Source organism: Xiphias gladius, chromosome 24, assembly GCF_016859285.1.
Source record: "Xiphias gladius isolate SHS-SW01 ecotype Sanya breed wild chromosome 24, ASM1685928v1, whole genome shotgun sequence".
NCBI lineage: Eukaryota > Metazoa > Chordata > Actinopteri > Istiophoriformes > Xiphiidae > Xiphias > Xiphias gladius.
Genome location: NC_053423.1, coordinates 16,539,220 through 16,640,412, shown reverse-complemented (window position 1 = coordinate 16,640,412; position 101,193 = coordinate 16,539,220). Strand labels below are relative to the sequence as shown.

General features: G+C 40.0%; 9 protein-coding genes and 1 non-coding gene across 21 annotated transcripts; 4 read left to right on the top strand and 6 right to left on the bottom strand.

Moving 5' to 3' along the window:
• Window positions 1-2,478: 2,478 nt before the first annotated feature.
• On the top strand, window positions 2,479-21,168 carry tuft1b (tuftelin 1b). 2 transcript variants are annotated; one of them, XM_040122466.1, is made up of 13 exons: window positions 2,479-2,604; window positions 3,553-3,609; window positions 13,936-14,013; window positions 14,108-14,206; window positions 14,330-14,404; window positions 14,609-14,674; window positions 15,449-15,538; window positions 16,384-16,494; window positions 18,127-18,338; window positions 18,766-18,871; window positions 19,184-19,267; window positions 19,995-20,089; window positions 20,238-21,168. In XM_040122466.1, the coding sequence occupies exons 1-13, from the start codon at window positions 2,494-2,496 to the stop codon at window positions 20,308-20,310; spliced, it is 1,257 nt and encodes a 418-aa protein (XP_039978400.1). In that variant the 5' UTR covers window positions 2,479-2,493; the 3' UTR covers window positions 20,311-21,168. The 2 variants fall into 2 exon arrangements, with proteins under 2 accessions (XP_039978400.1, XP_039978401.1); XM_040122467.1 differs by lacking the exons at window positions 2,479-2,604; window positions 3,553-3,609 and adding an exon at window positions 7,343-7,381.
• A 389-nt stretch (window positions 21,169-21,557) lies between these two features.
• On the bottom strand, window positions 21,558-25,078 carry LOC120785939 (protein C1orf43 homolog). The gene is made up of 7 exons (XM_040120952.1): window positions 24,699-25,078; window positions 24,497-24,598; window positions 24,258-24,366; window positions 24,101-24,154; window positions 23,622-23,788; window positions 23,125-23,183; window positions 21,558-22,368 (listed from the first exon to the last, which is right to left on the bottom strand). Exons 1-7 carry the CDS (start codon window positions 24,759-24,761, stop codon window positions 22,161-22,163), a joined length of 762 nt encoding a protein of 253 aa, XP_039976886.1. The 5' UTR covers window positions 24,762-25,078; the 3' UTR covers window positions 21,558-22,160.
• Window positions 25,079-25,858: 780 nt separating this feature from the next.
• Window positions 25,859-52,019, top strand: ubap2l (ubiquitin associated protein 2-like). Of its 7 annotated transcripts, none has more exons than XM_040121469.1 (30): window positions 25,859-25,951; window positions 27,318-27,455; window positions 28,321-28,398; window positions 29,625-29,735; window positions 30,824-30,998; window positions 32,057-32,158; window positions 32,315-32,360; window positions 35,383-35,427; window positions 36,250-36,356; window positions 36,724-36,783; window positions 36,887-36,939; window positions 37,140-37,225; window positions 37,874-38,054; window positions 38,245-38,443; window positions 38,663-39,003; window positions 39,387-39,559; window positions 40,032-40,152; window positions 40,936-40,975; window positions 41,072-41,270; window positions 41,421-41,487; window positions 41,781-42,111; window positions 43,350-43,438; window positions 43,575-43,628; window positions 43,735-43,816; window positions 44,416-44,633; window positions 45,033-45,138; window positions 46,526-46,651; window positions 49,729-49,796; window positions 49,962-50,156; window positions 51,497-52,019. In XM_040121469.1, the coding sequence occupies exons 2-30, from the start codon at window positions 27,360-27,362 to the stop codon at window positions 51,590-51,592; spliced, it is 3,645 nt and encodes a 1,214-aa protein (XP_039977403.1). In that variant the 5' UTR covers window positions 25,859-25,951; window positions 27,318-27,359; the 3' UTR covers window positions 51,593-52,019. The 7 variants fall into 7 exon arrangements, with proteins under 7 accessions (XP_039977403.1, XP_039977405.1, XP_039977402.1 ...); XM_040121471.1 differs by lacking the exon at window positions 25,859-25,951 and adding an exon at window positions 25,983-26,129 and having other exon boundaries at window positions 40,062-40,152; XM_040121468.1 differs by lacking the exon at window positions 25,859-25,951 and adding an exon at window positions 25,983-26,129.
• A 2,593-nt stretch (window positions 52,020-54,612) lies between these two features.
• On the top strand, window positions 54,613-57,570 carry hax1 (HCLS1 associated protein X-1). Its single transcript, XM_040122659.1, has 7 exons — window positions 54,613-54,858; window positions 55,198-55,457; window positions 56,013-56,185; window positions 56,298-56,361; window positions 56,462-56,595; window positions 56,910-57,030; window positions 57,134-57,570. The coding sequence occupies exons 1-7, from the start codon at window positions 54,794-54,796 to the stop codon at window positions 57,205-57,207; spliced, it is 891 nt and encodes a 296-aa protein (XP_039978593.1). The 5' UTR covers window positions 54,613-54,793; the 3' UTR covers window positions 57,208-57,570.
• Window positions 57,571-60,294: 2,724 nt separating this feature from the next.
• Window positions 60,295-64,811, top strand: aqp10b (aquaporin 10b). Its single transcript, XM_040122658.1, has 6 exons — window positions 60,295-60,734; window positions 61,601-61,727; window positions 62,755-62,892; window positions 63,459-63,577; window positions 64,100-64,317; window positions 64,414-64,811. Exons 1-6 carry the CDS (start codon window positions 60,426-60,428, stop codon window positions 64,613-64,615), a joined length of 1,113 nt encoding a protein of 370 aa, XP_039978592.1. The 5' UTR covers window positions 60,295-60,425; the 3' UTR covers window positions 64,616-64,811.
• A 329-nt stretch (window positions 64,812-65,140) lies between these two features.
• Window positions 65,141-74,981, bottom strand: znf687b (zinc finger protein 687b). Of its 3 annotated transcripts, none has more exons than XM_040122654.1 (10): window positions 74,843-74,981; window positions 71,793-74,144; window positions 70,661-70,956; window positions 70,378-70,562; window positions 69,576-69,752; window positions 69,284-69,446; window positions 68,567-68,920; window positions 68,151-68,251; window positions 67,616-67,703; window positions 65,141-67,121 (listed from the first exon to the last, which is right to left on the bottom strand). In XM_040122654.1, the coding sequence occupies exons 2-10, from the start codon at window positions 74,128-74,130 to the stop codon at window positions 66,513-66,515; spliced, it is 4,311 nt and encodes a 1,436-aa protein (XP_039978588.1). In that variant the 5' UTR covers window positions 74,131-74,144; window positions 74,843-74,981; the 3' UTR covers window positions 65,141-66,512. The 3 variants fall into 3 exon arrangements, with proteins under 3 accessions (XP_039978588.1, XP_039978589.1, XP_039978590.1); XM_040122655.1 differs by lacking the exon at window positions 74,843-74,981 and adding an exon at window positions 74,252-74,808; XM_040122656.1 differs by lacking the exon at window positions 74,843-74,981 and adding an exon at window positions 74,327-74,808.
• On the bottom strand, window positions 69,054-69,188 carry LOC120786972. Its single transcript, XR_005706806.1, has one exon. It is a non-coding gene; the product is annotated as a small nucleolar RNA SNORA13 (small nucleolar RNA).
• A 228-nt stretch (window positions 74,982-75,209) lies between the features above and the next one.
• LOC120785929 (26S proteasome non-ATPase regulatory subunit 4) lies at window positions 75,210-80,057 on the bottom strand. Its single transcript, XM_040120922.1, has 10 exons — window positions 79,961-80,057; window positions 79,227-79,367; window positions 78,564-78,678; window positions 78,333-78,419; window positions 78,100-78,168; window positions 77,678-77,893; window positions 77,185-77,293; window positions 76,934-77,065; window positions 76,758-76,810; window positions 75,210-75,801 (listed from the first exon to the last, which is right to left on the bottom strand). The coding sequence occupies exons 1-10, from the start codon at window positions 79,984-79,986 to the stop codon at window positions 75,631-75,633; spliced, it is 1,119 nt and encodes a 372-aa protein (XP_039976856.1). The 5' UTR covers window positions 79,987-80,057; the 3' UTR covers window positions 75,210-75,630.
• Window positions 80,058-80,673: 616 nt separating this feature from the next.
• Window positions 80,674-95,576, bottom strand: LOC120785928 (phosphatidylinositol 4-phosphate 5-kinase type-1 alpha-like). 2 transcript variants are annotated; one of them, XM_040120920.1, is made up of 16 exons: window positions 95,444-95,576; window positions 94,934-95,074; window positions 92,509-92,543; window positions 92,203-92,289; window positions 91,327-91,457; window positions 91,046-91,163; window positions 90,617-90,769; window positions 89,623-89,922; window positions 89,290-89,498; window positions 89,062-89,145; window positions 88,101-88,149; window positions 87,932-88,016; window positions 87,670-87,837; window positions 87,352-87,505; window positions 86,262-86,349; window positions 80,674-86,165 (listed from the first exon to the last, which is right to left on the bottom strand). In XM_040120920.1, the coding sequence occupies exons 2-16, from the start codon at window positions 94,974-94,976 to the stop codon at window positions 86,160-86,162; spliced, it is 1,710 nt and encodes a 569-aa protein (XP_039976854.1). In that variant the 5' UTR covers window positions 94,977-95,074; window positions 95,444-95,576; the 3' UTR covers window positions 80,674-86,159. The 2 variants fall into 2 exon arrangements, with proteins under 2 accessions (XP_039976854.1, XP_039976855.1); XM_040120921.1 differs by lacking the exon at window positions 95,444-95,576 and adding an exon at window positions 95,188-95,428.
• Window positions 95,577-96,709: 1,133 nt separating this feature from the next.
• On the bottom strand, window positions 96,710-99,955 carry ecm1a (extracellular matrix protein 1a). Of its 2 annotated transcripts, none has more exons than XM_040120924.1 (4): window positions 99,808-99,955; window positions 99,454-99,710; window positions 97,472-97,695; window positions 96,710-97,269 (listed from the first exon to the last, which is right to left on the bottom strand). In XM_040120924.1, the coding sequence occupies exons 1-3, from the start codon at window positions 99,878-99,880 to the stop codon at window positions 97,492-97,494; spliced, it is 534 nt and encodes a 177-aa protein (XP_039976858.1). In that variant the 5' UTR covers window positions 99,881-99,955; the 3' UTR covers window positions 96,710-97,269; window positions 97,472-97,491. The 2 variants fall into 2 exon arrangements, with proteins under 2 accessions (XP_039976858.1, XP_039976857.1); XM_040120923.1 differs by having other exon boundaries at window positions 97,490-97,695.
• Window positions 99,956-101,193: the final 1,238 nt, after the last annotated feature.

The following is a 101,193-nucleotide window of genomic DNA, read 5'->3' as shown; positions in this document are numbered from 1 at the left end:
GGTAACATGACTGCCAATGTTGCATCTGGATGTTGGATTTCAAAGACCCAAAGAATGAAAGCAGACCTAACATATGCAGGGGCTTTGCTTTGCATCAGAACCCCTGTTTAAAATATCAGTAAACCTGAGGCAACTTCACACCTCTACAGGGATGCAGGGAATACAAGATCAAGGCCTGCCGCTGTCCGGCTGTTCCGTCTGTGCAGCAGATTTCACAGCTCACGGCTTCACGGCTTATCATTGCTAACCAGTTCAGCAGGCCTGATGGCTTACTGTCAAAGGGAATTTCATACATTGTCAGGCAGCATGGGGTCATGAGGTGACAAATAGTAGATGTTCCGCATAGTCCAAAAATATATTTTAAGACCAAATCCCTTGGGCTGGCTACTATAGACTTAAGAACTTTTTGGCACTCATCCAACAGGCTTCCTACCTCGTCAGAACCCAGTGAAGTTAATGATTACTGGATGAACATTGTTCAAATGTGTAAAACTGAAAATCATCTTTTGTAAGCGAAGCGCAGACAGTGAATATTTATAGCTTTACTTTTCACATTATTCTATCATAAGCGTCTTGGTTTTACACTTAAATGAAAATAAGAATGAGTGTTGTGAATATTTGGCATTGATATTCAGATAAAATGTCCCACCCTCATAGCATTATTTAAAATGTACGTCCTCTTTCCGAGCTTTCTGTCTGTAGCAAGTCGGCAGCGTGGCCTTTTTCAACTCTGGCTGAGTTTTCCCCCTTAGAGACAGAGAGTCTGTAATCCTTAGTTGGTTTACAGTAATTACTGAAGACATCAAGCTGTAATCATGACTCCACCTCATCTAACCTCTGTGTCTTTCTCCTTAGCTCACGTTCCCTTCTTTCTTCCCAGGGTTAGGAAAATTTGTTTTCTTTCATTTTCCTAAATAGTAAAGTATTCAATCACACAACCACGCATATGAATTTTAGTGTGATGCCCATTCATTTCAATCGGTCAAATGTGTCTATTTATATCTGGATTTCAGTCCACGTAATGTAAAATGGAGCGTTACTTTACTGTACTGTAGCTCATCATATAATTTGCAGCGTTCAAAGTATTATTGGTATGAGTGTAGCTTCATGATGTGTGAGAACATGTATTATTGGTATGAGTGTAGCGTCATGATGTGTGAGAAAGTGAGCAGCAGCTTTACAGCTTGTGAGAGCAGCATTCATGTGGCTGGTTGTGAATTGCGGTGACAATACAGAAATCTTATTCTGCACCAGCACTGATTTATGCTGTTGTCCTCATTTAAAACTTTCAAGGGAGGAAGGAGGAAGGAGAATGACAGTAATAACTTGTACACAAATAACTTTAGATTTGCATGTTAGCTCAGTACAGAAAATATTAGCCATGCCAATTTCATCACCGCTGTCTAAAATTTAAACAGCAGCATTTTGCATGATTTACCAAATCTTCGTGAAATTCAGCCCTTTCAATGGAAAAAAAAAAATGGTTTAAAATAACATGCAAACTTTACATTGTACAGAATACAAAGGTGGCAACTGATCTAAGAATGCCCAAGCCGTTAATCTATCAAACGAGTGCATGTTGACTTTGGGCTGGGCTTTTCAAAATGAGCTTCCTTTTGAATTTGTGTCATTCTTTCCAGTAATCTATTTACTCCAATAGCTGCCTCACACGAAGCAGATGTGCCATATTTACAGTATCTTACTGTATTTCAGTAAAGTGTACAAAGTTACTACTTTTATTTGGGTGTCACAGAACAAATAGCCCTTAAAATAATGTCGGATTATGTCTTAAACCAAGATGTAAAACATAATTACATGATATCAGCCAGAGAGGAAGAACACTTTAGTAAGATAATAAAGTAGGCTTATATTGTCTAACTTGACTTGGGGATTAGACATGGTCTTTCTGTGGTACTGGCCTTTCATTTCATTTTATGCCACACCTCTCTGAAAGCAAGTAACAACAGGAAAATACAGTATGTCATCACTTAAGCTAAACCTTCGAATGAGTTTTAACTGATTTTCTTTAATGATTTATGATCATTTATGCTCAGGTATTATAAAAGTGTTCCATTTTTCCTCTACCAAAACTCACAATTACACTACTTGTTTCTCACTGGTTTCGGCCAATATTCAACACATCTCACGTGATCAAAGCTACATTTTCAAATGCTCTAAGTAGGACACTTTTTTCTGGGCTGATGTGCCACACATGTCACAAAAAAGTTCAAGCCATAGGCCTAACAGGAAAATAAGTAAGAGTCTAAGTGGCACCGGAGTCACCTGGCATGTGACTGACTGTTCAGACTATCAAACAGGACTATATCCTATTTACAGGTCTGACCCAGAATTAGCTGCAGTTGAGAGGAAGCAGATCGCAGAGACTGTGAGGTTCCTGGTGCTGTGGAGTTTTACTAACGGAGAAGTTACTGGAAAATGGGGAAAAGGTTGAACGAAATTTGTTGAACCAAGACAGATGAAGAGAGAAAGCATATGGGATCAATCTGGAAGAAGATCAGGCAGCTGACCGAGGGCAAAATGCTGTGGTTCAGCAGCACTCACACCAAGTGTCTGCCGGATGCAGGGGGCATCAACTTCTCTGAGGTCAGACACCGCTTTAAAACAGCCATATGTGTTCTGGAGTGAATCAGCCATTATCAACCCTATAGATCCAAGGATAAATAAGATGTTTTGATAGAATTAATTCTACTGTATATCTTGAATTTACAGTATGTACTATGACTGCCAATTGTGACGTATTCTGAAGCATTTTTATTACCACTCTTAACACTAGGAAGCTGTAAATAACCTGGTCCAAATACACAGTATAAACCTAAGCTAAGCTAGACCTAGCTAAGCTGAACCAAGGTAAAATAAAATAAAATAAGCTAAGATAAACTAAACTAAAATAAGGTAAGCTTAGCTAAGATAAGATAAGATAAGATAAGATAAGATAAAATTGAGCATTACAGCAATAAAAGAAAAAGGCCAGGGATGTAGTCAGAAAGATGATACAGATAAAGTAAATGGATAAAAACATATATTACGAGTAGGCTAAATTATATATTAAATATATACACGGTACTTTATCACCACTCATCACTACAACTGTATGTATGTATACGCACACCAGAACTGATAAAAGATGCGAAAACAATAAAAGCAAACTACGGATAAATGTTAAAGTAAAGGGACCGAGTTTGAAATGGCACAAAATGTCAACCATGACCTCTGCCTCCTCCATCCTGATTTATGATTCAGTGCATTCCATTTAAATTAGGGGCAGGTTTACTACCTGGGGAGGGTGGGGTTGGGTTTGGGCAGGTTTACTACCTGGGGAGGGGGGGGTGGGGTTTGACCAGGTGTTACTTCTCTTCTCGTTTCCGTTGAAGTGTCCTCATAAGCATATTTTTAGCGAGGAGGAGGCGGAGGAGATGATGATGTAAAGGGCAGATAGGACAAACAAACAAAACCGCTTCGACAATTGTAGTTTTTTTTTTTAAATTCCTTTTTTTTTCTTTTATGTCTTGACGTCATTTTCCCGCTGAGAAGATGAGCGGCGGCGTGACGCGGACGGCGGAAAGCGGAGGCGAGAGCAACGGAACTAACGTGAGTAACGATTAAGACTAGGCAAACGGTTTTTCGTCCAGAGAGACGGGGAGGGGGGGGCAAATCACTGTCAGCTGCAACGTAGCCTAACTAAAATGTATCTGCGGTGCTCAGTAGCGCGTGGAGCTACTCAGTCAAAATGAGTGTTTCACAGCTGCGGTCGCTAACGTTAATTATCTAGCCTATGTGGACCCCCCCCCCCCTCGTTTTCTACGTCCTGACTTCAAAGTACATGTTTGGGGTTTTAAAATACGTTTTATTTCCCATATGAACATATGAAAGCGAAAATTTGTCCGGACAGCCTGTGCCTTTAATTCACATATAGCCTTTTCACATGCCCCCCCCCCCCCCCCCCCATTAGTGTTGTCCCAAAGCAAATGAGACGATCAGAGCAAATAGTCAATATTATTTTTTATTTTTTTTTACAGTATGCACCTCATACAGTATGAGCTTTCGGCTGCGGTATTTCAGTCTGGGTCTTGAAATATCTTGAAGACATGGCTAAATTTAAATCAAATGACTGATTTAAAAGGGAAGTGAATTCAGTTGAGCCTCTCAAAGAGCTAATATCAAGTAATACCAGATGGTCCTCAGTCTCTTATTAAGTATTATAAAATACTCACACAGGTCAAATAGCAGGTGTGACTGCTGGATTACACCGATACTTAAGTTGAACAGCACTTAGTGTACGTTTATCATTAATTTTCCCCACAAAGTGACTACAGTATACAGTGAGTGTTTCCCTGTAGCCCATACACAACTTTAACCCGCAGAATAGAAAAGACGGTCTACCACAGGGGGTTAAGCTCTTTCACACGCTTTTAAAGAACGAGTTGATATGTCGAGCGAAGTCAAGTCTGAACACCCTGCTTAGTAAATGGAACAATTGTACCCTCAGGCCATGTTTTAAGTGCTTAAAACCAATTGCAACATTTAAAGCCATTCTAGGACTTTTAACAAGTCAATCTGTTGTTGAGGCTCAGTTGAGAAAAGGATTGATGTGACATCCTGGAATGTAGAATTCCATGCCAGGAGTTCCAGAGGACTCGCGAAGGTGGTGCCAAGACCTGTTGAGTGGGTGTTTAAATAGATATTTCATTTTTTTTTTTTTTCATTGGAAGTCATGTAATGGTTTGTTTTTCTGCTTCTATCTTATTTCAGTACCGCGTATACGACACGGTAACATTCGGTGCCTAACCTGCTCTGTCACATTTTGCTTGTTGCACATTGTTATCACTACGCGCTTCCTTGCAGCTATCAAAGTATGACGACTACTAGCCAAAGTGAAGCGAACCAGAATTTGTTACATGAAAGATTAAGCAGAACACAACTTGCGATCATTAAAATGATCCATTGGCTGAAACCGTTGCGTAAATAAGTGTTATTGTCAGCTCAAATAGGCATCATGTGTGACAGGATGGTGGCATGACTGAACACATCACTTTTTTTTTTTTTTTTTATACAGATATCTGGCAGGAAGAGGAAAAATTAGATGGTCATGTCCAGACAAATACACACATGGTACAAAAGCTCTGCTGACAGATTTGATTGGCTCCAACAAATGATTAGACGAGAACCCTGTTGGATTTTTTTTTTTTTTTTTAGAGCTTTTACTTGATTGTGGTTTGGAGGGGATCAGTTTTTATCTATTGATGTACTGATGTGGATTGTTGTGAGACTGTAACACAGAATAAGGGCAGTATACAAAGGAAACTGGATTGTTCAGGTTGTTACGATGAATTCACCAGTTCAGTGTCTCTTCAAGATGCGACAGGGCTTTTTTTTTTTTTTGTCAGTGGGTGTTGTTTTTCAGTCAGTCCTGTGATTGCAGTGTAAACAGGAGCTTCGACCTCTCTCGCACCCTGTTCTCCAAACCCCACGGCTTACTGATTTCATAAGGAAAATCTATTTTGTTCCACTTAAACACATTTAGGAGTTTCACGTTTTCTTCCCGATCTTTACAAATTACATTTTAGTTAATGTGTGTTCTGTCACTGAGAACATGAGAACATGCTGGGAAGAGCAACAATGGTTCAGGGAAGGATATTATTAAAACAGCTTAGCTGGATTGTCATGGGTTTTTTATAGGCTTCCTAAAAGGCTGCATAAGAGAGATCCACTCTTAAGTCTTTTGTGTGTGACACAAAACACTGTTAAATGGCATGTTTGCACTACTCACAAAAAGTATAAGCAACTGTAGATATACTGTATACAAGTAACTGGAGAAATAAAAGGGTGTTAAGTACACACCTGCACACACGCAAATCACAAAAATTGTGGGAAAAAAAATTTGTATTTAAGACAAAATGTCACACATTTAGAATATAACATACAACTGATTAAACTGTTAGTCAACTGACACAAACTTTATCAATTGAGACAATTGTTGACTTTTATTGGTTTTATGTAATTTTAAATTAAATATCTTTGGTTTTGAGTTTTAAGGCATCACCTTGCACTCTGAGAAAAAATGATGGGCATTTTCACTTGTTCTGGACTTTTTATAGACAGAGCTAAGACTGCAACTAATAATTATTTTTATTATCGATTAATCTGTTGATTATTTTCTCTATTAATCAATTACTTGTTTGGTCTATTAAAGAAATTGGTGAAAAATGCCCATCACAATTTCCCAAATGTTTTGTTTTGTCTGACCTCGTCCAAAACCCAAAGATATTCAGTTTACTATTGTAATAGACCATAAAATATGCACATTTGAAAAGCAGGGATCACAGAATTTTGGCTGTTTTTTTTCTTTAAAAAATTACTTTAATTTGATTGAATAGTTTTTTTTCCTGTTGACTGTTGATTGACTAATCAATTAATCAACTAAAACAATGGATGATTAATCCAAATCCATTAATATGCTTAAAATGGTAATGAAAAATATAATGAGTTGTCGGTTTCAGTAATCAAGTAACTCCATTGATGGAAGTTTAACCTATAAAGTTTCAAATAGTTAGAGACGCAGACACACACAAACATGAACATATTTGGACTTAGGCATTTGACTTTTGTTTGCAGAGTTTTGTTTATACTGCACACACTCACCGTGCCAGTGACTGTTATATAAAGATGCTTCATTAATCTCTCTTACATAACTGGCACCACACATTCCTCAGAGTCCTGCTACCTACCGCTGTCACCATGTGCCGGATAAATGACGCCTTCTTCATTCCACAGTCGTATCTGTTGGTCACATATTGTCCTAAGTAAGTTATATATTAGTGAATATTTGCATACATTTAGAGGCTAAGTATTAATCTTAACCTAGCCAGTCATTTACTTTGAATGACTGAGACTGTTTGATGAAGATAATAGCCTGGTTCCAGGCCTCTGAATCGCTGGCCACATCCCCAATATTTTCATCGATCCAAATAAAATGTGAAAAAATGGAAATTCAGTCTAATTAACAGGCTGTGACGTTAATATGTGACTGTAAAACATGACTGTGTAGTTCAGATTCACCATCCTCAAACTCGTGTGCCCAGGACTGTGTGTAATATATTCAGTGGAAATGTTCCTTCCAGTTCTTTTCATTGTGTGGAACGGGGAAACTAACAATTGTGTGCCTCCTTGGACTAGCACTGTAGCTCTGTGACTGGGCAACATTTGGAGGAAAAAGGGTTGGGCAGCTGGTGGAGCCTCACCCAGCCATGTAAGGCAAGACAGCCGTGGCTTCCCATGCACTTAGTCACAAAGGCACAGACAGTCTGGATCGCAGCTGCCTGAACATCATTGGGAAGATTCCCGGACAGCCTCGTCTGCCCAGGTAGATATCAGGGTGATCTTACTGAGATAGAGTAAACGGTTTACGTTTGGGTTTGTAGAGCGTGAAGAGCATGATGGCACCTGAGGTTGTAGTTTTGTCTGCTTTAAGAATTAAGGTGAAGTGTTTGGTTACACAATTATTTTGGGAGTGTCTTCATAGTGAACTTGTAATACTTAAAACAAAGGGTTAGTTTCCAATACAACCATTTAAGCCAGTCCAAAAAGAGATACTGAATAAACATTGTGCTTGCTTAGGTGAGCATGATTTTTATACAGCAGGAACACTCCTGACGTAGTTTTGTTCAATCTGAATTTGTGTGAATCTGAATTCTTCCTCATTATATTTTACTTGACACAGAGCACCTGAATCCAAACATTACCGCTGAGTTTATCAGGCAAAAAACAAGATTAAAACATCTTAGAGCTAACTCCCGTTTGTCAGTTATGCCATGGGAAAGTGATTGTTTTTGTTGTAATGATTACACATACCGTAAGAATTAGAAGAGTTTATAATTAACGCGTGACGTGTGAAAGTGTGGAGCAGTAGGTGACCATGTTGTTTTAAATGTTTCATGACTTTTCTGATCATTCATAGCTTGGTAATAAAACTACTTTGTTTTTGACTGCATCCAGAGATGGATGGATTTCACACGTGGCTGTGAACTCTGTTGGTACGGGGGACAGGACTTCAGATACTACTTTATTGTGATCTGCTATCTCTGAACCTTCACAAATTATTCTATTCGTCCTTTCAATTTTCCCCTTTCAGCTTGTTAAAATAATTTAGTACTTAGATTTATAGCTATGTCTGGTTGAGCCTTTATTCATTTTTGTTCTTTAGTATCATTCAGCCTGTACATCAAAATCATTTGTACTTGGCTACTCTCCTCTCTCCTACTGTTAATGTTATTCCTATTCTGAACAGTACAGAAACCAGACTCTCCCTCAGGGCTCGCTACTGTTGCTCAGATAAAAAGCAGACCTGTGAAAAGACAAACAAAATAGTTGCCTCTAGTGGAAGGTTATTTACCAGCATGTTTATTTTAACACTTCATTTTCACCTCTGCCTTTTGCCTCTGGTTAATAGCAGTTTTGCCCCGGTAGATGTCAAATCAGTTTGAGATCATTGTATTGCAGCGCACTAATTTGGAGACATTTCTCCAATCGGTACATGTGAGCACCTCGTGAAAGTATGTACGCTTGCAGTGATCTGTGAAAGCTGCTTCAACCATCATATTTTTTGTTTAATGAAAAACATGGATCACAGTTGCACATAAAATGAATTTTAAGACTGACTCATCAGACTTGGTGAATAGTTTTGATCAAATGCAGTTTTTTCATAAATCATTGATTACCTACGTTAAACATGGAATGGTAAAGATTATTTGCAGTGTCTGCATGTAAACAATTAGCATGCAGCTGACTAAATCTTCAGTTTTACTTTGAAAATTCCTGTTAAAAAATAGCAGTGCAAGTGTTTTTTTTGTACTCTATTCAGTTGATGTTGATGTCCCAGTAGAAGGCTTTGTGCAGTGTCATACAAACAACATGTGCAGTATTTAACTGCCAGTTTGTCTTTTGATCTTGTCAAACTCGTGAGGATCTAATTTAACATAGATTGATACACCCAAACACCTTAAGGATATTATTTCAAAAGCTATCTTAATTAGATTCATTTAACCTGCAGGTTGATTGTATTATGAAATGATTTTATATATAAACACTATACTCATGTTATATAGGAGATATGGAAAACCCAGGGATACCACTTAACCTTGCAGCCTTTGTTTTCTCTGTGTTTTAACGTGGATGTGAGGTTAGTCGTCCTAGATTGTAAGTGCAGTAGAAATGGAAATTAGACATTCCCTGAGCTACACATCCTCATTTTCCTCACTGTACACATTTTGTGTCTGTTGTATTTTTCTGGACGATACATGAATGTAAGAGTTGTTACGTTACAGGTCAGAACCTCAAAAATATCCAGTGATTCAATGTTTAATTTCACCTTGAAACATGATCACAGGTAGAGGCCATTTGGCCTGTAATGGCACCGAATACGCACCTGTCATAGGAGTGGTTGTTAATTCATTCATAGTCTTTCATTCATAATCATCTGTTGGGGACTGTTTTCATGATGGTGTGATATTGACCTCTTCAACACCTAACTGCTGTATGCAGTCATGGATTTTGAATTAAGGCATCAAACTTGTGGTTTTCTGAAATTTGGTGACACATTTGATGATAAGCAGTGATTTATTTATTTTTTTGTGTTAAGCACCAGCTAAACTCATTATAATTTAATGGGAATATTGTAGTCTGCAGTTTACCACATTTCCATTTATCAATTGCTGTGGAAAATATGAATTTCAGAGGGATAGAGAGATCACCTTAAAAGCATTCAGAACAGCACCTGAAAAAGCTTTAACAGACTTAGCATAGATTGAGTCAGGGATCATAGTATGGATTCATTTGACAACCAAATATTAATAAACATACCTATAATTTTATTTCAGACTTGTAACTTATTACCAATGTATTTATTTTGAAGCATTGTGGAAAAGTGTCAGCCACATGACTGAAAATGTAAAGATGTCTAGAAAGATGTCAAAGACTGAAAAATAGCATGTGGTGAGGTGCAGAACATTGTGTTTTTGTGTATAGTCTTCACCTCCCAGGGTGTGTCTGTACTGGGATCCTCTCTGTGCCTTTAGAGAGAAGCCCTAGAGCTGCCGCTCCCTCAGATCACAGAGTGAAATACTGGTCTTCCTGTCAGTGCCCCAGCTCTGATGGTTTTCAAAACATTGCAGTCACACACAAAGAACTGCCATTCAAGCTTAACCATTTATCCTGTGTTTGCCTTGCAAAGCAGAGAACTGGTTGCTTACGTAAGTAACCAAATGTGTTACCCAAATGTGACCTGCTGGATTCTTATTTTAAGTCATACATTACTTTGGGCATAGGCGTGTTCACACACACACACACACACACACTCTGAAACCGTTTCAACACCATTCACATGCCGTTTTTTTTTCTTTTACTTGTCACAGTGGTGCACACCAACAACACACACAGAGAACAAAACAATTAAAAGCAAGCAAAGCACACCACACACCAACATATATAATGTATTAATTCGAGTTTTTTCGAGAGAGATCTTTGTGTTGGTCACAGTGCAAATTGTAAAGCTGTAACATTCAGCTACACTGCTTTCAGAGTTTCTTTTCACTATTTGACTTATGATGAGATGTGAAATGAAAATAGCTGTTAGGCGTCCCACACGTTGTTACTTACTGTTGTTTATAAGAGCTTTTTATATCAAAGGCTTTTTTTAGGTGTGGTTGAATTAAGTTTGATTTCCAGCATTGTAGCGCACAAGTGTGAAACAAAATCTCTAAGGAATAATTGCAAAATGTATATTTCTTGTTGGAATACTTTCTACACTCTAATAGCCTTTGTTATTTCTCCTGTATATGACTGTGTTTTATTGATAATTGTCTAGATTCAAAGTACTTCTGAGGTAAAAACTCTGAGGTACAAATTCACAGGGGGTGTCACATAATGTCGTCATCGTGTGTGTACTGTCGAGGTTATTATTGCGACTTTGTATTCACAGTTAAAGCTGACAACAGACTGTGGTATGTAGAGAACTTGCCTGTGCCTCTTTATCATTCTTGCACCATAACCACGGGTGTCATTCTCACAGGGAGCAATTAAAGGTGTGCAAAGTGGTTTTATTAAGTGTCGAGTTGGAACAATGTGTGAGCACCATCACTGTGCTGTTAATGTTTCTGCAGTTTAGAGGGTGACATTGACCAAACGAGGGTAATATTAAAATGTGTTGTTATAGAGCAAGTAGTCAGCGTGCATGAACGTAAAATATCTCATGACGTCCTTCAGGGTGGTTTAGGACAGGGGAACAACATCTGTTTCTCTTACATTTTATGTACCATGCAAAAGTCACACCTGCCTGTGAGACTTGTAAAAATACCTCTCTGACAGAAAATAAAAAGCTAGTGCTGGAAAACACATTTTTGTGAGTGAAGTTTCAGTTACCACCGATGTGACACCATTGAGCAGTAGCAACTGTAAACACCGGGTGTTTTCCTGCACCACAGTTATATTCTATAGAAGACAAACAAACCAACACTATAGTCACTTATGAGCATCTTTTTTTAGCCTATCGTCTGCCTAATTGAGTATTTATTGGTATATTATTACTATATTTGGCTCAGCCTTTTTTATTATTGTTATCATAGTAATACTTTGGGTGTTTCACTGGGGTTTCCCACCTATTCCCACTTAACTCTATAGACTAAAAACTAAATCAGAAAAGAAGTTAAGATAAATGCATTCCAAACATCTACAGGATATTTCGTTTGTCTCTTTTTGCTATCAAAATATTTGCCGTTTGTGGAGCTTGGCCTTTTGTCTGATTGCTGTCTGATTTTTTTTTTTTCTCTGTGGGTAACGCCCCAAAAAAAGTTTTATTAAGGCCACTTATGATAGCACCCACAGCAGCAAAACAAAGTAAAAAAGCATAAGAGTTTTTATTGGCATCCGCCCGAAATAATCAGTGATAATAGCAATTCAGTCTTTATCTCGTGTACTGTAGGGTGGAGGCACGCTGCAAGCATGCAAACATACAAAACACATAACACCACCATGCAGGAAGGGATTAAGAATAATTTAGGTCTGTGATGAGAAAAAAATCAGTCGTGTTACAAAGCTCACCTACACCTGGACTTTTGTCCTCCACCTTAAGTGGTTTTGTCGAAGAGCCAAATGATTTGTTTTCTTTGCACATCAGCGAAAAAGCAACACAGTTAGTGTGGAGGATTATCGAAAAAGAATATATATTCCGAGAGAATATTTGTTTGCTTTGGGGAGAATACTTTGTACTTTTGTACTTCGTTATGTAAAAAAACATCTAGTAAAAAAGGGTCAGGTGAGTTCAGGGAATTTATATTGAGGTTTTCAACTGCCATATGATGTGTATTAAACTATACATTTCTCAGCATTGTTGCGATTTTCTCTATTAAATGATTTGTTTGTCTGTGAAACGTAGACAAGTCTGAATAACTACAGGTCAAGAAAGTTTTTTTTTGTCTGAAAATTATATATATAATTTGTTCTACAATTTGAAAAGTTATGTACTTTGTTTATGGTAACATTAGCCATTTTCATTCGATGATCTTACAAGTTCTAGATAGACAGAGTTCTACAACATTAAACAAATCAATAGCACTGGATTAGGATGTGGACTTTGATTAAATAGCTATGATTATAACATTATGGACTTACAGGGAAAGCCTAGTTTCAATAATGAGGGTGTCTCCATGTTATCAGAAAAATATGATATGTCCTTAACTGAGCAATAAGACAGCTAACAATCAACAAAATAAAGGAGCTATAAAGAAGTTAGGATCCAAATAAAGGGCACAGTTAAAGGCAGACTTAACAAAATGACGAGCCAAGAATGAGTGGCCATTTTGGATGTGGAAGAAATTATCTGCAATATTAAGGCTAAGGCTTGTGACAGAGCAGCAAGTCGTCTACAAAAGAAAGCTGAAGTTGTGATAGAATAGAAGAGAATGCAGACACATACAGAATATATAGAATAGAACAGAATTACCCAGAGAATATAATATAATTAATTAAATATATATATGTATAATGATCTTGGTGTTGCTTTATTTCTCCCTTTTTTTTTCTGTTACTGTCTACTTCACTAAATTTGTATTTTGATGCACTGCCGTTTTTGCTACGTTCATGCCAATAAAGCACCTTTGAATTTGAAATTAGATAGAATAGATACCTAGATACCACATACCTAGAGAATAGAGATAGAATAGAGTACAATACACATAAGTACAGAATAGAATAGAATGGACATAACTACAGAATTGAGTACACTTACTGTACCTATAGTAGAGATAGATAACACATACATAATAGAATACAATACATAAAGTATAATATTTAAAGAATAGAATAGAACACATACACCTAAAGAATAGAATAAAATAGAATTCACATACACACAGAATATAGTACCAGTAGAATACACATAGAATAGAATTACCAGTCTGTATGTCCATTTGTTAACCAAAATATTTTCTATACTATACTTTTTTTTTTTTTTTAAACAGTAAAGCTGACAAAGCTGGACAGATAATTCTCACATGATCTGTTTTTGTTGCCAAGTTGACAAAGCTGCGTGGAAGGTGACTCATTGGTCTCGGATGTTTTGAGTGTTGGTATTTTTGGCAGCTACTGGACTGGACTGGTTTCATTTTCTCCAGTGAGTGTAGTGCCATAACGCCCCGACTTGGCCCTGAGGATTCAATGGAAACGTCTCCTCGGTGTCGGTTGCTAGGTTTTACAGTCGCAACCGTGTGGGGAAGTTTTATGGGAAAAAGTACCCCTCTCTCTTTCCCTGCTCCACCCTCCTTCTCACTGGTGACTTTCATTTTGAGCACCTCTTCTTTCTCTTCATATCCTCTCCCATTGCATCTACTCATCTAGGTCCCCTTATCCTCTCATCTTTCATTTCAGGACCGATACGGGCAGCTTAGACTCAATCTGCAAGATCAGGGTGAGTCAGGCTACACCCCTGAGCGGCACAGCAACAAGGTACAAAATGAAAATAATTTTTATCATCCAATTGAAGGAAGAATAGTATAGGGTGGGACATTTGCTAAACTTTTTACTTTTTTACTCACTGAAGGAGAGCAGCATAGCAGTAGTGCTGCCACAAAAACCAGAAGAGGAGGAAGAAACACTTGAACTCATCGCTCCCACAGAAGAAAAAGTTGAAGTCATCAAGGTATTTGAGCTTGTTTTTCTGTAGTTGTTTGTTTAGTTGTATGCAGCCAGCTGACCCCTCATGCCTAGCCTGAACTGTGTTCACCTGCATTATCTAACAAACTCCCACCGCTGTGCTACCTAGGTTTACCTTGAAACCCGCAGAGAGACAGCTGAGAGTGTCAGGATGCTAACGGATGAAGTGTCGCAGATTCAAGAGGTCAGAGCAACAAATCCTGCAACTGCATTTAGATAATGAGTCAGCATTGAGCCCTTAGTGTGGAACACTAGAGTTGTTGTGTTTGTCTTAGAATAATGTTGATGCATGCGACTGGGTTGAATAAGGTGAATGGCATAGTGGTGTTTCTGCACAACACACATTTTGTTGTAATGTGTCATGTGTTTTTTTTTTTTTTACACCTAGGTGAGGTACTGTCTGAAGAGTCTGAGAGAGCAGATGGCCGCCAGGCAGAATAGTAAACACAACAAGGTGAACAACATCTGCATGTTTTTCTGAGCGTAGTGCTGAAACAGACAAGACAATAGTTTGGTCAATAAACAGAACATAAATTGAGAGTAATTATGCTATTAATCTTTTAAGTAAACATTTGCTGGTTCTAGCTTCTCTAATGTGAGGATTTTCTGCCTTTCTTTTGTATATATCACTGTAAATTGAATATATGTTGGACTGTTGGTCGGACAAAATAAGCAATATGAAGAAGTCACCATGGGCTTTGAGGAGTTGTGAACAGTTTTTTTAATTTTCTTGAATTTTATGGACCAAACAATTATTTAATGAATGGGAAAAAATACTTGAAATATTCATCAACGATTAAAATAAACTTTAGTTGCTGGCCTAATTGAATGCACTTTACGATGGCCAAGATTGGTGAATGTGTTTTCATTTATTTGCTTCTGTTTTATTTACTTACATTTGATTTTCTGTTTGAGGTGTGCAGATAATATTCATACTCCTTCACTTTTAACACACTTTATTGTGTTGTAGATTCAATTAAATTAATTTAATTTTAAAGGGACACAATTCACAACACAATAAAGTGTGAAAAAGGTGAAGTGGTCTGAATACTTCCTGAAGCCACTGAATGTCTTGACAAAGTGCTGAAGATCCTTCACTCATCGGCTTGTGTTTTTTTCAAACTCAGTGCTTTTAGCTGTCTTAGACACAGTAGCATTTGTACATGTTATGAGTAAAAGAAGAAATGCATCGCTAACACCACTAACCAGCCCCTGCTCTCTTCTTCAGTATCCAGCCAATGGCTTCAGAGTCAACATGCCCAGCGGCCAACCAGCTGTCTCCAATGGCAACACTGTTCTCATTGAGTCAGATGCTCATGTAAGCTAATCACAGTTCAGCCTTCTCTAACATCTTCCGAGGAGTGGTTTTTATGATCTGTTTATTCATCAGTTTCATATGATTGAACCATGGAAAGTGGCGGAAAACAAATTCCAGCTAAAAGTACCCTGAATACATTCAAATTTGTATTCAAATGACATGCTTAACATTTACAATGGGAAAAAAAAATGTCTGGCCCTCCGGACAGTCTGTTTCCCACACACACCAGCCAACTGCCTGCTGCCCCACAGAAAGTGGTGCCAGACTCTCTGAAGATGATAACAAAGTTTGTCTCACACACAGCGCAAGGGCTCAAACACACTGCCCACACACACACACACACACACACACACACACACACACACAATATTGTATTTCCCATGCATTATTTTAGTCTCAGTATATAGTAACATCTCCTGTAACACAACACCATTATCTACCAAGGAAGCAGTGTTAGAGAAGGGAGCAAAGTGTGTTCATTGTGGCTATCCATACCCAGTGACCTGTATGTGTTGTATGTAGGTAAACTAGGGTCAATTTACGCTGCCCTCCTTTACAAGTAGTGTCAGATTATAGAGCAATGCAGAGTGCACTTCTTCTCTGTGAGGGAGAAGTATTTTCCCCACCTAAAGGAAAGCCCCGAGATAAAAGATTATCTCTGCACGATTTTAAGAGACGTCCAGCTGCTTGTCTAAGTGCTTTTTTGTTACCTGAGGCAGGCAGCAAATGGCCCATCAGCAGCCTCTCTTATCTGTTTGTTAGCTCCTGCCTTGCCCTCAGGTTCAAGTAGTTTGCCAGATTAAACCTAACTGAGCATGTGACTTTCTGTCTGCCCGCGCTCTCAGGACGCAGATAATCAGGAGGACGGTGTAAAGCTCAGGGAGGCGACCAAGCATCTTTATGCGCAGCTGAAGGAGATGGAGAGGAGGCATCAGGAGGAGAGAGAGAGACTGCAGGTCTGTCTCTCAAGATGAGTGAAGTGACACAATTTCCTGTTTGCGGCTGTGACTCACCCCTCTGTTGCTTTCTCGTTCCTTTAATCATCCTCATCATCTGTCATCATCTGTTATCTTTGGATTTCCTTCTACATCCTGTGATCCTCCACTGTTTGGGTCTTTGCTCTACAATGCATTCATCTGTCGGGTCATGTAGGGCCACTGCCCACAGACTTACATTTTACCATAGTCTGATCTGTCATGTGCTGTCTCTATGGTTAGTAGACATGTTGAAACCTTTTAGTTTGAACCCTTACTCATATTAAGTTATTTTGATAATCTTAATTTCTAGTCATCACCATGTCACGATTTAGACAATTCAGACAGCCAAAAAAAGAAACTGAGCAAATGTTACAACACAAACATTGCAGTGTCTGACAAATGCTGTATGCTGATTAGTTAACACTGACAGGATTAATTAATACATCTCTTAAATGTATGTAAACCCTGCAGGCTGATTAGACTACTAGTCAGGTGGAAGCTGGGAGGAGCTAAACCAGAAATGATTCAACTCTATAACTATATTTCCATAGGTAATGATCATTGTACATACTATATTCTACGCTTTAGAGTATACTGTTTTTGTAGTTAGTATACATAAACATCTTTATGCTTTTCTGTTTTACACTGGAAGTGGCAGGCGAAAGCAACCTGCATCTTTAAAATGACATTTTTTTCCTTGCTGTTTGTTGAGGTCTTCCTGGAGCTCTGTCGCCACCATCCACGATTAGTTCAGGTTTTTTCCAGCTGTGAGCAGCATTGTGAGAGAACAGTGTACATCAACAGCACACTAAAAAATCAGGGGTTTTTAGTACGCATACTGACTGTTTTAATTATACTTTTGCCTTTTTTCCAACATGCTCTATGCTGAAGAACTGCTTAAAATTAGTAGGATTTGGAACACGGCTCAGGTACTAATAAGGAATATTAAGCTGTAAGTTGTCCTGCCATAATACATGCAAAAAACTAACTGGAGAGAGAGGGACATCTTAGTCGAGCTCAGTTTTTTGTAGTTTTGTCCATTATTCCTAATTGTTTCAGTAATATCGTTCTAACTAAGTTAATCACTGAAATCTGGGAATGGCACAAAGCTGCCATAAATGGGGCCAAAAAACACAAGCAGTCAGACAATCAGACAAGTTTTAAACCTCCAGGTTAGATAAATTTATTCTGAAGAGAAAACAAAGATGAACGGAAAAATTATTAGCCAAACTATTCGTTGTACATCCATCACAGTTTACAGATTCGCCTGGTTTAACTTTTACTACTATGAGGGATCATTACAGTATTTCAGGTGCCGTCCCTTTATGTTTTAGGTCCAAATAAAGAGGTTTAGATAATCTGGCTAAACTGTCATCTTGTTTTAAAACAAGTCAAATCATCGGACCACTCATGTCTCCTGCTCCACTGGATTTTGTTGTAGCGATAAAACTGCGTTCTCAAATCTTAGCAATTAGTTAAGTGTGTAACAGGTTGCCATAACCAACAAAAAAAATAGCCAAAACTATTACAGCCAGGTTGTAATAAACCTGAACCATCCGTTAATAGTGTATCTATCATCGAGCAGTTCTCACCCTGTGGCTTCTCTCACAGGCGGAGTCCAATGAATACTGCACTCGTCTGATTGAGCAGTCGGAGAGGCTGCAGAGGGCAGAGGAGCAGTCGGAGGAGAGAGGTCAGCAGGTGGAGGAGCTGCAGAGGCTGCTGGCAAGCATGGAGCTCGAGAGCGGCATCCTCAAAGACAAGATGGCGGCAGGGGAGGCAGAGCTGCTGCAGCTTAAAGCAGGCAGCGAGAAAGAGCAGAGGTGGGATGGAATACACTGTGATGAGCCAAAGTACAGTCATTGGTTTGAATAGTAGTTGTTTTTTTTTTTTTTTTTAACAACCCAAAAAATGAGGAAAAACTCAGTATACTGTATCTTATAATGTTATTTGTTTCACTGTTAGCTTTATTAGATGCCAATGAAAATATAGGTTAAATCTCCAATTTCATATTAGAGAGAAATATACGGTATATATTACTAAATGTGAGTTTGTTAGGTGGCTAATGTATTAACAACTTGCTTCCCAGGGTGTAAAATACAAATCATACCAATAACATGACCCCCTCTTGTCAGAATTACAAAATCGTTTTTTCAGTAGTTTTCTTATTGTGTGGCTTTATACTTTATATGTATCAATTTGGTGGTATTTTGACAGAGTTTTCTCATATATCTGTGTGTGTGTGTGCAGGTGTGTAGAGCTGGAGAAGGAGGTGGCAATTCTGAAGGAAAAGATTCATCACCTTGACGACATGTTAAAGAGTCAACAGAGGAAGGTCCGCCACATGATCGAACAGGTATTTTTGCACGCAAACAGGTTGCCTAGTTGTGCATGGTGCACACACAGACGCGCAAACACAATGCAAATGATGTCTCTAGGGCCCACAAACACACAGGAAGCCATTAATGAGGAAATTAGATTTTGAGGAGGCACATAAAGCATTATTGATTTTGAGGGAGTGGCGCCGAGTGGAAACGTGTGGTGCAACAAAACTCACTTGTCATGAATAAGTGATGCTGCATCTGCTCCTGTGGGAAAAACGAGTTGTGTTTCTCCTGAGCATCTCACATTATTTGTTTGTGTTTGTTTGTTTTTGTCTGTGATACAGCTGCAGAACTCCCGGACTATCATCCAAGAGAGAGATCGAGTCATCGGGGATCTGGAGGAGAAGGTCGCTTTCCTGGAAGCTGAGGTCAGGAGCCACATATCCCTGCATTCATTCAAACAAATATAAATGAATCCACTAAAGGCTTTTTCCTAGTTAAACAAGTTACTGTTATTACTCTCACATTTTTCATATGATAATCTATTTGTATTTTAACCTGTTTTGTAAATTCTAATGCTTAAAGCTGATGATATTTTTTATTTATCATTAACAAATCCTTATAGACTAAAACCAACAATTGACTGGCCCTAAGTATCAACTGTGTAGTTAAAGCCTGATAGAGCTTATTCCTCTGTGGTATAGACTTCCATTGTTGTCCAAAAGCTATTACAAATGCATCAGTGAACCACAAGGTGCGCCTGGTGACCTTCATCATGATGAACATGAGCACACTTCCCATGTGTGTTAATCTCTGGCTCAAAATTGTCCTCAAAAAATGCACAATTTACTCCTCTTTGATTAACCTCTGTTTAGAGCTACGGTGCCCAGTTGTGTGAGTAAACTAGAGAGCCACACACAGGGTAGGAATGTTAGAGGCGGATTAAAGCTTTGTTTGTTTTGGTCTTCTCATGAGATTTGTTGACAATAAGAAAAATAGAGAATAAAATAAGCCTTATCCTTTTAAAATAAAAGCACCACACTTTTCCAAGTAAATTAAAAGCTAAAATGCCCTAAAATTGCCCTGGATGTAAATCCTTCATAGTGTAAACCCCTTTAGTCTGTTTTAAATTTTATTACACCTTTGTCTTTGCAGAACAGGGAGATGCATGACCACATGGAGTACTTCCTGACAGGCCAGAATCCTCCACCCCCGACGTCCACTGAGAATAAGCCAGAGGTTGTTTACAGGTGACCAGTCACTTCCTTTTCTGCTCTTTTTTTTTTTTTTTTAGCTTAATTTCATCCTATTGAGAGAGTATTTGTCTACTACTCATGCTACCGTTAAATGTCCACGTAAAACTCGTAACTTTCATTTTTTTTATCCCCCTCTGTACAGTAAACCACTCACACCAGCAGCACAGACCAACAAGGTTCTCCCGTTCATCAAAGTCATTGAGATCAAGTCCTGAATGGAGAGTCAACCAAACAAATGATGAGAAGTAAAAAAAAAAAAAAAAACTGTAAATATATATTTAACCACCTGCCTGTATACAAAACACAGGTCTGCAGTGATTTATAGTTACTTTTGAGAATATGCTCTGCAACCCTTTACAGGCTTTCTCAGTTTCAAACAGAATCTAAACAGGTAAAGTAGGAGGGAATTGAAACTGGGATCCAAACATAGAAGAAATCCTAAAAAGGAAACAAGGAATGAGCTGTGCAGTGCAAAGAAATTTACCGGACTTTTATGATGATATACATAGACACAAATCTGAGCAGTATGTACTGTGTCAGCAAGTCTTCAAGATACAGTGGCAGTAGCAAGAGTTGAATAAAGTTCCCTGTGTTAAGTTTTTCACTTCCACCTCTCTCCAGGTCAATGTAAAAGGTGGGTCAAGATTATAAAAACATATTTTTGTTAATGTCTCTGTTACAAATACACGTGGACAAATGTACAAATAATCCCATTTTGCTGACCGTTGTCAGCACGTCTTCCTCCTACAGCCTACCCTTCCACAGTCCCAAGCATCAGGGTTCAGGGTCAAATTCCTCAGTGCTTTGCACCACATTGCCAATGGCAGGAATGTAGTTGGCTGTGTCAGCAAATATGATTTATGTTTAACTTAAATATATTTCTCTAACATAACACAGGGTAGAATGAATAAAAGTGATAGTGCTATTTTACATACTAGAATTTTGACCTCCTTTGTTTTACTTTTGCTGAAAAATACTTTATTAGAGGCTACATGTAGACATTTTAGTAGTTTGTTTCAATTTTAATTATCTATGCTGCCAAGTGCTGCCTCAACACTTATGAATCCTGTTTTGTGCTAAAAGGTTGAATATTTAACAATAACTCTGAATTAACTGAAACTCACTTATTGACACAATTATGCAGTTTTTAATGGCCCTTGCTGTTTCTTTCTGTAAAATACTTTTTGCTGCAAACCACAATGAACATTTCTATGAACTGAATAAGCTTTTACTGTGAACCTTGTAGATAGATACACTGAAGTTCAGTCTTTGTACTTTTATTTTAGACTTTGCCAAACTTTATTTAAATGTAATAAAAGGCCTGATTTATCCGACTCATGTATTGTACTTGTGGAGGTTTCCGAACCTTACCTTGTATGAGCTCTGTTGTTGCATCTTCACTCCACAACCTTGTACTACCACCTAGTGGAGATATTAAGGACACTGACTATTAAGAGGTTTTTGTAAGGTTTTATTCTCAAACACCAACAGTATACAACCTCACATAAATACAAAAATCACACAGTATCAATTAAATAAGTTATAATTATCCGTATAAATATCCTGCATCTCTACAAACACAATGACTCAAAAGGTACATTCATATTTACGTTTGGACTTTTAAGAAAAAATAAAAATGAATCCAGGTGATTTGTCCTTAACTTGACAATGAAAACCTTGCCAGGTTGGCTACGATCATATTTGTCCTCTGAACACACTCAATAGGTCCAAAATAAAATCAAAGGCTTTGGTGTAACATGCACACAAAGGCTTTGTCATGAGAGGAAAAAAAATCCTGTGACTGCAAGATTTTAATAACTCTTATAAATTGCAGCTTTTTCTACGTAATTCTTTTAAATTACTTGATAGACAAGAGACATTGCCCTATCTGACCTTACGGTAAGGAGAAGTTTTCCCAAACTTAATTTTTGGGTCACGATTTTATAGCTTAATTGGAAAACGAAGTTACCGTCTGTCACAACCCAGTAGGCTGTGTAACCATTGTGCGCACACGCTCCCACACCATAACAGCATTTTCTGACAGTCAGTCCATAACAGCAGTGTTTCACAGCGTGCTCTCCAGCGTGTTGTAGTTGTCTTTGAAACTTTTGAGCTCCAGGAAGTGTTTGGGCCTCTTGCTGCGCTGGCCAGTAGAGGGCAGGTAGGTGACCTGGATGGTGGAAGGAGTGCTGCGGACAGGAGACCCCGTCAGGTCCTTGGCTGCGGACTGGTGATGCTGGTCCAGACTGGTGGTGCTAGAATAGGCCTTCACCCTGTGGGTGAGAAGAGAAAACCGGTGGAAAGGTTTACTATGTGAAATGTATGATAGAGGACAATTACAATGGATTATTAACGCTAACACAAGTTATTGTAATCATGGATATACAGTAATGACAGTGACGTAGCAACAGTAACAGTGGTGTGAACGGCAGTATGGATAAACTTGTTTAGAAATAGATTGTCATGAGCTGAAAAAGAGTGCACATAACTGATTCTGCAGGAATACAATTGAAGCTCCTCTTTATTATGTATGATTGTGCTTTTAACAAATTAAAGTGTATTGAGGCACACTACAGTATGAAGCTCACTTTTTAAATTATATAAATCCCATTGGCCAATGGATTAAAAATTCTGCCAGCCAGTTTGATTTTTTTTTTAAACTAAGAAGCTAGATTTTTACAGTACAGAATGTTACAATCACATGTGATATATTCCCCAGATCCACACATTTTACATATACACATTTAAAATGAGTACAATATGACTGTCAATCTTCCATTTTGTTTGATTTTGTTGGAAAATCAGCAATGGAAAGGAAACTGGCCATGTCAAATCATTCGATTTGCTCTATATTTGAATGTTTTTCCCCCCATCACTTTATTTTTTGTACTTCAAACTGGGGACACGATTACATGCTAAAGCATGCACCACGCCTTGCCCTGACGCTGTGAGCAAAGCAGGCTGGCGCTTGTACCGACAATTTTACATGACTAAAAATGTCAAGTCTGGACCAGTATAAAAGCGCTTACACATCAGCTAGTTCGTTGAGAGCTTGTTGGTACTCAAGAAACTCTGCTTCCCCAAACACCTGAAACAAAGAGTTAAAGTCAAATCAGTAACATGATACAACAGCTAATGACATAAATCTTAAACTCATTATATTCTATTTCCCTTTCATCCCCTATCATTGTCACACACAGGTACGAGTCCAAATCACTGGCCATTTACTATATAGTGCGTGAGTGTGTACAGTGTATTCACTGTATAGTGCCCTCAAAAGTTCCACAATGAAACAAAAAAAGTAGTTACTATGGCATGTATGCTACTTGCTAACAATCCCACAACGCAAAACTCACTGCATTTTATAGATGCAAGATTTACCACTGATTAACTCAACACCTGCCAGTGATGACGCAAAATGATGATAATGATGATAACTAGTTGGTGTCTCTTATCTAGGGATTACTGTATGAGTGAATAGGGGATTGACACAGCCAAAAAAAACAAAAAAAACACTTGTACACACCCCAGTCCCATGGCGAGCAATGTCGTAGCCCTCAAGCAAGCGGTCAATGAGGGCGCTATGGCTGCTCTTTATCAGAGAGTGGGAATTGCGCAACTCCAGTAGCCAGTTCCTAAAGTTGCGTCCTGTAAATGCACTGGGACTGCGGCTTATCTCCTGCAGAGGAATTCCTGAGAACCAAACAGGAAGGAACAAGAAGTTAAGGTTAGAAAAGATGAAACTTCACTACCCCCAATGGGGAAATAGGGTCACTGCAAAAAACATAACTTGGTAAACTCAGAGCATTATATATAATTTCAAAAACAAGAGTAAAGGACGACAGACTTAGGATCATTTTTGATGAAAAGGCATTTGAACTGCTGTTTTTCCACAAAAGGATTTGATGGACGACAGTAATGAATGTGAGAATGTAATCAGTTGTATGTCGTGATGATGCATGCACCTGCAGAATCAACAAGTTTCTGCATCAAATTTTGTTTCACCTGAGTCACGGATGGCATCCAGAGCTTTCATTCTGTACAGGTAATTGTAGCAACCTTTAAAATACAAAAAGGTTTTTTGTTACATTACGCAAAAAAGGACAGTATGCAGTTCAAAGAGATCCAGGCTGCAACAAGCTGAGCTGACAAAGTGACTGACTAATGTGTAATCCCTGCTTCAGCCTGTCGTCTTCTTCTGATAGGAGACGTGGTTCAAAACAGATCTCCTGGACTTTGGACAGCCTGGAGTCAATCTGCTCCCTCAAACCCTGTAAATTAATTCATGTAGAAAATACACAGACTCGTGAGCTCTTGCAGCAACAGCAGCTGCTTCATATTCAGCTATTGTCTGACAACACAAGAGGCAACCAAGCTTATAAAAGAGGAGATCCGCTTTACCTTCGGTGCATTGTGGCCAATGGGTACATGGGGTCCTCGACGGGATCTCATTGCAAAACGCATGATTTGCCTTTTGACAAAGATAAACAACAGCACAAACACCTGCACATAAAAACAAACACAAAAGGACAGGATATTAAATTCAGCATCATTAAATGAGCGTTTAACAGCTGGCAACCAAAACTGTGACTTAACTGCTTACCAAACTTCCATAGGCCATGACCAAAACAACATTAACACCTGATAGTGGCGATGACTCTGCCATGTTATCTGTCAGTGTTTACAGTTTATTCACAGGTCGATTAGCTCCCTAGCAATCAATATAAACGATATATATTGCTATATTAGCTTGGTAGCTAACAGTCGCTTGCTCATTTTGAAGAGTGGCTACTGCGGCATAGACGAGAAATTGTACATCACGCTGCAGCTTTGAAAGGATGTTTCTAGAAAGAAAAAATTATGCAGACTCCGTATCGATACTCCTCTTCGCGTTCAGCTACATCACGCATGAAATTACGCAGTTTAGCTTGTGCTAGCTTTGCGTCGAGAGGACGACAGTGACTGCTGATTTTCGACACTCCAAATTACCGTAATAACTGTGTCACGTCAAACAATTTACCTGTAGTTTAATTTATATATTGTACATGTAAAAATTGTTTAGCTCCAAGATTTCTACTGCTGTCTGCTTTTAATTTTACCATGCATGTTTTCTATAATATGTTGTTTCTTTTTGTACAAAACTGGATACACACATATTGGGTAAATTTGGGTAATGCTTTTTCATATTTAATTGACCTAGCTGTTGTGCATTGAAAGTACTTTACAACAATATACTTGCACCTTGTACTGGATTATATATATATATATATATTACAATATTATATTAACATTAGTGGTAGTAGTAGTAGTAGTAACATTTCATACTATATTATATTTAATTAGATTATTTTTATTTATTATATTACATATTCTAATGCATTTTACATTATATACTACATCATGATATTCCTATTAAATATCTTGGGATAAGATATTTCTGTATCACTACAATATAGTGAGTGTATATACATAAATATACATACATATACACTACACATACAAAACACCGCTACACACTTTTACATTTTTTTTTATGTATTTCTATTCATCATTCATACTTGTACATACATACTTATATTTATATCATGTAAAGTTTTGTAACGTGAAACCTGAGTCTCTTGTTCATCGTAATATTAAACAAATATATATATATATTTTTTTACTATGTTTCTCTGTTTGCGTGAGTGTATAATCTGTGCTGTTTATCCCCCCGCCGCTAACATATCATGACTCCCTTGATGATATACAGTGAATCGGTATTAGCGAGTGATCACATGTTGTGGGTCCGGTTTCCTCGAAGCGCTGTGTAAACCACGTGACGCAGCTCTCCCTGGTGTCAGAGTGGAAAAGAAACAGGTAAATTCAGTCTCTCGCTTATTGTGTGAGCGAGTCGGTTCGTTATATTTTCTCAACTTAGTTGTAGCAACTCGGGGTTCAGGAATTATATCCTGTCCTAAATCCGACTAGAAGGTCGACAACGAGACCACTTGTCGGTCGGTTGTGTAGCAGTGTCTAATATTGAGCCGGGTTTCTGGTCAGTATTGCCTGTTATTTATTTTCATTTTAGGGGCCTGCAGGCCTGCCATTAGCCTCGGTGTTTTTTTATGTCGACAGCCCGGCCATCAGATTACATCTGGGCCAGACAGACTGAGATTGTTGCAAAGTGGTGGTGCAGTTGATGAAGCTGCTTTGCTAACACAGCTAACTAGCTAACGTTTCCTCGCTATGTGTAACGACGTTAGTTCGTTGAGTTGGCTAACCGACGTTAGCAGTAAACTAGTGGCATGGGCGTTTTTGGTTTGTCGGGTCGAACACGAAAGCTTCAGTGCTCGCTAGTTACTGATTAGCTAGTTGACTTGTTGGCTATCAAGCTTAGTCAGCTAGCGCTAACAACTCAACGTTGTACAGCCAGTTATCGACACTTAGTTAGCTGGTTAGCTAGCAGCTGTTAAAGTTAGCCTCGTAGTCGCCATGAGGTGAAGCCGTGAGAAGCGGAAGCCCACCAAGACTTGAAAGCTTGGTTGCTTTCCACTCGAGTATTAGCCAGTTGGCTAGCGTTTTGGCCATGTGGCTGGCTAGTGGAATTGGATATCTTCGACGGGGCCTGGCTTTAGGCTTGTTTGTGGGCTAGTCCAAACGGGGTTTTACGTAACGTGTGCAAGATTAAGGAGTAGCTGACGATAGCAAGGTTAACAGTTTGCAGTTGAACAGAGATGTAGTTGGCATACTTAACTGTGTTGGGCATCTTCTCTCTCTCATTTGATGTTCAATTCAGTGTAGATCTACCTATCATTGGCTGTGTGATTAAATGATCTCGCTTCACAATTTAGGTTAACTAAACACCACCAAGGCTATTAGGATATAGAAAGCGTTGGATCATGTTCTGAGGTGGGTAAATAAGTTAACCAACGTTATGCACTTGTCAGCCTGGTATGCAACAACACACAGTGCACCGTGGCACTCTAGCTTCCCGGGTCAAGCCCGCGGCTAGCCTTGGTTTTAGACATTGTCCTAGAAAGAGGCTGAAAAACATCCTTTGTCAACGTTTCCAGACGTCTCGGAAACAAAGCTGGTGGTGTCCTCTTGATACCGCTAAGCTTACCTCCACTAGGCAATAAGCTACCAGGCAGTATGAGGAAGTAGTATTCATGTGTACCAGACATGTACATAAGTAGGTCATAGTCACAGGTCTGTAATTCTTCTCCCATCTTTCTCTCCTTAGGTGTTATTCCTTTGTAAATACTGTTATTTGTATATACTGTAAATGATGACGTCCATGGGCGGGAACCGAGCCCGGGGCAACTGGGAGCAGACACAGGGCCAGACACAGAGCCAGACACAGCACAAGCAAAGGCCTCAGGTACCCTCACTTTCACCACCTGTCACACTAACCAGATGCAAAATGATTTGCACCAGGGTTGAATGTAGTCAAATCAAGTATTACCAAATGTCACTCATTTTTGTTAGATGCAAAGTTTCTGGCTATAAAGCTAAATGATGCACACAACAACAATTGGGACAGTATTAGTCGTTATTACTTCAAATATGATATTCATAGCTCAACATGATATGCTCTGTAAGGGACTGTGAGAAAAGATGCCAGTCACAGCCCTATTACATAGCCTTTTGAGAAGTTTAAAGTAGACTGAAGATAGGAATATGCTACAGGATAATCAGGACTGTTGACACCATATTTTTAACGGTCAGGAGGGGAATCCCTGATTTTAGGCTTTGGGATTAAAGCTACAGTCTGAACTACGCTGATCAACTCAGTCACTGATCTAAGTTGACCAACTAACATCACAAGTGTGTGTGATGATTGTAGAGTCCAAAAAGATCTTTAATAGCCCATGATTATTGATAAAAGTGCTGTGACATTATTAGAAGTACCTCTGTCCTGCTGTAAATGAAAAGCTTAACTTCTGTTTGCTTTTTTCTGAAGAAGCCTACTTCTCCAGTTCCCTGACAAAAGTATATCAAAGTGAATTGTCTCAAGCAAATAGTCCATATCTTGCAGGCCATCTTGATGTTTTCCTGATTTTTATTTATTTATTTATAAATCAAAAATTCATTTAGACAGTCAACGGGCATATATTACTTTAGAGGTAGAACTGGAGATTTTGTAAATGGCTAAGTACGTGTTTGTCCTTTCTGTCTCTACAAAAAGCAAAGCTTGTGCTTCTGTTTGTTGACACATGTTGGATGCCTCACTCTTGTTGGCACAGGCTACCGCAGAGCAGATCAGACTCGCGCAGATGATTTCAGACCACAATGATGCAGACTTTGAAGAGAAGGTCAAACAGGTGAGCAGATGCAGAGCATCCTGTTGTCCCAATTCATCCAAACCTAGCTTCCCTCTGTAGTTGTTCTTGCTTGTTTAAAAATAGTAAAGCAGGACTACTTTGTTTTAGCACTAATACATAAAGTATCACATCTATTGTGGTTTGGATTGGGTGGGGTGCATATGTGTGTTTCTTATATTATGCTTTGCATATTTTGTCTGTCAGATGTCATCAAGCAGAGAAAGTCAGTGACACAGCATTCAGTGCATTATATTAAGGTTGCGATGTTGGTGGATTGTTAATCACATCAGTCTCAAGAAAGGGCTATATTTAAAATGATTATAATAAAACGCTTTACTGTGAATAGCTTTAAAATATGTTAATTAGCTATCGTAATAATTGGGAAGAATACTTGAACTGTGTAATTTTTGGTACAATCCTCAATCTCTCCCTCAGTTATGAGGAAGTAGAAAAGCAAAGGGGCTTTTGGGTCCATTTATTCCTTCGTGCTTGTGGTAAGCAGTCAAAAATCTGAGGTGCCACCCTGCTGTTATTAAATGAATCTCAGCAGTTTCATACTGTTGACAAACTAGTGAACTGCTCTAGTTCAGCTCTATCATACACTTGATTACTTATCTGCACTCAAGCCAGATAACCTCTTTATCCTACCCATGTGGCTTTCTATTTATTTTCAGTGCCATTATACAGAATCTGACAATAAATAATGTGTAGTCTGTCCACATTAATGATTAAGTCAAAGTTAAAAAAAAAAAAACAAGAATCTGAAATTTCTTCTGAAGTTAGAAAGCTCTGTAAAGAGGCCATCAGGACCTTTTTTATAAGGTCTTCTGGATAGTTGATTAAAGTGTGTAATAATTTCAGAGAAAGTGAAAGAAGTCATGGTGTCGCAGTCTTTATGGAAAATGAACCTTGTGCTCAAGCCACTGAAGTGTCCTTAACAAGATGCCAAATCCCTGCTGGTAGCAGATGTGTTGTTCTCCAGCTAACCCTGTGTTCTGACTTGCTATTGAAATGAGAATTGTTACAGAATTAAATTTTATTTTACGTATTTCCTACAGTGGTAGAAATTATATTTATTGTTGCATATCGCTATGTCCTTCAATGTAAGTCATTTAAAAAAAAACAACATTCTATATAAGTCTGCAAAAGAGCCTTTTCATAAATAAGATGCCAGGGTCAGGCGGGGGTCCTGTCTGTGTCTCATCATGCCACTCCTTCTTTTCCAGCTGATCGATATCACAGGCAAGGACCAGGATGAGTCTATGATCGCACTGCACGATTGCAACGGGGATGTCAACAGAGCCATTAACGTGTTGCTGGAGGGTAGCCCAGACACTGTGAGTATTGGCTTTGTGTGAGGGCTTAGTACTGTGAGGGCCAAGTTCTGGAGAAATCAGGGCTACACTGGGTTAGATAACTATGGTAATGAACTAACAGTTTACGTTGTACAACTACTGTTACTGTGAAGGTATAGCATGGGATGAATGTGGACAGAGAAGGTGTTTTCCTAGTTTAAACAAAGCTGCATATAAAAGATAAAAAGGTGCATAAATAAGTTCAGTGTAAACAGATTTTCTGTACTTCTTTTGTTCAGTATGTCACTTCTGCATGCCCCTAGTATATTTTTTCTGACCCGTTAAGAAAAACAAATTTTTCTCAAATTTATTAGTCACACCTTATCAATTAAATTATTTAAAAAGAGGTGAATACAATAATCAAATGGTTAATTTAATGTAAGATCATTTCTTAAACATCGCAATCTACGAATTGGCATTGCAAGTGCAGAACCAAGGACCAACTAAATGAGCCTTCATAGTTATAAACAAGTTTTTATATAAATGTAACTAGTAGAACTGGGGGGGGGGATTTAATCCAGAAAAGAGTGGAAATGCAGAGCACATTAAACAGACCTGATAAGGGGCTGTCAACTACTTGGATTGTCAAGATCCAGGATCAATGGATTAAGACTTGGAGAACGAAATTGGCTTGTTCAATATGGCTTCCTGGGAAATTACCGATAAGGAGAACAGAGATTGTTTTCGCTTTGTAATTTAAAGAAGCGGCTGCCACGTCTAGGCCACACAACTCTTAAGTAGTCAGGACGTAGAATTATCACCTGGTGAAAAACTTTGAGATCACCAGAAACTATGTTTTTATACTCAGTTGGGTCACCAGTTGACCAGTAAGTTTTCCCGAATCAGTGCTGTATTGACTCCAGACCATCAGACAACTCTTAACATCCAATTTGTTTTATTTATATATGCATTTCTTTTAGTTCTGATTGTGTTTTAGCTTGGGTCATTGTCCTGTTGTAATGGCAGTGATCCTCAGATCCACTTGAATTGACCCTCACTTTTTTCAGTGAGTGAGTCCAGCAGTACACTGACTTAACAACACCATTGTGCTGTCTTTACTTCTTCCTAAGGACTCATGGGAAATGGTGGGGAAGAAGAAAGGAGTGTCAGGCCAGAAGGAGACTAGCCAAGCAGAGACTGGAGAGGAAGGAAAAGAGAACAGGGAGAAGGGAGGAGAGAAAGATGTAGCACGTCGCCGGGGTGGAGCTCCACGCAAGGGTCGTGGAGCCAGCAGGGGACGAGAGTGTAAGTGTTTACCACGCATGTTAATGTAGGTTTTTCTCGTTTATTTTTTAGTTATGCTTCTAAATCTAAACAGTTGAGTCCCGAAACAAATTACTCTGTATACTATTTTAGAGTTATGTATTTTAATTCTGCTGTGCTTCTATTTTTGCTTTGATTGCTTTTTGGCTTTGTGCTATTACCAAATTTATCTGTGGGAGAGACCCATGTACTTGACATTTAAGAATACAAATGCCAGATTTGTGGGTGGGATACCTGCATAATGAGTAAATTTGACCAGAGATTTGGATTCAGACAGAGTGTGATTTTTCTATACAGCAGGAATGACACATAATCTTATGTTATTCTAATGAAAAGTTTGAGGTTTACCAGACTGCCCTAATATGGCACTCTACATCGAACCAGCACACTATGGCTGCACCATCTTATATCATTCCTCCCATGCAATATTTAAAACTTATTTATTGACAAGGTATGAAAAAAAGTTATTTTTTGAAGAACAGATAGTTAGTTGTCAATCACTAACCAGGGGTCCATTTCATCAAATTTGCAACACAACATGGCTACAATTTTAAAAAATATAATTTCCCATCCTGTGAACTTTGGCACATTTCATTGATTTCATCTAAGTTTCATGACTTCACCTGCATGAAAGCAAGTTTAACCACTAGTTAAACTACAGAGTGGCATCACAAAACATCTTGGTTTGAAGGTGTTGTTTCAGCCTCTACCAACACACCAGTAGTCACCCATTTGATAGCTTTTTATGTTAAAGCTGATAAGCTTTACATGTGTCTTTTCTTACCATCTAGTCATTTAAAGCACACCAGTAGACCTTTATAAACCCCAACTATGGTCATGACTGGGGAACGATGTGTGCCACAGGAAATCATAGCCAGCAGGAAATTCGTCATTTATCTTCATATTTAATACTGGGCTATTCGGGCTCTCATACAGAAGTTTCTCTAAACTATAAAATGTTTCACTGGAAATGATTATTTTGACATCTGCGTGATGTGTAGTGTCTAAATTTGATGCTTTGTCTCTCTTCTTAACTCAAGTTCGAGGACAGGAGAATGGCTTGGATGGCAGCAAGGCTGGAGTAGCTGGAAGAGGTGCAGAGCGAGGCCGAAGGGGAAGAGGCAGAGGAAGAGGGACTGTCGGTAAGTGGTTGTAATTGTCTTTAGTCAAACTCTTTTTGGTGAAGGAGATGTATCCAATCAAAACGAGGTGGGATCTCTGGTTTAATTTTTACATTCTTTCTTGTGGCAATAGTTGTCAAAATAAGAAATTGAAATAAGCTCTCGTTATCTCCCCAGGAGTATCTGGACGGCGAGGAGGCAGATTTTCAGCGCAGGGCATGGGGTAAGGGAACACCTGCGTTGCCTAAAACCAGAGGGCCTTTTGTTCTACTTTTACCTGTTGCCATGGTCACCAGAGAGCAGGACCCCAGCCTATTGTTTAGCCTTAATCCAAAGGAGGGAGGAGATACGTCAGCCAATGGGATGAAACACTGTGGGCCAAATAGCTCTCCTCAGAGAGTTTATGGTGTCTAAACATTTTATTTAGAATGAAATTTGGATAGACCCACTAAGAGGGGTGTCGGGGACCCAACTGACTAACTTTACAGTCTATGCTCTCTGGCCCTGTGCTTTAGGATTATTCAGTTTGTGTTTTGCCCGTTTTGTGTATCAATTTCTGTGTGTGTTCAGTTAATAACATGTCAGTTGACGAGCTGGCATCTTATACTGGCAGCTTGTCAGCGCAGGGCTAGTAGTTGTCATTACAGAGGAAGTACTTCTTAAATGTGGTGGCATTCTTGATTAATTTAATTGCGATTTATTGAGCAGCAATGCAGTAGGACTTCAGCTGTCATAACAGATTTCCTGCCTTTGATGATTAGCAGTCAGGTGTAGAGTCTGCTGAAGTAGCGCATGTGACATAATGTGGCTTTACTCGTGAGGTCAAGGGCTGAGTGGCTGCCTCCCAAGAGCGGAAGGCTGAATGTTATTTTCTCTCTCACTAAAACAAGTATTGAATGTGTACTTCAAAGCTACTGTAATATATATATTTGTACATAGAGGCTCAGGAGGCAGAGGTGCTTTGCTTTCAAAACATATTTGTTTAGGTGGTGGTGCACACAACTATAAGGTTACAAAACTTCATAAGTCTTTAAGGGGAACATGATGGTCGGGGTGTCTGTGAAATATTGTCGGGTTTGTTTTTGGTTTCATGCTGGTTCTCGGTAAGCTTGTATTTTTGTGTGTCGAGAGCTCGGGGGGGTGGATTGCTATCTGAGATGTTTTCATGTTACCTAACCCAACACCCCACACCACACAACAGTTCTGTGATCACTTTTACTTCTTGTTACTAACAGACAAGGTCTACCAGCTTGGCTTCAGTGTAATTTAAACATCACTTTGAGAAGTACAAGTGGCTTTAGAGAAAGCGGCCTTAAACAGATAAGGTGTTTGATCAGGTTTTTACTGTGTGATAAGATGAGAGTGGAGCGCCGTGTGTGTTGTCATTGGTACCTTGTGCAAGTGCTTTCAAGATGATGCCACTGCAGCATGTGGCATTCACCTCACATACACACATTCTGCTTCAAAATGTTAGCATGCGCTGAATCCAACTAAATGAGTACTGTGAGCTCAAGATTATCACACACTGCTGAATAAGCTGATCAAAGAGATTTGTTCCAAAATCGGTGTAAACCTTAAAAGACCAGAATGATAGCAGGAATATTGATAATGAATTCAATATTACCCACAAGTGTTGGTTTTTAGCCAAATATAGCATTTTATATTGTTTTTATTTCCAGAGAGAGGATTTTAGTAGTAGCTTGCAGATGAGGAAAACATCATGTTTCCAAGAATCTGACACAAATTCACTTACATTTTCAGTCAGTGCCCTATAGGAGGAAGAAGCAAGTATTCCGTAATTAAACTGATGGGTAACATTAACTGTACATCTCAGCCAGATAGGCACACTAACTAGAACAGTAACAGTAATCTGTGTCATCAAGCCTACCCCCTTGTGGCTAAGTTATTATTACCTCACTAATACTACATTGACACTTACAGCCGAAATCTGATTTTTGGTACAATCAAAATAAAGTTAAATGTTTTTAGATGTGGAAACCATCCTGGTTCCAAGAATCTCTCTCACATTAATTCAATTCATTATTCAATGCAATATAGTAGAGTCAATATTTTGATGTTTAAAAGGTGTTCCCCGTTTGACAACACTGTTGAAGGAAGTCTTTAGTGTTTAGTATTGTACCATAATAATTATTGACATAATAGAAACATTGCTTTCTTTCTCCTATTTTAGAAAGGTACTTAAAATGTAATTCTGCTGTCTATATTTCACCTTTTATTATCATGAATCAGATCATGGTTTTAAAAATTGTATTAAACTGATCCTGTTTCGCTGTCCTTCAGATTGCGACACACACAGTAATGTGGATGTCTCATCCGGATTGGTGTTGGCCATAACTGCAGCATGTAATTTGGCTGCATATATCCAACCATTCCTGATGTTGGCTGGTGTAAAAGGAGATGCTCAGCGCTGTGACTAGATATTGCTAAGAACGAGAGAACACAGTTCCATTCATTATCTAGCCAGTTGTTTTCAGTTGTACCACAGCATTTGTTGGCTCATTTACAGTGCTGTTTCTTTGGGGTAACTGTTAGCAGCCTTTGTATTTGAATTCTCTGGTTGAAATTGCAGAGGGGAAACCTAGGGAAGAGATGGGAGCCGCAGTTTGTTGTATCCTTATAGGCCTCTCCAAGTTAGCGTATATATAAGCCTTTTGACATTTTTTAATATTTTGTGCGACAGCTACAAAAACTGTAGAAAGCCTAGTTGTACTCTCCTGGAAAAAGATTTTATTTTTGAGACTGTTTAATATTAAGCCGGTCAAGATTTATCGAAAAGTATATGCATCGTTATGTAAAGGTAAAGCAAGTATTAAAAACCTGTAACAAGTATAGTTGCGTAGTAGACTTTTTTTAAAACAATAAGAGTGATACCAAATAAAAGATTGCGGACACAAGGTGTCAATGAAAAGGATTACTACATTTACTCAGGCATACCAGCTATCATTTAGGAACAGTTTTTATTTGTGGTTGCATTGTGTATACTTTTGGTGAGTTGTGTTTCTTAAGTTGTGTATTTTCCCACCATGACTAAAAGCACTCTGGCTTGCCTTGCATAGTAGAGTGACTGAGAGGTGTAGACTGCTTGTTACAGTACTGGCACAGGTAGCTCAAGGGCATTTTGCTTACGCTGCTGCTCTGGATTGTGGTCTGAAAACAAAAGCTATATCTTCTACTTTTACTTTGTTGTGCTTCTTGTAATTGTTGCCATTATTTTTCCTCTGAAGCCAGATTGATAAGGGGCCCAGATATGATATTGCAGGAGGTGAGAGGTGAGTGCATCGCCTCTGGTGTGTCTGTTATTCTTGCTTTCTTTAGGGAGATTTTTGAGTGCCATAAAATTAGATGATGTAATACAAGACATTATTAAATCAGAAAGTATTACTTCTCATTCAATGAATACGATATGAAATAGATATGACCAGCTTGAAATTTGATAAATCGATTTTATGCAAGCCATAAATGTCCTCAGATTTGAAAAGGAAGGATCCTAGACAAATAAAAGAAGCTGCTTGGCTTGGCTTGACTCAGAAGAAAAGTGTTGTACTTCATCATGTTGCTAAGCTGCACCAGCTGTAATTTTTTTCAGTTTACACAGATGTGTCAAATTAAAGAGACATGCAGTATAAGGAAAGAGTTTTTAAGCAACAAAAATGTTATTTAGATGCTTACTCCTCCTCATTTGCATGTCTTCACCGTACAAACACTCAAAGACAGTACTGGTTTCACTTCAGTCTCGTTGTTTCTTCCTGCCTTCCTACTACAAACTCTTTATTAAGTAAAAAGCCTAAAGCCTAATGATGTTAACTGCAATGCTGGGGACTGACTAATAGTACTGATGCACTGAAAACCAACTAAATACGTAATGGTTTAAAAAACTATGCAGATTTGTTTCTGCTTAGCCTTTTCAAAACTTTGACCTGTTGTAGGTTTTAAAAAAAAAAAAAAAAAAAAAAAAAGAATCCAGATTTTTATGTGTGAGCTCCCAGCTGTGGCTAATGTTTTTTGGAAATGGTCAATACATATGCTCAATTCTCAGCTCAACGTTTTTTTTTTTTTTTTTTTTTTTTTTTTTAAATTACTGTCTTTCCCAGAACATTCAACCCTGCTGACTATGCGGAGCCAGCCCAGACAGAAGAAAACTATGGAGGGGGCAGCACCTGGAACAACACGGGAAGCATGGAGCTAGAGGAGGGAGCTAGTAAGTTAATTTAGAAAGGCCCTCCAATTAGAGAAGTTAATCTTATCTTTTAGAGAAGTTAATTTTATCAATGAAGCATCTGTTTAACATCCAAACAATTTTAAAAATCGTGTTTGACATGCCAAAGAAGCTTCGGTAAAGATGAAAGGAGGGTTCAGTGGCATTCAGAGGACACTTGCTTTTTGATGCTGGACTTAGAAGCCTTCTTCACTAACCATGCAAACTGTTTACAAAAACCTAAATCCCAGACGTGCTATATTCCTCCCAGATCTTTACATCCAGATGTCTGTGTGCCCAGCTGAATAAAGGATAATCATCTCTTTCCATGACATTCAGCTTTGTTCTCCTCACCTCTCTTTGTCTCCAGGGTTGGAATACTCTGCAGGAGAGGGAACAAATTACCCACCCAAGTTTGACTCTGCTCCTGGTAAACCTGTCTTCAATTCTGTTGTTTTTATGCATTCCTTATTCTGTATGAGGCTCTCTTTGCCCATCATGATAGTATTGAACGGTTTCTCTTTCACTCATAGGTGCCTGGAGGACTGCCACAGAGGAGTGGGGCACTGAGGACTGGAATGAGGATGTGAGTGTTTCTGGGCTTAACCTCATGCAGGTGCTCTAAATATAAGATAATGTGAGCACTTCTTAAAAAGAAAATCTGGTGTTATCATAGATATTAGCACAGTTTCACTGATGGAGGACTGGCTCTCTCTTTAATTCTGGGTGTTTACTTTTGCCTTTCCAACTTTGACTTCTTCCAACTTCTTCCATCTTCCGCTGCAGCTTTCAGAGACCAAGATATTCACAGCTTCCAGTGTGGCGTCCATGCCTTTGCCTCAAGAGAATGTTACCATCACCAAGGGACAGAGGTGGGTCATTTATGCACTTTATTAGCCTGACTCACGCTTTCCAGCAAATTGCTTTTCCAGGAACTGGTTGAGAGAAAAATTACTGTTTTTAAGTAAACATTTCAAGTAAACATTTTGCTGTTTACTTGTTTTTCAAATGGAGCTGTGACTTTGTCAATCCATTCACTTTTAATGGACATATCAATGTCAACGTGGCATTTAACTTGATAAATTTGGATTTAAATGATTGGTGATTAAGTGATTTTTGTTTTTTGTTTTTTTTGTTTTTTTTAAATTTATTTATTTTTTCCTAATCTAATTGGTGGTCCGTCTAAACAATACGCATGGTTTCCTTGTCTTGCACTATAGTAAACCTGGATATTGTTGTGTTTTGGACTGTTGGTTGGGGGGAAGGAGTATTATGAAGATGTTACCTGAGCTTGAATACATCACCTTGGAAAATTATGATTGTCCTTTTTCAAATCTACTGTTTTCTGGGGTTTTATAGACCAAAAGATTGAGAAAATAATCTGCAGATTAATTAATAGTGAAAATATTTGCAGCCCTAAAATAAATAAATTATAGTGATTTTTAGTGAAAGTAAAAGGTTGTCAGTTTACGTTTTTTAAATGTCCACTTGCCATAATTAATTTTTCTTCATTGCTATAGGATTGACCTTGCGGTGCTCCTGGGGAAGACTCCCCCATCCTCCTCCTCAGAGACAGAAAACCCCCCCATGGAGGCCACCCAGCCTCCCTCCTTGTCCCAGTCACTGGTTTTCAGCAATTCCAAGCAAGGGGTTCCGCTCTCCCAAACATCCTCCAGCACCCCTTATACCCAGCACAGCATGGTGAGACTCAACAATAAAAATAAATAAATAATACTGACGTATTTTTTTTATGTTTTATATACACCCTATACACACTTCCTAACTACACAGGAAATGGATAGGGCCACTGACACCATGTTGTAATTATGGTAGTGTAGTACCAATATTTGTATTATTGTGATAAGTGTCTCATAATCTGCCAACATCGCAGGTCAGCATGCTGAGCAAGGGTTTCGGGGATGTGGGGGACCCTAAAGGAGGTAGCACAGGGACCACTGGCTCTCAGTTCCTGGAGCAGTATAAAACAGCCCAGGCACTGGCCCAGCTGGCAGTCCAGCAATCCCAGACAGGACCTCCCAACACAACACCTTCATCCTGGGATACCAGTGCCACCTCACTTGGACAATATGGTGAGATGCCACCTGTCAATCAAACTAAATACTCCTGTTGAAACCGTTGTTCAATCCCCTTGAGCATGTTAAGGATAATGTGTACTTTATATATTATATTTAACACTACATTTAGAAATGTAAATCTTGATTTTTTTTTTTTTTTTTTAAATGTAGGACAATCTGAACTGCTCTCAGCGTTTTTTCTGTCCTAATTATCCGCCCTCATTCATTGTCCAGATATGAAGACTCAGCCGGAGCCTGCGGTCCATACACCCTTTACGAAGCGGCAACCCTATCAGGCCGCCACCTCAACCTCGTCCATGTTGGATGTTTTCCTGCAGGACAAAGGCCTGCCTCCTTCCTCCTCTGTATCCTCGTCTTCTTCCCTACCCCAACAAACAACATCCTCACCCCATGTGGCGCCTCCCCCTGCTTCCTCCCTTCCCAAAATGGCAGTGGTCCCCTCTCTAGGTCAGCAAGCTTCTCCAAGTTCTTCAGATGCCCAGGGTTCAAGTCCACTCCCTTTGCAGCAACACAAACTCAAACAACAGAAGAAGAGGACCTCCATTACAACAAAGGTAACATTCAAATTACGTTTTTTATTGTTTGTTTGTTTTGTTTGTTTGTTGTTTTTTTGTAATGTTTGGGATGTACAGGCTTTTTGAACATCTTTAAATGCTGCTGAAAAATGCATAGACAGACCCACATTATGCAAGTCTGGTGAAAGTAAGTTTTGAACCTCCTCTAAAGGAAAAAATACACCTTGTTGGAACTTGTTGTTATTTAATGATATGCCATTCATCCTGCCATGAGTGGTTTTGCTTTTTGTGTTGTGGTGGGATCTGATGTCTTGTGTGTGTAAGCAAACATTTGGTCCTTGGACCCAAGTTTGAAGATAGAATACTGGGAACAGACTCAGAGTATTTGGGCCAAATCAAAAAATGCCCCTGATCTTCCTCAGATTCCAGCAATGGCAGTGGAGATGCCTGGCTCAACAGACATCTCAGGCCTCAATCTTCAGTTTGGAGCGCTGCAGTTTGGGTCAGAACCAGTTCTACCAGAGTATGAGTCCACCCCTACCACCACGACACCAGCCAACCAGGTTCAGAACAGTCTGTACACAAGCCCCAATAGGTTGGTACAACAGAGATACACCTTTTAATGTCCTGTCTCATGGTGTCAACTTGTTAACAACTTAATAACAATGCACAATATAAATTTTAGAGTTAAGAAATTTAGACCTCAGGGAACACCTGAAGAGTGACCACTGTAGTTAATTTATATAAGAGAACCTTGCTGGATAAATATTACTGAAATAAAATATTACTTTTGACATGGTGGTTTGCACATACCAAACTCAGATCATTAATACTCAAAGTTCATGTTTGCACCCTTTTTTGGGGTCTGTATTTTTATAATGACTGGGCATTAAGCAGTTAAAGTTCCTCTATTTTCCTATTTAGCATTTATTAGAAGTATTAATGTGTCATAATCTTTAAAAGTGCTTTTAAAATGTTAGTTATCACCAATTTTCAAGTCAAAACCACTGATTGTTCTCAGAGAACACAGTCAAACGTGGTCTTGTCAATACCATTACAATCTGCAGTGAGTCGACTCCAGCTCTCTCAAACTCCAGCCAGATGGACCTGTACGATCAGAGAGCGTCTCAGACACGGCGCTACCCTCCCTCAGTCTCCTCCTCCCCCCAGAAGGATATGCAGCCCAAGGTGAGGCCAAAGCTTCCCTCTTTTTCACTTAAACTGCGCAATCATTTAATACAGTATTGTTAGTAAGGTTCAGTGTGGGGCCAGTGTGGACAACATGTTTAACCCGCACTCAGTCCTCTAGAGCTCAGTACTAGTAAAGGGCTTAAGGTTTAATACAGAAGTCATCTGGTGTAAATGTCTGATCTGGTGTAAATGTTTGTCTGATTTAAAAAGTAAATATACAGGCCTCCACTAATCACATCAATCAGAGTCACAGGTCTTTATACAATCATGGAATTGCAAATTAAAACACCCAGTAAAAATGACAGTACCTTAGTTGTATGCATGTTGTAGTATTATGTGCCCTGAATGTAAAAGTATCGGCACCCCCTCAAGTATTGAATTCAACACCCTTTTTGTAGAATGCATGTTTTAGGGCTCTCACAGTTCCTTTTTTTTAGTTTGGGTCAACAACTTAATTCCCTCTTTATCGCTAAACTCGTATAGAGATCATTACTTCAACTCAAGTGTTAAAATGGTTAAGAGAGCAGGTGTTCTTAATAAACTGCACACTCATTGCAGATGGTGTTACAGTATCCCCTCCTGGCTCCAGCTCTTTTGTGTTATTACATTGTGCTCATTGTAATGCACTGCTGGTTTCAAACCTGACCTGTAATTAAAATGCTCTGCATATCAAACAAGCTTCTTAGTGACTGTTTCCAAGAGCCTAACACCCTTCAAGTTCTTATCAATGGCCTGTTTCCATAGAAACCTGTTAGCTCACCTTCATTGTTGGTTTTACAGAATGGATTCAGTTCAATACAAGCAACGCAATCTGTGGAAGGTAAGCGTCTATTTACAAAGCTCATTTTTTCTTATCAGTATTGTTGAAAATGTCTGAGACATTTGCGACACACACCCACATTCACTCTCTCCCCAGCTGCAGCAGGCTCTGCAGTATCAGTCAAGCCAACCTCTGATTCAGTCACACCGGCATCTGTCTCCAGCATGGGCACTTTGCCGGACAATGGCTCAGGCCCTGCCTCCTTGTTAACTACATCCAATCAGACGTCCCTTAGTGCTCTGGGGCACAGTGAAGACCTTCCTCCAAGCACCATTCCCCCTCCTCAGCACAACAAGTGAGATGCAGCTAAATTAACACACATAATATAGTAGGCAATTAACTAATATCTTAAGTTATGACCTCTTGGCAAACACAAGTATCAGAAAATGTGATGTACATTGGTGATGGGGGAAACGTGCTCTGAACCTTCCTGTCATTTTTACAGCTCTCACCCATCACAACAGAACAGCCTTGCTCCATCTTCAGTCCGGACATCCAACTCAAGCTTACTGGTTAGTACTTTATATGTATATGACCGCATTAATACCAGAACCTATCATGTGGATCTTGTATATTTTGTTTTGCTTTTTTGTTTTTTTTAACAAGACAGAGAAAGCACAGCTTAACATAAGCTTACATGCTTATGCAGGAGAGTGTATCTCCCTCCCCATCTCTTTGAGCCTTTTTAAAAGCTGCATTTCCTGTGGTGGCAGATGGACAAATTAGATGTCCATTCACTTTATTGGACATGTAATTCCATCAATCCTGACTGCATCTATCTCTCTTTATTCTGTCCATCTCACAGCATCCCAGCGTAGACGGTGACTCAAGCCTGCACTCCTCCTCCTTCCCTTCATCCGTCTCAGCCGTGCCGTCTTCATCAGTCCCCTCCTCCTCTTCCTCTGTGGCTTCTGCTGCGCAAGTGTCCCTAGGGGCCCCTCAAGCCTCCTCGGTGGGCTCTGCCACAGTTTCAGCCCCATCCGGCCTTGGCCCCGTCAACAGTCTGGCCATGGGCCTCAACACTGCCTCCATGGGTGCCCCAGCTGCAGCCACCACAGTTTCAGTCTCCACAACGGCTTCAACCATTCCCTCTTCAGCTACTTCCTCATCCACACGCAGTTCTGCAGCATCCTCAGGTTAGATCAAGACACAAGCACGTCATGGGGAAATATCCCCTCCATCCTCCAGACTGTTTTGCATCCAAATCACGCAGTACGAAATTGCTGAACAAAAATCCTAATGTTCTATTTTTTCCCCCCTTCACAATGTTTGCCTCGCAAACTTTTATTTTTGTCCTGTCAATTTACAGGTAGCATTAGTAGTGAGTTAATTGTAGCTTGGTTTACTTGTGTTCGGACCACACAATTCTGTATAACTTGCCGATAAGATGGACTGCCGGGCTCATATGATACTATTGTCAGCTTCACTATAAATTGCTGCTCAAAAGTTGCTCAATCTGCTCTACATACTGAAATGATTGTAGCAGGGCATAAAGTAGAGCCTCTATGTGGTGTTTATAGTTTCTCAAATTCCTTATTTTGCTTTGTGTTTTGTGTTGCTATACATTTATCACTTGGCGCTCCAATTTCCTCTTGCTTATAAGAGTTACAGTGATGCATAATTGTAACTGTTATCATTGATTGTGCGGTCAGGTGGCATGATTTTCTCGTAAAGTTGCTGTGATCTTGATGGCTTCATCTTGTGTTTTGTGGGGTAGCTTTAAGTGATTGTATTATTGTGGTGTTACCCCACAGTGCTGCAGCTATACCAAAACATTGATTAAATAAGTGTGTGCTTTTGACCATGATCATTGTCTCTGAGTCGAAAAAGAGAAAAAACACGGTGACCCTTCATTTGATAAGAGCACATTGTATTTGTCTGGGGTTGGATGAACTGGTTTTCATTTCCTCAGCATCACTGGCGGAGTTCCCGTGATTCTGACTCATGTTGCTCTCAGTTTGCTTGTTTTCTGAAGCTTATTCTTTTCTCTCTCTTTTTGACACGTTAGTTGTTTTCCCTCTCTGCTCCCTCTGCCGGTGCACAGTCACGTGGTGTAATGCAGTCTCGTCATTTATTGAAGTAGCCTGGAAAGATTTGTTAGCAGTTGGTTTGGTGCAAAAGAAATTGAAACGTGGCAGAATCGTCATGTACACCTGAGACTGTGATAGGCATCGACTGAAACTTGGATTTTAATGAATGATTGCACAGCCCTACTCTGTGTTCCTGAGTTTACACTGGCAAATAAATGGGTGTACTGTATTTTCACAGAGCACAAAGTTTTGCAAATGGCCATTGGTTTTTATAGCATTTGGCTTGTTGAGAAAATCAATACATAAATGTATATTTAATATACTACATTGTCTTGTGCATACAGGGAAAGCACCTCCAAACCTGCCACCCGGAGTGCCCCCTCTTCTGCCCAACCCATACATCATGGCCCCAGGACTACTGCACGCCTACCCTGTAAGTTCATGACAAATTCAAGACAATCTTAATGCAGTCTCTTAAGTGTCACCTGTGCTTTTCAGATTTAGATTATGTTGCATTATTGATATCGTTAGTAACACCATTTTCTGGTACACTTCTTGTTTTGTTTCAGCCTCAGGTGTACGGCTATGATGACCTACAGATGCTGCAGACAAGAATACCGCTGGTGAGTGTTCAACTACTGCAATAAAAATATTATGCTCAAGTCATACTTCATTCACTCATGGCCTGGGTTTTTATTTTATAAAAATTATTTTTTTTAATCTCTTCAGGATTATTATAGCATCCCCTTTGCAACTCCCACAACAGCACTGACTGGCAGAGAAGGCAGCCTGACGAGCAACCCTTATTCTGGTGAGCCATCCGCTAATAATTGCCTCAGTGAAAAGTTGACCTTAGTGTGTCTATTCAGCTGTTAGCTGCGGATTGAAGATGATTTATGTGGTTACTTGAAGAAGCAGCAGCGGTTGATGAAGACCAAATTTTATATGATAATCCTGACAAAAAATTTAGTGGGGTATTCATGTTACTGAGAGTTTTTTTTTTTGTGGTTATTGATAGAAACCAGAGCCTGGTAGGATGACAGTGAATCTCCCTGTGGTCACACATTGGCTTTATCAGGATAATGTTGGTCATATGGCTTTATAACCATGATTCCAGTGTCAAGCGTTTGTTGCTGAATACATGCTGTATTGCTATCAAAATCAAGGGAAGTGGGATAGAGATACAGTAAATAATTTTTGGTGCCGATTTATCTAATACTGTTCGATCACACTCATAAATGGATCAACATCCTATCAACTAAGGCACCTCACAACAAGCCAAAACACCAATCTTCTTCATTCTTAGTGTCCTTTGTTAACCTGAGATGTAATGATTTTCTTGCTCTCACCTGCAGTCTTTACACTGTCATACCTTTTTAGTAATTTTCCAATCTGTCCTTTCCCGTGCAGGCGACTTATCAAAGTTTGGTCGAGGTGATGCATCATCCCCGGCTCCAGCCACCACGTTAGCTCAGACACAACAGAACCAGACCCAGACACATCACACCACACAGCAGACCTTCCTCAACCCGGCGCTGCCACCTGGCTACAGCTACACAAGCCTCCCATACTACACTGGCATGCCAGGCCTGCCCAATACCTTCCAGTATGGACCTGCTGTGTTTCCGGTAAGAAAACTTTAGACTTTTCCAGAGTTTGCCAACTTGTTTGATCCATTACTGTCCCTGCTCCCACACTGAGTTGGCTCCTGTGTTTTTAATATTTTCTCTTTAGGAATAGATATATTATGAAATCACAAGGAAAAAAGGAGTCAGGATTTTTAGTGGTCTTATTAATGTTCCACAGAAGGATGATTTTTGATGTCCATGGGACCTTTGCTCTATCAGCAAAGGTCACATTTGAGTATTTCCTGACTCTTCAGCTATAAAAACAGCCAAATTGATGGGAAAAATAACAACAATTTGATGACCTCCATGGCCTTTCTCATTATGCTGCTTCAGTCAAATCTGTTCAGTTCCTGTTTATTTCGTCCTCGGTGACATGATACCATGTTTTTTTTTTACCAGGTGGCTCCTACCTCGTCAAAGCAGCACGGTGTGAATGTCGGCGTCAATGCATCAGCCACACCTTTCCAGCAGGCTAGTGGCTATGGTTCTCATGGATACAGCACTGGTGAGACACTAAACCTTATTGAAAGGGCATGTTTAGAGGGATCGTGCAGGTCCCGCTCTATATACTTGCATACCAATAACTCTGTGCTGATTCTCACATTGAGCCCATTGATTTCTCATTGGTGTGGAGTGCATATTTCATTTGAGCTCTGCAGCATATGCAAGCATAAACATGATGCTTGAGTAAAGTCACTTGTTATGCTTGTGTCAGGACGGTTGTTAATGGATCATAAAAGATTCTTGTCTGTTGATTCTCACTTGAACTGTCGACCTCAAAGGTAAACAAAATGTTTTCAAATTGACCAAGAGCATGACTAGTGTTCAGGTTTAGGTGTGTCTATTGGAAATGCATCTGCATCTTGTACACAATTTTCATTGCCTGTATACACAAGGAACATGCCTCAATAATTCAGCTGTTTTATAATAACGTCTGTCACTTTTATTACATGGCTTCTCATAATAAAATATATGGGACTGCCATTTAAACCAAATGGAAAAGAGAAGAGGGGTTTCATAAGTGGTACCTGGCTATACCAGTTTAAATAACAGGGGTTAGATTATTGGTCTCCTGCTGTCTTCCATTGCTTGCTTGGCTCATTTCAGAAAGTGTAGTTTGCCCAAGGGCTTCACCATTCACCCCATCTCCTACACACAGATTGATCATGAACACATCAACAAATGGAGCACCCATCATCTTCCCACATTTCGTAGTGACTCCTCTCTGAGCCCATATTCTTTCAGTAGTTTCATATTTTCCCAGTGGCCTTCTGGTATCTACTCCATCACCTTTATAGTCTTTATTTTTTTGTGTGTGTGTGGTTTTTTTTTTTTTTTTTTTGTTTTTTTTTCTCAGTGATGCTGTATTTTATTTTCATGCTTTTAATTTATCACTCAGTATCCACCTTTGGTCACACGTGCAACACCTATTTGTTCTAAGCTGCACCATCTGCTGCTTTCTGCCATCACCCAACTCAAGCTCACTCTCCACCGCCCCTACCCCACCTTCCCCTCCGACACACACCCCGCCTGCCCCCGCACTTCCCCCACCTCCTCCCTTCAGACTTGGGTCAAATAGTACTTGCAAATGATAGTTAGCGTTGAATCTGACCTGTTTGTCGTACTGGATGGGTAGGGTTTGCCACACAGGACAATGCAGTTGGTGTCAAAGTTCAGATCATTACAGCAAAGTATTGAGATATTAATATAGTGTGTTTCCTACAGGACTTGACACTATCTGTATTGTCACAATTTGGTAAAACCTGACCATGTGGTACACAGTTTCAAACAAACGCTATGAATTATTTGCAATGCTACTTGAGGCAGGTCTGCCTCCCCCTGCCTGGTGTGTCTAACGCTGTGGGCTGCGGCTGTGTGTCTGACTGTTGCAGGCTATGAGGATGTGGGCCAGGCTTCAGGGAGTGGGGATTTCTGTAAGGGCGGATACGGCACTGCCGTGGCCGCTGCCGCTTCTGCACAAAACAAGCCAGCCAGCTCTGTCACCGGGCCTGGAGTCGGTGAGTGCCGCAACATGCCAAATTAAAACGAAAAGAAAAAAAAAAAAAACCCTGTCCCTCCCGTCTTCCTCCTTGTGTCACCAGCCATCCTTCTCCCCCTCTTTGCTCTTTTTCCTTTGCCTCATCACTGATGAGCTGCGGCTGTGGGAAGACCCGTCACTACATACGCTTTTAGACAGTCCAATGCAGCCTGCAAGCATTGTCTGCCATTCTGTCTGTTAACTGTTGTCTTCCAGGGTAATTCATCATCAGTCCTATCCGGTTTTTATGTTGTAGACAGTTGCTTATCAGTTTTATGGAAAAAAATGTGGCAGCTCACAAGGGCTGTGGCTGCCATAAACTGATGATGAGTTACTCTGGGTGGTGCTGTCCCATTTTCCCTGTGTGTTGCTTGCTCTTCACTCATGTTGTCATTGCTTATATGTCCGTCTCCAGAGTAACGAGCTTGCAGTCCTGTGGGTGAAATAGGTTAGAACCCAGGAGAGGGCAATGAAATGTCTACAATTCTCGATGAAAATAAAGCTGTGATTTACAGTGTAAGGACAGTGTGTGAATATTCAGTTTGAAGAGCTTCATCAAAGGGGGCTATGCCAAACCACTCTCACATTGTACCAGAATGAAAGCAGATTTGCCTTGTAATGATGTACTTGAGGGTTTGATCATCAGTATTTCTGCTCTGATATTTGGAGTGTTATATTGTGGCATTTCCATGACAAATTTCATGAGAATTACAGATTGTGTACCCAAGCAAGGCGGCAGAAGGAAATGGCACCAACCTTGAGTATTCCCACTAATGCAGTTGCAGCTCTTGCACAAAAACAAGCCAGCCAGCTCTGTCACCGGCCTGAGTCGGTGAGTGCCGCAACATGCCAAATTAAAACGAAAAAGAAAAAAAAAAACCCTGTCCCTCCGTCTTCCTCCTTGTGTCACCAGCCATCCTTCTCCCCTCTTTGCTCTTTTTCCTTTGCCTCATCACTGATGAGCTGCGGCTGTGGGAAGACCCGTCACTACATACGCTTTTAGACAGTCCAATGCAGCCTGCAAGCATTGTCTGCCATTCTGTCTGTTAACTGTTGTCTTCCAGGGTAATTCATCATCAGTCCTATCCGGTTTTTATGTTGTAGACAGTTGCTTATCAGTTTTATGGACAAAAATGTGGCAGCTCACAAGGGCTGTGGCTGCCATAAACTGATGATGAGTTACTCTGGGTGGTGCTGTCCCATTTTCCCTGTGTGTTGCTTGCTCTTCACTCATGTTGTCATTGCTTATATGTCCGTCTCCAGAGTAACGAGCTTGCAGTCCTGTGGGTGAAATAGGTTAGAACCCAGGAGAGGGCAATGAAATGTCTACAATTCTCGATGAAAATAAAGCTGTGATTTACAGTGTAAGGACAGTGTGTGAATATTCAGTTTGAAGAGCTTCATCAAAGGGGGCTATGCCAAACCACTCTCACATTGTACCAGAATGAAAGCAGATTTGCCTTGTAATGATGTACTTGAGGGTTTGATCATCAGTATTTCTGCTCTGATATTTGGAGTGTTATATTGTGGCATTTCCATGACAAATTTCATGAGAATTACAGATTGTGTACCCAAGCAAGACGGCAGAAGGAAATGGCACCAACCTTGAGTATTCCCACTAATGCAGTTGCAGCTCTTGCACAAAAGCAAATTATTTAATTGACCTTAAGGACAGAGTCGCCGTGACTATGTTCTGTTATAGTGTCCTTTTTTTTTTTTTTTTCCCCCTTCCTAAATTCAATTGGTGACTTTGAAACCCTGAAAGTGTTGCTGATGGATTACCTTGTGATTGTATGCAGCAGAAAACATGGCAGACCTACCGGGCTGCTCTTCATCAACTGGTTCTTCATTTGCGCTGATCTCGCCGATCACAAGAGTTTTAGATAAAAGCTGTCAAAACCAATTTTACGCAAGTGCCAAAAGATGGCTATGGAAAGCACAGAGAAATGTATGTAGACATAAGTTAGTTATTTAGTTGAATGACAGAAAATCAGTAAAAATTTTTGATAATTTACTGGTTCCAATATTTCAGACATGAATATTCACTGTTTCTCTTTCTGAATACATATGGGTTTTTGGACTATTGGTTAGTCAAAACAAGCAATTTAGATATGCCAGCTTTGGTTCGGGGAAATTGCAATGGGCATTTTTTACTATTTCTTGAGATTTTATAGACCAATGATTATATTAGGAAAAGAATCTTCATATTAATCAATAACTGAATCGATGAAAGTAATTGCAGTCCTAATTGAATGTGGAGAATAAATAAACTATGCTCATTCCTTCAGGCGTTGTACACATTCAAATATGGATTTCTGTGTAAAAGCTGTAATAGTGCACTCACTAGAAGTAGAGGAGTTTTTAGGACTGAACACATGGAGAAATCATAACACTTCCAAAATTAGACACATTTTTAAACAGGTCTTTTAGGTATTTTTAAGGCGCTAACATTTTGTCGTGAAAATACCACTGGACTGAAGACTTGAAAGTATGAGTCTTTCCTGTCCAGAGTCCGTCTTGTTTTGCACACCAGTTGACCCTGTTCTGCATCTCCATGGTGATACAGGGGGTCAATGTGTGCCAGAACAAACTGAGCAGTAACCACCAGATACAGTCAGACTTAAAACCACTGTGGCTGACTGGAACTGATACGCTACTACACCACCTTTCTCATCTTTCTTCTGGTTCACCTCATCCCTCTTCATCCACTCACCCTGTCTCTCTTTACTGTCCCAATTAGAGGGAAATTATGCTGGAATCATCTATGAACTTATGCTGACATAGATATTCATACCTGAAATTTCCTAGGATTCTTTTTTTTTCTCTCTCTCTCTCTGATACTTGAATCAGAGAAAGTGTGCATACAAATATAAAAAGTTTCTATTCTGTCATAGATATTAGATTCCCTGTTGTTAATACACCATATAATATTTATGGTAATTAGAATCTCATTATAACCATGTGGCTGGTCATGGTTTAAGTCACTAAGTCCCTTTTACATGTTCAGTTTACCAGTTTTTGGACTGAGTTTTTCTCCTGTTTCCCCTGTCTCTGCAGGAGTCTCTGTGACATCAAGCAACACGGGGGTACCGGATATTTCAGGGTCTGTTTACACAAAGACGCAGGTAATTGCAGAACATGAATGTTTAGATAAGTATTTCGACCCCGTCTTCACTGGAAAAGGACTTTTTCCGTCCATATGGTATAATTGCATTGAAATTATTTTTTTATATTTGTCCGTCACTGAGACTGACCACTTAAACTTAAACTCTTTTTTTTTTTTTTGGCAGTCATTTGAGAAGCAGGGTTTCCACGCGGGCACGCCGGCAGCTTCGTTCAGCCTGCCCTCGGCTTTAGGGAGCGGGGGACCCATCAACCCCCCGGCTGCTGCTGGCTACGCCCCAGCCCCATTCATGCACATCCTGGCACCGCACCAACAACCGCATTCTCAAATTCTGCACCACCACCTGCAGCAGGACGGACAGGTAGTGTACATGCTGTTGTTGTTGTGTTTGTCTGTCTAAGGGTGTTTTCACACCTAACCCGGTTGGTTCAGTTGCAACAAACTCTGGTGTGTTTGCCCAGTTAGTACGGTTTGTCTGGGCTGGTGAGAAAGCTGTCCAAATATCTCTGGTGCAGACCGAACAACTGGACCGAGACTGCTTGAAAAGCGGGTCCAGGTCCACTTCCAAGCTGATTCTGGTGCGGTTCTTTTGTTGTCAAAAGGCAAACAGACTAGTCACAGTGATAGTAGATATGTGGTTTTAGCATGAATTCAGAAGCAAAACTACTCATAAATCCAAATGCTGTTCGCAAGCTTTTCAGGAGTAACTCATTCATTGAGCAGTTTTAATTAGCTTCACCAGCTCTACATGAACCTGCATGGGGAAATCCAATTCCAGTGATTTGACAGCAGATAGTGCAGCGCTTCACTGCACCTTATGTGTTTATCTTCCTTTAGAAAAAGGACATAAGAGGTGTCATGTACCCTAATATTACGAGGGGACAAAGTTGCTATGTGGGCACTCTTCCGCTTTTTCTTCCTTTTTTTTCTTTTTCTTTTGGACATTAAAGTCAGCAGATGGATTTAAAATTAGTGTAGCTTTTGAATTCATGAGAAACGCATCGTAGTTTGCTTGGAACCGGACCAAAGTCCTCCTTTCAGGTTGTCTCAGTTGTGTTGTTTAGTCCACACCAGAGTTTGATTGACAGCTTTTACACCAGCCCAAATGAATTGCACTAACCAGGCAAACACACCAGGTTTTTTGTTTGATCCAAACCAAACAGGGTAGGTGTGAAAGCCTTATGATACTCATGAAGGGTCCAAATGTAACACCCAGCATCACGTCATTATTGATTTTATTTTAAAGATAAACATTCAGTAATCACTGAATAAAGATGAACATAAAATACAGATAAACATTGTTACACAAGACGAACTAATGCAACAGATGTAATGTGCACAGGTTATCTAGCTGGTCATGCTTTTTAATTCAGGTTAAAACACCTAAACAAACAATGGATAAGGCGGATAATGACGACAGGACAGAACTTAACAGACTATGTGCATGAGTATATGTATTCGTCTTGTACATGACTGCGTATGTACTGACATACAGGTGTGAGCGTAAGCATATGTTGGTGTACATTTATGTGACTGACAGATCCATTTAAAAACTTGTGCAGTTCCATTTAAAACTTTCCGTGGCAGATGGATGAATCATGAAGTGTATATGTAGGTTAATCATGTCATTACGCTGCCCAATATTTGAGAGAACACTTGGCGTGACGTGACAGCTCAGTGAACGCTCTCCTCTCTCCACAGAGCGGCACTGGACAGCGCAGCCAGAACGCCTCCATTCAGCAGAAGTCTCAGATCAACAAGTCAGCATACAACAGCTACAACTGGGGGGCAAACTAACATACACTGTCAGCCCCCCCCCCCTCCACCCAACCCACCCACCCACTTGTTGACAGAAGCTAGGAGGGGGCTCATCACTCCTTCCGCAAACAGTCTCCACATATAAACTCCCTCTTCCCCCTGCAGAGATTTCCCTCCCCAGTCTCTTGGCCCAGCAATCCCGCAGCTCTGACCGCGGTCAGAGGAGGTGCTGTGCCGAGAGAACAAGCACTGTAACGATGCATGGATGGGTGGGAGGGACAGGAGGGGCATAGAAGAGAGGGGAGATTGGAGCTAAATGGTTATAGAAATACACCGTCGAGAGGTGAAATATTGAGTGTTGGGAATTTGTATCAAGTTAACCCCCGCCCCACCCCCTTTTCTTTCACTTGTATGTAACATAGAACTGTTTTCTAAAAGAATGAACATTTCCTGTGCTTTTTTTTTTTTTTTTTTTTTTTTGTTGAGATTTGTCTTTTCCCCCTTTTTTTTCTTGCTGATGGGGAGGAATGAAGTAATATCTGAAGGTGGGGGGACAGGCTGGTTTTGTATTTCTCACCGTCAACTCTCCCCAGTCCTTAATTTTGGTGGAAACTCTTCCCTCCCACATAAAATATCCAAACACAGTAGTTTGATTAATTGCTGTTAAATGTTTTTTTTTTTTTCTAATTTTTATGTCATTTTAAGTTTGAAGAAACAATTCTCTAAATTGGTAGAGTTGTGAAGTTTATTTTTTACCAAATATAGATATATTATATATAAAGACATATAAGCAAGCTCACTGGCTTGGACTGTGAGGAAAGTGTGTTTGTCATGTGACTGCGTGCATGTTTGTACACACAGGGGCCGTGGTTGTGTACTGTGCTTTGTTTTTTGCCTAGCACAGGATTTTTCATTATCCAACACTTGTACAGTAACTGTTCCCATAAATTAAAAATTTGTTGCATAAAGGTCGCACCCATTCTGCAAGAGATGTTGAGAAAGATTTCCAAGGCCAATACACACCCAGTCTGCCTTCCAGTGTGTGTTTTGTTTATTTCTGAGGCCCCCCCACCTCCTCCCTGCTCCACCACCTGTCCCCTGACATTGTAAGGAAACCTGCAGCATTGAATACTGATGGACAGAATTGTACTATGGGTTTTTTGTCAGTGATTTATTTTTTTTCTTTTTGTACTGTGCGTTTTAAAAAAAAAATTTAAATGGATAAACTTGTCTTGTACATATATAAAAAAAAACACAAGTACTGTAGTCCCTGTTTGTTCGATGGCTTTCTCCTTTTCCTTCTCAAATCCTTGCAGACTTGTTAGCTTTTTGTTTCATATATTTTTTTTTATTTTGTAAAAATATATAAATATTAAGTAAATAAACAAGAAAAAGACATTTTCATCATTTTGGATGTGAATGTCTTTTAAGAAACTATATTTGTTTCTCATGTGGCTTGTACAGCAGCAGCATCTTGCAGTGGTTTGACAGTGAAGCTCAGTGTTTGTGTGTGTTGCTGAAGGCTGGTCAAGGCTGGTGAACTGACAAACACTGTAAAAAGAACCTTGTGTCATCAAGTGTTAAACACAATTGAAACCATCTGGCTTTAGGGTTGGTTCCTGTTATAGTCCTGAGTTATCTAACAGACTCCAGGGGATCAGCGGTACCAAATTAAACTCCAAACACAGCACTCCTCCAGACATTTGTTTGTTCTTTGTTGTTTACGAGACCTGGATGCACTTTTTACATCTAAATAACATGTTCTGCGTTGTTTTGAGAGCCTGACCAAGTCAGACCTGCTAAATATGTAGCATGTCACCTAAATACATGGCAGTCTTGTTGTTTCTATTCCTTAAGAATTTACTTTCTCTGCTGAATGTGTACTTTTACACTCTGATAGGTCTCCTCAATGTACAGCCATGCTGCTGGTCCTGACAAGAGAATAACGTGTCCTGTTTTCCTCATGGGGTGTTGTAGCTACGCATTAAACTATCAGACATGTGAAGTGGAAAGTAGTGGTGGAAAGTAAAGTACATTTACTCAAGTAGGTATAGTGCTCCTATGTACAGCTCTGAGTTACACGCGTTTGAGTGTTTGATTTTATGCTACTATATACTTGTACGCCACCATATTTCAGAGGGAAAATTTTACTTTTTAAACCCAGTACATTTAATTAACCATTACTAGTTTACAGATTAAGTATCGTTTTGAATGAAGGACTCTTACTTGTTGGTATTTCTTAAATAAAAACCCTTCATTCAGATTTTTACTTGAGTAAAAGTTAAGTATTAGCTACAAAATACTTGTATTTAAAGTAATAGTGCTCATTACGCAGCAGAAGAGCCACTGTCAGATTCTTATAATCATATGCAGTATTAAATCACATGCATTAGTATGTAAGCAGCGTTTTAATATTGTAGTTGGTCAAGGTGGAGCCAATTTCAACCATTTTATATAATATTGGGTAGTTTAATCAATAACATATCATACTTTACAGTGGTGGAAAAAGTATTGATCTTTTACTTAGGTAAAAATAGCAATACCAGCATATAGACATAAAAGTAGTTATTTTTCAAAATGGCCCACTCTGTGTTGCATGAATATTGTTGGGACGTTACTGTTGACACAGATTTTAATGTTTTCAAGTTAGAGGCTTGTAACCATTTTTTTTTTTTTTTTTTTTTTTTTAACCAAATGTAGTGTAGAATATCAGGTAGCAGCAACTGGAAATACTCAAGTACAAGTACCTCCAAACTGTACTTAAGTGCAGTACTTGAGTAAATATACTTAGTTACACTCCACCACTGGTATTTTATGGGCTGGCCGGTCTTTTACATAAGTAACGCTGGAAGTACAACATTGTACTTCTAAGTACAGCACTTGAGTAAGTGTACTTTTAAATGTACCACTGACAACAGGTAATAAACTGCGACCATTTTGAATTGTCAAGACCTCTCAGCCTCTCAGTTTTTCAAACGCTGGCGTCTGCAAGCGTTCACAGGCTGAGTGTCGTCAAATTTCCCGAGATCGCGCTGTTATTCCGGCTGCGCACCCATTCCGTTATTTACGGTAACGTAGCTTCACGACTGGCTACGTCATTCTGAAGTATCCAGAACACTTTACGACACTGTTGACAACTGCGGCTGGCTGCCGTTGGCGTATGTTCTCAGTTATGGTTTAGTTTTGTATAAAGAAAAAAAAAAAGCTACAGAATTATTAGCATAAAAAAGCCAGCAATAAATGAGTGTTCTTGATTTATTTCGCGGGTTTTTCGGAGTACCTGGAGGCCATCATCGTGGCCGAAGGTAAGTTTGTGGAGCCGAGCAAACAGCTGTCGCCCAGCTAAGCTAACAGAAGTTCGCCAACGTTGACTCGGTCCGTGCTGTGCATGCCGCGGGGTTAGTTAGGTAATGAAGCGGCTTTAGACACCCCCCAGCTCCGTCAGGGAGGTCACAGCTAGTGTTTCTCTGCCAGGATAACCCCGGTGGTTCCTCAGGGAGCCTGGGAGCTGTTTTACTTAGTCTAAGAGTGAGCCGGGGATTAAAAAGATTGAGTGCTTTGGGATCTGTCAATCAGTCACTACACATTAATCAATGAACACTGATAATGAACACTCATCTGTTTTGCTCACTGTAATGTGTCAGGGACCCCTTCTTCGATGCCATGACTCATGATGACGACGAGGACGAGGATGAGGATGAGGATGAGGATGGATTCTACTATGATGGGTACCAGGGGGACCAGCAGGACCCCTTTGACAGTGCCTGGAGGTTTGGCTTCAGCTTTGGCCCAGACGGGATGAGGATCCGGGAGCCTCCCGTGTTCGGCCACGTCCTCAGGGAGATCGAGGAGATATTTTCCCAGATGGGCCGCTGGGACGGACAGCCAGAGTCTGGACACTTTGGTACGAACACTGAGCCATGATCCTCCTACCCAACATCATTACCAAGTACTTACGAATGACCTCGCTTGTCATTACGAGAGCGGGGCCTGAGGCTGAAGTGTCTCCCGCTCTATGTGCATTGTGTATCATGTTCTCAGCTTTGCCGTGAGGCTGTTTGATTAAACACATTAATCCAGGAATGAGCAACATATAAGCACCAAAATAGTGAAGGTCTTAAAGGCCCTGTAAACCCGTTCTCTCAATCAGCCCCTCACTGTGAGGGATGGGGTCCTACATGAACACAGCATTCTCTGCCAAAGTTAGGAGTTAGCGTTTGTTATTTGGCGTGAGAAATTTCTGTGTTTGTGTTTTTGCCTGTGCTCTTCTCTCTGGTTCGAAGTGTGCAGGGCTGAGTTGGAGAAAGGCGACGTCACATACTTACAGTATGTGCACTAATCAGGTTTTGGGGGGCAGACGCCCTGTTGATAATCCAGTTTTAAAGTGAAGATCTGTTTCATCTCTTTCTGTTGCATTTCTCAGCTGTAGATTCAGTCTTTTGTTTCCTTTATGTTCTAGGTGTTCCCAGTATCATGCCGCCACCATCTCAGGACAGAGCGGAGAGGGGAGGAGGGGGATCCAGTGGGAACCCCCTGAGAGACTTTATGTTGAAAACCCCTGACAGCACTGCACGAGGGCCTCAGGCAGGGCCGTCTAGAGAGCCCAGATACGATGGCCACCCTTTTTCCAAGGTAAATGAGACATTAGCCCCTACTTTAACTTCTTCATCTTGATTTTTGCTTAAGGGACAACTTTAACTTTGCTAACTATTATGTATAAACCACTCTTGGATTTTCTTTTAAGTTCAGTGATATTTGGAGACAGGGGCCACAGAAAGTTCCAGAGGAGGAGCACAAAGAAGACAGAGGTAGGTGATATTTTTAATCCTTTAGTAAAAGAGTCGCAGTAAATGTAGGGTGTGATTTTTTTTTTTGCCTTGTATCCAACTCATTTTCCATTCTCTCCAGATCTGGACTCTGCAGTTTCCGCTGGGGGCCTGGAGCAGATTTTGACGCCACCTGCTGGTCAGGCACCGGGTCAGCCAAGGGTCCGGTCATTCTTCCAGTCAGTCACTGTCACCAAGGTGGTGAAACCCGATGGGGTGAGAGAAACAGTTTATCTTCATTTTATTATTAATCATATATTAATATTCTTTCACAGCAGATTTTCAAGTGTTTCATGGACAGTTTTAGTTGCCCATTCTATTCCAGTGGGAAAACGATGATAGTATCACTGGCCGGGATTGTGAAATGGTTCCCGCCGGGGCCGCGCACCATAAAAACACTAGCGCTTTTAGTACTGTAAGGCCATTTATAATATTTTGACACAGCAGCAGTACACAAAATGTTTTATTATTTATAGTATCACTTGTTGTAAGTTAGGGTCTGTTTTTCTGTGTTGGTGCCTTTGTGTCAGACTGTAGAGGAGAGGCGAACAGTTAGAGACGGCCAAGGCAATGAGGAAACCACAGTGACCCGCTCCGGAGGTCCCGGGAGCCCGGAAGGACCAGACCATCGAACTGGACCTGCTCTACCACGTGAGTTTATCCCCGCTGGGTGTTTTTAGACTCTCATCTGATTCACTGTAACTTTTTTTTGAGAGCATTTTTTTACTTATCCTTGTCCCTGTTTTTATTCTAGGTGTTCAACGCCCCTTTTCAGACATGCGGGATGATGACTCATTATTCTCCAAGTTCTTTGGAGGGTTTAAATAACATGTAAAATGAACTACACTCTCTGGACTGAGTGACCGTAGCTTTTGTTCCCTGAAAACATTTAAGTGTATCCGTGTTTCTGTAGAGCTGTGAGTTGGCATATTTATAGGACATATCTACATATGGACAGAAAACTTGCATGACCTTCAGCTGCCAAAATGAATGTTTTGGATTTGGGTCACTGGCCTGTTTGTTGCACTGGGTTGCCACCTGACCTCGTAGACTAGAAGCTGCCAGTACCAAAGACACACATCAGGCTCTGAACAATTCAAATTTACATATTTTATTTTTGTAATGTCCCGTAGACAGGCCTGTATGGATGTGAGTGTGTGATGAATCAAATAAAGAGTCTTAATATAATTACATAGTTTTCTTCCCAGTTTTTTTTTTTTTTTTGCTTAAGTGAAACAGATAAAACAAACTATATATCACTATATTTATGTTTTTTTTGGTGCTACAGCCTTAATAGGTTCGGTACGACCATTCGCTTATTGTGGCTCCTGTTAAAAAACTTTAGCAAACTTTAGATCCAGCAAGTGGGTTCGCAGCTTTACGGCCGTTCAGTGCCTGCTCGTAAGCAAAAGTTACATAGTCACATTTTGACACAATTTCTACAGTTAATAAAAAACTGGTGCATTGGATGCTTATTTTAACCAACATTAATCCTCTGGTTTCAGACACTGGAAAACATTGCTGTCCTTGTATTGCAGATGCTGATTGTGTATTACAGTTTTACAATTTTGACTATTGCAACAACTCAGAGCCGCAAAAGAGCATCCTCCCCCAGCTTGCTTTATATTCATGGTATTTTTGTACACTTGGTATTTCTAGCCAAAGTTACCTTGATAAAAAATTCTTACACAGTAAATTTGGCTGTTTTAACGGCATTACCTGGTTGTGATGTCAGTGTCTTTCTTCCCACTGGGGTTTTGATCTGTCACAGTAACATCAGTCTGTTATTCTTTAATATCCTCTTATAATATAGGCCACTTGCATGTGAGTAAATTCAAATACGGGGAAATACAGAATGTGTACCCAGAAACAGATGCCTTTGCTGTGAATGATTTGTGGACAATTCTCCCTGGTTGGTTTGTGCTGAAAGCCAGCAGCAAACACACTGGTCTGTGACGGCTTGAGGCTTAGAAAACTGCAACAAAGTGGTTTGGACAGAGCGGCTGCAAAGTGGGTACAGAATAAACAGGAATGGAACTATTTGGTTTAGGAGCGCAGGAGTTTTAAATGCAACCGTATTTTTCGCTGTGTACTACTTTGATGTTGTACTGGGGGGTATTTCCAACAGGAGATGCCAGTGACACACAACAGCACCTTCTGTAACAGAAATGCAGCTTGTTGTGTTCCTGTCATGTCTTCGTGTGCCGCCCTGTTTCTGCAAAGCTGTTACTAATGATGATCTCTCTAATCTTGAATCAAGCTTCATCATGTCTTTAACAGCTTAGCTCATTTATCAAGTATGCAAGACTGCAATCCATCTACTCTCATCTCTCTATCTTATTTAGCTTATTCCACATCCCCTTTCTTCTTCTCCACTGTCCTAACTCCTTTCTCAGTTCTTCTCAAAAATGTCCAGTAAATAAAAGGCTCCTATGTGATGAATGCTTCACTGTGACCTCAATCGGGGTTGTGGTTTCCATGTGTTTAAGCATGGTAATTCAATTTAAATAAATTAAAAGAAAAAATCAAGGCGCTCTTTCCTGTTTGAAATATCAAAGAGTCTTGTTGCCGGTTCATGAGGGGAGTGAAGATAACACTGCCCTGGATTTTTCCTCTGAAAACAGGCTTTATCCTTGATTTTAGAGAGAGCACCATCATTGCAAACCATTTTAATAAAAGTACAAAAACTGAATGGCGTTTTGCTAACTCTGGTAGCCTTCCTCAGCTTGTGTGCCTTTTTGGGACATAAAGCTCTGATAATCATGAATTCCCTTCAATGCGAGGATTCATTTTTAAAAGGTTTAAATTGATATTCTGTTCCGCCGTTTAAACTCACCTTCTTTCTGGTACTTAAGGGGTTGGGGGGGGGGTTATTTCCATGTCAAAAGCGGTGAGAAACATTGCTTCCAAAAGGCTCAATGATAAATAACATAAAGAGCATTTGAGCACCTTGCTCTTCCAATATTGTCATTTTTCTCTGTACCTTTTGAAAGCCCTTTTAGCACCATATTTAACCCAGATACCCGGATTCAGGTCCAGGGGTCAGCTGATGTTTGACAACCCCTGAATAGCACAAAACTCTCTGCTATTTACCCATCTGCACGTCACATTACAGCCACTAATATTTGAGTGTTTCTCTGCGTCCACCTCTGTTGATTCCTCTGCATCGGGAACTTAAAAAAGTGCCTGCACCTGTCCGGGTAAAAATGATGTGAACGATGAGCGAATAAATGCCATACAAGAGAGATGCACATTTAGAATATATTTACCCCCTTTGAGGTCATTTTTAAAGAAGGCAGGGAGGTTTTGTAACATTTTGTAAACTTATTCTACACAAGAAATGTTCAAGACCATACCTACTGTAAATCTACTACACTTATTAAACTACACTTTGCTTCTCAATTATTACACAATTCAGTGGATTCATTTTAAAAGAAATCACATTATGATCATCTCTTTCCATGCATCCTATCTCTTACAATGATTTTTAATGTGGTAACCGTTTATCGGATTTGCACAATATGAGTTTAAGTGGCAGTGAAATGCACCACTGCTGTCAAATAGTATGCACCAGACCAGGCCAGCAAATTAATATGCATCCTGTAAAAAACCAACCCTGAAATCTACGGTATAAACTCTGTCTTATCTGCTCATTTCTATTCCTTATCTTTGTTGTATTGTGGTAAATTATACAGACACAATGAGGCACAAAGGACAAGTTGTTATAAATATACTGAAATCATTTACAGTTCGGTGAAACCAGAAATGCGCACATTATGCTTAATATTTTGGGATAGACTTCTATAGATTAAGAGGAAAAATTCCCCCTGGAGTGTTGTGCCAGATCCTGTTTGCATTCAGAGAAGAAGAAATGTAGTGACCAATCAAACGAGAGGAACAATCAGTGCCAATTCCAACCAGGTGAGATGACAGCAAACCAACCATGTCAGCCATTATCAAGCTTCTTTGCAGGACTCCAGCTCTGTGTGGTGCATTACTTTTTAATGATGTGATCATCAAAGATTTAAAAAAAAAAAAAAAAAAAGATGTCCTACACAGTGAATTACTCTCCTCTCCTACGTGCACACACACCATCACCTCAGTCCTGCCATAAAGTGCGTGACGTAGCCTACAGTTCCAGTATGAAAGGGCAAACTCTGCTCAGCGGGGCGGACGATGCGGTGCAGTGCGGGTCAGATTCACCCGATGACAGCATCCCAGCTCTGAAAGCCCACCTGTGGCCCGACGGTCCAGGGGAATCGCCCGGGATGGAGAGGCTGCTGAGGAAGTGTCAGATCAGAAACCAGCTGGTCAGGGAGTGCATGGCCGAATGCCTCGGAGTCTATGTCCTCATTGTGAGTATTTTTTTTAAGGATCCAAACTTAAGTCAGTTGCATCAGGCCCTTTGGTAAAGGTTTGAGAGGTTAACCACATGTATGTCTTTCTCTAATGTATACATTTGTCAAAGTGCAGCAAAGGAGTCACCCTCTAAAGTCAATTTCAATATTTAGTGACCTTTAATCTTTAAAATATTTGAGGCAAAGACTGCTCCTTTTTGTCTTTGTCTTTTCCATTATATTATGAGCTGTAAAAGTTAGAAAGCTGTGGATCCCTTTTCCAGCTCATCCAAATTTCCCATTTATCAGTAAACTTATCAAGTATTTAACATAGTTTCCTAAAACTATTACAGGCTCACTGTTGTTTTGAAGCAGCTGGTGAATCTTCACAATAGATAACCAAGGACTTTGGCCTGAAAGAGAGCCAGAATATGAGAGAGTGAGTGAGGGGGCGGACGGTTGAAGTGAAAAGGGGAGGATAAAGCGCGAGGGCTGCGCACGAGTCTCTCGTTGGTGATTTTCCGGTAGGCAGTGGTGTTTGTTCGCCTCCGCTGGTGGGGTTTGCGTGGTTTTCTTGTATCTTAAGAGTTTATATCTAATGACCATCCCACCTGTCAGGGCAATGAACATTTACAACAGAAATCATAAAAAAGGGTGACTAAGCAATAAAGTTCATAAAAATGGAAATTACACCAACACTGTGTAGTTGTTTACCCGTGTCAGAACATTCTGTACAGTGTATAAGTGTTTAGTGACAATATAAGGACTGGCTAAATCAGTAAATCTCATGGAGAAGATCAGTTTTTAAATGCACGGTAGAGTCTTGCGGACTCAGCTATACAGCGTATTGTGTTAATACAGCTCTTCGTCTCCTGCAATTGCAGCTGTTTGGATGTGGCTCCGTTGCCCAGGTGACGACAACTGAAGATAAGAAGGGGCAGTACCTGTCAATCAATCTGGGTTTTGCTCTGGGAGTAACATTTGGGGTCTTTGTGTCTCGCGGCGTCTCAGGTAAGGGACTGTAGAAAAGTTTCGTTATGATTCACTTTGTAAAAAAAAACAAGTCCCTCCCCAGGGTTATTAATCTTCTTTGAACCCCGATGTAAACCGTAATACCTTTTTAAAAAGGGGAACTGCATCAATTTCACTCATCAGAGTCTTTTGACAGGTGCTGTTGAGTCCTACTGCAAATGTCAAATGTTGTGTCAAAGCCTTTCATGGCTCTAGAGGGAGCTGTGTGAAATCTGTTATATGTCATTTATGGGTCTGAAGGCTGCGAGTTTGAAAATGAAAATAAATCTGGGGGTGTAGCGTTAGAAGGAAGTGAGTTTGCGAGACTTCTTGAGGCTAGCAGCTCGAGGCTGCGTTAGCCTCTACTAGCATCACTCACCTGAATCTCGGATTGAAGAGTCAGCTGCCGAGTCGCATTCTGGGTAATGTAGGTACCAGGTTCTGACAGGGAAGAAGAAGAAGAACCCTTGGAATAAAAATCATGATATATCTGGTTCTGCGGCATCGATTTTTTTTTTTGGTCTTTTCTTGTAGCTGTTAAGGAGGGCAGTGTTAAATCAGTGGAGTAGTGTTTTCAGGGCAAAAGTGAAAGTTATCTTTTTGATGTAACTATAAACTATGCTGCAAAGAGAAACTGAAATAAAATATAAATTTAGGACATGGAAAAAAAAAAAGACCCTCTCCCGCCCTCACAAAAAAGTCAGACTACCTTACCTTTAGCCAAAAGAAACGCAACTAAACCTGCCCCCTTTTCTGAATCCTTCTCTAATTATTAGCCCTAATTATTTTTCTACATCCCTAAGTTGTGCACAACAGCAGAAATGTCTATCATAATATTACCAATATCATGTTTATTAATTGTGCAATCAAAAAAATCAAAACTCCTTGATGGTAGATTATATGTGCATGCAAAGGGTCATTCTCTTTATAGGTTTATTTCAGGAGACATATGAAAAATAGAAAAATATGTATATAATTTTTATAGTAATGTGTCAGACCTCAACTCTTGATTATTTCCTTTCACAAGGTGCCCATCTGAACCCTGCTGTTTCTCTGAGCTTGTGTGTTTTGGGCAGACATCCATGGCTGAAGTTGCCTTTTTATGTCTTATTCCAAGTGCTTGGAGCCTTTTTGGCTGCAGCCACTGTCGGTCTGCAGTACTACGGTGAGTTTTACACAATGTCCAGAATCACACTATACTATACTATAGGACACTAGAAGCACAAAAAATGTTCTACAGTTACAAGGAGACAGTTTATATTAAAGGATAAGGCTGGCGATATTTTTCTTACTGTCAACAAATCACATTAAAAGACCAAAACCAACTGCATTAGTCCATCTCTTAATAATTTGGAACTTCCCAACCCTGTGAGAGGCATTTAGCCCAAGCCCATTCATTGCTACTTAAGAAAAACATGTCATAAATATAGTTTTTAATTTTTCTAATAAGGCTAAATAATCTCCAGAAATAGCTGGGCACTGTAGTTTTTAGCAAATGTTATTTAAATTGGATTAAATGATGCACTTATTGGGGACTATTTCCAGCTGTGGATTAATACACACTTGGTGCTCCGGTTGGTATTTCTGGCGGGAGGACTGTGTCTGTGGAATCGACTGGGAACAAACTACGGTGCCCATCTTCGCCATGATGAAGGAACGAGTCAGCCAGTGTGACGGTGTGGCTCACATGTATTTTTGTGTGTTTTTGCGTGTGTGATGAGATGTTTGCAGATGCCATCCAGACGTACAGCGGAGGCGAGCTGATGGTGTCGGGTCCCACTGCCACAGCAGGCATATTCTCCACCTACCCGGCTGACTACCTCAGTGTGTGGGGAGGTGTCGTGGACCAGGTCAGATACTGTCACTCCCTATCTGTTACCCACATCAGGGCGAAAGATAAGCGTGGTTTCCTGAAATTCAGTCTCACGAATGTACATCCACTTCAACCAACTCAGTACCTGAACTTATATAGAGATATAATACATAGAACTTATATTAATTTAGACAAATATGGTGACACTCCTGCTTTTTCATAATTAATGTTTCACTCGTATGAAATCTTTTCACCTGCTGAAACACTTGGAGACTTTGATTTACCTGTTGGCCTCCCATCTGCAAACAACCCTTGTGGTAGCATAACCTTGGTGGTCACCACAGTGGGTGTTGGCTTCTTGTTCACAGTGGTGCATAACAACTGATCTGAAAAAGGCAGTGTTTCAAGCCAACCGCGAAACATTGCCTTTTTTTCAGTCCAGTAATGTTTTGAACCCTTTAATCCAGTAAATCTCTTATCCCGCTCCTGGCCTAAATGTAGGACGGGATGTGCACACCTACGTATCTGCGCATTGTGTAACTATTTCCATGTTATCCAGGTGATAGGCACGGCCGCGCTGCTGCTGTGTGTCCTGGCTCTTGGGGACCAGAGGAACGGCTCCCTCCCAGATGGTCTCCAGCCTGTCCTCGTGGGAGCAGTGGTGCTCGTTATTGGCATCTCAATGGGCTCAAACAGCGGCTACGCCCTAAACCCGGCCAGGGATTTAGGGCCTCGGTTGTTCACGTACATCGCCGGCTGGGGGGTGGATGTTTTCAAGTTAGTAGTTTCACTCTGCATATTCGAACCTTTTAACATTTTCCACTTTGTTGCTCCACACTTCTGACTATAATGGAAACTCCACTGTCTTTGCAGGGCTGGAGGAGGCTGGTGGTGGGTGCCCATAGTGGCTCCCTGTGTCGGAGCGCTGCTGGGAACACTGATCTACGAGCTGATGATTGAAGTCCACCATCCTCCCATTCCGTCTGAGCTCCAGACCTCATGTCAGGAGGCCACTGAGGGCAAGACGGGGCTGGAGCTTGAGGGGGTGGAGCCAGGCTGTGAAAAACCCGCTTAGATGTAAAAATGAAAGCATATTAAAAGAGGAAAAAACTGTTAGGTACACAGTAAATGCTATTCATGGTGTAATTCCCCCTGAAACTGTGTAAATGTATGAGAGTAATGTATTGGAACAAGTAGATCTGTCTCTGATTGTAGAAACTGAATTGTACAATAATTACACATGCAAGCTCAACTAAATTTGTTTTCTACCACAACAAGTCTTTGATGGACTGCTATGAAATTTTGTAGACATTAATGGTCCCCAGAGGATCCCTTAACTTTTCCTCTAGTGCCACCACCAGGTCAAACGTTTAACTTGCCCAATACTTTGGTTTGTGACCAAATACTTATAACTAATTACATTCCTGTCAAGTCTCAGCTGTACTTTGTGACTTAGCCTTGTTAATCAATAATCTGAATTCTAGGTGAATATGAAGAGGACATAAAACCGTGCCATTTGTCAAGAGAAGCTGCAAACACCGCTCTGAATGTGACCCTCAGCTCCGCCGACGAACCTGCTGCACGAGTCAATGATCTCTTTTACACATTTATTTCGAAACAGCACAAAAGTGTATGGCATTTCAGCAAGCAGACCACAACCATGGAGAAAGAAAATGACATGAAATTTCCACTATTGAGCTATATAAATATGATATCATGACATATAAAAGATACAAACAAAAACAAAAAAAAAACTCCACTCGTAGGCCTCCATCACATGACCATGAAGGCTGTTTTTGAAACATACAAAAGAAATGTGAGTACAGCAAGCACTGATTCTGTAGATAAAAAAGAACCATCTCAAAGAGATAAACATTTGTATTCATACACATTAAGACAACACGACCCCCACGCTCTCCCTCTGCTTTGTAATTACAATGTATAGCTACCTCTGGGGGTGGGGGGGATTCTTTTTTTCTTTTAAACTTCAAATTGTTTTGGAAAAAAAGGGAACAGTACAAGTACAAATACTATACGTATTCACATTATCATAACAAGTTACTAAAACCAGAACGCTTTTCTTTAGTGTAATTATATGTATTTACATGGCAAAACTCGTACACATATACTACTGGCAGGAAGCCTGACCTCTCTTCTTCTAGTTTAACAATTAACATCACACATTATTCACACTACACGGGTTACAGACCTCCAGTAACCTCATCTCCTAATGACATGCCTTCCAAGATTTGCATCTCATGTTTCTGTTGCAGGTCAATCGCACTATGTCTAGTAAGATTTGACGCAACCGACTCAAACAAATACCAATAGCAGTAATGTGGTTCATATAAATAAATATTATAGCAACATAAAAATCAGTGTCAAATTCTCCAAACACTCCCTGTCCTGTTTCAGATGTCTTGAGACCTTTGCTTGAGATCAGTTTTACCAGCCTCTGGAGCCGTTAAAACTGGCCCAATGTCAGAAAAACGATTGTGGACTTCCGGCAAACAATGTGAATACCATGAACAATATGAACTACAAAAATATCAGCACTACAGCTATCAGGAGTACAGTGGGAGGTGTATGTATTAAAGTATGTGTTACATGAAGAAACAGACAGGTGGCTACACGCAGTGCAGAGTGAAAGTGATGGAAATGGAAGGACAAGACGTAGTAGACACAGTATGGCTGATATATAAATGCTTTACTCGGGAGGGCTGTTCAAGAGCCGTTCCACTATCATAGGTGCGTTCAGTTAAGTGACCAGTAAAATGATCAAACATGCAGTTACAATTGCACAGAAGAGGTGCCATAGATTAAAACTGTTTACGGTAGCTAAAAAAAAAACTGCACAGGAAGCAGCTCTGTTTCATCTCAGCATCAACATTCATTTTCTACTGCCTCCCTGCTTGGTCATGACCCTCGACTCCTTGTTTTGGATGACCAGTCTCAGATGACCCGCCCCGCCTCTACTGGGGCTTGTCTGTCTTGTGTGCGGTGAGGAAGGCCATGCCGTGGGTCCTGAAGTGGGTGTTGAGGTCCGTGGCCTTGTCGAAGCGACGGCCACACACCTTGCAGCTCATATTACCCTCTCCGTCCTCGCCCAGCGCCTGAGGGGAGGAGGCGGGCGAGCCGTCCGGAGAGCCGTGAGCGCGCGGGGTGCCGCGGTCTGCGTCGCTCTGGTTGTCCCGAACGCGGTGAGTGATGAAGCGGTGCCTGCTGAGAGAGCCGGCTGATGCGAAGCAGACGCCGCACTGCAGGCATTGGAAGGAGGCGGTGTCGGCCCGATGCTGGGGGATGTGGCGTTGAAACTCCGCCCCGTCCTCGGTGGAGAAGCCACAGGGGACACAACGGAAAACGTTGTCTTCCTCCTCTAACTCGCTGGGTGTCAGCGATGTTGATGCCACGGATGCCCTGGTTCTCTTTGCAGGCCCGCCACCATCCTCACCGTCCTCTGTAGCGTTTTCTTCCTCGTCTCCTGCCCTGCCTCCAGGAGGTGCGCCCTCACCGTCTTGTTCGGAGGAGCTACCTGGACCTTCTGCCCCTGTGGCTGCACGCTTCCTAGTCATGGGGGGACCCTGAGGACACAAGAAGAGAGAGACGGAATAAACGTCTGCAGCGATGATACACAGGGCAAAGGAAAACTTGCTGTTTCGTATTAGCAGGAAATGATGCAATATGTGCGGTGACACGCCTCTATCAAACAGTGACTTTTTAATGTCACTGTAGGTTAAACTTCACAAGTTTAACCTACAAGTTTAACTTTCCCAATATTTAATTTCTTTTTTTTTTTTTTTTGCAGCTTTGCCATCACCTGCAGTTTAGTCTTATACTTCATTTCCTTTGTGCATTGCATTGTGGGACAATAGTGTACATTATATCAACAAGACTAAAAAATCATGCTTTCTTAATATGCGCACTACCTTTCTAAGTAAACTTAAATTTGTCACTTTTCCACTACACTACCAAAACTTGCATGTAATTGCTGCGTAGTATGGAAATGTGACACAGCTTTAGACTGACAAGCTCAGAGCAGGAACAGAGAGAACCCTTTCACGCCGTAGCGAGTCACCTGTCCATCTGTGGTTCTGTGATGAAGCCGAATATGCTTGTCCAGTAAGAACCGACTTCCAAAGGTGCGTTTGCCTTCTGTGCAGTATCTGAAAAATAATTACGCAGACTTTAATCACTTCATCCAGCACTGAGATTGCACCAGATTGTACAAATTACAAACCGAATTAATGTAGCCCGACCGATACTGTTTTTTGAGTACAAAACGGATATTGATGTTTAGCCCAAAAGTAATTTTTTAAACATATGATACAGATCCCTTAGATTAGTTTTTTTGGCATGTCTATGCTGCAATTTCTCATTACTTATCGACCGACATGTACAAGATACAAATATATCTGTAATAATTTAATATTGGCTATATCGGCATGGCTGATTTATCAGTCTAGCTCTAGTAATGAACATGCCTAAATAGTAAATCAGCCAATGAAAACTACTTTTTAAGCAAAAAATTGAAGTGAAAAAACATTTTAAATCATAGTTTTGTGTCTGATGACCTACAAAACATGTATGTGATGAAATCTTAAGTGACTCACTGGCAATGGAAGACTCTTTTGTTGCCCTCGTGAATGACCCGCTCATGACGTCTCAGGCTGGAAGACGTGCTGAACGTGCCTCCACAAATACGACAAGGGAACTTTGAAGTGTGCAGCACACACACAAAAAAAAAAAAACACACAGAGTGGGGCAGAGAGAGAGAAGATAAAAAATATTTATTTGTGCTACAGTACAGACAGGAAATTAACAACGGCCTCCCTCCAAATTTTGGTGGCACTTTTTCTGCCTTACCGTCCACTATCAGAGGTCATTCTCGGTCCCCTAAATACAAGTAGCTGGTTAATCAGTTCAAATTTGGTGCCCTGAAATGTTCAAAACCCCAGTGCCCTCTCTCTAACCTCAATCACTGGACTCAATACAATCAGATTAAAATAATATAGGTACTATGTCCCACCTTGCCATGCTCCATCTTCACATGACTCAGGTAGTCTTCGTTGTCAGTGAAGGTGGTCTGACACTGGGGGCAGGTCCACTCAGTCTGAGCGCTGGGATGACTGCCGCCCCCCGCGGAGGTCGAGTGACTCCCTGGAGCTTCGTAGTCCTCATCCCCCTCATCATCGTCGTCGTCCTCCTCCTCCTCTTCCTCCTCCTCCTGTTCCCGCCCCCAGTCCTCTCCGTCAGAGTTGTCGGGCTTTCCAGAGGACTTTGATTTGAGGCCAGAGGGACCGGATGTGTTGGCTGGGGCTGAGGCAGGGTTAGAGGCATCGGGCTGAGACTCCTGTTTTACTGATGGGCCTCTGTGAGCAGTCTGAGTGGGGCAAAAGGAAAGTGTGAGAGAACAGTAAGGCTTACAGAGCATTCAAAGTTTATTCATTTACCTGAAAAAATTACCAATTACTCTAATTGGTTGACAAAAACTAATTTCCTTTTCTAAAAAAAACTGCTGTACTTGGTATAGAACTTATGACAAGGTCACCGGAGAGGAACCCTGCTAAGGCCGATCCAAGAATTGCTGTATGCCTTTGTTGACACCACACTCACTGTAGAAAGCAATGAATGGGCAACACATAAAGGCAAAAGGTTCATTTTGAATGGCAGTGATATTACCCTGTATCTCATTTTTCACAACTAAAATATATGATATCTGAATATTAATTGTCAGAAAACGCACCTTAATATGCTCCATCATTGAACCTTTCTGGGCGTAGAGCTTAGTGCAGTCAGGACACTTGAACACATGCACTTTTTGCTTGGCTAAATGAGTGTCAAAGTGCATGTACAGCAAGGGTTTTTGGGTGAAAACCGTATCACACATCACACACTTGTAGATCATTCTGCAAAAGGAGAAAAATACAGCCAAGAATTTATATTCTAGGGATGGTTCCAAAACGTGACCGTAATTTTCAAACATCCTCTGAAGATGTTTGTCTGCGCAAATGTTTTGGTAGAAGCAGCGCACGTACTTGGCCTGTCCTCCGGTGAGTGTCGGGTGCTGGGTGCTAATGTGGCTCTGGGCGCTTGGGGAAGACTTGAAGGCCATGGGGCAGCTGGGGCACTTGTGGAAGACCTCGCAGTGAGCAGTCTGAATGTGGGACTTGATAGAGTTTAACCCTCCGAAGACAACCTGGCAGCTCGAGCACCTTGGCAAAGCAAAATACGTCGTGTTACACCTCCATTGTTTTCTTGAACTGAATTTGAATTCATGTTTATATCTGCGTCTAGCTTAAAACCTCCAATATAGACCCCATTTCAAATAGTGTCTCTAAAAAGGCAGATGGGGAATTTTGTGTGTATATTCCTGAATTATAATTGGCCCAAGTAATGGCCAGGTTAAAAACTAAAATCAAAATAACAGTCACATTAAATGAAATATACTGACACAAAAGCTTAGAATTTGCTTTCTAAACTTAACTCTGCTGCTTAGATTGCTACACAGTACTGTCTGTTGATCATCAAACGTTTTCAATTCATTTTTGCAGCTTTAGTAGTCTTTATACCATTAAACTTTAATGCACTTGGGCAAAAAAGCTGAGACGATCAGTCCGAAAATTTATAAAGCAACTAAACTGGTAATTGTAATTGAAGTAAGTAAGTACTATTCACTCGTTTCAGTTTCTCAAATGTAAATATTTGCTGGTTTTTGTAAATGTAAAATCCTTAGGTTCACAACAGCTTGTTGGACAAACCAGCAATGCGAATATGTCAAATTGGGCTTTTAGAAAATGTACAATATGTTAACAACGGTTTTGGAAAGAGTCTACACACCTGTAGCCAATGCGCCTGGCAAAGTGCAGACAAGCCTCCTCCAGGTGGGTCTGGAAGCTGGCCTGCCGGGCGATCCCACCGCACTCAGGACAGACATGGGGCGCTTTGTGTTTATGGATCCTCTGGTGGGCGGACACGGCACACGAGTTTGGCAGCATCATGGGAGGTGAGCACTGTGTACATGTCTGAAGCAGAAGAAAAGGAAAATCAAATGAAACAAACAGTGACCAACAGCAGAAACCGGTAGCACAATACATACTGTTCTCTCATCACAAAGACTCACTGAGTTGGGAGCAGCTCTGATCTGCTGGAAATGCGTGACCAGCTCAGCCTTGCCAGCGAATTGTGTTTGGCACTCCGGACATTTGAAGTTGTTGTACTGCAGCCCCTCAGCCTTCTTGCAGGGCAGAGGCATCAGTGCTTGGGGGCCCTGAGGTGCGCGGCGGACCGGCCGAGGCTGAGATGCTGGTGGAGATGTAGCATCCTTCAATGGGCTGGAGTTGGCAGAGATGGCGGGGCCCCCAGGTGTGGTAGAAGGAGAGGAGACTGGAGGAGGGGAGGACGAAGAGGAGAGCAGGCCTGGTCAGCCAAAAGGTGGAAAACAGGAGAGACAAATGGAACATGGTCAATGGAGATGAAGATCAAATGAGTGATGCATGTATTTTTTTACCATGAAATATCGTCAGACTTTCGAGACTCTCTGCACAGATAAAAATAAAAATGTATGATGCAGAGCTGAAAAGATGAGTTGATCAACAGAAAATTCATTTTGATAATGGATTTATCATTTGTCTTTGTTTTTAAGCAAAAATGAAAAAATTGTCTGATTCCTGCTCCTCATTTTTGAATATTTGCCTATTCTTTTTTAGTCTATAATAGTAAATTGAATATCTTTGAGTTTTGGACGGTTGATCAGCCAAAACAAGCAATTTGAAGAGGCCACCTTTGACTTCTTGAAATTGCGACTGAACTTGTATTTTTTTTGACATTTTATAGACCAAACAATCGATTAAATGAGAAAATGACTGACAAATTACAGCCATAGCATGTCAACAACATAACTGAATGTTGATTCCAAAAGCATCAAATACACTTTATGCAAAATGATTAGTCAATCAACAGAAAATTAACCATCAACCATTTTAATAATCAACTGTGTGTCATTTATCAAAGAAAATGCCAAATATCCTGTTTCCTACCCCTCAAAATGTGAGATGATTTTTCTGTTTTACGTAATTGTAAATTGAATATCTTTGGGTTTTGAATTTTGATTTGGACAAAACAAGACACTTTGAAGATGTCACATTGGGCTCTGGATGATTGTAACGGGCAATTTATGACTAAATGATTAATCGGAAAATTAAACAAGAGATTAACCGATAATTAAAATTAGCGTTGGCTGCAGCCCTGCTTACCGCCAATGGGTGTTATGTCCTGCTGTCCAATCATCTGCTCCACAGTGACAGGCCTCATGACCAGGTGCGAGCACTGCATGACCAGCCCACGCTCCTTATGCTCCCTGGCATGCAGCAGCAGGCTGCACTTATTGAAGAAGGCCAGTCTCTTAGCACAATGGTTGCAGGTCACCTCAATGCGGAGTGAGCGTCGATCGTAGTGTCGCGCCAGGCTGCGCTCCAGGGCGAAAGCATCTCCACACTCAAGGCAGCGGTACCCTGTGGCTGGGAGCGGGAGACCCCACTCAGGTGGCGGAGGCGCTGAAAGGTCGGGCTTGTAGCTCGGCAAAAGGTTCTTACTGTTCAGAATTTTGTTAAAGGCCTCCACCAGGCTTGACTGACTGCGGGAGATGACGGCACCTGTGCTGTTGACTATGGAGGCAGGTTTGTTTGGCTGGAGAGTGCCGCCTATGATGGTGCCGCTGCCCCCGTTAGCTGTCTTATTAGTGGCTGTACGTACACTGATCCCACCAGCAGCGACTGAGAACTTGGGAGAGGAGGCCACAGCTGGAGTTACAGGCAGGGCAGCAGATTTAGTGATGCTAACAGCAGTGGCAGAAACCTTGGCTTTGTCAGATGCAGCCATTTTGTTTTGGACCTTCGTGGCGGCGGCTAACATGACGCTGCTGGCTGCGAGTGTAGACACGGGCAGAGCATTGAGAGCACTTACTTTCTGGGATGTTGTTGTCATGTGACCAGGGGAAGCTTCAAGTTTTTGGGTCTTGTTTCCTAATATCTTACGCTCCCCAGTTTGGGCTTTAGTGTCCAAACCTTTCCCTGCAGCGCCACCTTTAGGTGCTACCCTTGTGACAGTTCTGGTGATTCCACCTGTGGAGGTTTTAATTGTTTTTATTCTGACTTTGAGGGGTCGGGATGGAGCTCCAGAAGCAGCAGGTGCAGCAACGCCTGCTTCTCCTCCATCAGTGGAGGGGGGTTTAGGCTTGCCATCATCCACCTCCATCTTTTCCTCACCTGTTCTCACATTTTCTCCCTTGTCAGCTTTGCCATCAACGACCCTATCTATCCCATTCCCCACCTCCATCTCCTCCTCCTCCTCTTTAGGCTCCCGCAGTTCAGAAGGAGGTGGAGTGGAAGCAACTGCAGGGCTGGAGCACCTTTTAGTGGAGACTTGAGCATTTGATTTTGGCATCTCTGGTTCAGGACTCTCTGGGGAGTCTCTCTCTTCTATGACATGTTCTGGGTGCCTGTCCTCCAGCTGGGGACTCTCTGTTGAGCCAGACTGTGGGGTTGAGGAAGTCAAAGATGCACCTGAAGGAGTGTCCCCAGGTTTAGGGTGAGATGCAGTCGAGGGTGTGGGCTGAGTTGAGACCGAGTCAGACTTGTAACGTCGGCTCAGTTGAGTGCAGGTTGGGGAGTCTGGGTTCTCTTGGATCACCAATGGACTCCCCAGATCAGGGTCAGAATCATCCTCCTCAATTTGCTGGTGCTGAAATCCAGCAGGGCCACTTTTGGGAGCTCCGTTAAAAGGCTGTGATGAGTGCAGCGGGTGTGATGAGAGGGCGGAAGGTGGATTTGGAAGCAGAGGCTTGGAAGGGGGAAAGAAAGGTGAGGCTAGTCCGATGGGCCCACCTGCAGCCAGAGGAGACGACCCAGCTGATAGAGAGGAGGATGAAGGTAAGGATGCTTTGATCCCATCTGCCCTTTCTTGGCCCGTATCCTGCTGCTGCTGGTGTTGCTGCTGCAGAAGCTGCATCTTCCTGGCCCGGCCCACTGGATCTCCAGACCCCTGTGCCACAAGCGGTTTAAGTCTGTTGAAAATGTTACCACCCTGCTTGTGAGTCTTAGCACCGGCACCTGCTGCTTCTGAAGACCCTTTAGGGGTGTTAATTGACCACGGCGCTCCGTTAGATTGGGCCTGGCTGAGGGGAAGGGGCGTGGAGACACTGGATGCCCCAAAACCGTTGTGATTGAGAGCCTCAGATTCAGCCATTCCAGGGGCACACGCACCTAGTCTAGGACCCACATCTACCCCTGTGATCACATCAATAGGGTCCTGGTCGGTTTCTCCCTCCCCTCCATCTACGGTCTCAAGGCGTACTTTATTCTTCACAATCACACTAACAATTGAGGTGTCCGCCTGGGGGTCTGACGGACTCGGTGCCCTCAAGGATGACCCAACACCCACCACGCTGTCCGGCTTTCCCAGAGGTGCGCCTGCAGCTCCATGGGGTCCCTCCGCCTCGTCTGGGGCAGACTGGATGGCCTCTTTGGCATCAATGTCAGGAATGTCAAATGCTGCCAACAGGTCATCAAAATCTGGGGTCTTCATGTCCCCCATACCGGGATTAACTCCTGTAAAAACATGAATTCAGAGACATAGTAGCAGAAGGCAACAAAAGGCACTAGCATGAACCTGCTTGTGTTGTTGTCCATCAACCAGCATAATACCCGCTACAAACCTCAAAATGCAAAACATTAAAATCGTTAATGTTCGTTGAAACGTTTGTATTTTCAAGGCAAACTCTTGTATGCACCTTCGTTTGACACAAACTGACATGCTGCAGCTTGTTATCAATGAAGCTAGCTAAGCTTTACGGATCCTGCACAAGCATTTACATTAGCCAGCTAGCATGTAAGCGACGGCGTTTCTGCAACCAAACCTTTCTCGGATAACAGGTTCAGCACTAAATTGCTATGAATGGGGAACACTGCTTCAATAACGCTTTTAGTGCATGCAACGCTTTGCAGCAGTGGCCATTTGAGAGACAGTTCAACCGGGACGATATTTCGTAGCAGCGACCTCGGTTATTTGAGCTAACGATATTTCTTCCCGACTGAGGCTGGCTAGCTGGCCGCTGAGCTCCAGCCAAGACAGAGGGGTCATTTAGCTAACTAGCTAGCGCTCGCCGTTAAAAAGCAGCCGGAGCTGTTTGCTGAGGTGTGATTTCACGGCTGTAAGGACCCCGTGATCGTAGGGTCGACGATGTCACAGAAGAAGATGGCTGGGATGGAGATTTTCGTTTAATAATTCATGTATTTTGATTGTTTACCTGGATATGCGATTCCCGACTATCCTAGCTCGTTTTGAGCTGAAAATGCTGCGCTTCCCGTCACATGACCCGAGACATCCTATCAGGCTGCGATAGCGCTGGAAAAATGCACGGAGGATGCTGCAAACGACACGTATATTTATTTCTACTTGGAATGACATAAAAATTTATCAGTGTCCCAACTAGAGTATTTTTAAACGTCATGCGAAGCCCCTTGATGCCGGACAGGGGTCTCTGCGTAGAACTGGTTTGCGATGATCACACCTTTTGGTTATCCCAGTCTTCACATAGTACCGTCAACGGTACGAGGCTCTGAGGGCAACAAAAACACCGAAAGGCAACGTATTTACATATAGTTTTTATTGAAAAAAAAAACACAAAGACATGACAGGAGTGTGGCTAAATGTTTAGTTTAAGAGCCTGTCATCACAATTTGTTCTCCCTTCTGACGGGCCAATCGGTAATTATATCATGTAGGGAAAATGTAGGGTAAATAGTGCACTAGGCAGTTTGAGAATAGGCCAATATTACATTTATAAGATCAAATAAATTTATATTACTTGGTAGTCAGATTTTACACTAAATTGTCATTCAGAACTGTAGGCTTTTTATTTCTTGTATGTTGGTGCTTTTGACAGAAAAGGATGGTAATTAAATGTCAGAGTGCTTTCATGCAGGGGCGATGCATCAGCAATCTTTTTGTATATTAAAGTAATCCTGCATTAGTTGTTGCAATTGTTCATTTCTTCTAGTTCATGTCTGAAGTCTCTGTCCCTCTCATCATTTCCTCATTTTTTCTTCTCTTCGTCCTTTTTGCCATCTGGCTTGTTTCCTGTCTGGGAGGCCAGGGAGCCCATGGCATTGCGGATGGCCTCGTTGTTCGGGTCAACGCCAGGCAGGTTCTCCAAGACGCTCTGAAGGAACTCTGGGTCTTGCATCACATCATAGTCATCTTCCTCCTATTCAATTAAAACATAGAATACAATTGATTAGGAAGAATCAAGTCTTCATTTAAGTGGTTTTAAGATACAATGGGTCCAATATTTGGCCAGGCCTTGTGAAGGTATAAATATATGTATGTGTGATTTGTGTGTGTGTGTGTGTGTGTGTATGTATGTATAAATATCCACACCAATTTTTCATGTCTAACTCAAACCATACCTGCCAATCTTCTTTTTAAGTTTTCACTGTATCTTCAATTTTCCAAAACAACACAGGACTCTCTTGGATAATTTTACATGACTATAGGTCTATGTTATGCTCATCCGTTTTATTTATATATCTGTTTGACATAACAGAGACTAAATATAATTATGTGCTGTGTCATGAGCTAAAATAAGAGCTGCATCAAAATCAAAACATTTTGTTGTTGCAATTGGAAACAAAACACTACACCATAAAGCCTAATCCGTCCAAAATTGAGAATCTCAAAGTAAACTGATTTCATTTGCTAAATGTTTTATAAGAATTCTACAAAGAGTAATCTTTGACTCCCAGTCCATGTTAGTGGCACACATTACAAAATTTAAAGCTCTGAGATTGGAGGCTTCCTACCAAACTCCATTTTACAAGTAGCAGTCAACTTTTCTTTTAATTTCTTCAAGTTCAATCTTGTACATTGTACCATGTTTTTTTTTTTTTTTTTAAACACAGTTGCTCCTCTTTTGTATGAATGATTCAACCAGGAAAATTTCATCTCCATCCAAGATTTGAAAAGCTCCAAATGTTAGTCACTTACCATTGGGTTAAGTCTATGTAGAAAATAAACTACATTTTTATTCGCTGAACCCTGGATGCCTGAAATAACTACGGCCCCTTTGTAACACTACTGGGGACACACGAGTGCCAACTGACACCCATTTAACAATTGCTTAATATTTTAATTTAAAACATATATATTCATATAGTGACTCACCTTGGCAGATTCTGTAGTGTCCATGGGGGCTCCTGTGTCCATTTCTCCATACTCTGTTTGCAAAACAAGGAAAAGAACTTAGCACATATTATCATAACCAAAATACCAGAAAATATAAGAGTGACCGAAAGTGTTATCAAGAGCGTAAATGTGCATGATAGTCAAATGAAACTTACCTCCTCCAGCAAGAGACATCTGCATGGCATAGGCTATCTGCTCCTCCTCTGTCATACTGCTGAAGTCAGGAAGCACTGCTGCACCACTCTCAGGCTGAGATACTGACATCTTCAATAAGGCCTCCTCTGATTCTGTGAGAAAAATCAATCAAAACTTAGTAATGGATCAAAAAATTATCATTCTATCAAGTCCTAACAATTATTATAATCAGCGCTGTCTCTCAAGAGAAATATGCCAATCCTCCAATTACCATCTGCGCTGGGTGTGGGCATGCCTGCCTCGGCTGCAGAAGCAGCAGCAGCTCTGCGGGCCTCTTCCTCCTGCCTCTGTCGCTGCTCCTCCATTGATACACGCAGGGCCTAAAGGAAAGAAATAAAGGCAGAGGGCATCACTACTTCTTACTCTAAAAAGGTACTTTTTAAAATTCTGACAAAGCCACTGAGTACTTGAGAACAGACCAAATCTACCAAAATGTGGCAGTATGGGAGGAATAGTCAGGAGAGGCCTGATACGAGGACAGGATGTACACATACAAAAGGCATTGCAATGGAAATTCCTCAAATTCTCATGTAGGAAAATGGATAGTCCAAAACCTGCTGACATCCACTGTAGCCTCACGTTTCAGGTAAGGGCAACATGAAACGCACTGGTATACTGCAACTACTAGTACTACTTGAAAACATGAATTTCTCTCTAAAATCAAAACATAAATGCAACTTGACACACATCCTTATATTGCTTACCAGGGCCAGCTCTGGATCAGCACTGGGATCCACACCAAACTCAAAGTCACTGGCACCAAGACCCATCATAGAGCCTCCTTCGCCGGCCAGGATGGGAGAGGAGAGCAGTGCATCAGCCAGACTGGGACCTGGAGGGACTGTGACCAGGTGGGAGCCTGTCCCCTCCTTTCCATTTAGAGTATTTATAAAAGCAGTCAGCTTCTCTGTATTCACCTCCTAAATATACAGTTAAAGAAAGAGGGTAAGGGCAACTGAAAACTCAAATTCTAAGTGGAAAGAAGTGTCAGATATGTCAAATCAAGAAAATACAACCTAAGATAGAAAGAAAGAAAAACAAACAAACAAAAAACAACAACAATATTACACTTTAATTTACTCTGCCTTAGATTAATATGATGGAAACTGAAACAAGAATTCCCCACCTCTTCTCCAAAGTTGATAATATCCACATTCACTTTCTCTTTTTTCAAGCGCTTTGCCATCTTGACAAGCTGCAGAATTGGCAGGTTGGTGCAGAAGCAGTAAGAGATTAAGAAAAATAAACACTCATTAACAGTGATACAGACAGTGGGAAATTTTGTGAAACCTATGATGTATCATCGGTTAGAAAACATGTCTTTCTGGCACAAAATGTGATACAAGACTTCAAACTCACATCTTTTTCGTTATCCTCCACAGGACTCCCAACAAAGGCAATGATCCTCATCTTGTGGTTTTTTCCTTGTCTGTGCTTTAGGGCCAGCTACACAGGAAAAACATATAAAAAATGTGGCCACTCAAAACCTGCTGCTGCCGTCAGCAAAACCTTTTATTTACCAATTACGTAATTACTAGGTCGAGCCCCTTGTTTTAAGTTTTAAACAAGGGATCAAAGTCAGAAACACACATGGGCCACTCTGATGCCTGTGCAGAAGGAGATCTTTCCTCTGGGCTGGACAGCGTGGAGTTTGGACAGGATGCGGCCAGTGTCTGGTGTCAGCGTGGTCAGGACCTCACAGTTACTGCATGAAAACATAAAGACAGCATTGGTGTAGCACTGAAACATCCACAGTTGTTTATCATCAGCAACTATGTACAACTAAACTGACATCGTATTCAGAGCTCCAATGATTAGTTGATTGACAGAAAAAATATTGGCAACTATTAATCGTTTTAGCCATTTTTTAAGCAAAAATGTTAAATATCTTCTGATTTTTGACTGCTGGTCACACTAAACATGATGTATGAAGATGTCACCTTGATCTGTGGAAAATTATAACAGGCCTTTTCTCAACATTTTCAGGCATTTTGTGGACAAAATGGTTAATCGATAAATAACTGGCAGATTAAATCGATAATGAAAATAATCGTTAGTTGCAACCCTAATTGTATGACTATTATCTGTATCTGTATCTGTATTATCTGGCACTTAACACTTATGTATATATACAGTAGTTGTACAAATAAAGAGAAAACTCCACTGCCCATTAGATGCTCCATTAGAGATGTGCCTATGCAAATTGTTCAAGTGTTATGACTTCTTTGTTTAAATAAAGAGAGAAAAGCTTACTTTGCCATAGTTATGAGGCCCACATTGTTTTCGGGGTTACTGCGTGTTTTGGAGTGGCATACAATGTTGACAGCATCTTGTTGGGCCTGTAGCCTGGTCGGTAGGAAGTCTCCATTTCTCATGTATTCGCTGTTGTCCACGCTGAAGGGGAAACATCACTTTTACGAGGCACTGACACATCACTGAGCTAACCAGCTAACATTAGCAGTTAAAATGTCATTTCCATATCAACCTCGACCTTGTTAGTCCTACTAGCGGGTTTATATTAAAAAGACATCTCAGTTCCGTGTGGAAATGTCTGCCTGCTTCACCGGGGAGTTAGTGTACTAGCTGGCGTTACAAAATAAAAACAGCATTAGCACAACTTGCTAACGTTAGCAAGTGGGGACATCACATACATCGCTAGTGTTAACGATCAAATCATTGAGGTTGTCAGTTCATAATTTCGATACAAAGCACTAAATTGTAAAGAAAAACATTTATGAATGTGGATACTTTAATAAATACTTTATTTAGACAGCAAATCTGAGCTTACTTTAGCTACAATGACTCAGCCCGTCAACACCGTGTTAGCCGGCTAACTGTCAACGGTCAATTATCAGCCGGGGTACAGGGGTATTTCCTCCAAACTCAAGTCTATGAACTACCTAATCGAGTAAATATGTACCATATTTTCGCATGAACTGCTAAGAGATCAACAACTACATAAAAAAGGCACTTTATTCAGTTCTTACCAGACCATAGTACTTTCAAGCACCATCTTGGAAAGTTCTTGTTGCTCCCTGTCGTAATCATACAAGCTCAAAGGCTATTGGACGAAGACTGAACAAAGCGAAATATGATTGGCCAGGTTTCCTAAACTGTAATTTTTTAACGAATAGCAGATTGCAATAGACCTTAACTCAAGGTCCACTTACTAGTTCTTTTTTTCTTGAACTTTCAGCCCCATCTTCTAAAGCGGATGGAGTTGGTTCAGTTGTTGTAAAGATAGCACAGAATAAACTAGAATATTCTTACATAAAAAGGTATTATACAGATAAACTCAAAGGTTTACTTGTTTGTCACGGAGATAGCTCAGAATAGAATAGATAAGAATCTGCTTGCTAGTTTTTTTTCCACTGCATTTCACAGTCTTCATCAGTTGTAATTGAGACAGCTCATAACAGAGTAGAATCAAATTGAATTTAATTATAGCTCAAATACAGACTATGATTTGGGCGATATGGATAAAATCCTCTGTCAGGGTATATGTAATTTTGTACTGATATCATACATTTTCTGGAAAATCAACTGAGAAGCTGTTGATGAGTAAAACGGGGAAGTGTATATCTTTTGGCCAATCCAGTCATTCAGATATCTGACTAATCAACATATTTCATTTTATCAATTCAAAAATAGAATCCAACTTTTCCATAAACCAGTCATGTTTATTAATCTGTAACACTGTGGGGGTGTAATACACCAAGAAATATAAAAGGGATAGCTGCCTTATTAATTATTGTAGAATTGCCCAATGGTTGACTAATTAATATTGTCTTATAGTATGTATTGTCATATCACTAAACACTCATAGAGACATAAAAAGTTCAAAATCTGTATAATGCAATATAGTAAACCAAAAGCAAAATGGATTTTTTTTTTAATAACTTCAGGTACAAGTGTACAAAAACATGAACCCCCAAAACTATACAGATGTGCACACATTTATTGTAAACAATTCAAAAGCAAGTGAAGATGAATTGAAGTCTACAGAAATAAATACAGGATGATTTAACAGTTGTTATGACAATAACCAAAATCATCATAAAGTCAGCTGTTCAAGTGTATTGAAAAGTTGACGTTGATTACAGATACAGGTTTGTTGTGCTAAAGAAAGGCACATTTTCAATCAGTCGTCACCATTAGCAAACATTTTGGAAACCAGAGAAATACATACAGTAATAAATAATATAATAAATATGACTATTTACATGTTTCATAGGCTGCATGTTTAATGGCTTTGGAGTTTTTACAATAAGGTTTAACTTTTAATTTTGGGACATGGGTAATTCCATGTCAAATCAGATAATGATGTTCAGATTTTTTCAAACCACGTCTGTAACATGAATGTGTCCTAAAACCAAGGCCTGCAAAAATATTTCTGTTTAAATCACATGTTTTCATATTTTTTTGACCCTTGATATTATTTCATTTTTATAGCCTTTGGCTAAAATGGCTTATTTGGGAAACCATGTTTGTGCATTAATATCTTCACCACTATTGTGCCTAGCCTCACTAAACTTTGTAGGATGGAAGACAAGCATGGTTTCTCTATGCGATTTAAAGCATTCATTAAAAGTCTGAACTACATGTAATTTTATTTTTATAAGGCCCTAGATTTGTATAAAAGTGCAAAATTCCTAAATGAGAGTGATATTGAGGGTACTACTAATCCACATCTTTGCACTTATATGATCAATCTTTATTTTTTCTGCAAATACAATATTTTATAAATTTTTTGCCATTATTTTAAGTCTCTGCCACTAATGGCCATGATGATGATATTAAGACTATAACAAGTCATGGTGGCCTATTTGGTTTATGGGGTAGCTAGTCCGACACATAAAAATGTACATGGAAATTGCTTGATGTATGTTATTAAGGGCACCAAGTAACAATGTCCTTCTGTTTTTCATGCAAAAATAGACACAGATTTGAGAGATATTTTACCTATGGCAGAAAAAAGTACATTCCAGTGTTACATTTTTTGCTTCAGTATCTCCATAGTTATTGAATTCCTGTGTCATAGAAATTGTAATAACTTAAGGATAAACATTTTTTTCTGTATCCTCATTGGAATGGAGGGCATTTGAGATGGGAACTGTGTCTCTGGGAAGGTCCTGGATGTTGATAATAAGTGAAATATTTTAATAAAACCTCTGGTATATGGAAGAATAAGTGGTATCCTAAATGGCCCCCTCAAGCTCCAGTGGGAGTATCTAAATGTGTTTCAACATAAAAGGTTGGATGTGTTCATACATGTAATTTTACAGTGTGCATGTTAGAAAGCTACCTGTTGAAAGTGCACTAATATGCATGCTGAAACATGTCACACAGTGTAATTATCAGTACATGCCCTTACGTGTTATCAAGAAAACACCAGGCATGTACCCAATTCAGTCCTGTTAAATGGTTAAAGGCCAATAGTTTTTGTCACATGTAATTTCTAGTACATGATTTGCTACATTGCACCTCATTTTCAATAAAGCAACTAATGAGTATCTCATTATTTTTTAAATATGGAATATACAATTTAACCACTCCATTCAATATGGAATCTACCAGAGTTACTGCCTTTTTCTATAATGAGACCCTGACAGTAAAGAAAATACTGTAGCTTGTGTTAATGACCTATAGTAAAGTGAGCCAACAGAAACATGTATTTCTTTACTCCAATCAATATTTCAGAGGCTGGGGCACATATAAGTAGAGATAAGAAGGGAAGACCCTGCTTCTTCATTATGGAAGTTTATTTTCTAGAGATAAAACAATGCCTTTAACTACATGTGTTTACCTATGAAGGGAACACGGAAGGACACTGGAACTTTGTACACTAAATGACCATAAATTAAGCTATTTCCACATACATTTTCATGTTCTTTCTACATACAATTTTGGTCCTATGGAAATGACTGAACAATGCTTCACACTTTGTTTTACTCCTAATATCTTCCTGTTCATTAGAGACCTCAAATATTGGTGCAAAATTAATGAGAGATTGTATTTGAAGAAAAAATAATGATTAATATCAAATGGGTGCAAAATAATGGGTTTATAATACCCTCAATATCACTCTTATTTAGGGATTTTGCTCTTTTTTCCAAATGTAGGGCCTTGTAGAAAATCAACAGGCATGCAGTCATTAATGGTTCACTCATACTGAGAACATGTTTGTCTCCCATCCTACAAAGTTTGTGCTACAACCACTTTCCTGGATTCAGTCTGCTTTGACATGGAATGACCCACAGAGCATTGTCTGACAGTTTGATGTAACAGCCAAAAGTATAAAATACCATTTACAGGATGTATAAAAATGCCCAAATGATGCACGTTCATCTTATCTTAGTTGGAAAATTGTCAACTCACTTAATGTATTGCACAGTCTATTCATTCACGCATACAGATGATTAGTTAAAGTTAAAAGTTACCCAACCATCACATCTAGTTAAAATACTGCACAACCATTTTGAGCGGTAAAAAAAAAAAAAACTTGTATCAAATCACCAATACTAATTCAACCAGTTTTAGTTTACAAAAAGCAGACAAATTGTTTTGTCTTGTTTACTTTCACACATCAGGCAGCCATCACAATATTTCCATAGTGAAAAAAATAGCAACCATTCCATAATTGGGGCCTGTCTCAAAAATCTCTTTTGAAGTTGTCAGCCAGCCCCTCTACACTAAACATTGCCGTTTCTGGATAACTCATCGCACAAAGCTCATACAACTGGCTCCGTTAACCCTGGGTTTACTGGTCCAGCTATGAGCTTGTGCAACATGACAGAGGCACAGTTTTTAATAACAGGCCAATCACATGTAACATCAACAAATCAGCGACACTGAATTTAATAGGAGAAGGGGTGAAGATGCTTATCCCTGTGGGTAAAATGCAGCAACAAAAGTTATCATAAAATTATGATTAATATAACTAATTAATGTAAGTCATGTTTAGGAAAAACTTAATGTACCCTTTGAATACAAAAAACGGGAACATGAATACATCACAATCAAATACTAAGGGCAATACATCATAAATCAATGTGAAAATATATATAGGCTTCCCACTCTAGTCTATAAGCAGCCTAGAGTGGAAAGTAATTGATCACTTAAATTTGTGTAATCCATATCATATTTACTTTATGCATAACTATGTTTACTTTTAGCAGCAGACCACAGCAAATAGTGGAAGAGTGCCAATTAATAAATGTGGGACCACCCAAGTCTATGGTTCAAATATTCAGCAGCAAAGTCAAAACTCTTACAAACCTACATCGCTAATTTTTTTTTTTTTTGCGCACCCCACCCTGGTTTTTTTTATGGCTTTCTCAAAAGTAACTAGGGGGACAGAAAAGGGACAATAAAACATAAGCAAGTCACTCATTGGCAAGGTGGCCCCTGTGTCTGAACTGCTGAACGCAGTTACTTTGTTTGCCTGCACATGGTGCACATCAGCACGTCTCTATCGCAGGTCTGAAACTGCTGCTGGTGCAGCTTTTCAGTCGGATGATATTAGTGAGGTCTAATTCTTGGTGTTATACATCAAGGACACTGTGTCCATTTGTTATATACACTCAGTTTGTTAGATACACCTGTCTAAGACTACTGCGGTCTAATTATACAGAGAACATTATCACCTTCGCGAAGGTAGGAGTCATTGCAGGGCTGTTGCATTAAACTGCATTAGTTTTCACTAGGTGTACCTAATAAACTCACAACTGAGTGTATATGACAGGGTCTTATCCTTAAATGTGCAAAATAACCAAATGCTCTCTAGGGCTTCAGTGATGAACAGCAAATATAGAACGGAAATTGGGAAAATTGGAAAAATTGGCAACAAAGCCCAATAAGCGCAATTGACAAGCAACACTAAATTTTATTAAGTACTGCCACTAACTAGCCATGCTCTGCTTTACTATTTGATGCCAGGGTGGGATGCTGGTTATACTGCAAACACTTCCTACTAATACTATTTCCAACATCATAAATGATAATAGAAAACAAAGTGATTGTACCAATTTGTAGTAAAGTCGCGCTGTGCTCTTTGGTACTCCTCACTTGATTAGTGAGAAGGTGGTTCTTATAGTTCTATATTTCTGCTGTAAACAGCTCCTTGCAGGTTTTGGTCAGTGGCATTAGTTACCATGGCAACCGCTCAAGGTCAAATTCCAGCTTTTCTCCATGACACTGAAAAGACGAGGTTCACTCCAAACTTAGCTGACTAACTCACTACTTCATGAGACAGGCCCCAGGTCACTGTTTATTGCGGCACTTTGTCCACAGCCATCTGAGTATCGTTCTTTGCATTTGGTCGTAAGCCGTCTACAAACTAAACCTGAAATTGATATCAGATCGTACAGTGTATACGTATTAAAAAACAAAACAAATTGTTATAAAATAACCTTCTGATGTGAACATCTCTACGGAAGTACAGGTCCATTAGAACAGCTGGTTAAATAGAAACTACAAGCTGAGGATCACCTCTCTTTCCAGCATTTAGAGTAATCTGAAAAAAAACTAAAGATTACCACGTATGAACACATTAATTTCTTTATAAAATAAACCATTTTATTAAAACTGTGTCCAGATAATCCAGATAATATAGTTTTGTGTTAAAGTGTGTAGGTTAAACATAGAGCATGTATAGTATTCCAGACACATGACACTTACAGAGCCAAGTACGCATGAGGATCTGATACAGCAATGTGGTATAAAAAAAAAGAGGAATTAATTCCAAAAACTACACAATTAATTCAAAATAACTGGGCTTGAATGAAGAAGTTTTGTTTTCAAATAATGCAAAATTCTCCTGTTACACTCTACACCAAACACTGTTTTAGTTGAGAACATCAGTGCCAAGAACATTCTTTGGTTGTGCATATAAGCATTCCTATGAGATGAATAATAGTGTTCAATAACCACAGCATTCATTTACCCGCTGTTACTAATGTCAAAACACAACCACCGACTAACATGCTCATACCATGTTGAGATTTGGAAGTCAACGTGCAAAAATAATAACAAAAATTCATTTAAGATCCAATTTGGTCTCGCTGATACACTTTTCCAATTTTGGTACCTCAAATCACACCAAGGCGGCTGTAACATTTCATCCATGCTCAGAACATCCTCCAATTTTGTTTCAGGTTCATTTGAGTCGTGTACTCTTTCCCACATCTACACCTATAAACCAAAAGCAATGAACCTGGTTAGAGAACCACTACGCGCACGTAAAAAGCGTCACGGAAAAGCCTGGGAAATTTGAGAAAATCAACTTACAGAACATTTGCTTGTATTAGGAACAATGTCGCCGAGTGAGATTACATCGTCAGCACCAATACTTTCTTCAAGAGTCCCAAACTGAGCTCTGAAACCAGAAAAGGGGAAGTGCATTGAACTTGTATATAGTATGATACACTAGGTCAATTGAATATACATTTTATTAAGAAAACAAAGACTCTCTGTTTTCCAACCAAGCTTACAAGTTTTGTTTTTTTTTTTTAAAGAGAACTGTAATTTAGTTTTAGTTTTCATGACATGTTTCCTGATGTTTGCCACTGGATGGCCATTCTAAAGATGCTGTACTGTCTTGCCTTCATCTTATACTCTCAGGCATCCTCACTTCCAATCTGTGTACGACCTACAATAGGTCCACCAGTGAAATAATTACAATTGGGTTGTCGATGGTTCCAGTTAGGTCAAGCCAAGAAAGGCATGTACACAGCCTGAAAAGAAGGTCTGCCTGAGCCTCAACTCCCGGCCAACTTCTTGAAACTGAAAACTTTGGATTTTAAGTAAAATTTTAAATACGTACAACTTCACTAAAACACTGTCTAATACATGTGGCCTGTGAGAAAATAGTTTTTGTGTGCTGTTGAATTGTATTGTGTTATACTGAGAAGTGTTTCTAATCTTTTTTCCAGTCAATTTATATCAACGAGGGCAGACTAGCCATTAGTTCTGGCTAGGTATACCTAATAATCTGGCAACTGAGAGTATTTTATGTCCAAAGCAAGAACTAGCAGTTGTTTCTGTCAGTGCAGTATGTATAGATTTTTAACTGATCTCTAAAAGAGATATCATGAAGCACCTAACCAACTAGGCAGTTAGACCTGGTAGAATTGTTTTGGATCTGTTTTTAGACATTATACAGTATATTTGGATATCTGGTAGCACCCGCATATTGTAAGAAAATACACTTGAATCTGAATAACTCTATGACAGGGCTCAACTATTTATTGAATCCATTTACTGCAGAGGATCTCTCATTAAAATGCTAATCTTCATGTGTACATTTCCCTCTCACCTCTTGGGGGTGCTGTGCTCCTGTTCTTTGATCGATGTGTTGTTTAAATCAACTCTCACTGACCTGCATGTGTCCTGAGACTGAGTCACGGGCTGGCTTGAGGCAGTGAAGTCAGAGTTTCCCAGGGAGGAGCAGACGGCAGTTTCAGCAGCGTTGCCAACAGCGTCGCTGGGTGGTAAGGTCTTTGGGAGGAGGTCAGGACGACCTGCCTGCATGACTGGGGTGGAACGGGGCGGAAAAACTCTTAATACCTTGTTGTGAAAGAAGCACTTCACAAGCTGGTACACGCTGAAAAATTGAATCTCTGAAGTTATCAGTACACATCAGTTGTTTCCCATACTACAGTGGAAGCTGCCCTTTTCTCCTTTTTCTTGTTCTTACCGTTTTCTCCTTCAGTGTCTTCCCTGGTCTCAGAACTGCCTTCTCGTTGGAGTAAAGGCTGCTGGTTGTTGCAGCTGGTTTGGGTCAAAGGAAGAGGCCCAGTGCTAGTTGCTTTTCTCAAAGGACCATAAGCCACTGCACGGCACTTCTTAGATGGGGAGGTTTTCACTAGATACAAAAGCAAAACGTGTTATTTTAGAACCTGTAAAACTAGACTGATATTATGTATTAATTCTCACCCACAGATACAGTATATACATACAGGAGATCTTCCTGAAGACTGTACTGCACATGAACTTCTGAAATCGTTCCGCATAAAAACTTGGTCTGTGTACTGATACAGTATCCTGAAGAAAAGGAGTTATTACAAGTTAATATCTGTATTTTTTAATTTAAAACAAAATAAACTGAGGCTGGTAGAGGTACCTTACCCCATCGTGAACCAGCGCTTTCCATGAATGTTCAAGCTTCTTCACTAATCTGAAAATTGGCACATGATGTGTAGATTACTTAGAGAGGTTCTGGATCAAACGTATTTGGTTCTACATAACAGACTAAAACATTAAACCAACATCCACTTAAAACTTGATTCCTGCATTTAAAGAAAAAAATGGAGCTTGGCATTAGCTCAGGCTGGGCACTGAAGTCGTGCTTGCACTGCTTCGCAATCACTGGCTCGTTTATCAGCTGTTAGGCCACCGGCTGGATAGTAACATCCAATCATATTCATGCAGGTGTATGGTGCAGCCATTGTTAACTGACACTTCTCTCTATTACTCTGCTAATACTCCCATGCCAGTGCAATTTGCTGCTGTAGTACCACACTCCGCCTCCAACATCCTAGCCTCCTTCTAATGTGCTATATTTTTGGTATAATTAATTTTACTTAAAGATTTAATGTTCATGCATGTTTATTGGATGGGATTAGTTCTCCAGCAGAATCCTTGCCTCCTTCAAAGAGTAGAGCTTTTTCTGGAAAATGCAACAGCATAACAATTTTCTATAAACGGTCAGTTTCTTGACATATAAAAGACGGTTTAATCAGGAGGCGTTTCAGCTGTGTTTTTCTGTTATTCGTCTCATAGCTTCTATTCAAATCAATACAAGCTAACTGTCAGCTGTATTGCTGTATACGCAGGCTGAGTAATGGCACATTTTATAGTTTTAGTCTTCTTTCTTCCATTTTACATGCTGGGTTCTAATTGATGCCGAAACACGTGTAACATAAACTCAGTATTGTGCCTGAACGCATTCCTGTGTAGACGCAGATGGAGGAAGCTGCTGCTGCACTGCTATCAAGCTAGTTTTACGAATTGGATTATGTAGACACTGTGTAAGTGGCAACGACTGAAGAAGTAGTTTTTAGTATTAGTAGTAGTATGTACTGTTTACCTATAGGACTGCATAATGTCAATGATACCAATGTACACCAGCAGCCTCTCGCCTTTTGAGTTTCGTGCTGGTATTCCTCCAGTTCTGTAAAATAAAAATAAAAAGAAATATATAATTTAGTGCTCTGTCATTCCTCTCAGTAAACACTTCATTGTGTTGAGAGAAATTGTTAAAAGCAAGTTGCCTCACATATGACCATTCTATGGCCACAGAAACCCTGTCACTCACTTGTCCCCTGTGTCCAGTGATCCCATGCTCCCTGCCTCTGCCTGGATGGCCTCTATAGCAGTGCTGTACAGGGACTTTTGGCCCTGTGGCCTCCTCTGGTCCATGGCCGCTGCCACCGCCTCTTCACTTGCCTGCTCTCGACAGGCCTGATCTATATTGTGGATTCCCACCAGAAGGCTGTAGTCCATAATCTTGAAACTCTGCAAGAGCTGAATGGAAATCAAGCAGCATAAGTACTGTGAGACAAGTGACTGTGTGTTTTACCTAAAGTGAATTTGACAACATCATGCTTGTAGCCTCATTTTTAGAAAGGCATTTATCAATAGTTCTCACCAGACAGTCTCTCTGGATGGTCTTGTAAACAGCACTGTACTTGTCACCCTCAAGTAACAGCCCGTCAGGCATGTCCTGCATGAAATCCAAGTCCTTGTATGTGGGCACAGCCTTTTCCCTCTCTTTAGCTGAGGCTCGTCGCTTATAGGTGGAGCCCTTTAGATCATATTTGAGGTGCATTCGTACAGCACTCGGGAGCAGATTGTTCATGACCACAATACGGATATTTTTACCCCCTGCCTGGACACAGTAGAGTCCGTAAAACTTTGGCAATAAGGTCCGCTTGTTCTGGTTCAGGTTCTAGAGGAGGAAAGAAGAGAAAGGTAAAATATCAAAACAGTATTAAACAAGTGTCTGCGTGATTCCCTAGAAAGTGAAGTGAGTGTTTGACTAAGTAAACTTAAAAATAAATAAATGATGAACAAATTGAATAAATGAGTAGACATTCATTAACAAGAAAGTCGTCTTATTTGACATCAAATTGTAGACCTCGAGCCAGTCTGTTAATTCTGAAAATGCAGACACATGGTGGTGGTAAAATGCATCATCTCCCCAGTTTCTGTCAAATCAAAACCAAACAGTAGTGTCTTAAATATTAAACATTAGCCACAGTCAGGCAAATAATATATGACATATATGTAAGCGAAAATCATCAAATCCTAAAATTTGAGAAGCTAGAACAAGTAAATGTTTGACATTTTAGCTTGAAAAATGACTGAAACTATCAATCCATCTATCAAAATAACTGTAGATTAATTTTCAGTTGATCATCTAATCCATTAATCTACTAATGAATCACTTCAACTGTAGTTGTTCTACTTTCCAAGTTTCATTTTAACAGCACCAATGGCATCAAAGACTTGGCATTTGATGGATTAATGGACACGAGGATAATGATTAGGAGCCAGTCCGTGGTTTTATTGGGTGGAACAGTCACATGCACATTCATTCTGTGGATACCTTCAGGCTCCTGTAGTCCCTCATTGGATCTTACCATAAAATATCCTGGAAGCAGTTTCTGCAGAAATTCTGCCTCTTTGTGCTGCACTGTCTTAATGATGTACTCATCATCACTTGAGACGTAGAAAAGAGATCCACTGGCGCCAGAGTTTGATAGCTCAATCAGTGACTCATTACACAGAGAATACTGTAACCAGACCAGAGCAAAGTGGTTACACACATGATAACAAAACCAGACTACATGACAGACTTAACACTGGAAGAAACTGTAAACTCTGCATTTACATCATCAGCATCTCCACCTCTAGTATGTCAACATTTCCCTAGTTTCACTCTCAACAGTTCCTCAATTACTCCTTTCCTCTTATAGTTCACAGCTCTTTCCCTTTCTTCAGAGCCTCAATATTCCGCAAGCTTTTTTGCACATTTTTCAGTATAACAGATGCTGAGTAAACAAGAATACCATGTAGTCATCAGGACGGATGCCAAACATCTCCCTGAAGTAGCGAAAGGCGATAGGGGCGTACGTCTTGAACCTGAAGTCTCCATAGTGATGTGCTGGTGTCAGGTTGCTGCCCTCACTGCCAGTAAAAGACAGAAGAGTCACAAGATTACACCATATACGAGGGAGGTTAAGTGAAGGAGTATTAATGTTGTACACACAAAACATCCCAATACAAGAAATAAAGCATGCATTTCGACATCTTTTCAACATATCCTTACTTGATAATCTAAAAGACTCACTTTGGGAAGAAGATGCTTTCCACAACTTCAAAATCCTGCAGTAGCACGTCTCTCTCGGGTTTTTGGCTCAAGCTTCCCACCGTGTGCGTGATGCCTAACTGGATAGCACCTTTCAGGGCTGATGAGGTTGTCTGGAAGAAAGAGAAAACTAACGTGTTTCAAATGACAAATGTGGCTTAAAATTAATGATAAAACATAGTATATCACAGAGGCAGGTATGGTGACAGTGCACATTTTAAAGTCCTCAGATGTAATATGAATTAAACTACACATCAGGATGATTTACAAACCTCAAGTCTGTGAGTTATCATGCTTTAAATCAACAGAAAATGGCTGTTGATCAAAACATAACAAGCCCCAAACTCCATCTATACTGTATTTATTAAGTTAATATCAATATCTATTAAGTTAACCAATCATAAGAAATCCCCACAACAGGACTGGACAAGCAAGACAAGAAACAGAAAATATAAACTGCCTCTATTTACACAGAAGGTTTTTGATATTTTTAAACATTAACAGTGAGTGTAGAGCTGCAACAAATTAATTAACTGATTACTCAATCAACAGATAATTAATCTGCAACTATTTCGATAATACACTCATCGTTTAAGTCAACTTTTCATTATCAAAATTATCTTTACAAAACTTTGGGTTTGGGTTTTGGACTCTTGGTCAGACAACACAAGACATATGATGATGTCACCTCTGGCCGTTCATGATGGACATTTTTCATTATTTTCTGACGTTTTATACACAAAGCGATTAATCAAGAAAATAACAGGCAGATCAACAGATGATGAAAGTAATCATTAGTTACAGCTCTAAGTGAGGGAATGTAAATGTGTGTCAGTCAATGATGAGCTGATCTCCCACCTTTTTGTACGTCGTCTCCCCAGTGGGATCAATTCCACGATGGCCGATTGTTTTTTTCATGGTCTGAGACATGCTAGTGCTTGGACCCTGTCAACAGAAACATGGCAGAAGGGAGAATTTGCAAGAGGCAAATAATTCATTGCACGTTTGCAGCAAAATGTTTCAAAGAGGAAGGAAAAGAGGATGTGTCAGCTAATAATTGGTAAATTCCAAACGGTTTAAGATGTATGCAATGTGCATTTCCTAACTGACCCAGCGGCGGATAATGCATTTCCTCCTAACAAATCATTTCCAATTATTTCTTACCTCTGGAGAAGCATTTTTTCGAGTCCCAGTCAAATCTGGAGTGAGAAAAAAGGAGGAACTTACAAGTTATACAAGAATTACACAGGAGGGAGAGGAAATCAAATAAATGCACTTCTCACACTGTATGAATTACTATTAAACAACACAGCCTGAGAAAGATTACATCCTTCCCTAATCTTGTAAACAGAGAGTGTAGCGGAGCTCTGATGCAAGCATGCAGACGCACTCCAGAACTGACTCTGAATGTCTTTGCGTGCAATGGGAGGAATGACATAAGTTTGCTATTACTATTAAAGTGAGTTCATACAGCGTCAATGAATTTCCTGATCTCTACAATAAAAAGTTATGTTCCTGGGCGTCCAAAGTCAACATTAGACCTAAATAGTTAACTTTTGTCTTTTAAAGACCACTCTCTAAAAGGTTAAACGACATAACAGTGTGTGATGACTGTCTCCTTTTCAGTTTACTTGCATATTACATGAATTATTAATGGTTGAGTAGTTGCTGAGCCACTGAAAATGCTGGAGGAGCTTTGTCAAGTCTGAGAAAATGACCCTGGCCAGTGGTAGTGACATCATCAGGGTTATCTCAGACTACAAATTTAAAAGAAAAAGCGAGTCTCACAAACTGGGGCTGTGGAGTTTAAAAGTCATGGGTATTTATCAAGGTAAGAAGGTCTAAAAATAATATGTTACTGGTTGAATTACAGTAAATTTTGGATTCAACATTTTTGAGGCTTGACCGATACTGGGGATAAAAAGTCAGAATTTATTGTCCTAAAAAGTGGTTTAAATGGCCCAGGCTTAAACATAATTTATTTTAAATGGCCATGCACAGATACTGATTACATATCCAAACAAAAATATTGAAAGCAAATACTTTGTAGATACAGTATGTTCAATATCAACATTTTCGATATAAAAAAAATAATCCAGGACAGAATTATGTTGACCCTACAATTACATTATTTTGCTAATGTGCAAATAGTTAAATGGAAACAAAACTGAAGGAGCTAAGGATATACAGGCAGACGCTTTTGAGAACTAGTTTGAGGAAGTATCATATCAATCTTTTTTTAATCTGACAATTAGGAGTCCTCCAAATTTACGTAAGAGCAAAACTGAAATCAGTGGGGTGTCCCTTCAAAACCTTTGATGTGTGCCGTCCTGAAGCTTAGTTAAATGGCCCCATTTCCAACTGCTCATGTACACTCAGTTTTCAGTTTATTTGCTTCACCCCATTTATATCAATGAGGGTAGAATAAATATTAGAAAAAACTCTCAGTATAACACAACACAATTCAACACAACCAAAAACCACATCCTTAGAATGATCATAAAGTTCAGTCACACTTCAAGTTCAACAGAGACTGATGATATGAAATTTCGTGAAGGTATTTGACTGCTTTAGTTTGAGTAAGCTGTGCCTAATAAACTGGCAACTGAGTGTATACAAACAATAGACCTAATATGGAGGAATCTGAGGATTACATTTACGAGGGTCCAGCCACCATCGTACAGGCTGTGTATTGAACTAGGAAGATGGATGTTTGTAATGTAAACTATCTAACTAGCCATGTCTGACAAGCTGCTGAGTTGCTGCAAAAATGTACAACAACAGGATCAATAACTTGGGCCAGTGCTTGTTTATCTGTATCAGTGATGGAGGAAGTATTCAGATCCTTTACTCAAATAAAAGTATGAATAACACACTGTAAAAATACTTCATTTCAAGTAAAAAAAAAACTGCAATGACAGTGTTACTTATGTAAAAGTGTTCCAATATAATTAACAAAATGTACTTTAAGTATCAAAGGTGAAGGTACTCTATGCAGAAAATGTTCCCCTGTGACTGTTTTAACATTAGATTATTATTATTACATTAATGTGTAAACATCATTTTCCTGCTGTAGCTGGTTGAGGTGGAAGTCATTTTAAATATTTTTATGTTTATGTTTATTTTTATGCAACTAATGATTATTTTCATGATGGCTGGTTACTTTCTCAATTAATCAACTGGTGGTTTGGGTTGAAAAACTTCAGAAAATAGTGAGAAATGCCTATCACAATTATCCAAAGCCCAATGTGACCCCTTCTAATTTCGTGTTTTGAGCAATAGTCAAACCTTATTCAGTTTATTATCATTCAAGCCAAGGAAAAGCAGCAAATCCCCACTTTTGAGAAGCGAGAACCATGAACTGTGAAAAATGACTTTATTAAACTAGTTTTACTTTTCTGTCAATCGACTAATCTTTTAATCAACTCATCATTTCAGCTTTAATTTTACACACTGTTGCATAGATTAATTTATAACAGAATAACACTTTTCTTAACTGGTGAAGTAACTTGTATAAGTAGAAGTTTGAAAGTAGCATGAAATGACAACATCCCTATTCCTAGGTGGTGTATAATAACACAGTACTTACTGCCACTTTGGAGCCCTGGAGGCTCCTCTGCAGCTGTGGCCATTCAGAGCTGTAACTGAACTCAGACTTGTTTGGAGACTCAGATCCCGAGTATGTCCTTGTCAGCTTTCTCGGAGAGTGCCCTTCAAGTCGGTGGGGGACCTATATGGACAAAAAGTAGCCCATCAACAAAACAAAAAACCCAAAAAAAAAAAAAAAACCCCACTCCTGATGACTTCATGCCACAAATATTGACAACAGCCACGTTGACTTACTTTGCTGATGGAGGAGCTGATCTGGATATAACCTGTGTCTTGAATTAATGTAACTTAAGGAAGTGGTACTGAATGGTAAAACAGTGCATGTTGCAACATGCTATCATAATAGCTACCGGGATGTCCGGATTGCGGCATTTAACGAAATAAAGGCGAAGAAGCTTGCTGCTAACTCTGCTTAAACTTTTCTAACTTAAACCAAACCAGTTACACTAATAACTGACCATGAAACAATACAAACAAACAGTCCACTCACTTGAAAATCTTACAGAGGAGTTTTTGTGGTTTCCAGGATGAGAAAAAAACAAACCTTTTCTCTTCTTAAGGCACTGTTTTTCCTAAAACTAATAAACAAGGAAGCAATGCGGAAGCAGCAGTTTTTGTTCTACTCTGCTAGCGAGAGCGAGCACAGCACTTCCGCTGAAAGTTTCTTTCAGAATAAAATACAATGTCAAATAACACTTTGTTCAAACTTTATTAAACTTTATTGTGTACACCACCCCGAAATAAAGACAAAAATATATCATTATTTGTTACATTTAAAATATTATAATATAGTAAAACATAAATACATCAAAATAAGTATTAAAACATTCATTTGTAAGGATTATTTCACATTTGAAATTATGTTTATGGGAATACAATATATAGTACATTGCAAAAGTCTTAGGCACTTGAAGTAAAAAGAGGACACTTTCAGAAATAATGCCACATAAAATGCAGTAAAAAGGAACCAACTATTGGGTGTGACTACCAATTACTGATTGAAACAGCACCAATTCTCCTCGTAATACTTGCGCACAGTTTTTCAGGGTATAGGGCAGATAGGTTGTTCCAGGTATCTTGTAGAAACTCCCACAGTTGTTCTGCCTCAGTGTCTTCTGTCTCTTCATGTATCGTCCTACATTGACTCTATGATGCTGCTGAAGATAGTTCTTAATGACTAAATCAGATGATTCAGTGATGGTACTGCAAGATGAATAAGCATCTAAACATCTAAAGTGCCTTGACCTCTACACAGTATTGTATTTCAAGAGACTGGGATCTAAAACCACAGCTACCTCAAATCATAATTATAGTAGAGTTAATGTGCTTGGTTACATTCCACCACTGCAAAACAGTACCTGTGTCATTGTAGCCTCTTGACATTCATTTCAAACTTTAGTCTTTTCACACAGTAAAATGTTTATTTTGACTGCCTGAACAGAAGGTGTGACTGGGATGAGAAACACCTAAAGAGAAAAAGCCAAATTTTATGATATATATATATTATGATCACATCATGAATATTACTTTTTCCGACTCGTTAAGTATGACATTTTTATGGACTGTGTTTCTACTGATTCAGATTTAAAGCGTTCCACCTTTATTTTGAAGTCAAACGGGAAAAAGTACTGGTATTGTTTTTTGTTTGTTTGGTTTTTTTTGTTTGTAGTTGTTTCGGTCTGGAGCGAATGACTCTCCTGGTTCACTTATAGTTACAGTTTAACAGTATATACAGTATCGTAACTCAGTCAGACAGTTTTGGGATGTCTTAAGGTCTTTATTTGTCACTTTTACTACACATTACCATTCCGGGTGGACAGCTCTCTCGAACTTTTCTTAATAATTATCGATCTTTAAATGTCACACACCCAACTATTATATGCAACAGTGACCCATTGTGGAAACTTGTTTTATTAGATGTGGGTTTTAATTACATAAATGCAGGAATGGAAAAAAATATGACAACTTGTTTCAAAACTCCACAATTTTGGTTTTCTTTGAAGCTGCCGACCTGATGTTTCTCCAAAGTTATGTCAAGTCCATAACTTGTTCAGTGACAATGTGAGAAGCATATGAAAACTTGTATGTCTTTATATTAGGCATTATTTTTCTAACAAAGAATACTACATGTCAGAAATTATTGAATTGGTCATTTGGAAAGGCAAGTAATAATTAATGTGTTTCCTGTTGTCGTGACAAAGCTGGGTTAAAATATAGAGCTGACAAAAGAAAAACTGTATTGTGCTTTTATTGTCCTTACACAGCGTAAACCAAACCACTATGCCCTGTCTTCTTCTGAGCACCTGAGACAAAGACCTGCAGAAAAAAAAAAAGCATTAGCTCAGCATTAGCTTCCATATTTCACTGATGAACTTTTATTTTGTCTTCTTGTCCATATTCTCCTAAACACATTAACTCCATCTCAAAGTTATCAAAATCCTTTATTTTTCACCTATAGATACTTTTACCTAACTGTTTTGTTCATTTTTGTTTTAAACTTTGTGTATTTTTATATTACACTGAGTTCTTCTTCCACCTTTAGCAAGAATTTGGGCTGAAGGTGAATCCCGGCTCCATGGGGATTTGGGGTGCAGTGTAGCCTGGTGTTGGGTTGTAGTTTGGGTTTGGCAGCTCGCTGTCGAAGCACGTCCACCGTGCATCTCCGTTGTGCTTGCAGCACTCATATGAGACAGTCATGGTGGCATATTCTTCATCACAGAACTGAGACAGAGCTTGTTTCCACTGCGAGAAAAAGATACTAATGTCACAAAGTTGCATTTAACCTCAGCCAGAGAAAAGTGAAATCCTCACAAATTCTCACCACCCTTTGTGCACTTATGTTGAAATTCGTATATATTTTTTTTGTTTGTATTTTGGTGAGGGAAAAAATCACAAAGAATTATATGCATTAGGAAAAATTATACATTTAATCTATGATTTTATGTAGAGGACCCTAAAGAAAATCTAAATGCTGAAAGATAACAAAAAATCATTTAAAACTACCAGCTCTGTGTATTTGTGCTTGGTGTAGTGGGTAAAAACATAGGATTTGTTTATAGCAGTTTTTTGATAAGTGGTTAGGATGTTTTAAGAGATTATAATATAATCTGTTTTGGAATATACTGTATGCTTGTAAATTTGAAATATATAGCAGCATACTGTTACACTTTATCCAAACACTGATGTATCTAGACAGAACGGTCAGGTTTCCTCACCTTAAACATTAATTTTATTGTCAATAAATAATAAAAGGGATCTCTCCTCAACATGTGCAGCCTACAGTTCAGTTCATTTCCTTCAGAAATAAATGCAAATTAACCTATTTTACATAATCTGAATATTTAAAAAAATTTCCAGAGTTACTGAACAACAATAAAAAAATGTTTTCATATAGTTAAATAAAAATACAGACATAAAATGTACCCTTGAAACAATTATTGGCACCATTGATGAATTTAAATTAGTTCCTCAAACAAAATAAAAAAACAAATAAGACTCGTCTGTGCTTAATTTTCAGTGTTCACATGACCTAAATTAACCAATGAATGATGGTTTTACTCCATAAAAAGGAGCTGATTGTTTCCAGTTTCTTTTTCACAATGGCGAAGACAAGAGAGCTGTCTGAGAGCATCGGAAATGCTATTATCAAAAAACGTAACAATTCCAAAGGCTACAAAGCAATGGCCAAAGATCTTGAAATCCCTGTTTCAATAGTTTGTAATGCTATCAAGAAGTTTCAGTCATAAAACTGTTAAGACACTTCCAGGACGTGATGCTAAGAAAAAAACTCAATGAGAGAAGTCTGCGAAGGTTGATGCAGATTGTGGTAAAAACACCACGCAAGACATCTCAAGAGCTTCAGGCTGACCTGGAGCAATCTGGAATGGCGGTTTCAACTTTCATAATTAAGCCGCAGTCTTTCTGGGGTAATGTTCTATGGACAGATGACGAGCAACGAGTCCTGACCTAAACCCCATTGAAAACCTTTGGAGAGAGCTGAAATCTGCCATTGCAAAAGGACTTCTGCAAACTTGAAAGGGCTTGAACGCGTAGCAATGGAAGAGTGTCAGAAACTACCAGCAGACAGGTGCAAGAAGCATCTAGATGCCTACAAGAAACGTTTAGAGGCTGTCATGGTTGCCAAAGGTTCTGCAACCAAATATCAGTGAAGGGTGCCAATGATTATATCTGGGGTACATTTTGTGTTTGTATTATTTCACTATTATGTATATTTTGTTTTTTAATTTTCTTCGGTCCAGTAACTTTTGAAATTTTATGGAATTATTTTGATTATAAAAAATGGGTTAATTTTCATTTATTTCTGAAGATATTCTAAATTCTGCTCTTAAAATCAAGGGGTACCAATAATTTCAACCAGGACTATAATTTCACCCTGTCTGTCTATTGTCACAGTCACCGTTGTGTCTGTCTATTATTGTCTTTGGATTGTGGACTCCATTTCTCCCCCAGACACACACACAAACACAATCAGGGACTCACAGCTTGTTGGGCGCAGCAGAGGATCTGGTGGCTCTGCTGTGCCACTTGTCCACTGCAGCACAAACTGTACCATGACTCAAGGCGGTTGATGGCGTTTCCACGACGGCGGAAGTGACTAGCACCGGAGGCTGGGAAGAAGCTGGCCAGGTACCTGGGTCGACCCTGACCCTGATGGCAAATGGCAGCGAGGTTTTGAGCTGTGGGACGGGCGGGCGGAAAAGGGACATCAGGCTCATTGAGAGAGTATCTCTGGGTCTCTGTGGAAATCAAACATAAAGGAACACAGAGGTTTACAGCATTGCAATTGCAAGAGTACAGTAATTGGAAATACTCAAAGAATGTAGGAGAAATCACCTCCCAAATTTGCACCATGAAGAGTCAGCAGCGCAACTATCCAAAGTCCTGTGAAGCCTCCAATTGAAGTCATAGCTGTACACTGTTGTGGTGGGAACTGAATTCTGAAAAGGAAGATTTCTCTCCAACAAGTATCGTGACTGGATCAGCAACCAGCTTATATGGGCAAGGGGAGTGAGTCTGTGGGCGTGAAATGCTTGGAAGTGGGGGTGGAAGAGGTGATGGGCAATTGTTTGTGTGTGTGTGTGTGTGGGGGGGGTGTTAAACATAATGTTGGGAGGTGTCAAGATAAACACAAAATGAGTTTGAACACTAGTGATATCTGCTGGCGTGTGCAATGTGCAAAACTACTCCAACAAGGTCCCAAGGTCAATCTTAAAGTCTTTGGTCACTGGAGAAATAAGTAACCAAAGCCAATGTTGAAATATTTTATCATGGCGCAGACTGGCATGTTTATCACAACTGTTCAGATTATTTTCAAAACTTTTTCCACAACTTAACAGACCTTTCCGTAAACTCCCTCTCTTCCTGTTTTCAAAAAATGGCTGAGTGCACCTCCTGTTATCAAAGGATGGTTCACACTCACCAAAAATGCTGAATGTCTCACGTTGTTTTGACTTGCTACATGTGAGTGGAATGAAGGATGCACTCACCCGAAATCAGTGAATCACTTTGTTTTACACTCTAAAGTTCAAACAATTCTCACACACTTATTTCTGCTGTCTGCATTGCGCTGTTAAAGAGATGTTGATTGACTGAATCTCTCCCCTTTTCCAGGTAATATCGGAGGCATTTTATATCTTTATTTAATATATATTGTGAATTTATATGAACATTAAGAATAAGTGTCCATCAGTATTAAATTGGTCTGTTTTGTATTTCTGGTGGTTTGAATTTACACTTAGCTATAAATGTTAAATATTTGGATGGAAAAATCCAATCCCATGCAGGATCCAATAAAATCACCTGGTGTTCATAAATATCATACACCCATTATAAATATGTATGACGTAAGCCTATTAGTTTAGTTTAAGTCAAACTTTTGGATGATCTGAACATGTAGCTAAGCTTGACGTTTCCTATTTAATATACATACAATAAAGCCTCACAATCAGGTCAGAGCCTGGTACATACTTTTAATGTGGATAAAAGATAAGAATCCATTCTTCACGGGATGAGTAATTTTTTTCTCTTATGAATCTTATAAAGCTTATAAATCTCTTGGGCAACATTAAAGATGCAGCTGCCATCAAGTCTCAAACAAGATCCTGATAAGTTGATTTTTTTTTTCGCCTTACAAGTGATAAATGTCCACATGCAGAAAGAAAATTTTGCCATGTGATTTGTCGGTTGGTGACTTAGCATCACCCTCTCCATGAACACTGG

Bases quoted from the DNA above. Each gene is read 5' to 3' on its own strand.
- tuft1b (XM_040122466.1), top strand. From the start codon at position 2,494: ATGGGATCAATCTGGAAGAAGATCAGGCAGCTGACCGAGGGCAAAATG. The intron at 2,605-3,552 runs GTCAGACACCGC...CCCGCTGAGAAG, and splicing joins GGGGCATCAACTTCTCTGAG to ATGAGCGGCGGCGTGACGCG. The intron at 14,405-14,608 runs GTCAGAGCAACA...TTTTACACCTAG, and splicing joins AAGTGTCGCAGATTCAAGAG to GTGAGGTACTGTCTGAAGAG.
- LOC120785939 (XM_040120952.1), bottom strand. From the start codon at position 24,761: ATGGCAGAGTCATCGCCACTATCAGGTGTTAATGTTGTTTTGGTCATG. The intron at 24,367-24,496 runs GTAAAGCGGATC...ATTAATTTACAG, and splicing joins TTGGCCACAATGCACCGAAG to GGTTTGAGGGAGCAGATTGA. The intron at 23,184-23,621 runs GTGTGTACAAGT...TCTTTGTTTCAG, and splicing joins TTGCTCGCCATGGGACTGGG to GTGTTTGGGGAAGCAGAGTT.
- ubap2l (XM_040121469.1), top strand. From the start codon at position 27,360: ATGATGACGTCCATGGGCGGGAACCGAGCCCGGGGCAACTGGGAGCAG. The intron at 32,159-32,314 runs GTAAGTGGTTGT...TTATCTCCCCAG, and splicing joins CAGAGGAAGAGGGACTGTCG to GAGTATCTGGACGGCGAGGA. The intron at 43,817-44,415 runs GTGAGCCATCCG...TTTCCCGTGCAG, and splicing joins GACGAGCAACCCTTATTCTG to GCGACTTATCAAAGTTTGGT.
- hax1 (XM_040122659.1), top strand. From the start codon at position 54,794: ATGAGTGTTCTTGATTTATTTCGCGGGTTTTTCGGAGTACCTGGAGGC. The intron at 55,458-56,012 runs GTACGAACACTG...TTTATGTTCTAG, and splicing joins GCCAGAGTCTGGACACTTTG to GTGTTCCCAGTATCATGCCG. The intron at 56,362-56,461 runs GTAGGTGATATT...CATTCTCTCCAG, and splicing joins GGAGCACAAAGAAGACAGAG to ATCTGGACTCTGCAGTTTCC.
- aqp10b (XM_040122658.1), top strand. From the start codon at position 60,426: ATGTCCTACACAGTGAATTACTCTCCTCTCCTACGTGCACACACACCA. The intron at 62,893-63,458 runs GTGAGTTTTACA...AGATGTTTGCAG, and splicing joins TGTCGGTCTGCAGTACTACG to ATGCCATCCAGACGTACAGC. The intron at 63,578-64,099 runs GTCAGATACTGT...CATGTTATCCAG, and splicing joins GGGGAGGTGTCGTGGACCAG to GTGATAGGCACGGCCGCGCT.
- znf687b (XM_040122654.1), bottom strand. From the start codon at position 74,130: ATGGGGGACATGAAGACCCCAGATTTTGATGACCTGTTGGCAGCATTT. The intron at 68,921-69,283 runs GTGCGTTTTCTG...TGCCCCACTCAG, and splicing joins CAATGATGGAGCATATTAAG to ACTGCTCACAGAGGCCCATC. The intron at 67,122-67,615 runs GTGACTCGCTAC...TTGTGTCCTCAG, and splicing joins ACAGAACCACAGATGGACAG to GGTCCCCCCATGACTAGGAA.
- LOC120785929 (XM_040120922.1), bottom strand. From the start codon at position 79,986: ATGGTGCTTGAAAGTACTATGGTCTG. The intron at 79,368-79,960 runs GTAAGAACTGAA...TTTCCCCTTCAG, and splicing joins CTTGAAAGTACTATGGTCTG to CGTGGACAACAGCGAATACA. The intron at 77,894-78,099 runs GTGGGGAATTCT...CTGTATATTTAG, and splicing joins TTATCAACTTTGGAGAAGAG to GAGGTGAATACAGAGAAGCT.
- LOC120785928 (XM_040120920.1), bottom strand. From the start codon at position 94,976: ATGGCCACAGCTGCAGAGGAGCCTCCAGGGCTCCAAAGTGGCA. The intron at 90,770-91,045 runs GTATTCTTGTTT...GTCTGGTTACAG, and splicing joins TCCGTCCTGATGACTACATG to TATTCTCTGTGTAATGAGTC. The intron at 88,150-89,061 runs GTAAACAGTACA...GCCAATTTTCAG, and splicing joins GACATTATGCAGTCCTATAG to ATTAGTGAAGAAGCTTGAAC.
- ecm1a (XM_040120924.1), bottom strand. From the start codon at position 99,880: ATGACTTCAATTGGAGGCTTCACAGGACTTTGGATAGTTGCGCTGCTG. The intron at 99,711-99,807 runs GTGATTTCTCCT...TGATTTCCACAG, and splicing joins TCATGGTGCAAATTTGGGAG to AGACCCAGAGATACTCTCTC. The intron at 97,696-99,453 runs GTGAGTCCCTGA...TTTTTCTCGCAG, and splicing joins TCTGCTGCGCCCAACAAGCT to TGGAAACAAGCTCTGTCTCA.